The 125,098-nt window shown below is 38.0% G+C and overlaps 2 protein-coding genes, 2 long non-coding RNA genes and 1 other non-coding gene across 7 annotated transcripts; 4 read left to right on the top strand and 1 right to left on the bottom strand.

The window, feature by feature from the left end:
• Positions 1-24,513: 24,513 nt before the first annotated feature.
• On the top strand, positions 24,514-79,454 carry LOC115210400 (regulator of microtubule dynamics protein 1). Of its 3 annotated transcripts, none has more exons than XM_029778996.2 (9): positions 24,529-24,988; positions 63,251-63,359; positions 66,096-66,361; positions 66,830-66,919; positions 69,294-69,349; positions 70,236-70,323; positions 71,160-71,190; positions 77,070-77,203; positions 78,932-79,454. In XM_029778996.2, the coding sequence occupies exons 1-9, from the start codon at positions 24,890-24,892 to the stop codon at positions 78,977-78,979; spliced, it is 921 nt and encodes a 306-aa protein (XP_029634856.1). In that variant the 5' UTR covers positions 24,529-24,889; the 3' UTR covers positions 78,980-79,454. The 3 variants fall into 3 exon arrangements, with proteins under 3 accessions (XP_036358428.1, XP_029634856.1, XP_029634857.1); XM_029778997.2 differs by lacking the exon at positions 24,529-24,988 and adding an exon at positions 48,221-48,354; XM_036502535.1 differs by lacking the exons at positions 77,070-77,203; positions 78,932-79,454 and adding an exon at positions 75,680-75,868 and having other exon boundaries at positions 24,514-24,988.
• LOC118763146 lies at positions 35,186-54,423 on the top strand. The gene is made up of 3 exons (XR_004998903.1): positions 35,186-35,439; positions 38,916-38,920; positions 54,411-54,423. It is a non-coding gene; the product is annotated as an uncharacterized LOC118763146 (long non-coding RNA).
• Positions 79,455-80,107: 653 nt separating the features above from the next.
• Positions 80,108-81,783, top strand: LOC118763145. Its single transcript, XR_004998902.1, has 2 exons — positions 80,108-81,184; positions 81,434-81,783. It is a non-coding gene; the product is annotated as an uncharacterized LOC118763145 (long non-coding RNA).
• A 23,457-nt stretch (positions 81,784-105,240) lies between these two features.
• Positions 105,241-107,326, bottom strand: LOC115210898 (fat storage-inducing transmembrane protein-like). Its single transcript, XM_029779671.2, has one exon. The coding sequence runs from the start codon at positions 107,264-107,266 to the stop codon at positions 106,307-106,309; it is 960 nt and encodes a 319-aa protein (XP_029635531.1). The 5' UTR covers positions 107,267-107,326; the 3' UTR covers positions 105,241-106,306.
• Positions 107,327-117,675: 10,349 nt separating this feature from the next.
• Positions 117,676-117,794, top strand: LOC115211208. The gene has a single exon (XR_003881529.1). It is a non-coding gene; the product is annotated as a 5S ribosomal RNA (ribosomal RNA).
• Positions 117,795-125,098: the final 7,304 nt, after the last annotated feature.

A 125,098-nucleotide genomic window follows, 5' to 3' on the forward strand; every position in this document is an offset into this window, starting at 1 on the left:
ATATATATATATATATATATATATACCTATATGCGTGTGCATATGTGTGTTTGTAGGTTACTGTCTCCTTGCCGCTTGACATCACCTGACAATTTTAAGTGTCCCTCATGCAAGTGGTGACACTTTTTCCCAGTCTTCTGGGACATGTCTGGACATGTCTGGGAAATATTACCTTACTTGGAAACAGATGAGGATAGGTGAGAGGAATGGCATCAGAGTGTATAAAATCTGTCTCAGCAAATTCAGTCTGATGCATCCGAGCATGGGAAAGTGGATACTAATTGATGGTAACGCTGATGAATAACGAGAATGCGTGTGTGTATTTGTGTATTTGTATATGTGTGTGCACACATGCTCATGTGTGTGTGTGTGTACATGTGTGATTGTGTGCATGCATGTGTACATGTGTTTGTGTGTACATGCGTGTGTATTTGTGTATGTGTGTGCATGCATGTGTGATTGTGTGCATGTGTGCGTGCGTGTGCGTGCATGCATGCATGCGTGTGTGTATGTGGAGTGTATGTTTGTGTATCCCTTTATTTTGATATTGCATGATGGTTCTAAGTGAGTGTGACTGTCATATGAGGAAATATCTTGGTTGGAAACAGATGAAGGGCATCAACTTAACAAGTCCCATAAGATTCATGAAAGCATGAAAAAGTGGACAAAACAATGATGATGATGATGATGATGATGATGACGACGACGGTCTGAGGAATTATAATCATGTTCGGTCTGAGGAATTATAATCATGATGACGACGTCGTCGTCGTCGTCGTCATGATTATAATTCCTCAGACCGAACATCTCTAACAATCTGTCATTCTCCTCTCGGATGGATCTGAAAGAATTTGTTGAGGCGGATATTCTACAGTCTTCATCTGTTTCCAAGTAAGGTAATATTTTCCAGACGTTATTTCGCCTGTTTTTACACTCTTGAGTTCAAATTCCGCTGAGGTCGACTTTGCCTTTCATCTTTTCAGGGTCGATAAATTAAGTACCAGTTTCGTACTGGGGTCAATCTAATCGACTGCCCCCCCCCCCCCACCAAATTTCGGGTTTTGTCTGGAAAGAATACTTTCTAGACATGTCCAGACATGTCTCAGAAAACTGGGAGCAAAAGTCACCACTTGCATGAGGGGATACTTAAACTGTCAAGTGAAGTCAAGGCAAGAAGACAGTAACCTGCACACACACTCACATATAGGTGTATATATATATATATATCATCATCATCATCGTTTAACGTCTGTTTTCCATGCTAGCATGGGTTGGATGGTTTGACGGGGTCTGGGAAGCCATGAGGCTGCACCAGGCTCCAGTCTGATCTGGCAGTGTTTCTACAGCTGGATGCCATTCCTAACGCCAACCACTCCATGTGTGTAGTGGGTACTTTTTACGTGCCACTGGCACAGGTAGCAGGCGAAGCTGGCAATGGCCGCAATCAGTTGGTGCTTTTTACGTGCCACCGGCACAGTTATCACAACTACGATTTCCATTGATTTTTTGATGTTGATGTACTTGATACAATAGGTCTCCTCAAGCACAGTGTGTGTGTGTATATATATATATATATATAATATATTATATATATATATATATATATAATATATATATATATATATTATATATATATGTATGTATGTATATATATATATATATATATATACATATATACAGGGTATTTCAAAAAATTTGATATCATTTCACATTCTAATAAATTCACCACCTCTTGTTTAAATGACTTCAAATTTTAACATGTTCAAAATTTTATGTTTAATATTTGATATGTTTATCTTTTCAGGTATAGAAATAGCATTTGCTGGACAAGAAAAGGCATTTTGTGTGTTGGATTATGCTTGAAGACAGTCAAACAAGACTGTGCAGCATTCATGAGAGAGTTCTCTAAAAAGTCACCAATAGCAATGCAGATTTGGACATGGCACAAAAAATTCATAGAGGAAGGCTGTCTGTACAGGGCAAAAGGATCTGGACAACCACTAACATCAGCAGAGATGGTTGAGTGGGTTCGCCAAAAGCTCATGTGAAACCCCAAGAAGTCCATAAGAAGAACAAGTCTGGAAACCCAGATTCCTCCAACGACAGTTTGGCATATCCTGAGGAAATGCTTCCTAATGAAACCCTACAAGCTGCAGCTCGTTCAGGCAATAATGGCAGATGACAAGCGAAAGTGCAAACATGGGGATAGGTAAAGGAACTGGTCTATGTCTCCCCTCTTCCTGCAAACCTAGAGGAACTCAAGCAGAAAATCACTACTGCACTGGAGACTGTTACCCAAGACAGGCTGCAGCATGTTTGGGAGGAGCTCGTCTACTGACATGTCATGTGCCATGTCTCAGGTGATGCGCATTTTAAACATTTGTGAAATCATTCATGGAATCCACATACCTTTGAATTTCTCATTAAAATTTGGAGGAATAAATCTTATGTTGCTCAACATTAAGCCTGTTTAGTTTCCTTTGCTTTGACTATATATATATATATATTATATATATATATATATATATATATATTTTATAGAAGGAAGCTAGTAGACAAGAGTTGTTTTGGCATTTATACATTTAGGCAAGTTTAAATGGGTGGTGGTGGGGGACTTTTTTTGGGGGTAGGCATGGCGCAAAACTGTCATTATAAGGGGAGTGGTCAAAGGAATCGTTGGTAAAGTAGATAATAGAATAAATAAAAGAATAAAAAAATAAAATAAATGCCAAAACAACTCTTGTCTACTAGCTTCCTGATGATTTCTTTTGAATGAAACAGTTCTAGTCCTGTAGAAGCTCCTTCTATAAAATAAATTAATTTACTCTGCTATGTATTGAGTACCTTATTGACTGTGGTTAACCCCGACTCAACCCGGGACCTATATATATATATATATATATATCCGTAAATATAAGGGAGTTAACGTTAAATTTACGGATAAATATGTATCGTCTCCCTGGTTCTCTATGTGCTAGGTCGCTTGGTGTTAAACAAATGGTATTATTAAATTAATATCTAATTTTTCACCCTCATCTATGTATATATATATATATATATATAATATATATATATATATATATGTATATATATATATATATACTTATATCTATGTATGTATCTATCTATCTCGTATCAGGAAATTACCCGCCCCATGGGACAATTCCCCCTGACGACAACTATCCCCTAGGACAATTAACCCCCTTGGTTAATTACCCCCTCTCCAATATACTAAGAAGTTTTAAATGATCAACTGTTGTCCTCAGTGGTAATTGTTCTTGGTGGGTTATTGTCCATGGGTGGGTGGGGGTGGGAGTAAATGTCCTAGACTCATCTATCTATCTATCTATCTATCTATCTATCTATCTATCTATCTATCTATCTATCTATCTATCTATCTATCTATCTATCTATCTATATACACACACACATATACATACATATATGTATGTATGCAGACAATTATGTGGATAAACAAATTAGACACATTAAATATATTAACTACATTAAATATAAAAGTTTTATAAAACTTTTATTATTTTTATTTTTTAATTTATTTTATCTAGTATCAGCTCACGAGCTTTGGCCATGCTGGGACACCGCCATATATTTAATATACTTAATATACTTTAATGTGTCTAATTTGTTTATCCGCATAATTGCCTCTATACTCACTTGATCTGATCCCTCTTATAGCCTTTCTTTACCTTGTGAAATTGATCCTCTGTAAAGACATTGGCGTCTCAGTTTGAATCTTTTGAGCACTACTAAGTGTCTTTTATATGGAGAATCTCATCTGTGAACTATATATGCATGCATGCATACATACACACACACACACACACACACACACGTATATATAATTGCCGCTAAACATTATGCTTGGCTTGCTAACGCTGCTTATTTCTTTATTGCCCACAAGGGGCTAAACAAGGGGACAAACAAGGACAGACAAAGGGATTAAGCCAATTAGATCAACCCCAGTGCATAACTGGGACTTAATTTATCGACCCCGAAAGGATGAAAGGCTAAGTCAACCTCGGCGGAATTTGAACTTAGAACGTAGCACCAGTCGAAATACCTATTTCTTTACTACCCACAAGGGGCTAAACACAGAGGGGACAAACAAGGACAGACAAACAGATTAAGTCGATTATATCTACTCCAGTGTGTAACTGGTACTTAATTGATCGACCCCGAAAGGATGAAAGGCAAAGTCGAACTCAGAACGTAGCGGCAGACGAATTACCGCTAAGCATTTCGCCCGGCATGCTAACGTTTCTGCCAGCTCGCTGGCTTTATTGTAGAATATACTGAAATGTATAATTGAGGAAGTGTAAATGCTTCTTTATTTTGTTTATTTATTTACGGATTTCTTCTTTTTGCCATGATTTTACTGATTAATCTTATAAAGTATGTTCATTTTCGACTAAAAGGACTGGAAAAAAAATATTACAACATAGCGAACGAATCGAAGTTTGAATGTAAAGCTGAGATTTCAAGTAACAGGGTAACAGGCTGAGACAATTCAAGGGAGGCTACTGTGTCAATCGCGTTAAAATAATTTATTGCTGCCGTTGTTTAGCCTCAGACCAAATTGATGCTCAAATACATTTCTTCCTGTTTCCCCATAGATTATATTGTCCAATGTAATTCTGTATTTTTAAAGCTTATATCGTGATATGAAAGCAATTTGGCTGTCATTTCTAGCAAGCAAATGACCACATAGGGGCTTCCTTGTTGGCTTCACTTATTATTGTAATAGTTTTAAATATAATCATCATCATCATCATCATCATCATTTAGCGTCCGTTTTCCATGCTAGCATGGGTTGGACGGTTCAACTGGGGTCTGGGGAGCCCGAAGGCTGCACCAGGCCAGTCAGATCTGGCAGTGTTTCTACAGCTGGATGCCCTTCCTAACGCCAACCACTCCGAGAGTGTAGTGGGTGATTTTATGTGCCACCGACACAGGTGCCAGACGAGGCTGGCGAACGGCCACGCTCGATGGTGTTTTTATGTGCCACCGACACAGGTGCCAGACGAGGCTGGCAGACGGCCACGCTCGGATGGTGTTTTTATGTGCCACCGACACAGGTGCCAGATGAGGCTGGCGGACGGCCACGATCGGATGGTGTTTGTTACGTCCCCAAAGCACGGAGGCCAGTCTATGCGGTACTGGCTACGGCCACGTTCGGATGATTTTCTTGTGTGCCACGGCACTGGTACCACAAAGATACAAATTCCATTTATGTCATCTATTTTGATTTGTTTTGATTTGATTTGATTTGATTTGATTTGATTTTCACTTGCCTCAACAGGTCTTCACAAGTGTCACAAGAAGGAAGGTATGCATAGGTGGACTGTCTACGTCGCCGGGTCTTCGGATGGTGTCTTTATGTGCCACCGACACAGGTGCCAGATGTGGCTGGCGAACGGCCACGATCGGATGGTTTTCTTGTGTGCCACCGGTACTGGAACCACAAAGATACAAATTCCATTGATGTTCATCTATTTTGATTTGGTTTGATTTCACTTGCCTCAACAGGTCTTCACAAGTGTCACGCGTGTCACACACTTGCCTCAACAGGTCTCCACAAGTGTCACACACTTGCCTCTGCCTCAACAGGTCTTCACAAGTGTCACACACTTGCCTCTGCCTCAACAGGTCTTCACAAGTGTCATAAGAGGGAAGGTAAGCACAGGTGGACTGACTACGTCGCCGGGTCTTTGGATGGTGGTGGTGTTTTTATGTGCCACCGCACAGGTGCCAGGTGAGGCTGGCGAACGGCCACGATCAGATGGTGTTTGTTGTGCCCACAGCACGGAGGCCAGTCGACGGCCACGTTCGGATGGTTTTCTTGTGTGCCACCGGTACTGGAACCACAAAGATACAAATTCCATTGATATTCATCTATTTTGATTTGGTTTGATTTTCACTTGCCTCAACAGGTCTTCACAAGGGTCACACACTTGCCTCAACAGGTCTCCACAAGTGTCACAACACTTGCCTCTGCCTCAACAGGTCTACACAAGTGTCACAACACTTGCCTCAACAGGTCTTCACAAGTGTCATAAGAGGGAAGGTATGCACAGGTGGACTGACTACGTCGCCGGGTCTTCGGATGGTGTCTTTATGTGCCACCGGCACAGGTGCCAGATGAGGCTGGCGAACGGCCACGATCGGATGGTGTGTGTTGTGCCCACAGCACGGAGGCCAGTCGATGCGGTACTGGTTACGGCCACGTTTGGGTGGTTTTCTTGTGTGCCACGGCACTGGTACCACGAAGAATACAATTCCACTGATGTTCATCTATTTTGATTTGTTTTGATTTGATTTGATTTTCACTTGCCTCAACAGGTCTTCATAAGTGTCACAAGAAGGAAGGTATGCACAGGACTGACTACGTCCCCGGTCGGGGCCACGGGTTATGGCCTGACTAGTCTTGCCGGGTCTTCTCATGCACAGCATACTTCCATAGGTCTCGGTCTCTAGACATTTCCTTAGTGAGACCTAAAGTTCGAAGGTCGTGCTTCACCACCTCGTCCCAGGTTTTCCTGGGTCTACCTCTTCCACAGGTTCCCTCCACTGCTAGGGTGTAGCACTTTTGCACACAACTATCTTCAGCCTTTCTTGTCACATGACCATACCAGCGCAGCCGTCTCTCTTGCACGCCACAACTGACGCTTCTTAGGTTCAACTTTTCTCTCAAGGAACTTACACTCTGACGATTATGAACACTGACATTACACATCCATCGGAGCATACTGGCTTCATTTCTTGCGAGCTTACGCATATCCTCAGCAGTCACGGCCCATGTTTCACTACCATGTAGCATGGCTGTACGTACACATGCATCATACAGTCTGCCTTTTACTCTGAGCGAGAGGCCTTTTGTCACCAGCAGGGGTAAGAGCTCTCTAAACTTTGCCCAGGCTATTCTTACTCTAGCAGTTACACTTTCAGCACACCCACCCCCGCTACTGACTTGGTCTCCTAGGTAGCGGAAGCTATCAACTACTTCTAGTTTGTCTCCCTGGAACGTGGCAGAAGTTGGTCTCTGCATATTTCCAGTGTTTATTGCTCCTGAGCATTTGCCACAGACAAAAACTATTTTCCTAGTTAGCCTTCCTTTGACATTGCTGCACCTCTTATGTGTCCATAGCTTACACTTGGTGCATCTTAATAATAATTGTGTACAGTGCTCAGGTGCACTACAACTCATCTAAAGTGTATATATAATCAGGTGTAGTTTAGACGGATTTCGGGAAGCATGAGGGCCTTAAAGGATGCAGTGTCATGGCAGTCAACAACCGATGCAGGCAGTTTATTCCACGCTTCAGCAACCCTGAGCGTGAAAAAATGTTTCCGAAAGTCATGGGAGCTGTGCTGTTTTCTGACTTTGTAGGCATGTCCACGTGTGTTAGACACATGGAGATCAAAAAGGTGTTCAGTGTTGTTGTTGGTGAGGTGGTTGATAACCTTGTGGGTGTTTACCAAGTCCGTCGCTAGACGCCGGAGCTTCAGTGAATCCATGCCCAGGGAACAAGGCGCTCAGAATATGGTAGGTGTCTGATGGAGGGTATGCGTTTGGTTGCACGTCTCTGGACAGATTCCAGGAGGTCAATGTTCTGAGCAAGATAGGGATTCCAAACTGATGATGCGAATTCCAAGTGTGGTCGTACCATAGCTGTATACAGTTTTAAATAGATGGCTGGAGAGCGGCTAACAAAAGTCTTGCTGAGTGATGCCAAGACACCCTCGGCCTTCTTGACAATTTTAGAGATATGCTTTGTCCAACGCAAATCACTGCTGACAGTGATGCCTAGGTCACGCTCGCAAGAGGATTTCTTGATATCAGTGTTGTGGAGGGAGTATGTGGACGCAGGGTTTTTTCTCCCAAAATGCATGGTGGTACACTTGTCCACAGCCAGTTTCAGTTGCCAGTCTGTGATCCATTGCTGCATTATGTCTAGGTCTGATTGCAGGAAAGAGTTGTAGACATCAGGATCAGTCCTCTTGATTTCAAGGTACAGCTTGATGTCGTCTGCATATTTCAATACTGTGGCATTCTTTAAATTGGCGAATAATAATAGGCACGCTGTGAACCTGGATGTTATAAGAAGTGGCTAAAAGGGGTTAGCGGTAAGAAGGGCGAGCTGGCAGAAACGTTAGCATGCCGGGCGAAATGCTTAGCAGTATTTCATCTGCTGTTGCGTTCTGAGTTCAAATTCCGCCGAGCTTGACTTTGCCTTTTATCCTTTTGGGGTCGATAAATTAAGGACCAATTACACACTGGGGTCGATGTAATCGACTTAGTCCGTTTGTTTGTCCTCTCTGTGTTTAGCCCCTTGTTGGTAGCAAACAAATAGGTAAGTAGGGTATCTGGTCGTGAAACCTTCCATCAGAAAAACCATCTAATTCATGCCAAAAGCAAAAGAAAAAAAGGGGCTTAGAACACTGGTGAAAAGCTGATGTTTTGCTCCAGATCAGCTGTGAATGAAGCATTCTTCCTGATCAGGTTATATTATCCACTGTAGCCTTCGTTTTTTAAAATGGCAGTGTGTGATTCAAGAGACATCTACTTGTTATTTCTAAGAGGTCTATCATTCACATAGAAACTCCCTTGTTTACTCATGTTGATTACTGCTGTTCATTACATGCAAGTGCCACACAAAAAGCACCCCCTGCTGGTGCTATGAAATAGCATTGGTGCCACATAATAATGTTAGTGGTGGTGCTACGTAGCAAGCACCCAGTGCACTCTGTATAGTGGTTGGCATCATGAAGGGCACCCAGTCACAGAAACCATACCAAAACAAACAATCAGAACCTGATGCAATTCTTCAGCTGGCCAGCTCCTGTTAAACCATCCACCCCATGTCAGCATGGAAAGTGGATGTTAAATGATGATGATTGTTGTTGTTGGCTGAAAATATAACTAAAATAATCACTAGATAAAGTAGCTTACATTCTTGGCTTATTACTAACTATTCTGATATGGTTACCTCACTTTACTGAAAATTATCCCCCCCCACAACCAAAAAAAAAAAAACTCATGGACATGAGTTAAAATAAGAACAGTAATAAATGAGTGAAGAATGAATACATAGTGCATGTGTTTATTTGGCAAAAAAAAAAAAATTACCATCATAGGCATAGGAGTGGCTGTGTGGTAAGTAGCTTGCTTACCAACCACATGGTTCTGGGTTCAGTCCCACTGCGTGGCACCTTGGGCAAGTGTCTTCTACTATAGCCATAGGCTACCAAAGCCTTGTGACTGGATTTGGTAGATGGAAACTGAAAGAAGCCCGTCGTATATATGTATATGTATATATGTGTGTGTGTATATGTATGTGTGTCTGTGTTTGTCCCCCCCCAACATCGCTTGACAACCGATGCTGGTGTGTTTATGTCCTGTAACTTAACAGTTCGGTGAAAAAGACCGATAGAATAAGTACTAGGCTTACAAAGAATAAGTCCTGGGGTCGATTTGCTCGACTGAAAGGCAGTGCTCCAGCATGGCCACAGTCAAATGACTGAAACAAGTAAAAGAGTAAAGAGAGAGAGTATCATGAGATACAACAATATCGGTTTCAACACATAGTTTCACATCAGGAATCTTGCAACATGTATCAAAGGTATCAAAAAAAAGAGATCCCAGAAATAGTTTGCTGATTCTTATGCATCATTGAGAAAAAAGTTATGAGGAAACAAAGTCCAAGGGATGAGAAGCACTAAACTAATTATACCTCACTCCCTTACAAAACATAAATAGATAAATAAACAAATAAACGATAGTCATACTGGAATTCTTTTGAAAGATGGACTTCAGAAGAATATCATATTCTAGTTTTTGATATATTCAATGTTTGAAATGTAATTCAGGATATTAATCATCTGGAAGCCGTTCTGCGACGTGCAACCAAGAGAATACCCTCCATCAGGCATTTGCCATATTCTGAACGCCTTACTTCCCTGGGCATGGATACATTGAAACTCCGACGTCTGGCAGCTGACTTGGCAGACACCATTAAAATTATTAACCATCTTACAAGCAATAACCTGAGCACCTTTTAAAACTCCACCTGTCTAACACCCGTGGACATGTTTACAAAGTCAGAAAACAGCACAGCTCCCATGACTTTCAGAAACATTTTTTCACGCTAAGAGTTGCTGAAGTATGGAACAAACTACCGGCATCAGTTGTTAGTTGTCAGAGCACTGCATCTTTCAAAACTTCCATGCTTCCTGAGATTTGCCAACACTACACCTGATTTTCTCTCCTCCATACACATGCAAGCATGTATCTGACTCATACACTGTTCACTTTCCAGACATTTGTACATTACTGCATATGCTTTATACGCACTTTTGATAAGTTGTGGTGCACCTGAGAACTGTATACAATAATTTCATTATTATTATTACTATTATTAATTTTTTTTTTGTAAAATGACGAATTTAAAAAAAGTCATTATATTTTCATCTCAACATAATGACAATTATGCCTAGTAGAATATGTAGAATATGCCGTGCACTCTAAATAGTTGAAGACTTCCCTGTTGGTTCCTGGCTGAGTAATTAAATCCAAATCTGGCTTGAACCTCATTATCTCGAGGAATATGATAAAACTCTTAATCTTTTTATTGAAAACAATGGCCAGAATTATGTTTGATTTTCTCAAAGCAAGTCTTATTAAAATTATTTGATTATTTGTTTCGATATTTTACATGCGCCTTTTTGAATGTAAAACACCATTAATTGAGAAAGTCTGCAAGTAACCATTCCTTATTTATTTCTTACAAAAGTGATCTCCAACTGTTAATCATAGAGGAGATTATGCCCAGCATTTATCTTCTCTCCTGGTGTTTTGTATTATTTTCCAGACTTTACAACTGTAGAATTATGAGCAGATTAATCGTTAAGCTAAATATTACATGCTTAAGACACAGAATTATTTTCTTCCTGAGCCAGATTTACTATAATACGTACACGTAGGAAATTATAGTCTTTCAAAAAATGAATGGAAATGAGTTGAACAGGAATGTCTGTGTGGTAAGAAGTTTGCATCCCAACCACATGGTTCCAGGTTCAATCCCACTGCATGACACCTTGGGCAAAGGCCTTCTAATATAGCCTTGGGCTGACCAAAGACTTGTGAGTGGATTTAGTAGATGGAAACTGAAAGAAGTCCATTCGTGCCGGTAACACGTAAAAGCACCGTCCGTTCGTGGCCGTTTGCCAGCTCTGCCTGGCCCCCGTGTCGGTGGCACGAAAAAGCACCATCCGTTCGCGTATGTTGCCAGCCTTGGCTGGCCCCCGTGCCAGTGACACGTAAAAGCACCGTCCGTTCGTGGCCGTTTGCCAGCTCTGTCTGGCCCCGTGTCGGTGGCACGTAAAAGCACCATCCGTTCGTGGCTGCTGCCAGCATCGCCTGGCCCCGTGCCGGTGACACGTAAAAGCACCATCCGTTCCTGGCCGTTCGCCAGCTCTGTCTGGCACCTGTGCAGGTGGCACGTAAAAAACACCCACTACACTCGCGGAGTGGTTGGCATTAGGAAGGGCATCCAGCCGTAGAAACACTGCCAGATCTGACTGGGCCTGATGAAGCCTTCCAGCTTCACAGACCCCAGTTGACCCATCCAACCCATGCTAGCATGGAAAGCAGACGCTAAATGATGATGATATATATATCATCATCATCATCATCATCGTTTAACATCCGCTTTCCATACTAGCATGGGTTGGACAATTTGACAGATGGCTGTGCCAGGCTCCAATCTGATCTGGCAGAGTTTCTACAGCTGGATGCCCTTCCTAATTCCAACCACTCCGAGAGTGTAGTGGGTGCTTTAACGTGCCACTGGTATGAGGGCAAGTCTGGCGGTACTAGCAACAGCCATGCTCGAAAATGGTGTTTTTTATGTGCCACCTGCACAGGAGTCAGTCCAGTGGCACTGGCAACGACCTAGCGCGAATGTTTTTTTTTCATATATATAATAATATATATTATATATGCATATATATATATGTATACATGTATATATGGGTATAGGATGTCAACAACGGTGCAAACAGGACAACTATACACAGAAACGACCCTTCATCAGTTGTTGGCTGTCTATCTACCCCTTATTTTGAGCATTGAAGGATAATATGAGTCTTCAAAGACAGTTGCCCCCATAAATTCTAAAATAAAATTTAGGATTTATGGAGGCTCAATATATATATAACCACCACCACCACCACCACTTGACAACCGGTGTTAGTGTGTTTATGTCCCAGTAACTTAGTGGTTTGGCAAAATATGCCAATAGAATAAGTATCAGGCTTAAGAAAAATAACAAAGTTGATTCAGTCGACTACAGTTCTTCAAGGCAGTGCTCCAACATGGTCGCAGTGTAATGACTGAAACAGAAAAACATAAAAGATTTTCTGTTTCTTGTTGCCTTTGTTTTGAGAACATTAACTTATATTTTTGTATATTATAGCAATTTGACTCGTTTTTTGCCAATTATAGCAACTGACGTACTGACGTTTTTTAAAAATATTTTTAATATCGTATTCATAAATCATATATAGAAAAGGCGGCGAGCTGGCAGAAACGTTAGCACGCCGGGCGGTATTTCGTATGCCGCTACGTTCTGAGTTCAAATTCCGCCGAGGTCAACTTTGCCTTTCATCCTTTCGGGGTCGATTAAATAAGTACCAGTTACGCATTGGAGTCGATGCAATCGACTTAATCTCTTTGTCTGTCCTTGTTTGTCCTCGCTATGTTTAGCCCCTTGTAGGCAATAAAGAAATAAGAAACGCTAGCACACCGGGCGAAAAACTTAGCGGTATTTCGTCTGCCGCTACGTTCTGAGTTCAAATTCTGCCAAGGTCGACTTTGCCTTTCATCCTTTCGGGGTCGATTAAATAAGTACCAGTTACGCACTGGGGTCGATATAAATCGACTTAATCCGTTTCTCCGTCCTTGTTTGTCCTCTCTGTGTTTAGCCCCTTGTGGGTAGTAAAGAAATAGGTATTTCGTCTGTCTTTACGTTCTGAATTCAAATGCTGCCGAGGTCGACTTTGCTTTTCATCCTTTCGGGGTCGATAATTTAAGTACCAGTTGCGTACTAGGTCGATCTAATCGACTGGCCTTCTCCCCAAAAATTTCGGGCCTTGTGCCTAGAGTAGAAAAGATTATAGTGAGAATTTACAAAATAAAAAAAACAAAAGAAGAAAATAGGTGTGTAAACAACAAACAGATGTATTATTTTAACGCTCGGGAAATGAGAGTCTTTTACGCTTCAAGTCTACGATCTTCGATAGAAAGGAACACAGAAATAAACAAGGAGAGAAAATAGCAAAAGGTTTAGTGGCGAGAAAATAGATGCGCGTGCGCTTGTAGATTCAAAGGCAGGGAGATAACAACGTATGAGTAGGCTAAGTATAGGTTATTTCCCTTGCACTGCAAAACTTCTGTGTGTAAAGTAATTGCACAAAAGAAGAAATCCAAAAAGTTAAAACAAAAGAAAACTAAGCTGGCACGTAACACATGCATAAAGAGATACATTTATAACGAAATGAATTATATAGATATAATAGTAATTTGTGGTTCAGTGACATCTTCCTAGAAATGTGATAAAATCCATATAATCTCAATACTCTTTTACTTGTTTCAGACATTTGACTGCGGCCATGCTGGAGCGCCGCCTTTAATCGAGCAAATCGACCCCAGGACTTATTCTTTTGTAAGCCCAGTACTTATTCTATCGGTCTCTTTTGCCAATGCGAGGGGGGACAAACACAGACACACACATGCATAGATATATATATACATATATACGACGGGCTTCTTTTCAGTTTCCGTCTACCAAATCCACTCACAAGGCTTTGGTCGGCCCGAGGCTATAGTAGAAGACACTTGCCCAAGGTTCCACGCAGTGGGACTGAACCCGGAACCATGTGGTTGGTAATCAAGCTACTTACCACACAGCCACTTCTGCGCTTATTATATATAATATTCATCATTATATTATATATATAATAATAATATATTATATATATAATAATAATAATGAAATTATTGTATACAGTGCTCAGGTGCACCACAACTTGTCAAAAGTGCGTATAAAGTATATGCAGTAATATACAAATGTCTGGGAAGTGAACAGTGTATGAGTCAGATACATGCTTGCGTGTGTATGGAGGGGAGAAAATCAGGTGTAGCGTTGGCGAATCTCAGGAAGCATGGAAGTTTTGAATGATGCAGTGCTCCGACAACTAACAACTGATGCCGGCAGTTTGTTCCATGCTTCAGCAACTCTTAGCGTGAAAAAATGTTTCCGAAAGTCATGGGAGCTGTGCTGTTTTCTGACTTTGTAAACATGTCCACGGGTGTTTTAGACAGGTGGAGTTTGAAAAGGTGCTCAGAGTTATTGCTAGTAAGATGGTTAATAATTTTATGGGTGTCTGCCAAGTCAGCTGCCAGACATCGGAGTTTCAATATTGTGTGTGAAACAAATAATCTTTTTCAGTGTAACGTTTCTTTTGTAGTTCAGTAAATATGAAAATGTAATTGATAGCTTTTTTTATTCAGGTGACCAAATTAGTAGTAAACCTCTTGTGAAAGTGACTCTATGAATATATATGACAGTGCTTTTCAAACTTTTTGCTGGAGCGGAACCCCAAGGAAACATTCCACTGGCTCGAGGAACCCCTGTGCAATAATTTAATAGTCTTATGCACACATAGGCGCAGGAGTGGTTGTGTGGTAAGTAGCTTGCTAACCAACCACATGGTTCCGGGTTCAATCCCACTGCGTGGCATCTTGGGCAAGTGTCTTCTGCTATAGCCCCGGGCCGACCAAAGCCTTGTGAGTGGATTTGGTAGACGGAAACTGAAAGAAGCCTGTCGTATATATGTATATATATATAAGTGTGTGTGAATATGTTTGTGTTGTTCCCCTAGCATTGCTTGACAACCGATGCTGGTGTGTTTACATCCCCGTCACTTAGCGGTTCGGCAAAAGAGACCGATAGAATAAGTACTGGGCTTACAAAGAATAAGTCCCGGGGTCGATTTGCTCGACTAAAGGCGGTGCTCCAGCATGGCCGCAGTCAAATGACTGAAACAAGTAAAAAGAGTAAAAAAAAGAGTATATCTGCACAGGAGAATTAAAAACTACTGCCGATTTTAGCAGTTTTGTAACTTCTTGCGGAACCCCTGGACTGTACTGGTGGAACCCTAAGGTTCTGCGGAACCCTGGTTGAAAACTACTGATATATGACTCGAGAAGGAACTTATTTTTAAATGTTTATGAATAGGTATGTGGCCACATGTGAATGTGTGTTTGCTTGTGTATGTATGTGTGTGCGTATGTTTGCATATATGTATGTGCATATGTGTGTATACTGGTATTTTTACATATATGTCTGTATATACGTATGTATATGAGGGTCCTCCTAAAAGTTCCTGGCTTTAAGGGTATCATGAAAGACCTGAGCGGAGGCCTAACCTCTGAGTTCTTTTACAGAACTTCGAAAAGCTGAAAGACTGCTGCAATAAGTGTGTGAATCTGAGAGAGGAATATGTAGAATAAAATCATAACTGATCCTCCTGTATTTTCCTTTACCCAAAGCCAGGAACTTTCAGCACTCCCTTGTATAAGTTTGTAAAACTGTATGCATATGTGTGTGTGTGTGTGTGTGTGTGTGTGTGTGTGTGTGTGTATTTGGGCGTGTGTCTTTGAGTGTTCTATTTTTTCTGTCTATGTATATCAAAGAAGCAGTTTTCAAGAGTTAACCTTGCAATAGTAAATAGAAAACACTTGAAAAAAAAAAAACCAAACAAACAAACCCTGAAACCTTTAGATTTAGTAAAGATTAGTCGAGAAGCAGTAGGATTAGATTTAGCTTCAAGCTGATGTCATTAGAGATTAAACCAATGACAGATTTTGAAGAGGATTATAGTGACACAAGCACCTGAAATAGGGCTTAAAATAATATTTCTTGTTTTTGAAGTTTACATACATACAAACATACATACAAACATACATGCATGAATACATACACATATATATATTATATACATAGATGTATGCATATATGTATGTATGTAGGTGTATGTATAAGTATATATATTATATACATACATACATCTATGTATATAATATATATATATGTGTATATAATATATATATGTATATATATATATTATATATATATATTATATATATATATATATATATATATATATATATAATATATATATATATATATATATATATACACAGGGTGCGGTGAATAAATTGTCATCTAAATTACGCAAAATTAAAATAACACTGACATCTCATTTTAACAGATATATTTACCAAAATTATATTAAAATACTAAAGAGTAAATTCACTTAATAAAATCAGCATTGGCTTCAACCACACCCTCCAGATGACTTCGGAATCTTCTGGACAATCTCCTTGTTTAAGTTGGTGAATGATGCCATAATCCTTGCCTGCAGTTCATCTTTGGTGTTACAAGGAGTTTTATTGGTCTCTCGCTCAACTAACACCCAACACATAATAACCAAGGAGATTGCAGTCTGGGGAGTTAGGTGGCCAAAATTTTAGGAGTGATGTGGTCGCAGAAATTGTCTGACAGCCATGACTGGGCTCTCCTGCTTGTGTGACATGGTGCAGACCCAAGGCAGCACTACCTCCTCCAGGCACTTGATGTAGGCCTATGTGTTGAGTCTGAGGCCATGTGGGAAGATGAATGGAGGCATAACGTTGCCATCACTAGTGATCACTCCAAGCACCATGATATTGACTAGATGGTTGATTTTTATCACTCTCAGTACATGTTTTGGGGATATGGCAAGCCAATTGTTGTTCTGTGTGTTCTTGTCTGAAAAAACCAAAGCATGTTCGGTGGGAGGGGATGCTTGAGTTTGTTCAAAAGCTTCATAGCATGGCTTTTCCTCTTGTCTTTGATAGCTTGGGATAAAAATTGGCTCTTTTCCATCTTGTAAGAGGAATACTGAATGTCTTCACGTACTACTTGCCTGATAAGAAACTCAGACACTCCCATGTCCCTGGAGGTAGACCTGATTGACTTAAAGGGATCGTTGTCAGTCATAGCCTGGATCTCACCAACAAATTAAAAAGTTCTTTTCTTAACAGACCAATCAGAGTGAGTTTTCTGAGTGCTGTACCTTTGTGATCATCATTAGACTCATCCAAATCTTTCCAAAACCTTTGCACTGTCCTCAGATTGACACCCAAACACTCTGAAATGTTTGTATTGGAGCTTCTGGTACAAAGGCCAATTAGTACAGCATGTTGTTTTCAAATTTCTGGCAGAGTGAATTGTGTCATAGTGGTGTTTTCCTCACAGATGGTGCCCAACTGACCCTACTATACTGTGTAGTCGACAAAATCAAAAACAAGCAATTCGCATGCACGAAATTAAAAACAAAATGACAATTTACCCATCGCACCATGTCTCTCTCTCTCTCTCTCTCTATATATATATATAAGCACACACTCACACACAGATATACACATGCATATTTATATATATATTTATATATCATCATCATCATCATCATTTAACGTCCGATTTCCATGCTAGCATAGGTTGGATGATTTGACTGAGGACTGGCGAACCAGATGGCTGCACCAGGCTCCAATCTTTCTACACCTGGATGCCCTTCCTAATGCCAACCACTCCGAGAGTGTAGTGGGTGCTTTTACGTGCCACTGGCACGGAGGCCAGTCAGGCAGTACTGGCAATGACCTCACTCGAATGTCTTTTCATGTGCCACCGGCACACATGCCAATTAGGCTGGTAACGATCACGCTCAAATGGTGCCTTTTACGTACCATCAGTATGGAAGCCAGTTAGCTGCTCTGGCAACAATCACGCTCGGATGGCACTCTTAGCACCCCACTAGCACGGGGCAAAAGTGCCAGTAAGGTGACACTGGTAACGATCACACTTGAATGGTGCCTTTTACTTGCCATTCGAATATATATATCAGAAAGGAACTCTATCTCACTCAAAATATCTTTTGATAAGCATAACAAATGCGCAACTGGTAAAAAGAACTTTCACCTAATTAAATACACTCTCCCTTACTTAAATTATTTTGTCAGCATTTTCTTCATCAACTTCTACCACGTTCCAGGGAGACAAACTAGAAGTAGTTGATAGCTTCCGCTACCTAGGAGACCAAGTCAGTAGCGGGGGTGGGTGTGCTGAAAGTGTAACTGCTAGAGTAAGAATAGCCTGGGCAAAGTTTAGAGAGCTCTTACCCCTGCTGGTGACAAAAGGCCTCTCGCTAAGAGTAAAAGGCAGACTATATGATGCGTGTGTACGTACAGCCATGCTACATGGTAGTGAAACATGGGCCGTGACAGCTGAGGATATGCGTAAGCTTGCAAGAAATGAAGCCAGTATGCTCCGATGGATGTGTAATGTCAGTGTTCATAATCGTCAGAGTGTAAGTACTTTGAGAGAAAAGTTGAACCTAAGAAGTGTCAGTTGTGGTGTGCAAGAGAGACGGCTGCGCTGGTATGGTCATGTGACGAGAATGGCTGAAGATAGTTGTGTGCAAAAGTGCTACACCCTAGCAGTTGAGGGAACCTGTGGAAGAGGTAGACCCAGGAAAACCTGGGACGAGGTGGTGAAGCACGACCTTCGAACTTTAGGTCTCACCAAGGAAATGACTGAAGACCGAGTCCTATGGAAGTGTGCTGTGCATGAGAGGACCCGGCAGGACTAGTCAGGCCATATCCCGTGGCCCCTACCTGGGACGTAGTCGATCCACCTGTGCATACCTTCCTTCTTGTGACACTTGTGAAGACCTGCTGAGGCAAGTGAAAATCAATCAAAATAGATGAACATCAATGGAATTTGTATCTTTGTGGTACCAGTGCCTGTGGCACACAAGAAAACCATCCGAACGTGGCCGTAGCCAGTACCGCGTCGACTCGCCTCCGTGATGTGGGAACATGGTGGCACATAAAAACACCATCCAAAGACCCGGCAAGACTAGTCAGGTCATAACCCGTGGGCCCTACCTGGGACGTAGTCAGTCCACCTGTACATACCTTCCTTCTTGCGACACTTGTGAAGACCTGTTGAGGCAAGTGAAAATCAAAACAAATCAAAATAGATGAACATCAATGGAATTTGTATCTTTGTGGTACCAGTGCCGGTGGCACACAAGAGAAAACCATCCGAAAGTGGCCGTAGCCAGTACCGCATCGACTGGCCTCCGTGCTGTGGGCACATGACAAACACCATCCGATCGTGGCCGTTCGCCAGCCTCATCTAGCACCTGTGTCGGTGGCACATAAAAACACTTGTGAAGACCTGCTGAGGCAAGTGAAAATCAAATCAAATCAAAACAAATCAAAATAGATGAACATCAATGGAATTTGTATCCTTGTGGTACCAGTGCCGGTGGCACACAAGAATCCATCCGAACGTGGCCGTAGTCAGTACCGCTTGTGGTACCAGTGCCGGTGGCACACAAGAATCCATCCGAACGTGGCCGTAGTCAGTACTGCTTGTGGTACCAGTGCCGGTGGCACACAAGAATCCATCCGAACGTGGCCGTAGTCAGTACCGCATCACTGGCCATCGTGCTGTGGGCACATAACAAACACCATCTGGTCGTGGCCGTTCGCCAGCCTCATCTAGCACCTGTGTCGGTGGCACATAAAAAGTAGTCAGTACCGCTTGTGGTACCAGTGCCGGTGGCACACAAGAATCCATCCGAACATGGCCATAGTCAGTACCGCATCACTGGCCATCGTGCTGTGGGCACATAACAAACACCATCCGGTTGTGGCCGTTCGCCAGCCTCATCTAGCACCTGTGTCGGTGGCACATAAAAACACCTTCCGAAGACCCGGCAAGACTAGTCAGGCCATAAACCATGGCCCCTACCTGGGACGTAGTCAGTCCACCTGTGCATACCTTCCTCCTTGTGATACTTGTGAAGGCCTGTTGAGGCAAGTGAAAATCAAAATCAGATGAGGCTGGCGAACGGCCATGATCGGATGGTGTTTGTTACGTGCCCACAGCACGGAGGCCGGTCGATGCGGAACTGGCTACGGCCACGTTCGGATGGTTCTCTTGTGTGCCACCGGTACTGGTACCACAAAGTGTGTGCCACCGGCACTGGTACCACAAAGATACAGATTCCATTGATGTTCATCTATTTTGATTTGTTTTGATTTTGATTTTGATTTTCACTTGCCTCAACAGGTCTTCACAAGTGTCACAAGAAGGAAGGTATGCACAGGTGGACTGACTACGTCCCAGGTAGGGGCCATGGGTTATGGCCTGACTAGTCTTGCCGGTCTTCGGATGGTGTTTTTATGTGCCACCGACACAGGTGCTAGATGAGGCTGGCGAACGGCCACGATCGGATGGTGTTTGTCATGTGCCCACAGCACGGAGGCCAGTCGATGCGGTACTGGCTACGGCCACTTTCGGATGGTTTTCTCTTGTGTGCCACCGGCACTGGTACCACAAAGATACAAATTCCATTGATGTTCATCTATTTTGATTTGTTTTGATTTTCACTTGCCTCAACAGGTCTTCACAAGTGTCGCAAGAAGGAAGGTATGTACAGGTGGACTGACTACGTCCCAGGTAGGGCCCACGGGTTATGACCTGACTAGTCTTGCCGGGTCTTTGGATAGTGTTTTTATGTGCCACCATGTTCCCACATCACGGAGGCGAGTCGACGCGGTACTGGCTACGGCCACGTTCGGATGGTTTTCTTGTGTGCCACAGGCACTGGTACCACAAAGATACAAATTCCATTGATGTTCATCTATTTTGATTGATTTTCACTTGCCTCAGCAGGTCTTCACAAGTGTCACAAGAAGGAAGGTATGCACAGGTGGATCGACTACGTCCCAGGTAGGGGCCACGGGATATGGCCTGACTAGTCCTGCCGGGTCCTCTCATGCACAGCACACTTCCATAGGACTCGGTCTTCAGTCATTTCCTTGGTGAGACCTAAAGTTCGAAGGTCGTGCTTCACCACCTCGTCCCAGGTTTTCCTGGGTCTACCTCTTCCACAGGTTCCCTCAACTGCTAGGGTGTAGCACTTTTGCACACAACTATCTTCAGCCATTCTCGTCACATGACCATACCAGCGCAGCCGTCTCTCTTGCACACCACAACTGACACTTCTTAGGTTCAACTTTTCTCTCAAAGTACTTACACTCTGACGATTATGAACACTGACATTACACATCCATCGGAGCATACTGGCTTCATTTCTTGCAAGCTTACGCATATCCTCAGCTGTCACGGCCCATGTTTCACTACCATGTAGCATGGCTGTACGTACACACGCATCATATAGTCTGCCTTTTACTCTTAGCGAGAGGCCTTTTGTCACCAGCAGGGGTAAGAGCTCTCTAAACTTTGCCCAGGCTATTCTTACTCTAGCAGTTACACTTTCAGCACACCCACCCCCGCTACTGACTTGGTCTCCTAGGTAGCGGAAGCTATCAACTACTTCTAGTTTGTCTCCCTGGAACGTGGTAGAAGTTGGTCTCTGCACATTTCCAGTGTTTATTTCTCTTGAGCATCTGCCACAGACAAAAACTATTTTCTTAGTTAGCCTTCCTTTGACATTGCTGCACCTCTTATGTGTCCATAGCTTACACTTGGTGCACCTTATAGAGTTTCTACCTACACCTTTTTTACAGATCGAGCAGGGCCATCTACCTGAAGTCGTTTGTGGTTGGTTCACCTTCCTACTTATTAGGACTTTGGTTTTGGCTAGGTTGATTCTAAGGCCCTTCGATTCTAATCCTTGTTTCCACACCTGAAACTTCTCCTCCAGTTCTGATAGTGACTCAGCAATTAGAGCAAGGTCATCAGCATATAGGAGCTCCCAGGGGCATCCTGTCTTAAATTCTTATATATATATATATATGTATGTGTGTGTGTGTATATGTTTATGTGTTTGTGCTTGACAACCAATGCTGGTGTGTTTACATGCCCGTAACTTAGCGGTTCGGCAAAAGAGACCGATAGAATAAGTACTAGGCATACAAAGTCCTGGGGGTGATTTGCTCGACTAAAGTCAAATGACTGAAACAAGTAAAAGAGTATTATGTGGAGGTGCAATGGCCAGTGGTTAGGGCAGCGGACTTGTGGTCGTAGGATCGCGGTTTCGATTCCCAGACTGGGCGCTGTGAGTGTTTATTGAGCGAAAACACCTAAAGCTCCACGAGGCTCCAGCAGGGAGTGGTGGTGATCCCTGCTGTACTCTTTCACCGCAACTTTCTCTCACTCTTTTTTCTGTTGGCCTGCTTGCTTAGTCAGCGGGGTGGCATCATTTGAAGGCTAAAACAATGCGAAGTGCATTGTGACCAGCGATGTGTAGCAACATCTGATAGCCTGGTCGGTCACGGTGATATATATATATATACATGTATATATATATATATGTTTGTGGATGTATGTGTGTGTATACACACAAACACACACATACACACACATATATATATATACATACACACACACACAAGATGACTTTGCCTTTCATCCTTTCGGTGTCAATAAATTAAGTACCAGTTGTGTACTCGTGTCGATCTAATCGACTGGTCCCCTACCACGAAATTTCGGGCCTTGTGCCTAGAGTAGAAAAGTAGGATCTTTTCAAAGATCTGAAAAGTATATATATAATATATTTTATTCTTTTATTTGTTTCAGTCATTTGACTGTGGTCAAGTTGGCGCACCACCTTGAAAGGTTTTTAGTCAAAGAAATCATTTCCAGGACTTTGTAAACCTAGTGCTTATTCTATTGATATCTTTTGCCAAATTGCTAAGTTATGGAGATATAAACACACCAGCATCGGTTGTCAAGTGATGGTGAGAAGATAAACACAGGCACACACACATAAATCATTATTTAACATCTGTTGTCCATGCTGGCATGGGTTGGATGGCTTTGACCAGCACTGGCAAGCTGGAAGGCTGCGCCAGACTCCAGTCTGATTTGGCATGGTTTTCTATGGTTGGATGCTCTTACTAATGCCGACTACTTTGTGGGTGTAATGGGTGCTTTTATGTGCCACTGGTACGGGTGCCATTTGCATGACACCAGTATCTGCCATGACTTTGATTTTGCTTGGCTTGATGGGTCTTCTTCTCAAGCATGGCATAATGCCAAAGGTCTTGGTCATTCCTCATTGCCTGCATGAGGCCCAACTACAATGGGGTTCTTTTTGTTTCTGGGTTTCGTGCAGTGGGGCTGAAATTGGAACCATGTGGTTGGGAAGCAATTATACACACTTACATGCACATGTATGCATATGTGTGTGTGCATACACATCATCATCATCATCATTTAACGTCCGCTTTCCATGCTAGCATGCTAGGTCCTATTATTTCTGTGACTGAGGACTGGCGAACCAAAAGTCTGCACCAGGCTCCAATCTGATCTGGCAGAGTTTCTACAGCTGGTTGCCCGTCCTAACACCAACCACTCCGAGAGTGTAGTGGGTGCTTTTACGTGCCACCGGCACGAGGGCCAGTCTGGCGGTACTGGCAACGGCCATGCCCGGAATGGTGTTTTTTTACGTGCCACCTGCATAGGAATCAGTCCAGCGGCACTGGCAACGACCACGCTCGAATGCGTTGGCAACGACCTCGCTCGAATGCACTGGCAACGACCTCGCTCGAATGCACTGGCAACGACCTCGCTCGAATGCACTGGCAACGACCTCAATTTTGAGCACATTGAAATAATTTTTCCTCATATAACAGTTTCATCCAGTTGGATACAAAAGTGTCTGTTTTGAAAACATTAGTCTACTCAGGACAGTTTTCTGTTCTACTCTCAATGACTGCTAGTTACAGAGGTATTCTGTTTTTGTTTTTTGCCCTGCCTCAAGATAAAAGAAAAAACCCCTCGAAAGTAAGGAGTTTCTAGTGGAAGACTTGCTGCCAGGCAAGATCGTGCATTATGTAACAGAATTTTATTCCTTTCTTTCACTCTATAAACATATGATACAGCCCCAAATAATACATAATTTATACATATTTATATTATTTGTTACATAATTTATATTATTTGTTGAGCACTATTGGGGAAAAACACTAAGTTAAAGCTAATTTTGATGGACCCTAATTTCTACTTGCGAAATTTGATATCTTAATTTCATTAAAAGAAAAATCACATCGTTTCTTTGTGTATTTATTAATATGTTGACTGTATTTCAACTTCTTTTGTCAGAACATAAAATTGTGAATAATGAAATTATTAATAATTTGAGATATAATAATTTTAACAGTGAACAGGTCGCGGATTTTAGCGACGAAAATATTTTTTCACATATTAAACTTAAATGTTGAAGTGAATCGAACGTCTATTGTGTGTTTCTTAAATGGCTTACGCTGCAATAATTTTAACAGTTTTCCTAAAAATACCAGAAGTTTTCCTGTTCAACCTAATTCGCGACGTCAGAATGAATCTTATTTTCCGGTCCGTGGATAACGGTTAATCTCTCATAACGACAGTTTATGTCTTTCTTTAAAATATATCAATAGCCATAGATAACAAACAGATTAAATAAATTCAAAGTTTAATTGATTGCGCTCCTCCTGTTTATTAAGCACATCGGAATCATGTGTTAAATGCCAAAATTTTTTTCCTTGACATTCAGTTTTGCTGTGGGATGTATAAATCCATTTCGAATAAGTGTTTCTAATTTCTGAATTTCCTCATCTTTTAAGACGGGCAAATCGGCAAAAATTAAGAGAAACCACACGCAGCAAGAAGTAATTAAACAGTGTTAGCAGGTGTGTGTAGTTCTTCATACTAAGGAGACTGATTCGGTTGCCAACTGCGTGGAAAGTATGATTGCGTGCATCCGTCACTTATTGGTCGCGTCAGTGCGTTACAGCATTTCGCGCAATCTACATGTACGGTCACAGTTCTTTCGCTCTTTAAAGCAGGTTAGTACGGTTTCACTACTTTCAATATCTGAAAAAAAAAAAAAATATTTTCTTACAGTGTTTTTCTTTTAATTTATAAACAGCTTTTCGTTCAATTCACTTCTGTGACTTTCCTTCATTAACTTATAGGTCCTATTATTTCTCCTTATTTTATTTCTTTCTTTTTCTTTTAGAATTTATACATTTGAAGTAGTTCAAATATCATTATATATCATTATGTACTCAATATATATGTTAGAACTTACTCGTTCAACTCGTGAAAGCTAGTTTGCCTAAATGTAAACAACCTTCCGAATGCTGTTTTGAGACGAGTTGAGGGGGTGGGGCAGTGTTTCGTAATATTTTTTTTTTTGCCTTAGTGTCAACGAAGTTGTGTCTTTTTAAAAATGCAATATTTCATATTTACCAGTGAGCCAGTCTCTAAGTGGACTTCGATCTGTTAGATACAACAGTCAAATCTCCCTCAAACCATATCTTACTGTCTTTAAAAAAAAAAAAGAAAAGAAAAAGAAATGATCTAAGTGGACATATATACCACTAAAAGTACAGATGGTCACGGTTGAAATGCTTTTGTCCGTCAGCCTTCGTCTGGAACTAAACAAAGACAAAAAAAAAAAACTAAAAAAAACAATGATCCTCATTTTTTTATCAGCCTCCTACGTGGTGGTGGCTCGAACTGCTAGAATTATTCGCTAAATTTCTCTCAATTCACATCATTGAATTAAAAGGACGGGATGGTCATCGCTTGAATACTTTTGGCTCTCAAGCTTACTCGACCGAGACAGACTTTGGACTCAAAAACAATAACCTCGTATTTATAATAGAAAATGTACTGTTGAATTTGAAATGGTTGTAATTTGGAAGCAGTACTTTAACCACGAGCTTATGTCGCTTACATAAGCTTTATGTAAAAACGAAGAGAAATAAAACAGTAGTTTTCGTTTAAATGAAAAACGGTCTATTTTTTTTTAATTCCAGAAAATAACAAGTAATTTAAGTAATTGATTTATCTCGATTTTCAACCCCGAAGTGTTAGATATTGCCGCAAATAATCGGTACATGAAATAAATCCTTTTTCTCTATTTATGATTCACTGGCTCCAATAATTTTCACTTTAATTCCATATATCCTTTTTCTAAGAATGATAAAAACGAAAGAAAAAAATATATAAATAACCCAATGTAATCTTTATACAAAATACATACATTTTTTTGGCTGTTATATAAGCAGGCAAGTTTAAAGCATCACTTTTAATATTTTGAAATGTTTTGTCGCTTTCTTGTTTAAGTTTTATTAACGTAATCCAATATATGTATGTGATATTTTTCCAATACTTAAATTCGTCCTTGAGATACAATGCATTTTATCATATAACCAGTGTGCGTGTGTGTATATTTTAAAGGGTGTTAGTTGTACAAACTAAATGAAGTAGAGAATCGAGATTGCGGACGAATTCTTTAAAAAAACCTCCACGATATTGGTGTAATTGTTTTTCACTTAAAAGCTAAACGGGATTTTTCATATAAATGAATGGGGAACCATGACAATCTTATGGTATTGGCGAACAAAAGTGGGCTGTATGTAGACTGTTGGGACTTTTAGTAGTTAGCATGAAGTAAAATATATTTGTAGTTGGAGGGTTTTTTAAAAAATTCTTATTCCCATTTGACGCCCAACTTTCCAATATAGTAATCCCTCTCCATATCGCGGTTTACCTATCGAGCACTCAGTACGTCGCGGTTCACCTATCGCACACTCAGTACATCGCGGATTTTTCTGGCTAATATATGTAAATTTATATCGCGGACTCCTCAGTATATTCGGGTTTCTGCGGTCGATAGGTATTTATATTTTTTAGATTTTAATTATTTCTATGGGAGGTTTTGGAACGTAACACCTGCGATAGTATCCATATGTGTTTATAAGCTTTATAAATTTAGTCAATTGTGCATGAATTTTTGGCGATGCCGAATAGGAGTTTCCATATTTGGTAGTTATGTAACTTGGCGAAGGTAAAGAATACACACACTCGGCGGTTAGGGGTTTAGGGTTAGTTTTAGGGTTAGAGTTACGCCGAAAACAGGTGGTGTGCGTATTCTTTATCACCGCCTTGTAACTTTATACATTTCTAATTAATTGGGATAAAAAGGAGGTAAAGATGCAGTTCTAACATTTGATGTCTTCACAAAGAGTTCTGTTAGTATGCTGTTCAATGTAGTTCTGCCTTCAAAGTGTTATAGAAGTCGTTGATCAAATTTACCACTGGTTTCTCCATAAGCCGTTATGATAAACCCTATCAAATGCCTTTAATAATGTCGATATAAATATTATTAAAATTTTTTTTTTTGTGGTTGGAGTCAGGGGAAAGGAACTGTGCCTAACTTTGGCAGGGGTCTGGCAGTGGTTGATGCTTAGCTTCAGCATTTACATGTTGGCATCTGCAGGCGAAATGTGAGCAGGAAGGGAATTTCAGAGGGTTGACACGGATATTTTGGAAAAGAAGGATAGTGGTTTGTGTGTAACCTGGGAGACGGATAGAATAGGCAATGAGAGGTAGGTGGGCTTGGATGGAAGTGGTATGCAACTAGTAAGCTCTAGGGAGCAGAGGATATTGTAATAGAGGTAGAAGAGGCAGTGAGGGGACAGCGTATCTGTGGACTAGAGGCTGGAATAGTTTTGGTCACTTTTGGCTTATCAGTTGGATGACTTTCCTTTAGATATGGTCTTAAATTGATGTAAAAATGAGGATGATGATGATGGTAATCAAATGTGTATGCCAGCACCTTTTCAGATATGAATCTCACTTAAGCTCTATAGAGAGTCAGCAGCTATATGGAGCTCAAGTATTTTCTAATTCTGAAAAGAAACAGTAGTCTTTGAGACAGAATTTTTGCTGTTATAAATGTAAGACTGCCAGATAGGGTCATTAATAATTGTGAGGTGTAGCATTTGTAACAATTTGAAGAGTTTCGATTGTGTTGTGTAAAACTAGAGGGAGTGATGTACAATATTGTTTTCTTAATGTGCTGCAATTGTGACTTTACGCTGTTGAATGGAACATGATACTCATGTCTCCTTTGGAGAATACAAAGGTAGTGTAGGCTTGATGCAGGGTGTCGGGTACATGGATGATATCTGTGTATGAAAGATTAAGGAGGTATGTAGAGTGATGGCATATGGGGCGGGTGAATGAGGTTGATGGCAAAAAGGGCTTTAATGTACAAGAGGGAAAAAATGGATGATATAACTGAGCCATCAGGCATGACAGTTGATGGAATGAGTCTAGGAGAACATCATCAAGGCATAATTGTAATGGTGTGATCTGACTGAAAGCTTCTGAAACAAGAGACGGACATAGATCATTAGAGAAATTTTTGTACTTGACGCAATCAAATGTCTTTGATGTTAATCATAACGACATTGTGTCGTCAAATTTCTTAAGAGATAGTAGGATAGGTCGAATTTCTTAAAGGGATAGTAGGATAGGTCTGTAGTGGATCTGGTTCCAAGGAAGTTGTACTGAGCTCTCTTAAATGATGAGTGAGGATAAGATTGAAGTTGTGGTTCATATTAAAATCAAGATTTGTGTTGTTGGAACACTTAAGAGAGAAAGGACATGTTAATATTAGCAATCTCTTAGTAGTGTAATAATTTGGTGTTAGCTTTTGAGAGAAATAGCACTGCTATGAACATCGGGCAAGATTGTAAATTTACTAAAAGAGTATATGGTTGTTTTTGAAAATTGCTATAATGGGATAGGTCTGGATCTGCAAGGTTTGAAGAGGACTTTATTTCTTTTGTTGTGTAGTTCTTGGTCAGCTCTAATCAAACACTCCTATCTCATGGATATAGTCAGTTGAACAACTATTATTCTAGATCAGGGCTGGCCAACCTGAGGCCTGTGGGCTGCATGTGGCCCACAGACTTTCATCTTGTGGCCCACTTGATACTTTCTTGAAATGGGTTTATTTTAAAAATTTTATCAAAAATTAAAAATTGTAATGAAAAATAAAAAAGAAAAGTACTACTGTTTTTGCAACGATAATATTTCATGTTGAATCAACAGTCATTCATTCATTATTGTAATAATAGCATGAGAAAGCAAACTGCTTTCAATTCTGTTAGTATATAAGCGGCCCTCAAAAAACTTTCTGTGATTGAAGTGACCCACAATGTAATTCGAGTTGGGTAGGCCTGTTCTAGATATACCCATTTCTTTACTACCCACAAGGGGCTAAACACAGAAGGGACAAACAAGGACAGACAAATGGATTAAGCCAATTACATCGACCCCAGTGTGTAACTGGTACTTAATTTATTGACTCCGAAAGGATGAAAGGGAAAGTCAACCTTGGCAGAATTTGAACTCAGAATGTAACGGCAGACAAGATACTGCTAAGTATTTCGCCCGGCATGCTAACATTTCTGCCAGCTCACTGCCTTTCTAGATATACCATCACATAGCTGATGGCCATATGGCAGTGGTAAATCATAAGGGATTCATGCAATAATACAGTCTGAATATAATATAATACTCTGTTCACTGTAGATTCTGGTGATGACAGGCAGGGTGGACTCGGTCACATCATAATGGTTACTGTTTGTCCACTTAATATTTGTATTGTGCATCTCAGCATAATGCTTGGAGTTAATGAGGTTATTTTGCTACAGTGATTTCTGTATGTGCTTTTTTATGTCCGTCTGGGGCTGAGTGAAAGAGATAGTGTTTTTAAGATGATGATGTAGTAGTGTTCCATAATGTCATTGGTCAGTCCTTTGTCTCAAGGATGTAAGATCTGGCTTCCGTTGCCTGTAATTGGTCACTGAGATAATGTTACTTGTTTTCTTTCTTTTTTTTTATATAAATAGAAAGTAGTAAATAAATCAGTGTTGGCTTATGTGTCACTGTGTGTAAAAGCTGAAATGTGGGTGTATGTATGTCTGTGTATATGAGAAAGAAAGTGCTTGAATACTTAATTTTTGCTAGCTACAGCTTCACGTACTTTCATTATCAGTCAACAGGATATGGTTCCAACCAAGAACTAAAATTGCTGATTGTTTTTTTTTTTTCAAAGAAGTTATTCCTATAGCCTTTCATGTCCAAGTAGAACAGTAACTATGTCAGTCTCATCACTCTTAGAGAAACAGCAAAGGCCATAGGCACAGCCTGTCTTCTAGACCAAATTGTTCCTTCTCCAGCTGGCGAAATTTTTTTTCCCACGAGAGTTCCGGATCCCAGTTATGAACTCATTTGCATACAACCAATCAAAGCTCAACTATCAAACTAATTTATGAGCACATAACAAGTGATGGGCAATAAGATAAGGTCACTTGGGTAAGGAATGACCATGCTTCTCTTCTCTTTTAATAATGCTTGTTGTTCTTGTTCTTGTTTCAACCATGGCTGTCTCTGCATAGTTATTTGTGTTGTTGTTTACTTTGTATAACAGTAAGGGGAGAGGGTTGCTAGCACATCACCCTCTACCCACATTTTTTCCCATCCACATCTTTACCATACGTGGCCCTAACAAAATCCAATAATAAGTATAGATGCAAATCTATCTAATTACTAGTTTCCTTCTAAAATCAGGCATAACCTTGACAACAAGCTCTGATTGGCTGACCTTCGTAGAGTTTGAGTAACGCAAGAAAGTAGCAGAACAAATACTGCAAGGCATTTTCTGCAGTACTCATAATTCTCTACTACTACTACTACTACTACTGCTGCTGTTGCTGTTGAGCGAACGGTCTTCGTCCAAGAGCTCACAAGATGGGAGAAGTCCGAAACGTGGTCCTTTGCTATTCGTAAGACCCGCAGAAGAGAAAGCAGGTCAACCTCCGGCACCGAGAGCATCAACGGATGGATGAATGCGCATCCAGGCTCAGCGGTTGTGTAGGAAGTCGGGGACAAGAAACAGGAAGAAAGAGTGAGAGAAAGTTGGAGCGAAAGAGTACAACGGGGGTCGCCACCACCCCCTGCTGGAGCCTCGTGGAGCTTTAGGTGTTTTCACTCAATAGACACACACAACGTCCAGTCTGGGAATCGAAACCGCGATCCTCTGACTGCGAGTCCGCTGCCCTAACCACTGGGCCATTGCGCCTCCACTGCTGCTACGGCTGCTGGCACAATTCTAACAATTTTTGAGGTGAGTGGTGTTAGTCAACTGGAGTAATTGTATTTTATTTTATGGACCCCTGGGGTTTGAAAGTCCAAGTTGTCTTTGGTGGGATTGAATTATAATTATTTAGTTTTAAGTGCAATCTAGAAAATTTGTTATGTTGATATGTAATTAATGGCATGGTGTTAGACTTGATCCATCATCCAGTTTAACACTACCGTTTTTAATTCCTTTCATGAAGTCTGTTCTGGTAAGTGAAGTTCTGAGGAAAACTCAATATCTTGATGCTCAACTTCCTACTGCAGTAACCCACATTTCATACTTTTTCCCTCCAGTCTCAGAGACTGTAATAAAGATCATGAAATTGACCCTTTTTTTTTCTAAGTCATAAATAAATTGTGGGAGAATATATTCACAGGAACTCATTGTGCTCTATACCATGTGACCGCTAGACAACGATACATGTGACCACAAGACAAAGTGTATTTATTGACTGATAATATTTCATTACTGCTTCACATCTGTTCTACATTCGTTTTTTAAAATGCATTTTCCCACAGATTTTTGTTGAAGCAATTGTTTTTACAATTTTATAGCCTCCCACTGCTCACCATCCAAAAGTGATGTAGGGGTGGAACTTTTTTTTTGTTAGATAAGCAAACTAGAGCAACTAGTTATATATCTTGCTCACGGGTACAATGTACCATAGTATAAGAGAAACCCAACTTCTGGTGAAGATGGTCAGTAGGCCAATGTTGAAACTTCACAATTATTAGTTACAGTTATTAACTGATATCAGAGTTTGTTGCTGCTTTTGCTGTTGTAGTTGTTATTGGATATGTGCAATGATGATTATATTTACTATAGGTCCATGGAATGAAAAACAAAACTATGTAACTTCAGGGTTTGGAGAGAATGATAAAAATACGGTTTGGATGTAGGGGGAGAGATCAGAATGTGTTTCATATAAGGGGCCAGACAGCAGGTTCCAGAGATGCTCAGCCGGTAGTTTTGGATATCACTGGTAAAAACAGGACTGAATGTAGACAATCTGAGTTTCAGTGCCCTTATGACTATGGTTTTCAAAAATTTTCTCAAGGTGTAAAATCTGTATATATTAAATATAGGACTAAAGTCATCATCATTGTTTAATATCCGTTTTCCATGCTGGCATGGGTTGGACGGTTTGAATGGGGACTGGTAAGCCAGGAGGCCGCTCCAATCTGATCTGGCAGTGTTTCTACAGCTGGATGCTCTTCCTAATGCCAACCACTCCGAGAGTGTAGTGGGTGCTTTTTATGTGCCACCTGACTGGCTCCCATGTTGACCATGTTTGGATGGTGCTTTTTATGTGCCACCAGCACAGGGAGCCAGTCAGGCGGCACCGGCTATGACCCACGCATGCATGGTGCTTATTGTGTGCCACCAGCATGGGAGCCAGTCAAGCGGCACTGGCATCAACCACAACTACAATTTTCATTTGATTGTAATTTGATTTGAATTTTGATTTTGATTTTACTTGATTCAATAGGTCTCCTCAAGCACAGAATGTCACCCAACAATTCAAAGGTACTTTTTCAATGGTCTGGTTATGCGACACTGGTGTAGGTTACAGCTGTGACCTCACTTTACTTGCTGGGTCTTCTCAATCTCAGCATATCTCCGGTGTTTGTTTATTTTTATTTTTCTCTTATATTTCAAAGAATTCGATCACTTTAGATCTTTGTAACACCCTAGATGACTGCCTGGGCTGCCAGTACTTTCAGCTAGTTCTGGATAAAAACAAGTTTGTTATTTCAAATATTTCATGGTAAAGAATATTTGGGCTTTGTAAAGATGTGCAGTTGCTCAAGAATGAAGTAGTTATTCTTGACAAAATACCATGATTCCTATTTAGTTAGATTTAGAATAGGACTTTCAAGAAAGATTGTTGGTGAGCCTTAGTAAATAAAATAATTTTTTTTTCAAGTCAAGAGTTGTTTTTGAAAGTATTGTGCATAGATGTCCTCCTTTCTAGAAATAAACTATATTTGCTTGAAATAAAGAAAGACTAACCATTGATGCTGTAGGGCAAGATTAAAAATTTCTCATAAGATATTAGCAATTTGTCAACTACACACTGTAGTCTACTGTTCTACTATTAAGTCACTGTATGTATTTTAAAAGTGGAGGCACATGGCTTAGTGGTTAGGGTGTCAGCATCATGATCGTAAGATTGTGGTTTTGATTCCTGGACTGGGCAACGCGTTGTGTTCTTGAGCAAAACACTTCATTTCACGTTGCTCCAGTCCACTTAGCTGGCAAAAATGAGTAACGCTGCGATGGACTGGTGTCTGACAATTCTATGATGAGATGTAGCCTTAGAGCTTAGTCTCAGCAATTTGATTGTGAAAGTGATGTAGGTATTTGTCTTAGTAAATGTGGAAGTCCAACCAGATGGTGGAAGTATTATCTTGAAAGTAACGTTTTGTGGGTATGTCAGAAATATAGGGATGATGTGGGTATGTCAGAAACATAGGGATGATGTCTTGTTATTTAATAGGTGTGTTATAACAGATGGTTATTTGATGAGTCAGAAGAAGCATAACAACTAACCAAATATCTAGATGCTAGCGTTATTGACTTTCAGAGTACCACCAGGCATTGACATTGGAAAAGTTGGTGGTTTACAACACTGAGATCATACTCTCACATACAAGAGTAGAATTCTCTGTTGATATGGCAGTGATAATGGTAATATCATATTACTATTTGAAATTTTAGGTCTTCTGTTTTGTCTCCCTGCACACTATGGCCAGACAGATATGTAACAATTACTGAGTAATAACAAGTATGAATCACTTCTGATTAACCACTTTGTGTATCTCTATCCAGAGTAGAATGTTCATATAAAGATTTATCAAAAGTTCATTGACTGTTCTTACTGGATAGATCTATGGTCAAAGGTATAGCAGCTGTAGCCACCCCATCTTTTTGTATATCAGGTATTAAGATTGTCTAATGCAGTGCCCCACAACCAATATGTCGCTGCACATTAGTGTACTGTTCAAGAATTTGGAGCTGGAGATCTCCATTTCCAGCGACTTCGAGGGCCACCTCCCAGTGGTGTAGGGCGTCAACGAAGAGCTTTTGACTACAACAAGACGACCAAAGTTTTTTTTTTTTCCCAAGGTCTGGCGTCTCCCGCCCCTAAGCCCTAGACCATCACCTAATCACCCTTACCCGTCTTGTTGCTTAACAACAACAACAACAGCACATTAGTGTGCATCAAGATGATGTTAGTATGCTGCAGTGTTACCTGAACACAATTTTTTCCCCCATTCCTTGTTATATTTTTAGTTCAGGTGTGCCGCCGAATTTTGAAAAGAATATAAATGTACCACAAGTGAAAAAAAAGGCGGCGAGCTGGCAGAAACGTTAGCACACCGGGCGAAATATTTAGCGGTATTTCGTCTGTCTTTACATTCTGAGTTCAAATTCCGCCAAGGTTGACTTTGCCTTTCATCCTTTCGGGGTGGATAAAATAAGTATCAGTTACGCACTGGGGTCGATGTAATCGACTTAATCTATTTGTCTGTCCTTGTTTGTCCCCTCTGTGTTTATCCCCTTGTGGGCAATAAAGAAATAAGAAATAAGTGAAAAAAAGGTTGTGGAGCACTGGTCTAATATAACCTTCCCTTTTTTTTGATGAAGGTAGGGTGTTATTTGAGAGAGATTTGGCTGCTATTTCTAGCAAATTAAGTGATCACTTAGGGCTCCCTTGGCTCAGTAAAACTGTTTTATATCTTTATCTATCTGTTTCTTCACACATACACACACACACATATAAAAATTGTGTACGTTGTCAAGGTTTAAAGTGACATGTTATGTAAGTTCCAGTAGTGTTTTGAAATTTTGCCAATGCTTTTAATCCTATTGGTTTATCTCTTATAAGCCTTCAAGTTCAGATCCATAAAGAGCAGAATAACCACCACAAGTGTTGAAATTTGTTTTGTCTAAATAAAGAAAAAATAAAGGATATTAATAAAAACAATAACAAAACAAAAAAGGATCTGTTTTAGTGAGGAAACTATGAAATTAGAATAAATTTTATCTAAGCAGTTGTTTCCTCTTTCTCTCCTTTTCTGTCTGTCTGTCTGTCTGTCTTTGTTTGAAAGCAGGTAGTGTTTGTTGACTTGTATAACTCTACACAAGTACAGAAATATGTTTGACATGATGTAAATGATGATGATGATGATGATGATGATGGTGGGTTTTCTTCATCTTTGTGACAGCCATATGAAGCTGTCAGAGCCGATGTCATTCTTTGAGTGTTGCTGTCTTATAATCTCTGTTAATATTTTGTTTCATATTTGGAAATGTTTTTCTTACTAATTCTTTCTTCCCTCTGTGACTGTTTCTTAAATTATTTAAAGACCAGAGAATGTAGGAACTTCCTGTTTTCATTATTTGTGTGTGTGTGTCTGTGTGTGTGTATAAAACTGTGTATACATGTAATGCTCCAAATAGGATTTTTAGTACATTTTTTAATAGTTGACTGTCAAGATTTTCCAGCCTTCAGTTTAGGAATATATAGGTGCAGGAGTGGCTGTGTGGTAAGTAGCTTGCTTACCAACCACATGGTTCTGGGTTCAATCCCACTGCGTGGCACCTTGGGCAAGTGTCTTCTACTATAGCTTCGGGCCAACCAAAGCCTTGTGAGTGGATTTGGTAGACAGAAACTGAAAGAAGCCCGTCATATATATGTATATATATATATGTGTGTGTGTTATTGTTGTCTGTGTTTGTCCCCCAACATCGCTTGACAACTGAAGGTGATGTGTTTACGTCCCTGTAACTTAGCAGTTCGGCAAAGGAGACTGATAGAATAAGTACTAGGCTTACAAAGAATAAGTCCTGGGGTCAATTTGCTCGACTAAAGGCGGTGCTCCAGCATGGCCACAGTCAAATGACTGTGACCGCATGTGTACCGTTGGTGATTTTTTTCCTCTGTCTTCTCTTCTCTGGATCTTTCCTTCTCCTATGTTTCCGACGAAGAGCTCCGCTCGAAACATTAAACCCTCCTTCTTTCCTTAGCGTCCAATAATACTATATTTGTTCCACGTCCTCGTGTTGTGTTTCTTTGTGCTTTCTTGTTTGGATTAACTATATATATATATATATATATATATATATATGTATATATATATATATATATAAATAAGATATTTTATATGTAACTCAACATAAACATGTACTCTATTATAAAGTATTGAATAATTCTTCAAAGTAATGAAAATATTGTATTTTATATTATATTATAGCTTGACATAAAAATAAACAAATCTATCCATCCATTCATCTTGTACTGTTCAAAGTGCGCAAAATTGCTGTATATTTTAAGCATAATAGTTAAAACTTGTAGATGATCAACATGAATTGAATAGAAAAACAGCTCCTACTTTATTTCAAGACACAACCAATACTTTGGTTTCATATGTGTTTAGCAAACTTTCAAGACTTTTTAAATGTGTAGCATTATATTATAATAATAATCATCATCATCATCATTTAGCATCCGCTTTCCATGCTAGCATGGGTTGGACGGTTCAATTGGGGTCTGGGAAGCCAGAAGGCTGCACCAGGCCCAGTCTGATCTGGCAGTGTTTCTACGCCTGGATGCCCTTCCTAACGCCAACCACTCCGTGAGTGTAGTGGGTGCTTTTTATGTGCCACCCGCACAGGTGCCAGACGAGGCTGGCAAACGGCCACGGACGGACGGTGCTTTTTACGTGCCACCGGCACGGAGGCCAGTTGGGGCGGCGCTGGCAACGGCCACGGTTGGGTGGTGCTTTTTACGTGCTACTGGCACGAGAGCCAGGCGAGGCTGGCAACGGCTACGATCGGATGGTGCTTTTTACGTGCCGCCGGCACGGAGGCCAGTGGGGGCGGCGCTGGCAACGGCCACGATCGGATGGTTCGCTTATGTGTCACTGGCACTGGTATCACAGCTGTAATTTCCATTGATGTTGATCAACTTCGATTTTGGTTCTGATTTCTGATATCTAAAATAATCCAGCATGTCTTAAGCAGTGTTTGATACATAAAATATATACTGATGTTAAGTATATACTGATCATAAGATCTGACATAGTATTGTTATTGTGTATAGATTTTTGGAAAGCTACGTAAAATATCAGTTAATGGAATTCATCTCAAGGAACAACTCCATAGCTTATGAGAGCATTTACGTGTTTTGTATAATAGGAGTTAAAAATTGAACTGATCAAAAAATAAACTTTGGTTCTTTAGTATTATTGTATGTCATATTATGTAAATGTTATGTAGGTAGGTAAAACCCTCCATTACATTTGACAGTTTCTTTTTCAAACAACTGATGTTGTTGTGTATAGCCTTTCTTTTCCTAGCATTGTTTGTATTATAAATTGTGATAGTTACAGGTGTTTTTTGTTTAACAAAATGAGGAATAAAGTTCATGACCTTTTCAGACACTTTGACATTTGTCAGAATGATGTCATTGATGTTTAGGTTAAAAAGTTATAGGTGGGTCAGGAATTCCTGCAGGTTACACTTCTGAGTAGAAAGGATTCAGTGAAAGTGCAAAATCTAAGAAGTGAGATCCAGTGAAGGGAGAGGAGAAGTGGGCTTGTGTGGAGAGGGTATTAAGGTAGCTAGATCACAGGGTCAAAAGTCATAACATGTATGTGACCTGATGATTAAATCTTTGTCAATGAGTTGAATGATCCTCTTTTACATGTGGCATACAATGTGTGTGTGTGGCAGTCACACTGTCCTCTATATGTGACCAATAGTCTGTTGGTCTTCATTGAACTTTCTAGAGGGTTAGTAAACTGATAAGGGCTGGAGTATTATCCCTCACCTTTAATGAAATTTTGACTGCAATATGGCTTCTATGCCGGTGGCACATAAAAAGCACCATCCAAACATGGCCGATGCCAGCACCGCCTCGGCTGGCTTCTGTGCCCGTGGCACATAAAAAGCACCAACTGATCGTGGCCGATGCCAGACCCCTCTGGCACCTGTGCAGGTGGCACGTAAAAAGCACCCACTACACTCGCGAAGTGGTTGGCGTTAGGAAGGGCATCCAGCTGTAGAAACACTGCCAGATCAGACTGGAGCCTGGAGCAGCCCCTGGTTCCCCAGACCCCGGTTGAACCGTCCAACCCATGCTAGCGCGGAAAATGGACGTTAAACGATGATGATGATGATGAATATATGTGGGGGCCACCATTAGTGATCATCAGAGATAATATTACTAATACTAATAAGAATGAGCTTATTGTAAACAGTGCTCAGATGCACTAAAATGTGCCAGAAAAGGGTGATAGAGAGGACAGGTGAAAGCAGTAAGTCGAGTAAAGAAAGACAGCAATGATAATCAAAAGTTAATGCTCAGTGCACAGAATAAAACACAAAAAGACAGAAAAACAAAGAGTAAAACAGCTATAAAACAGAAAGGGTACATAGACACGTTAGAAATAGTGTTGGTAAATTTTGGGAAACATGGAACTTTTGAAGGGTGCAGTGTCCTGACAGTTAACAACTGGTGTGAGTAGTTTATTCTATGCTTTGACAATTCTGAGTATTGTTCATGATTAACCCTTTCATTACTGTATTTATTTTGAGATGTTCTGTGTTTCTTTCAATTACTTTAAATATAACAAAGAATTTAGTAAGACAACTTAGTTATCATTAAGCCAGTGTTAGGAACATAAATTGTGACTAAGTTTTGGTGGAAGATTTTAATTCAAAACATATGAAAATAAGACATTTCTACTCAGAGCCAGAGCCGGTTTCAGCCGGGTTGGTAACGAAAGGGTTAAAGAGTATGAGGTCAAGTCTTTGTGTTGTCAAACTATTTGTGCTATTGAGTGGTATTTGATGTTTTATAGAATTTAACTAAATCTAATTAATTCTTATTTTTGATGCAATGGTCATTGGTTTTCTTTTGAACTCTTCCATTGGATTTAATGAATGAGTATTTATTTGATTCTTGTCAGATTTCTCTTGTCTGATTTCTTTGTTCTTGAAATAAAAGTCTGTATAGTTCTGTTTATAGACATCTAATTTGTTGATGAAACCATTAAGATTTGTTTAATACCAATAAATTCTTTGTGATGTGAAGGTGCATGGTTTAGCTGTTAGGGTGTTGGAGTCATGATTGTAAGATTCTAGTTTTTTATTCCAGGACCGAGTAATGTGAAAACACTTCATTTCATGCTTCTCCAGCCCACTCAGCTGGTAAAAATGAGTAATTCTGTGACAAACTAGCGACCTGTCCAGGGAGGAATGTATAGTCCAGAGAAACTGAGAAACCAATCTTATGCTCTTTATGGAGTAATGTGGACTAATCAACCTGACCAACCAAATTTTTTGTGCAGTATTAGTGGAAACAAAAGAATTTATGGGTAAACAAATTGAAAATAGAAAGATATGTTGAAAAACATAAAGAAAAGATAGTTTCTAAATGAGGTAGATGGGTGAAACATAGATGTGAACTAATTTTTGTGTTTTGCACAGGTAAGATTTTAGGGCCACCATTGTGTAGAATATGAGATACATGTCAACAAGGGAGCCTCTATATAGTCACACAACTTGGTAGAAATAGCAGTTAAATTTTCTTAAATTATACCTCACTGTCCTGAAAAAGAAAAAAAAAATGATGCATTGGATAATACATTCAAGAAAAGGAGAGATAGTCATAGCTAGAATGCTTTTGACCATTGCTCAATCAGAGCTAATCTGGGGCTAAGCAACAACAACAATGTATAGGAAGATATATTCCTGGGCCAAGCAATGTGTTCTTGTGCAAGGCATATCATTTCATATTTCTCCAGTCTACTCAACTGATTTTCTGTGTCTAAAATAATTAACAACAGTGGGTACAAATCGTCAGGTCATACTTGTTTGCAAGTGATGGCCAAGCTCTCTCTCTCATCTATCTGTCTATCTAATATTAATGCTTGTTTTTATGTCAAGTTATTATGTATAAAAAATAATTTAACATTAAACTGAAGAATGGACAATACTTTTTTAGAGTACTTCTTTATTAAATTTTTATATAGGTGCAGGAGTGGCTGTGTGGTAAGTAGCTTGCTTACCAACTACATGGTTCCAGGTTCAGTCCCACTGCATGGTACCTTGGGCAAGTGTCTTCTACTATAGCCTTGGGCCGACCAAAGCCTTGTAAGTGGATTTGGTAGACGGAAACTGAAAGAAGCCCGTCATATATATGTACATACATATATATATATATATATATATATATATATATATATATATGTATGTATCTGTGTGTATATGTTAGTGTATCTGTGTTTGTCCCCCCCAACATCGCTTGACAACTGATGCTGGTGTGTTTACGTCCCTGTAACTTAGTGGTTCAGCAAAAGAGACCGATAGAATAAGTACTAGGCTTACAAAGAATAAGTCCTGGGGTCGATTTCCTCGACTAAAGGCGGTGCTCCAGCATGGCCGCAATCAAATGACTGAAACAAGTAAAGGGAGTAAGTGACTTTAAAGTTTTAGTTTGTCTTCAGTGAACTGTGTGTGTGTGTGAGGCTTCCTGAGAGAGGTTTCCTATTTTAAGAGCATTCTACTTTCTGAACAAATAATCTGTTGATATTGATATATTAATGCTTTTGAGGAATTAACATTAATATTAAATGGGGCGAATAAAAACTTAAGTTAAGGTGTTATGTGGAAGAAAATAAAGACTCAAATGTTCTCTAGAATTTACTAAGTATGGCATTTATCTAAATTTTGAAATTATGAACCCAAGTGTGGTAATGCTATATACATTATACTTAAGGAATTATATGGAATGTGAGAGGGTGTTATGTGGAAGTGATATGTACTCTAGTTTCCTTTTATAGTTGAATGTAGAGTCATCAAAATTTATTGGGTTTAAACATCAAATGAAAATAGGAGAGCAGAGATATATTTGTAGTTGAGTGGCATCTGTAAAATTATTGATATTTTAACATTTGGGAATATAGGATCAGGAAGTGTGATGATGTCAAAAGTGAGGTTACTACGTAATAACTGAAGACTGATATCAGCAGCAGCAGGAAGTTGAGGGATGGTCTCATTTAATGTAGAACAGTGGTTTGAATCCTTTTTGCAGTGTTCAACAGCTTCTACTGTAATATTTTATTTATTGACTGAATTACTATCCATCAATTTGACCAGATCCATCTGAAATGATTCTGCTCTAATTGTCAGATTTGTATTTTTCAGATATAAATTATTATTATTTTTTTAAATATATTAACGAGGTAGCAAGCTGACAGAATCATTTGAGCATAAAAAATTAAAAAATGATCTTTTGTAGCATTTCTTCTGGTTCAATCTGGGTTCAAATCTTGCTATGTTGCTAGACATAGGGTCATCCAGCAGCCACCCTCTTGACCCAGGGCAGCACTACCTCCTCCAGGCACTTGATGTTGGCCTCTGTTTTGAATCTGAGGCTGTGTGGGAAGATGAATGGAGGCATAATGTTGCCCTCGCTAGTGATCATTCCAAACACCATTATGTTGACTGGATGCTTAATTTTTATCACTCTCAGTACATGTTTTGGGGACATGGCAAGCCAACAGTTGTTTTCTGTAATCACCATCTGATCCTGGCAGAAATTTTTCTTGTCTAAGAAAAACCAAAGCATGGTCGGTTAGAAGGGATGCTTGAGTTTGTTCAAAAGCTTCGTAGCATGGTCTTTCCTTTTGGCTTGGGATAAAAATTGGCCCTTTCTCATCTTGTATGAGGAAAATGGAATGTCTTCATTCACTACCTGCTTGCTAAGAAACTCAGATACTCCCTTGTCTGTGGCTACAGACCTGATTGACTTGGAGGAATAATTGTCAATCATGGCCTAGATCCCACCAACAAATTCAGGAGTTCTTTTCTTATCAGAATGATCAGAGTGAGTTTTCTGAGCTGCTGTACCTTCATAGTCACTATTAAACTCATCCAACACTTTTCCAATTTTCTGCACTCTCCTCAGATTGACACCCAAAGACTCTGAAATGTTTGTATTGGAACTTTCAGCACAAATGCCAAGCAGTACAGCATGTCGTTTCCAAAATTTCTGACAGAGTGAATTGCATCATGGTGGTGTTTTCCTCACAGACAATGCCCAACTGACCCTACTATACTGTGTAGTCGCCAAAATCAAAAACAAACCATGCGCATATATGTTTTTCTCCTTGCCCTAATATTGTGTGATGTCGTCATACAAGCAGTGTCCTCCATTTCTAATTTTCCATGAAAACCTGTCCAGTCACAGGGAAATAATACCTTTCTTGGAAATACATGAGTTGGTGATAGGAAGGGCAACCAGCTGTAGAAAATCTGCTGGCATGGAAAAATGGACACTAAAACACTGATGATATTCACATTAAGACACTTAAACATTATCTAGCAACTTATTGAATTGAAGTGAATATTATATATTTATTTTATATTTAGGTTGATTGTATTATCTAGCATCTCTCCATATTAACTGAATTCATGTAACATTATACATATTATTATTGCTGTAAACCTGGCACCTTTAACTTTTATTGCACCTTCTTAATTGCTTTTCTCTAAAAAGAGCATTGTCAGCATATTTATCCATATTATTATTATTATACACATAACAAGACTTTGTAAATGTACATTCAGGTTTTTATGGTCTATGGTTGTCCAGCTAATCTGATGATGACAATCTTCCCCATTTGTAGATCCTTTTAATGACTACATTCTCAATCTTTGATGTGAATGTGTAGCTTTGGTTGCAGACAGGACATACAAATGGTTGGTTGAAGAGTTCTGCTATTACTCTACATATATGCATATCTTCTCTATTTTTGGGATGTGATGAATACATTTCCTCTACATAACTTGAATATTTCCCCAACAGTGAGACTGCTAATGGGAAGATGACTACCATGAAAATATCTTGGCTCAGGGATCAGACCTTCGTGTTTCATTACTTATTGCATTGTGTCTTTATTATCTGGCTACAGAAAGGTGGTGAGCTGGGAGAATCATACTTACACTGGACAAAACGCTTAATATCATTTCTTCTGGCTTTATATTCTGAGTTCAAATTGTACCAAGGTTGACTTTACTTTTCATCCTTTCAGAGTTGATAAACATCAAGTTTTGTAATTTGCTTATTTCATAAGCACAGGTATAGGAACAAGGATGAAATAGCCATAAACTGCGAATTTCTATCTTGCTGTAGTGGAAGCACAACCAACAGTAGAATGTATAAAAAGGGATAACAACATCAACCGTGGTCCTGTAGGGATGGAATCAATTGTGTGTCTCCAAGCTGGCAGAAACGTTAGCACGCCGGGTGAAATGCGTAGCCGTATTTCGTCTGTCTTTATGTTCCGAGTTCAAATTCTGCCGAGGTCGACTCTGCCTTTCATCCCTTCAGGGTCGATAAATTAAGTACCAGTTTCGCACTGGGGTTGATGTAATCGACTCAATCCCTTTGTCTGTCCGTGTTTGTCCCCTCTGTTTAGCCCCTTGTGGTTAGTAAAGAAATATATTTTAATTGCAATAAAAAAAAAAACCCAGACAAGTTCTCATGCATATCATGTGACTGGCAGTTTTTAACTATTTAAACAAATGTACAATACACAACAATAAATTGAGTACCAGACAAGGACCGTGGTTGATGCAATCAACTAGTGCCCTCCCCAGCAATTTTAGGCCTTGTGTCTATAGTAGAAAGAATTATTTGACTACAGATAAAGATAGAAGAGGAATAATGTCACCAGGTCTCATAATATATAATTCAATGACTCTGAATGACCAACAACCAGAATTATATATATATCTATACATAAACGAGATGAGTATCTCTTTTTGCTAGAGAGTGAGAGAAACTGTTGAACAATGTTCACTTTAAGGGAAGAAATTTGAGGGAATTAAATGGCATTCTCTTACATTATTCATTTGTAAATAACATACTGGGTTTCTCTATTGTCTGTTAAGTTGCTAGTTGATGAGATACAAGTCTTTGTTCGTTGATTCTTTGTACACTAAACAATCACTTTTACATTTCCACTTCTCTCTATTTGCATTTTATTATAGGGTGGCACTAAAAGAACTGAAGCAGTGGTACAAATTACATGGGATAATATATTTGTGACATTATTCTTTGTTTCTCTATTGATCACACCTGGTGACTGAGCTGTTACTTGTGAAGTTGCTCTCTCACTAATTGCATAATGGATTCTTTCCAGACTCTAATCAAATTTTCTTTCATTAATGCTCTAAACAAAACACAATGTTTAAAAAAAGATAAACAAAAATAAAGTGAATCAACCGTAGGTTAACTGTTGATTATTGATTAATTAGTACAAAAAAAAAATGGTGTTTAGACTGATGACACAAAGCTTGTTGATAAAATACATTGCTTCAGTGCCATCATTGTGTTGCAAGGTGTTCTACAATTTAATATTTAAACATGTCCTTATTTTATAAACCATAGAGAGTTTGTTGCCGTCTGAATGCTGTAGCATTCAGCCCTCCACATAGTTGTTCAACCTGCTAGAAATAACAACTAAATATTTCTCAAATCACAGACTCTAGTACTTTAAAAAAGGACACATTTAATAATGTAGTCCTGCATAACTCATCATCATCTACATCATTTTAACATCCAGCTTTTTGTTGCTTCCATGAGTTGGATGGAATTTTTGAGGTAGATATTCTACAACCAGATGCCCTTCCTGTTACCAATCCTCCCTTTTCCCAAACACCACTTGCATGACAGTGACACTTGCTTACAACTATCACATGATGTCACGGTAAGGAGACAGTGATACATACACACATGATGGTCTTCTTTCAGTTTACTTCTACCAAATTTACTCAAGGCTTTTGATGTCAGCCTGGGGTTATAGTAGAGGACGTTTGCCCAAGATTCCACACAATGGGACTCAACCTTGAAGCAAACATCTTACCTCACAGCCATGGCTGTGCCTGCACCTGCTATGTTTGGAAAAAAAAAAAAAGTGAAAAAAAGTTGGGGTGGTCGTGGCTGAAATGTTTTTGATCAGGGCTAACTTGGAGCTAAGAAGCAACATTATAAAACTTTTCTTTGCTGGATTTTAATTCAAAGTGTATTTACTTTGTCTTATTATGAAGGTTTCTAGGCACTGTGAAACTGGCACTTTGTTGGTTATGATGACAAGCGTTCTAGTGGATCCAGTCAATGGAACAAGCTGCTTGTGAAATTAACATACAAGTGGCTGAGCACTCCACAGGCATGTGTACCTTTAACGAAGTTCTTAGGATGATTCAGCATCACATAGAATGTGGCAAAGCTGTCCTTTTGAAATACAACTCATTTTGGACAGCTGAGTTGATTGGAGCAACATGAAATAAAGTGTATTGCTCAAGGACACAATGTGTCACTGGGAATTGAACTCATAACCTTATGATTGTGAGCTGAGTACCCTTACCACTAAGCCACATACAGGTAGTATATTGCTGCTTTTTTTTTTAATCCCAGTTCTGGACTCTCTTCAACTATAACAGAACAGAATTATCAAAATTAATATTAATATACACAATTGCAGCATGGAAGGTGTTTATAAGCCATTTAAGACACACAAAAACTGTTAGATTCACTTCAACATTTAAATTTAATTTGCCAAAATATTTTTGTTGCTTTGAGACTTTGTGTGAATGTGTATGTGTTTGAGTGTCTGTGTTTGTCCCCCCGCCATCGCTTGATAACCAATGCTGGTGGGTTCGGCAAAAGAGACCGATAGGATATGTTACAAAGAATGAGTCCTGGGGTCAATTTGTTTGACTTAACCCTTTCGTTACCATATTTATTTTGAGATGCTCTGTGTTTCTTTCAATTAATTTTAAACATAAAAAAGAATTTAGTAAAATAATTTCGTTATCATTAAGCTAGTGTTAGAAACATAAATTGTGACTAAGGTTTGGTGGAAGATTTTAATTCAATACTTATAAAAACAAGATATTTGTACTACAGAGCCACAGGCGGTTTTGGCCGGGTTGGTATCAAAAGGGTTAAGGCAGTGCTCCAGTATGGCCACAGTCAAATGACTGAAACAGATAAAAGAGTATATAAAGAAAGGCAGTGAGCTGGCAGAATCGTTAGCACACTGGGCAAAATGCTTTGTGGCATTTTATCTGTCTTTACATTCTGAGTTCAAATTCTGCCAAGATTGACTTTGCTTTCATTCTTTTGGTACTTGATAAAATAAGTACCAGTCGAAGATTGTTTATCTCTAGTCAACGTGTTTGGTCGTGGAGGAAATATTAGCTTGCTTGGAAACAGGTGAAGGTTGGCAACAGTAAGGGCATCTGTCCATAGAAAATCTGCTTCAATAAATTCCATTTGACCCATACCAGCGTAGAAAAGTGAACATTAAATGATGATGATGTTTAATATAGCATTAAAAACCCATATAGAAATAAAATATGGTGAAGAAAAAAATACTGCTAGTCACTGACCAGTATTATCTTATTTATTCTGACACAACTTTGTACTTGTTTCAGTATTATTAGACCTCATCAGTGAAGCATAGACTTCACAATACTTGCTACTGAAATAGTAATGATAGAACCCTTGAAGTTTAAGGATGTCAGTGACCTGTAATTGTCAAGCAGTGTGAGGAGAGGATATATGAAAACTGAATAATTTGGTCTTCTGTTAAAATACTGTTGCTTTTTGGTGCATGGCTCAGTGGTTAGAGTGTTGGGCTTACAGTCATGAGGTAGTGAGTTCAATTCTCAAACCAGGCTGTGTGTTGTGTTCTTGAGCAAGACACTTTATTTTCACATTGCTCCAGTTCATTCAGCTGTAGAAATGAGTTGTGATGTCACTGGTGCCAAGCTTTATCAGTCTTTGCCTTTCTCTTGGATAATATCAGTGGCATGAAGAGAGGAGGTGGGTATGCATGGGTGACTGCTGGTCTTCCATAAAATAACCTTGCCCAGACTTGTGCCTTGGGGTGATGGGAACTTTTTAGGTGCAATCCCATGGTCATTCATGGCCGAAGAAGATCCTTTAATTGGCAATGGGCCTTAAGTGTTACTGCACAGAATCTTGGACATGCGTGTTCTCCCATAGCCTCAAATCAAAAAAATCTTTGAGTGAAATTTGGTAGATGGAAACTGCATGGAAGCACAATGGAACACCCATTTCTGTTTTTGGGTGTTAGACTGAAACTATCTCATCTTGTTTAACACCTCTGGCTGACCCTTATTTGCATTTAGCAGTTTCTTATGTTGCAAGCATTTGTGTTAAGTCCTAGGTTAAAGGTTAACGTATTCCTTTCTCTCTGCTAGTCCTGGAGGTCCTGAAAAGTGTCACAAGTGTTGCCCCTTCTTCCTCTAGAAGAGTTTAGGTGTCCAGGACTGGATGTCAGTACTAGTGAGAGGAGACACACACTCATGGCGGTTCTTTTAGGTAATTAGTTCACAGCCTTAATTTTCTCGGTTGTTGTGAGAGCCTTAATACACATTTCTTTTGCCAAGGCACAAAGGCACTATTTTGTTAAGGCAGCCTTTTAGTTGACTAGGTCAACTTCAGTGTGTTATGGGTACCAACATACTGTTACTGATTTTTCAGTCCTCCCACCGTCTTTCCTTCTACCTTGTCTCTTTATTTCTCTTATGTTATCTCATTAACACACATACACACACACACCCACTCTCATACATAAATATACACTCACCCTCCTTTTCCTTTAAACACCCATATTTACACTCATTCACACAGGCATGTTATAAACCCTTAAGCATCATTCATGCACACACATATTCATATACACAATTGATAGAACTGAGTTCAATCAGTTTTTCCTATTTAAATTTCTCCTTTAGGGAAATCATGTCGATTTAAATTAAATCAAATAATATATTTCAAATGACACATATCTCTATCTGTATGCACGTTGTCAGTGTGTGTCAAAATTCAAGTTTGTTTAATGGATAAATTATTTACTCACACACGTAGTCACTTAAAAGTGGCATGATTTTCCTCGTCCTTTCGCTGTTTAGCTTCTGTAATCAGCCGATACCTGCCATGTCGTTTCAATAGGTTCGCCTCTGTCCTATCTACATTCTCCTCCCCCATTTTCAAGCCTTGCACTTTTGTTTAACAGCAGTCCTCCACCGACCTCGGTTTTTCCTATTCTTCTCTCTTAATTCATTCATTGCTTGCTTCTTCGTCTCGTTTACACGGTGAGTTTGTGCACTTGACCGTTCTATTAACTTTTTAACAATTTCTTTTTCCATTCAGTTATCAGGAATATTTGCTTTGTTTATCTTTTAGTGTTGTTTTTTTTCTTGTTTTATGAATTGAAATTTTTTCTTTTGTGCTTTCCAATAACAGTACTAATGTTAAGTGCATTGTACATTTTTTTTGTTGCGTTTGTGTCTTTCTCAAAGACATTAAGCGGCATCAATGAACTGAATTGATTTCAACCTAAAAGTACCCCTAAAAACATATCTCTTGATCTAACCGTGATAGCCACGAATTCTTTTCAATATTTTATATTTTTGTTTACATGGTTAAAACCGTTCACTGACTGAACGGGATAAAGCTTAATGCCAGTTAGAAATATAAATCTTTTCTAAAAATATACATATTTTGATGATATTGCATGAGAAATTGAATTCAAATTATGCATCTGATAAGCTAACAATCAAATCAATTCCATTTCCTCTTTTTGTGATGAGTGTTCAGGTATTTTATTATTGCCTAGTGTACCTGTGACTCAAATACATTTAGTTTCACACGATCAACTCTTAAATATGCATCTCTCCCTTCCTCTCTCTAATTCCTATGCTTATATCTACATAACCATAATTATATTTTGTTTGGGAACTTTTGCTTAATTCTCACGAATATAATTATAAAAACTAGGAAAAGTGGTGTTTCATTCAATCATGGGTCAAATTCACTTTAATTTGTTTTCATAACTTAACATTTGTTTATTGTCTACACAGACAAGTATCCGCACGCACTCACGCTTGTAAGATAAAAGTTGTGACTATTCTGTACTGACACTAGATGTTACTAAGTTCCACTTTATATATCTCGATGTTTGACAGAATTATTTTGTCAGTTTCCTTTTCTGTTAGAATTTCTTTATTTTACTCTTGTGCTTTCTAAACTACAAACTTCGCTGTAATACTTTGTATCATTCTTCCGACTATTCTCCGTTACATCCATAGAAATATGTGTTTCTCCACCTTTGTCTGTAGACTAATTCGTTGCTTGGTGTAAATCTTTAGTATATTTGAAAAAGTGAAGAAGAATGACTTTTTTCTGATAATTATTTATAAAACGACGATTTGTAAAATTCTAATTATTAAAGTGAAAAATAATTAACGGAAAAGTAATTCTCCTTCATCTTTTTTTTTATTAAATATATATAACTTTTAGTGGCTCTTGTTAATTCCCCGATGCTTTTGGAAAGAGGTAACAATTGAAGTATCTGATGTGTTGCTTATAACAGCTTCGAATGGATTAATGGAACTAACGGTTGTATATATTTATTCGAAGACAAATAAGACATCACTTCTCATAGACAAGTCTCTATGTATATCTTTACCCTGTTAGGTCGCCTTCTCTCTCCCCCGATTCAACAGATCTTGTTACCTAAGGCTTTCCAGCCAAGCCTATCCTGCCCTTCCTTCAGGCACAGTGTACGAGGAACTGCATCATCGAATGTGACCCTCCTTTTTTTTTTGAAAATATAGTAGGCTATAATTTGAGGGAAATTTAGCTACTCTTTTTAGCTGGTTGAACGAATCCTTCAGGCACAGTGTACGAGGAACTGCATCATCGAATGTGACCCTCCTTTTTTTTTTTGTTGAAAATATAGTAGGCTATAATTTGAGGGAAATTTAGCTACTCTTTTTAGCTGGTTGAACGACTACGTAGACGTGAAGTTACTGTAATTGAAGACCGAAAGGTAAAAGCAAAGAAAAGTTTTCCTGTTATTTATCGAGCATTTTATTTGCTTAAATAAAAATAAAAAGTTTCTCTTTAACTTGGTTTACTAAAACATCAACTTCATCGATCCGCGGGAGCAGTAACAAGTTATAGACACTACACTTCCCTTTGCAGATGTATATATATATATATATATATATATATATATATATGTATATATAAATTAAATAAACGACACTGTTTTATTGTTTTCATTTACGTGTTTCAGTCATTGATCTGAGGCCGTTCTGTGCGGGGCCACATCGCCTTGAAGCGTTTTAGTTGATTCAAAAGGAAGTCTTGCCACGACTACAGTTCTTATTTAAAACCAAAATCTGTTACTCATTCTATCCGACTCTTTTTTATTTTTTTATCGAGCTGCTAAGTTAGGGAATGTAAACAAACCAATACTGGCTGTCGAGCGGTAGTGGAGGTGGAACAAAGAGAATTGTGTGTATGTGTGTTTATAAATAGTCATTGGTCTGAGGCCGTTCTGTGCGGGGACACATCGCCTTGAAGCGTTTTAGTTGATTCAAAAGGAAGTCTTGCCACGACTACAGTTCTTATTTAAAACCAAAATCTGTTACTCATTCTATCCGACTCTTTTTTTTTTATCGAGCTGCTAAGTTAGGGAATGTAAACAAACCAATACTGGCTGTCGAGCGGTAGTGGAGGTGGAACAAAGAGATATGTGTGTGTGTGTGTGTGTTTATAAATAGAAATAATAATACATACAAAACATACATAAACGTAAGCGGGTCAAACTAAAACCTTTAGTTTGACCCATAAGCGATTCAGCTGAAAAGAAAAAGAAATAAAATTTTTTACAGAAATTGCCGAAGAAATATTTTCGCTTCTATCGAAAGATTGCCCAACACTGTTGTGATCGACACTCGCTCAAGGTGCTGTGCAGTGGGACTGAACCTACAACTACGAAGCGAACTTCTTAACCAACAGAGCCGTGTCTGCGCTAACCAAACTAGGTTTCTCAGCATCATGGAAAGATTATTTCCCTTGCATTGGTATAAATTCTCCGTCTTTCTTACGCATTCCTTTCGAATACATCTTGTTGTATAATAATATACACAGGTTGGTCCTAACTGAGGAGATATAAAATCAAAAGCTCTCCAGCCGTGATCACACCATATTGTTTTCAGAAAAAAGTGTTCCCAGGGCTATATTATTTTACTGTCTTCTTTTTTTTTTGTTTTTATTTCGTTGCCCTCCTTTTTGTTATTAATTAGTCTGTAGTTTGAGGAAGATTTGGCGGTTATTTTTAGTAGGTCGAGAGAATTCATAGAGACCTTTACCACCTCATTCGTTTTTTTTTTTTCATATAGATTAAAATGAATAATTTCTGAATGTAGGAAACTGAACTCTTTGTCACCAGTGTTATATCATTAATTATGGGCAATTACTTTATCTGTTATGGAATGTTAAAAGTTTTAATATGGGATCGGTTAATCTGGATCTTAGTATCACCACAAACTGATAAAACTGGAACTCCGTCGCTTACGACGATGAGGATGTCATTTGATCTGATCAATGGAACAGTCTGTATCTGAAATTAATGTGTAAGTGGCTGAGCACTCCACAGATACACGTAGTTCTCGGAGATTCGGCGTGACTCAAATTGCAACAAGGCTGGCCCTTTGAAATTCAAACACAACCCATTTTTGCCAGCTGAGTGGACTGGAGCAACGTGAAATGAAATACCTTGTTCAAGGATACAATGCACCGCTGTGAATCGAAATCGTGACCCTAACATTTAATGTATACCTCTCTTTTCCATTTGCCTTGATTTTGAAAGAATTCCTCTTCTTTCCATTCACGCTAGCATTGAATATAATAATAATAATAATAATAATAATGATGAAATTATTGTATACAGTTCTCAGGTGTACCACAACTTGTCGAAACTGCGTATAAAGCATATGCAATAATGTACAAATGTCTGGGAAGTGAACAGTGTATGAGTCAGATACATGCTTGCGTGTGTATGGAGGGGAGAAAATCAGGTGTAGTGTTGGCGAATCTCAGGAAGCATGGAAGTTTTGAAGGATGCTGTGCTCCGACAACTAACAACTGATACCAGCGTGAAAAAATGTTTCCAAAAGCCATGGGAGCTGTGCTGTTTTCTGACTTTGTAAACATGTCCACAGGTGTTAGACAGGTGGAGTTTGAAAAGGTGCTCAGAGTTATTGTATATGCACCCCACTTTCCCCATCTATCCTAACATCTATCAAATATCGTTCTCTTTCACCTTATCATTGAATAAGTCCACCTAACTCTGTTCACCTTGCATTCAGTAAATCTCAATCTTCTCTATTTAGTTAATTTTAACCCATCACCATCATCGTTTTAATTTCCACTTTTCCATTCTTGAATGGGTTGGATGGAGTTTATTGAATTAGATTTTCTATGGTCAGGTGATCATCCTGTCACCAACTTTTACCTTTTTCCATGCAAGGTAATAATATTTACCCATGGCTGGACATGTTTTCATAGAATGTTGGAAATCGATGACACTGCTTGTATGACAGTGACACTCATTTACAACTATTATGCAATGTGAAGACAAGGAGACACAGACATACACACACTCTCATTTACACATGTATGTATATGTGTGTGTGTGTGTGTGTTTGTATGTTATGTCAGGTCACTTTCGAGTGCTACTGATAACATCTAACTCAGTACAACCTGTTGCATGGTCGAGTCGTCGGCGACTAAACCGGCTTGCTTGGTGAGGAGGGTGTTTATTGGACATCCTGCGGGATGAAAAGCAAAACCCGTCAAAAGGCGGAGGAACTCTTGAGAGTTAACGGCCATCCAATAAATGTCTTAAGGATGTATCATGCGCAGGGACATAGAAATAATTGGACTGAATACCCGATCGTGCGGTTAAACCATTGGGAGTGAAGGACTCCTAGCCTTTATTAGGGCATCCTTCTAGGAGAAGGTAATTCAGGTAACTGGGATAACTCCGACATAAAACCTGTGGCTCAGTGGTTACCGATGATGTTGACTTGTTCTTCTTTTTGGATTATGGCTGCTGTTGCTTAGTGAGTGGAATTGACTTAGTGAACAGCCTTTCCTCACTTTAAAAAAATCTTCTTGCACAGGCATTGCACGATAACATTGATTAAGCTTCGTGCAATGGCCATACTCGATAACGAGGGGGCAGCCACTAAAATTTAATTGATGTCTATTATATTGAGGATATAATAAGAATAAAATAAACTTTGAATTGTCTCCCATACTTGTCAGAATAATCAAAATAGTATAAGTCATTGACTGATATTTTATTTCTCACAATATATTTATTTCTGGCTAGCTTTATAATGTCCCCTGCATTAAATATATTTACACTAACTTAACTATTGTTTTTCCTGCAGATGACATATCCGAGGAGTTAGTTATTGCTTAACAGTGTTTAGCTTCATATTGGTTTTAGCAGGAGTGCAAATTGATATTCTCTTAATAGCTTTCAGGGTTTTCTGTGTGACTTGCATTTGGAAATAGAATATATAAATGAGAAGAAATAAGTAGTGCACAATAAATCAGGGGCTGGGATTTGACAAAATAGAAATGGCTGATCAGAAAGTTGAGTAGGCCTTCTAGACTGGAGATAGAAAAGCAAATTACCTAGGTAATGAATAAGAGTCCTGTCTTATAATGGGGGTTAATTTGTTTTAATTAGCAGAGGAAGGACAGTGCTTATGGCCTATTTCAAAGTCTCCAAGACTGGTGATTGTATGGGAAGAAGTTGTCTTAAGAATGGAAATCCAACTGAAATGCATGCAACAGCAAACCCTGAAAAGGTACCCAAGTGACAGGGTGTAATGCTGAACTGGATGATGGATTAATTCCACCACCCAAGAATAGGAAGTCTTTCTAATGGGCTTCCATGTAGTATCATCATCGTTTAACGTCCGTTTTCTGTGCTAGCACGGGTTGGACGGTTCGACCGGGGTCTGGGGAGCCAGGGGCTGCTCCAGGCTCCAGTCTGATCTGGCAGTGTTTCTACAGCTGGATGCCCTTCCTAACGCCAACCACTCCGCGAATGTAGTGGGTGCTTTTTACGTAGTATATGTCTTCAAATTTTCACTCACAGTTTTGGATGATTTGTGTTTATGGTAGAAGTAGAGCACAATGGGAATTAACCAAAGTAGAACATTATGAGAATTAACCTGAAGCCATGTAGTTACTTAGTGGACTTCTTCCACACTGGCTTGTCTGCAACCATTGCTTTGATAAATGGGAATTTATTGGAGCTGGTTTTCACCATCAAAAGTAAAGAAACAGTTGAAAAATTGAACAGTTGAGTTGCTTTTATCTATCATCACTTTACCATAATATGATAAGATGAGTTCAATAACTAGTTTTTGTACCATACCTCAACATAATTAAAGCACATTGGTCCTGTGCTTATTCAAAGTCTAATAATGCAGCCTTGCTATAAATTGTTTATCTGAAACAAAGCTGTTATTGCATGAGGTTCTTACCCCTAGAAGCCTTCTTCAACTGATAACCAAGTTAAATAGTGATGGTCATCTAAGCATGAGGTTGAGTCATGTGATATAATAAGCATATAAATCATGTGAAGTGTCCAAATGAATGTCATTTTTTCCTTTTTGTATATTGTATTCATACATAAGGACTGTCTAGTTGCTGGTATACCCTTGTTTATGCTCGTAGACATACATAAGCTATGCTACAATTAAGTTGATTGCTGGACAGGTTCACAGTAGCGTCTCAACAGTAGGTTTTGGTTGTTGTCACATTTGGAGAGCCATATTTACTCTGCATATGTCCACACACAGGTAAACATAATCATTTTTCTTTGCTACTACAATCAATAGCAAAACCTCAACATGATTAAAACACATTTGGTCCTATGCTTATACAAAGTCTAATAATGTAGCCCCAAAACAAAACTATTATTGCAAGAGGTCCTTTACCCCTAGAAGCCTTCTTCAAGTGATAACCAAATTAATTAGTGATGATTGTCTAAGCATGAGGTTGAGTCATACTTTTTTGTGGACTCAGTGATGTCAAATTTTAGTAAACATTTAATTTCTTCTTTATTTTTTTACATGCATTAGTATTTGTCTCATAGGTTGTGTTGCAGGTTTTATATCTTGGTTAATTGATAATTTTGACATAAAAATGTCTTTTAGCTTAGCAACGTTTAGCAATACTTTTGACTACTTAAAGTATTGTCGAGTAACTGAATTATCTTTTGCTGTTGAGAAAATGTTAACATAGTTTATTTTAAATTAAGACAGACAAAGCAGCTATCTTACAAACTAATTAGTAACCACCAGTTAAAGATTTAACAAGTATTCTAGGAGTGGCTGTCTAGTATGTAGCTTGCTTACCAACCACATGGTTCCTGGTTCAGTCCCACTGCGTGGCACCTTGGGCAAGTGTCTCCTACTATAGCCTCAGGCCGACCAAAGCCTTGTGAGTGGATTTGGTAGACAGAAACTGAAAGAAGCTTGTCGTATGTATATATGTATATGTTTGTGTGTCTGTGTTTGTCCCTCCAACATTGCTTGACAACCGATGCTGGTGTGTTTACGTCCCCGTAACTTAGTGGTTCAGAAAAAGAGACTGATAGAATAATTACTGGGCTTACAAAGAATAAGTCCTGGGGTTGATTTTCTCGACTAAAGGCAGTGCTTCAGCATGGCCACAGTCAAATGACTGAAACAAGTAAAAGACTAAAGAGTAATTGAGCTAATTTTGTGTATGAATGACCCCAAATAAAGCTTGAGGTGTAGTTGAGCCATAGGTAAATATCTTGACTTTGCATGGTTGATAGTTGTTTCAGAGATTATTTTGTTTTGCTTTATCAATTAATTAAATGTTGCTGATCAGTCAATAGTGAATGATGTGGATATTCCAACAACTACAATTTGTGTTGATCATAACTCTTAGTTGGAAATATAAATTCATTGTCACTGATTGACAGTGCTTTTCCATGTAATTTACTAGAATTGCTATTTATGTTGGCATTGAGCAGAAGTGTTTCTAAAGATGGCAAATCTGTTAAAACTTTTTTTTCATTTGCATTCTCTCTGAAATGTCTTATTTATCTATTTTTTCTTTTTATTTTGTATATGAATCGACTGGCTTCCGTGCCGGTGGCACATAAAATGCACCAATCTGACCGTGGCTGATGCCAGCCTCGCCTGGCACCAGTGCAGGTGGCACGTAAAAAGCACCCACTACACTCACGGAGTGGTTGGCGTTAGGAAGGGCATCCAGCTGTAGAAACATTGCCAGATAAGACCGGAGCCTGGTGCAGCCTTCTGGCTTCCCCGATCCCCGGTCGAACCGTCCAACCCATATAGTTACTTAGTGAACTTCTTCCACACTGAGTTCAAATTCTGCTGAGGTTAACTTTGCCTTTCATCCTTTTGGGGTTGATTAAATAAGTACCAGTTACACACTGGGGTTGATGGAGAATGGACGTTAAACGATGATGATGATGATATGAGTTACAGAAGATCAAATGAAATTTGGAAGTGAAAACCAAATGAAATTTCAACAATTATATTAATGTGGTGATAAATGTTACCTCTTAGTATAGTTATTACTTTCATCTTTTATCGAGATTTTTCTAAATACCTACTTTGCTTGTTACAAATTGATATTGTTTTCATCATAAGGAGCTTGTTTATCAACTAACTCATGTGTCTCTACTGATGCTATTAACATTTTGAATGTGATGTTGAGTGAAGGCAACAATTAAAGTCTCATAGTGTGATGTCTTCAGAATGAATTTATTCCACTATTACATTGTCAATATCTGTTTCTTTATTACCCACAAGGGGCTAAACATAGAGGGGACAAACAAGGACAGACAAACGGATTAAGTCGATTACATCGACCCCCCTCCCCCCAGTGCGTGACTGGTACTTAATTTATCGACCCCGAAAGGATGAAAGGCAAAGTCGACCTCGGCGGAATTTGAACCCAGAACGTAACGACGTACAAAGTACCTATTTTTTTTACTACCCACAAGGGGCTAAACACAGACAGAACAAACAAGGACAGACAAACGGATTAAGTTTGATTAAGTTCGTAACTGCAGACAAAATACCTATTTCTATTTCTTTACTACCCACAAGGGGTTACACACAGAGGGGACAAACAAGGACAGATAAACGGATGAAGTCGATTATATCGACCCCAGTGCGTAACTGGTACTTAATTTATCGACCCTGAAAGGATGAAAGGCAAAGTCGACCTCAGCGGAATTTGAACTTAGAACGTAATGGCAGACGAAATACAGCTACGCATTTTGCCCGGCGTGCTAACGGTTCTGCCAGCTCGCCGCCTACATTGTCATTATCATTGTTACCAAAATCATGTTTTTATTTTTGCTTTGGTTTTACTTGGGTAATATAGCTAAGTAAGGACTCATTGACTTGGAGTGAAATAAGTTGCAATATACTCCACTTGTCAATTTTTTTTTTTTTTTTTTTGTGTACTGAAATAGGACATTGGTGAGTTATTTTCACTCATGTAAGTTAATTTGTTGTCGTTTGTATACAATATATTTCATGCAGGTTATATTCCTCAATTTTCTGTAGAATTACCGTAAATCCTCGAGTATAATCTGCATTTCCCTCCAAAAATTTAAAGGTCAAAATCTCTAGTGTGTATTATACATGAGGTTAAAAATGGAAATTATTTTCGAAGCAATGTCCGAGTCTCTATTTGCTGTCTGGCAATGTTTATTCAGACGCATTTTGTGATGTTGGGCACGAAAATACCTTAAGCTAAGCCTGAAAGCAATGAAGTCATAAAAGAATCATCCATAACTTGCAACATTTATTAAATGTTATTACTGTTATTTCTTTATTTTCTGCAAACAAAATGCACAAAAAAGCTACATGTTTGCATTATGTTATATATACAATAATAATAAAGGACGTTACCGTATACATTTTTACAAACCAAGAATGTTATATAGACCTCTCTGACTCAAGTTAGAGAAGGGGTGCGTATTATACACAAGGTTTAAGTTTTTCAGAGGTACAGCCCTTTAAAAATCCCCTGCGCATTATACTCAAGGGATTTACGGTACCCGTTTTTTTCTTGTTGTGATCTATTGAAGCCATCTTAAAATACATTCTAGTGCATTGAGACAGTTCTTCCAAGTATATGCAGTTGTAGTTGAAGTTGTGATGTTGAGTGCTGAGGATGGTGAAATATCATTTATCACCATTATATGATATCTGTTAATATTCTTATTTGAAGTTTAATGTTGTGGTCCCACTAGAAATTGTTCATTGAAAACAAAACTGTAATTGTAAGAGGTCTTTTATCTTTAGAAGCCTTCTTCGTCTGAATAACCAAATTCCATTCATAAATCTGGTAACCCTGTTAAGCAGAGCTGATCATGTAATGTAGTAAACATGTAAATTGTGTGAAGCATGCAACATTACCATATGAATATTATATTCTATAATACCATTCATTTTATTTGGTGCCATGAGCTTACATTATAATTTGATACCAGTGAGTTCATGATAAGCACAATTGTTACATCAATAGGTGTCAACTTACTTCTTTTGTTAAATAAAGATATATTTGGAAAATGGCTTTTATCTTTTTATCAACTAAAATTGTGTAAACTTGAACTTTGTATATAATTTATTTGCTTATCTATTATACTTCTTTAAAAAAAATCTTTATATATATATACAACTACTTCAGACTTTAACCAGGTGGTGAAATATAAACTCCAATTAATCAATATGGGAAACTGCTGTTTTGCTTTTTGTCTGGCTATTTTAGACAAAACAAATTTACTTTATTGACTTTAGTTACTTGAAGAAAGTTGAGTAGCTTTTGTGCATTTTGTTCTTTTTTTTCCTCTTTTAAATTAATCTTTAACTCAACTGAATTTAAGATGACTAACACTTCTACTTTTGTGAACTGAGAAAGACCCGACAAGCCAAGTGAGACCATAGCCCATGGCCTATGCCAGTGGGTGTAACCAGCCCATTTATGAATATCCCTCATTCATTGGACAATAAATCTTGCTTGTGAAGACCTATTTAGGCAAGTGAAATCAAAACCAAAATTGCTGATGTGGCCGATGACAGTACCACCTGATTGGCACTTGTGCCAGTGGAACGTTAAAAGTACATTCGAATGTGGGGTGTAACTGGCCCACTTATGAGTACCCCTCATTCATTGGACTATGAACTTTGTTTGCAAAGACCTATTGAGGCAAGTGTAGACAAATCAAAATCGCTGATGTGGCCATTGACAGTATCGCCTGATTGACACTCGTGCCAGTGGAACTTCAAAAGCATATCCGAGCATGATCGTTGCCAGGGCCACGGATTGGCTCCTGTGCCGGTGACACATGAAAAGCACCATTCGAGCGTGATAGTTGCCAGCATTGCTTTACCGGCACATGTGCTCGTGGCACATGAAAAACAACATTCGAGCGTGGTCGTTGCTAGTGCCACCGGAATGGCTGTTGTGCAGGTAGCATGTAAAAACACCTTTTGAGCATGGTCGTTGCCAGAACTGCCTGACTGGCCCTCATGCTGGTGGCACATAAAAGCACCCACTGCACACTTGGATTGGTTGGCATTAGGAAGGGCATCCAGCTGTAGAAACTTTGCCAGATCAGATTGAGCCTGGTACAGCCTCTGGCTCACCTGTGTTTTATATGTCACCAAATAAGGTAAATAGATATATAAAAAAGACCACTTGGTTAATTGACAAATATTTACCAACCTTTGTTGTCTCTTTTATCACTACTTAAACCATTAGTATTTAAACTAACCACATTTGGCCCAAATATTTTATCAGCTTTATGTTCATACCAACCAGGTCTGATCTCTCAAGCCTGCCCAACAATGTCATTCTAAAAAGGCAACTGTCACAATATTGAACTCCTAAAGCTATGAGATAATGCCTAATTAATTCAAAACAACTTGAATAAATAAGCATTACATTTGACAGAAAAGTCTGAATGCTAAAAAGTTAAACAACTAGCATATTGTGTACAATACTTGATATAACACTTTATTGCTGTTCTTATGAATTTCACTCTTCAAGCACTACTTGAAACACTTTTAATTGTTGTTTCTATCCCAAACTAATACTCTCTGCAACTCACTAATTTTCTGTGTTCCCCAACAAACAGAGCTTCAAATTAACCATCAACTGTATCATCCTTGTCAGAGAGAGCTTGCAAGCTCTTGGGATATCCATGTGAACCATCCTTTTCTCTTTGTTTAAATACTAAAAAAAAAAAAGTTTTGTTCTGTTTTGAGTTCAAATCATGTCAAAGCCACCTTTCCCTTTTGTTCTTTTGGTATTATTCTTTTACTTTTACTTGTTTCAGTAATTAGACTGCCTCAGAGGGTTTAATCAAACTGGTACTTATTCTATCAGTCTCTTTTTGTTGAACAGTCAAGTAATGGGGACGTAAACAAAACAACACCGTCAAGCACTGGTGACACGCACACAAACACATGATGGGGTTCTTTCAGTTTCTGTCTACCAGATCCACTCACTGGCTTTCATTGACCCAGGGCTATGGTAGAAGACACTTGCCCAAGGTACCACACAGTAGGACTGAACCTGGATCCATGTGGTTGGGAAGCAGGCTTCTTTTAGCAGGCAGTCATGCCTAAATAATTATTGGACATATCAAGGAGTTGATTCTATTGATTATACCTTACCCTACATATTTGCAGCCTTGTGTCAATACGAGAAATCAATGTTTGTAAATTATAAAGACTGTAGTTCACGTCGGAGCTTTAATAATTTTTTTTTCCAATTGTCAAATTTTATTTGTTTTTGTAATAATTTTCTTAGTGGAAACGAAGGAAGAAAAAAAAACAATATAATTACTATTTAAAAATATAAATATGCATTTCGAAGAAAATGTAAACATAATTATCATTTTTAATGTGTTGTTTTGAAATTTGAGTTCCATTGGTGCACATCAAAACATAATATAAAAGATGGCTGACTTATTGATTAATAAATTAAGAGAAAACAAACTCGTGAGTCATTGCAATTATCAGTTCTAACTGATGTGTCATAAAAATATTTCTTTCATCTTCCATAAGGATTGAATAAATCTCCTGTGTTGTATTTTAATATGCATGCAATTATTTTTTGTTGTATGCTCCATCTTCAACTTTTTAATGTTATTTGATATATTTTGATAAAGTAACTCTTTTACTCTTTCTCTTTTTTACTCTTTTACTTGTTTGAGTCATTTGACTGTGGCCATGCTGGAGCACCGCCTTTTAGTCGTGCAAATCGACCCCAGGACTTATTCTTTGCAAACCTAGTACTTATTCTATCGGTTTCTTTTGCCGAACCGCTAAGTTACAGGGACGTAAACACACCAACATCGGTTGTCAAGCGATGTTGGGGGGAACAAACACAGACACACAAACATATACAGACACACACACACACATATACATATATACGACGGGCTTCTTTCAGTTTCTGTCTACCAAATCCACCCACAAGGCTTTGGTCGGCCCGAGGCTATAGTAGAAGGCACTTGCCCAAGGTGCCATGCAGTGGGACTGAACCCGGAACCATGTGGTTGGTAAGTAAGCTACTTACCACACAGTCATTCCTACTCCTGAAACACATTCTATTAATAAATTTACTATTTATATAACTTATCTTGTTTATTTGTAAATAGACATATTACGTAAAATAAAAGAAATGAAATATGAATGCATGCAAATACTTTATGAAGAGCCACTTGGTTAAGAAGCCTGCTTTGCAACCATGAGGTTTTGGGTTCAGTCTCACTGTGCAGCACTGTGGGCATCTACTATAGCCCTGGCCCAATCAATGCTTGTGTGTGTGTGTGTGTGTGTGAGACTTTGTGTTTATCCTCCTACCACTAACTGTTGTTTTTTTTAGGTCCCTGTGACTTAGCAGTTTAGCAAAAGATAATGGTACAATAAATACCAGAGATAATGGTATAATAAATACCAATAAATATTTGGGTTAATTTGTTCAACTAATCTTTTCAAGGTGGTGCCCCAGCATAGCTGTAGTGCAATGACTTAAACAAGTAAAAGATATATAAATCATTAATTAAAAAAAATAATCAAACCCACAGAGTAATAAGTAAAATAAACTCACTCACATTCACTTGGATTTTCTCTAACTAAACTAGTTTGTGAAATGCCTTTTGTTCATAGTCAAATTAAATTATCATGGCTGTATCGTTAAGATGTTTGCTATTTAGCCATGCAATTTTGGGTTCAGTTCTACTGCAATGTACCTGGGGCAAGTATCTTCTACTATATCCCCTAAGTTTAGTGTGGATAATTCTCCTTTGGGGCTTAAATTGGTTATAAAAATTGTAACAACTTCATCCTCTTGGATACATGATTAAGTTTTGAGACTTATTTTAGGAAAAGCAAAAATAAAAAAAATAGGCGCAGGAGTGGCTGTGTGGTAAGTAGCTTGATAACCAACCACATGGTTCCGGGTTCAGTCCCACTGCGTGGCATCTTGGGCAGGTGTCTTCTCCTATAGCCCCGGGCCGGCCAATGCCTTGTGAGTGGATTTGGTAGACGGAAACTGAAAGAAGCCTGTCGTATATATGTATATATATATATATGTGTGTGGGGGGGGAGTTGTGTGTCTATGTTTGTCCTCCTAGCATTGCTTGACAACCGATGCTGGTGTGTTTACGTCCCCCGTCACTTAGCGGTTCGGCAAAAGAGACCGATAGAATAAGTACTGGGCTTACAAAGAATAAGTCCCGGGGTCGATTTGATCGACTAAAGGCGGTGCTCCAGCATGGCCGCAGTCAAATGACTGAAACAAGTAAAAGAGTAGAGTATCCTTGATGTTGGGAAATATGGTACCTTGAATTCATGTAAAACTTGTTAATCTTTTCAATGTATCATGTGTCTTATTTGTGAGTTAACAACTCTTAAAGTGTTGTCGACTCACAATTTACATTTTTCCCCCTTTCTTCCACTTATATTTTAGTTATAAAAATTTCCTTTCATGTCTCCTCTTTTTTCACTTTCTTTTCCCCATTTTCTAAGCTGTCACAAAGTCATCATTTATTTATTTTCGTATTTCTTGTACTTTTAGGTTTCTCTAGCAGTAAAGAAACAGTTACACATCCGGGCAGGCCTTTTCACACCAGTGACATTGCTTGCTGTCAGCATGGCTTCAGAAACTCAAGAAACTACACCATCAGGTTAGATATACTTCTCTCATTTACCAAAAAGGAAATTTTATTAGTTGTTAATACATTATTTCATAGCCTGTCAGTATTATGCTTTCATCAACACTGCTGAGACCCCTTTTGGTCATGACTGACCATGGGATTGCACCTAGAAAGTTACCCTCCCAGGCACAAGTCCGGGCAAGGTTGTTTATGGAAGACCAGCAGTCGCCCATGCATACCGGCCTCCCCTCTCTATGCCACCAGTGTTATCCAAGGGAAAGGCAAAGGCCGGTACAGCTTGGCACCAGTGATGTCGCAACTCATTTCTATAGCTGAGTGAACTGGAGCAACGTGAAATAAAGTGTCTTGCTCAAGAACACAACACTCAGCCCGGTCCAGGATTTGAACTCATAACCTCACGATCATAAGCTTGACACTCTAACCACTGAGCCATGCACTTTCACTCATCAACACTATCAGTAATATTAAGACATGAGCTAACAAGAGAACCTCCACATGTTCACTCAACATGTTAGAAATAGTAACCAAATTCCTCTCAAACCACACCCTAACATCTTAAAAAATGGCGTATGTAGGACTACACTGGGTAGTGTAGTCCCAGATAAATCATAACCGTCGTCATTTTTTATTGTCTATTTTTCTAGGTCTACATGGCTCTAATGGATTTTATTGGGGTTGATTTTCTACAGCCAAATATTCTTTTTGTTATTAACTCCCTCCTGATTCTAAGTGTCTCATAATAGTTTCCCTTAATCTGGACATATTTTTACGAGAGATTGTAAATAAGCAGTTGATATAATAGTGATGTTTGTTTACAACTAATATGTGATGTCAAAGGAGACAAAAAGTCAGGTATACACAGGCTTCTTTTCAGTTTCTGCCTTCCAAGGTTTTGTGTCTACCAGAGTTTTGTGCATTGTATGCATGTGCATGCACGTGCACACACACTGACTAAGACGAAGACAATGAACAAGAAGAAAATGCAATACAGGAGGGACAAGTTTTAACTAATATTGTATTAGTTTTATACTTTTAAAAAATGACATAGTCTTAATATTTTGGACACTAATCCTTCATCAGAAGAATTAGAAGGCCTATCAGAGGCAATGATCAAAACCTTTGGCATTACATCATGCTTGAGAAGACCCATCAAGCCAAGCAAAATCACAGTCGTGGCAGATACTGGTGTCATGTAAATGGCACCCATACTGGTGGCACATAAAAGCACCCATTACATTCTCAGAGTGGCTGGCATTAGGAAGGGCATCCAGCCATAGAAACTATGCCAAATCAGACTGGAGTCTGGTATAGCCTTCCAGCTTGCAAGCCCTGTTCTTTATTGATTTTTAAGGAATATTCAGGAGAAGTGAGTCTTGCAACTGCTTGTGGTCTTGATAATCATCATCATCACCATTATTTAACATGCTTGTATGGATTGGACAGTTTTACAGGAGCTGGTGAGCCACAGGATTGCATCAAGCTTCAATGTCTACTTAATATGGCTTCTATGGTTCGTGCCCTTCCTAACACCAACCACTTTATAAGAGAGTATTGGATGCTTTTTACATGGTACCAGCACTAGTGAGGTTTCCAGGTAACTTGGGAGACAAGACCCCTTCAACTGAGGCAGGAATAGTATTGAGGGAGGTGGCTTTATGCCAGGTGGGGAGAGCTTAATGTATAATTGGGGAGCAGAATAGGTGTCTTGCTGTAGGAGTGATACATGGTTATCCCAGTTGGAAGAGGAGGTGGAGAATGGGAACAAATGAATAGCTCATAAACTACACTAATAAATTTACAATAACAATACATCATCATCATCATTGTTTAATGTCCACTTTCCATGCTGGCATGGGTTGAATGGTTTGACATGGAACTGGCTAACGACGAACTGTCTAGACTCCAGCTGTCTGTTGAGGTGTGGATACCCTTCCTAAAAAAAAGAAGAAATTATTGTATACAGTGCTCAGGTGCACCACAACTTGTCAAAAGTGCGTATAGAGCATATGCAGTAATGTACAAATGTCTGGGAAGTGAACAGTGTATGAGTCAGATACATGCTTGCGTGTGTATGGAGGGGAGAAAATCAGGTGTAGTGTTGGCGAATCTCAGGAAGCATGGAAGTTTTGAAGGATGCAGTGCTCCGACAACTAACAACTGATGCCGGCAGTTTGTTCCATGCTTCAGCAACTCTTAGCATGAAAAAATGTTTCCGAAAGTCATGTATATGTGTGTGTGTGTGTGTGTGTGTATATATGTTATGTCAGGTCACTTTCGAGTGCTATTGGTAACATGTAACCCAGTACAAACTGTTGCATGGTCGGGTCGTCGGCGACTAAACCGGCAACCCCACCAAGCTTGCTTGGTGAGGAGGGTGTTTATTGGACACCCTACGGGATGAAAAACAAAACCCGTCAGAAGGCGGAGGAACTCTTGAGAGTCAACAGCCATCCAATATATGTCTTAACGTGAAAAAATGTTTCCGAAAGTTATGGGAGCTGTGCTGTTTTCTGACTTTGTAAACATATCCATGGGTGTTACACAGGTGGAGTTTGAAAAGGTGCTCAGAGTTATTGTTTGTATTGTATTAATGAAGGATTGTCTGGATTTTCTAATGTTTTCAGGATGGCATAGGAATAATTGACTAAACACTTGATATAAGTGATTGAACAAAATTTTTGAGTGCAAGAAAAATGGGACTTTTGTACCACTGACAAATGAGGCATTTCTGTTTTGTATTTTCAGCCAGCAGTGAAATTTTAAACTTCAAAGAAATTTTTGAAAAAGCTGACCAACTTCACACAGCTTATGAAACTTGTAAATTATATGATCTTTTGAAACCATATCAAAATTGCGAGGATGATCAGTTGCTGTGGCGTCTATCTCGAGCGGCATATGACAAAGCAAAGAGAGAACACAACAAAGATGCACGGAAAACATTCATGTATGAGTCTTTTGGTTATGCTAAAAGAGCTCTTGCTCTAAATGACAAGAACTATGCATGTCACAAGGTAAATAAATATCATTTATTTGGAGATAGATTTAAGGGACAGAAACAGTAGAATGTTAGACTGAATGTTTAACAGTATTCAATTTTACAATTCTATATTTATAAGACAAGGAATTTATATTATGTATGCTGTTTATAAGTGAAGGCGCATGGCTCAGTGGTTAGAGCGTTGTATTTAGTTAATTACACTCACTTTCACAAATTTCTGGTCTTTTGTCATTGTAAGAAATCCTTATTTAGTGTTAAAATAAAAGTCCTGTCTTATAGTAATTGTTGAATGTTAACCTATCGTATTGTACCATAAGGTTGTTTATGAAGCAACCTTTTGTAACAATATGATAGGCTGATATAGACTTGTTAAAGTAGATTGTCTCACAAATATATACAAATATATTTCTATGGTCTGTGCCTCTCCGCTCCAAACCAAAACGAAAATATTTTCAAGAATACTTTGTAATTTTATTTTCAGTGGTATGCTATTCTTCTCGATGAAATTGGTCAATATGAAGGTTTGAAAATTCGAATTTCGAATGCTTATTTAATAAAGGAACATCTATTGGTGAGTTTATTTTAAAAATCTATTATAAGCTGATGACATCTTTTTGTTTTGTTTCATATTAAGAAAAATTGAGTTACTAACATTGCTTTAGTTATTAATTCTGAAGATTAGTTAGTTGATTGTTATTATTGCTTGATTGCTTATAATCAATATAGCTCTCCATAGGGTTATAGAAGCCAAAATGGTAAGAATATTTGACAAGTTAAAATAGTTTTTAGACTGTCATTGAATTATAATGAAATTTTTGTATACAGTGCTCAGATGCACTACAACTCATCAGAAAATGTTGCTAAAAGTACAAGAACAGTCATCATCATCATCATCATCATCATTTAATGTCCGTTTTCCATGCTGGCATGGGTTAGATGGTTTGACTGAGGTCTGGAGAGCTGCACCAGGCTCCAATCTGATCTGGCAGTGTTTCTACAGCTAGATGCCCTTCCTAATGTCAAACACTCTGCGAGTATAGTGGGTGCTTTTTACGTGCCACTGGCACAGGAGCCAGTCAGGTGGGCCTGGCATCAATCACGTTCGAATGGTGCTTTTTATGTACTGCCGGTACAAGAGTCAGTCAGGAGATACTGGCATTGGCCCCAATCGGTTGGTGCTTTTTATGTGCCACCAGCATGGGAAACGCACAGAAAAGGAACAGTGAATGAGTAGTTAAAAAAGTGTGTTTGTGTGTGGGAGTGGGCATCAGATTTACTGTTGGCGAATTTCAGGAAGCAAGGAAGTTTGGAAGGATGCAGTGTTGTGACAGCATGGTTGAGATGTTTTTTCTTCCTTAGATGCAGCTGTCATTGTATTACAGTTCTAGTCTTGTGAGAAGAAATAACATTGTCAACATTATCAACAATAAAAACATTTGTTGAGTACAGCATTGTAGTATCTATTCTCCATTGTACATATTTACTGCAGGATTAGATTTGGTTATTTAAAATTATGTCATTGCCAGATAGCATAAGATATAAAGGCCAATTGAGGCAAGTGAAATCGAAGTCGAAATCAAATTCGGTGACTGGCATCCGTTGCTAGTGGAGTGTTAAGAGTACTACACGTGAGATCGTTGCCAGAGCAACAAGCTGACCTTCATGCTGATGGCACGTTAAGCACACCATTCAAGTGTGATCGTTACTGCGTTGCCTTACTAGCACTTGTGCTGGTGGCATGTGAAATATTTGAGCGAGGTCATCACCAGTGCCGCTGGACTGGCTCCTGTGCAGGTGGCACGTAAAAAGCACCATTTGGGTGTGGTCGTTGCCAGTACCACCAAACTGGCCCTCGTGCCTGTGGCACGTAAAAGCACCCGCTACACTCTCGGAGTGGTTGGCGTTAGGAAGAGCATCCAGCTGTAGAAACTCTGCCAGATCAGATTGGTGTCTGGTTCGCCAGACCTCAGTCAAATCGTCCAACCCATGCTAGCATGGAAAGCGGACGTTAAATGATGATGATGATGATAAAGTTAAGATATTAAAATCTCAACAACATAGTCATGGATTCAGATTTTAATATTGCAACTATTATGTTGTGCTTCTGAGTATAGCATGTGGCTTTCTTTGCTTCAGTTTAGTTGGCTGACAAAAAACTAGCTCCTATGTTGTGGTTGAGTGGTTAGTAGTTAGAAAGGCATTCAGCTGTGGTAACCCTTGTTCTATGGGAATATGGATGTACAAAAACAAAACAAAACAAAACAAATACAAACAAGCAATTCAAACACTTTTACTGAGGTATATGAAAAATAAACTGATAAGCTGCTATGGTAACAGATTTATCTGACTGTGATTTTTGTCAAAGTAGATTATTTCACAGATTAATTCTAAAAAGATGTCATTGTTATGCATGAGATTAATTTTCAATAAATCACCATCATCTCATCAACTTTTCCATGCTTGTATGGATAAGATGGAATACATTGAGCCAGGTTTTCTACTACTGGATAATCTTTCTGTCGCCAACCCTCACTTGTTTCCAAACAAGGTGATATTTCCTTATGACCAGACAGGTTTTCGTTGGAGACTGGAAATGAAAGACACCACTTGTGTGACAGTGATGCTCATTTACAGCTATTACAAGATGTCAAGACAAGATGTCTCAATCACACATATACATATATGTATGCATACATATGTACATACTTACATATATACAAACACACCACAAACCTCTTCCATTTTCCAGCCTGTGGCTGTAGTTAAAAATATTTGCCCAAAATTTGACCATGCAGTTGGGAAGCAAATTTCTAAGCCACATAGCCATGCCTGTACCTATATTAAATCAATTTTGAGTTGATGCAACAAATTTCTCTTGGTATAAAAATTGAGAGATTAATCTTTAAAATTCAAAAATAACAATCTTTTTCAATATTTATTTCCAGAAAGCTGTTGAATTTAATCCAAATGATGCAACTTGTTGGCATTCGTTAGGTTACTGGTTAGTAGTAATTTCTTATATTGCTATTATTTTCCTCATAACAATTAAAAAATTATTTTTAATCATCATATTTATAATGGAAAAATATTGCTTATAGCCTGTGATGGTTGTTTAGTCCCAGTTTAGTCGTAACCAAGCACCTTTGATCAAAGGCACTTCATCCATATAAATATAGTCAAAGCCTTATTTTTTCTAGTTTCTTTTCATTTAACGTTATTACTGTGGAAAACATTTTTATATACCAACTAGCAGTATTGCCTGGCGTTGCTCAGGTTTGTTTCAACCCTTTAGAATTGGAATTTTTGAAAAGTAAAAATTTTGCATTATGTAGCTTGTTATTCTCTTTAAGTGAACATTTTTCTGGTTGAAATACACCGAAAAATGGCGACACAGCAGTCTAAAAATGGTAAAAAATTGGGATTTTCATAGAAAAAAAAGCACCTTTTTGACGTAAATAATTTTTGGTGTTAACATGGTCCAATTTAAATTTTATCTTCTACGGAAGGAAGAGCAAGCCTTTTTCCATCATACTCTCAATTTTGGTCAACTTGCGCTGCAGGGTCTTGGAGGAGATAGTGTTAGTTGAAGGCTACCAAACCTGCCATACACAGACAACTTCAGCTTTATATATAGAGAGATATATCTTTCGGTGAAGAATGTCATGTTTGAGACTATATTTTATTAAGATACATCAAGTTTATTGAGGCATCATCATGATTTGCAGAAAACTATTCTATTTTTTGGTTGACATTTAACATCATTACTAGAATATCTATGAAATGTAATCTCCCAATTAAAGGGTTAATAATATAGACTCATGTTGTTTAATTAATTAATCAAGTGATTATTTTATTTTTAATTTCCATTGCTATTTTTGATTTCTCAGGTGCTTCATGTTTGCTGATATGCCATGGTATCAACAAAAGGTTGCTAGTGCACTGTTTGCTACTCCACCTACCTCAACCTATGAAGAGGTAAGTTGTTGGCCATTTACTCTTTTCATTAGTAATTAATTTATAAACACTTTACAAAATCAGTTTGCCATATACACACTTGAGTCAAACTGTTTAAATATAGAGAAAAGAAGTTCTCGATATATTATTACTACAAAGAATTTTATTCTATCAAGACATGAAGGAAGAAATGGATTTATCATTGTTTTAAAGTCCACTTTTTTTCTATGCTTGCATGAGTCAAATGCAAGTTTATTGAGGCAGATTTTGCTCCTGATATGCCTAAAGGGTATGATGGTCAGGGATGGGATGTCTTTGATCATAAGTCTGCTCAATCAGTGTTGAACTGGGGACTAAACAATAAGAACCAGAACAACTCTCCTATTAAGCCTAGTTTGAACTTCTGTAAAATAAAATATGGAGAAGAAAAAATTAAATATTCATCTTTATATATCCCAATTTTGAGAATAGATACTTTGTATTCTTGACAAAAATGGTTGTCATCAGGAAAAGTATCCATTAGTAAGAAAAAATACCCCAGAAAGTCCTGTCTAACCCACACCAGCTTAGAGAAGCAGACAAAATGATAATAATGATGATGGTGGTGGTGGTGATACTAGCATAGTAGTGGTGGTGGTGGTGGTGGTGTGATATTCTAGTCAGTTTACTGAGGGAACATGAACCTTGTATGAATTCTGTGCAAGACATCGTTAATGAAAAGTGGGAAAAAAAGTTCCCAGATCTTGTTTATCCTGTTATATTTTATTGCTCCTGTTATTGTTTTTAAATCAGGTTTTCTTTTCTTCAAACTATATTTTTGTAATTTTCTATTTTAAACCATTTTCTTTTGTTTCAAGGCCAAGAAGTATTTTCTAAAAGCAGAAGAAAGTAAGTATAATGGATTTTAAAGATTTAATACAAGACACTATAGTTGTATAAAGTATAGCAGTTGTAGTAAAACAGTTATTTTAATTGTATCAAACATCCTACTATAAATAAATAATATTAACAATATGTAGATAACATCAAGAAGAGTATCTGTCTAAATAATTAAAAATTCCACAGAAGTGGAATATATATATATATATATATATATATGTGTGTGTGTGTGTGTGCGCGTGCGTGTGTATACATTTGTTGTCTGTGTTTGTCTCCCCAACATCGTTTGACATCTGATGCTGGTGTGTTAAGTCCCCATAACTAGCGGTTCGGCAAAAGAGACTGATGGAATAGGTACTAAGCTTACAAAGAATAAACTCTGGGATCGATTTGTTTGACTAAAGGCGGTGCTCCAGCATGGCTGCAGTCAAATGACTGAAACAAGTAAAAGAATAAAGGAATATATGCAAGGTACTTGTGATACTGATGCCACATAAAAAGTACTGGTCCTGATGCCATGTAAAAAACACCCAGTACACTTTGTAAAGTGGTTGGCATTAGGAAGGACATCCAGCTGTTGAAATCATACCAAAACAGACAATGATCCTGGTGTGGATCTTAGCCTTGCTAGCACCTCTTAAAACTGTCCAATCCATGCCAGCATAGAAAAATGGATGTTATATGTTGATGATGATGATGATATATGTACACACACATACAGATAAATCCTAGGGGCACTTGTTTACAGAAACATGGTATGGTCACTTGAAATAAAGTACTCAAAGTATTAACATTCAGTGTGAATGTATTAAAACATTGAGTTCAACAAAGAGGTTTTGTTGAATTTTACTGTTTTAATAAAAGGAAGTTTATATATTTGTATGTTCATATGCACAGGCATTTATTTATGTGTGTGTAATAACATCTCTATACATGCATCTCTGTATCTCTATATTATCATATATAGATATTATGATTGTGTGTGTGCATGTGTGTTTTTATATATATAGTAATCCAAAAACCTCCATGATAGGTGAAAATCTGCAATGTAGAAACAGTACTGTACTGTATATTTTCTAAACTTATTTTTATAATTTGTATGGTGGCATGCCAGGTCCACCTAACTGGCTCCCGTGCCGGTGGTATGTAAAAAGCATCATCCAAACATGGCCAATGCCAGTACCCCATGACTGGTTGCTGTGCCAGTGGCACTTAAAAAGCATAATCTGAACATGAATTGTTGCCAGGCCTGCCTGACAGGCTCCTGTTCCTGTGGCAAGTAAAAAGCACCCACTACACTCGGAGTGGTTGGTGATAGGAAGGGCATCCGGCTGCCGAAACATTGCCAGATCAGATTGGTGCTTGGTGCAGCCGCTGGCTCTCCAGACCTGAGTCAAACCATCCAACCCGTACCAGCATGTAAAAAGCACCCACTGTGACATGTAAAATGCACCCACTACACTCTCATAGTGGTTGGTGATAGGAAGGGCATCCGGCTGCCGAAACATTGCCAGATCAGATTGGACCCTGGTGCAGCTGCTGGCTCTCCAGACCTCAGTCAAACTGTCCAACCCATACCAGCATGGAAAATAGACATTAAACAATGAAGATGATGATGATGATGCAAAACAACACCGTAGAGGAATCGACGTAAGCTTAAATAATAAACTGTGATCGGTGAACTGCGATATGGCAAGGGATTACTATACATGCATGAGTGCACACACACACAAAGAAATGTGTCAATAGATTAAAAAAAAAAAACTTGCGCTGAATCACAATGCTTACCTTTTTTTTATGTCACTAGTTCAATAAATGTGACATAAAAGAAATCAGCTGATATATTGTCACTATGGACTGATGCTTCATATCGCCTGACATATGACATAACAACTGTATTTCTTTTACTGTATTGATTCAATTTCATATACTCTTTACTCTTTTACTTGTTTCAGTCATTTGACTGTGGCCATGCTGGAGCACCGCATTTTAGTCGAGCAAATCGACCCTGGGACTTATTCTTTGTAAGCCCAGTACTTATTCTATCGGTCTCTTTTGCCCAACCGCTAAGTGACACCGACGTAAACACACCAGCATCGGTTGTCAAGCAATACTGGGGGGACAAACACAGACACACACACACATATATATATATATATATATACGACAGGCTTCTTTCAGTTTCCGTCTACTAAATCCACTCACAAGGCATTGGTCGGCCCGGAGCTATAGCAGAAGGCACTTGCCCAAGATGCCACGCAGTGGGACTGAACCCGGAACCATGTGGTTGGTTAGCAAGCTACTTACCACACAGCCACTCCTGCGCCTATATGTAGTTGATTCATTGGTACTGTAGTATGTTGACTGTGATTTGTAACTGTTTCAATTGTAATGCTAATGACTCTCAAAACATACATGAGCTTTGCTTTGACATTTAAGAAGTTAAGGGCTGCATATGAATATTCCAAGGGTTTCATGAGCAAAAATGAGTAGTACCTGTATTTCAAAGGGCCAGCCTTGTCACATTGAATTTCCCTGAGAACTATGTTAACCCTTTTGTTACCAACCCGGCTGAAACTGGCTCTGAGTACAAATGTCTTGTTTTCATAAGTTTTGAATTAAAATCTTCCACCAAACCTTAGTCACGGTTTGTTTTCCTAACACTAGCTGAATGATTACTAAGTTATTTTACTAAATTCTTTGTTATATTTAAAAGTAATTGAAAGAAACACAGATAATCTCAAAATAAATACAGTAACAAAAGGGTTAAGGGTATGTGTGTCTGTGGAGTACTCAGCCACTCGCACATTAATTTCATAAGTAGGCTCACCATTGATTGTATCAACCGGAACTTTTATTATCATAACCAACGGAGTTTCAGTTATTTCATTCTTTGCCATGTCTTACCATAATTTATATATTAGAAGAAAAAATAAGGGCAGCAGATAGGAATAATCATTAGAATGTCAGGCAAAACGTCTTGTAATATCTGGCTGTGATCCTTTATGCTCTGAGTTCAAATCCTTTCAAGGTTAATTTTGTTTTTTATCCCTCCAAGGTTGATAAAATAAAATACTGGCCCATTACTGGGACCAGAGGTATCAACTAACTCCCTCTCCTTAAATTTGCTGGTCCTATGCCTAAACAATTATTATTATTTTTATAAGGTGTTGAGCTGGCAGAATCATTAACATACCAGGCAAAATGCTTAGCAGCATCCTGAGTTCAAATTCTACTGAGGTTGATTTTTGTCTTTTCATTTTTTATGGGGTTGATAAAATAAGTACCAGTTGTGCACTAGGGTTGATGTAATTAACTATTCCCCTCCCAGTAAAATTTCAGATTTTGTGTCTATAGTAGAAAGGATTGTTATTATTATTATTATTATTATATGTTTGACTTTTGTTTTATATTTGTACAAGTTGGCTCCAAGTCTCACCCAGAGACCTCAAGAGACAATAGGTTGGAAGTTCATGTTGTTGTTATGCCTAGTGTGCCATATATTTGGTTGTTTTTTGTGTTGTACTAGTGGATGTCTTAAAAAAAAAAAGTTTGTTTTAAACCTTGAGATTACATAGAAAGTATTATTATTATTATTATTTAGGACAGTGGAAGGCAGCAAGCTGGCAGAATCATTAGCATGCTGGGCAAAATGCTTGGTAGCATTTCATTTGTATGTTCTGAGTTCAATTTTGCCTTTCGTCCTTTTGGGGGTCAGTGAAACTAGGGTTGATGTAATTGATTAGTCCCTTTCCAGTAAAATTTCAGATCTTGTGTCTATAGTAGGAAGGATTGTTATTATTATTTAGGACAGTTGTTGTTGCTGGTGTTTGTTCCTTTTTGAGCCATGTCTGGCCCATAAAGGCTGGTTTCCTGGTTTCATTAGCGTATAGGTTCCCCACATGGATGGGATACCAGTCCGTCTCCTGCTAGATGCAGGAGGAAAGAGTGAGAGAAAGTTGTGCCAAAAGAGTCAGTAGATGTTTGGCATTACCTTCTGCTGGAGCTGCGTGGAGCTTAGGTGTTTCACTCATAAACACACACATCACCTGGTCTGAGATTCGAACCCACGATCCCTCGACCATGAGATTCAAACCCACGATCCCTCGACCATGAGATTCAAACCCACGATCCCTCGACCATGAGATTCAAACCCACGATCCCTCGACCGCTGCTCTAACCACTAGGCCATGTGCCTCCACATTTTAGGACAGTGGTTTGGCAGAATTGTTGAGGTATCACCACCCCCAATGTATATATTTTTTCTTATGTTAAAAAGCAATTGATTTGATGCTTAAATACCTTTTCTCACTACTCAGCTAACTACTCTGCCATGAATTAAAAATGAAACCTGTTTTCTGCCAGGAAAAGTGGGACAATAATGATCACATTAGCTTTAATTCAGCGATTTAACATCAGACATTGTATCTCATCAGACACTGTACCTCATAGTACTTGTCATAGTTTCACAATTTTAAATTGTTGTTGTCTGGTATAGGTACAAGGTCAGCAGTCCTTGAAGCGAGAAGGTTAAACAATGTCATTGACCTCAGCATTTGACTGGCGTTTTGTTTTACTTCCCCTGGAAAGATGAAAGGTGATACTGACCTCGGCAAGGTTTGAGCTCAGAATATGAAGAGTTGCAACACTGACCACAGCAGAGTTTGAGCTCAGAATATGAACAGCTGTTACAAATACCACAAGGTATTTTGTTTGATGCTCTCATGATTCTGTCGGTTCCCCACTTCACAGTTCTATTTAATGATAGCTTAACCCTTTAGCATTCAGATAACTTTGTCTAATGTAATATTTATTTATTCACATTGTTTTGAATTAATTATGTATTATCGTGTAGCTTTGAGATTTCGATGATGTGATTGTTCATTTTTAGAATGACATTGTAGGTTGGGTGTGAGAGGTCAAACATGACCAGTTTGAACATAAGATAGATAGAATATTTTGGCCAGATATGGACGGTTTAAATGCTAAAGGGTTAAACTAAAGAAAAATGAGAAATAAGCTGTAAACATATTTTTCTCCTTTTTTATGAAACCATTTTTGTTAAGTTCTTTTATCCCTCAAATTTTAGAAAATATTTGGGCTTAGCTGCAATTTCAAACATGGCAGTAAGCAAACCTTTTTAGGACAAATAACTAACTGAACCTGCTTTTGAATGTCTTGAGCTGAAAGCTGCAACCCATATTATAAATGAATAAATGCGCTCTTTTAAAGCCTAACCAGGCTCATGGGCCCAGTTTCCAAGTTTCAATGGCGTATGTGTTCCCCAGGTGGACGGGATGCCAGTCCATCACAGCGTTACTCATTTTTGCCAGCTGAGTGGACTGGAGCAACATGAAATGAAGTGTTTTGCTCAAGAACACAATGCATCACCCGGTCCAGGAATGGAGACCACAATCTTACAATCATGATGCTGACGCCCTAACCGCTAAGCCACGCGCCTCCATGCAACCCATATTACTGCTGTGAAAAGATAAACAGTGTGTTCAGTACTTGTTCAAGTCTTCTGTTCACATGATCACATGCAGATATACCCCATACTAAGTGATCCATTGCTCTTAATCCAAGCGACATAACTTCAATGAAAAAAATTTCTATTTCTGGGTTCTAACCTGGATGCTTTCATTCCGTTTTTGTTTTACATCTGTAAGACCCACAGACCAGATATGACATTTTCAGATCTCCAGTGGAGAAGACCCATGTCAAATTAGTCCTTTCAGCCTTTTCTGATGGTTGCCAGGATTATCTCAACTCCTGGTGTGAAACCAATTGGTAGAGTGGTTAATATGAAAAGATAATATTGTATTGTTTGTTTTTCTGACTCATGGATTTTTAGACTACTATACATTTTCTCTCTTTTTTTTTTGCAGTTGATCCTAATTTTTACAGTATGAATTTAGCTATGCTTGGCAAAACATTGGTGCGCCTAAATGAAAATGATGATGCTCGTAAATATCTTAATAAAGTTTCAAGCTATGCAATACGAACTGTTGATGACAAAAAGGTGACGACTCTGCATTTTTCATTTGTTTATTTGAAACCATGATTGTTTATTTGCAAATATAAGTTGTTGTTGATGTTTAGTCCCAGTTCAGTACTGATCAAGCTGGTCTCTGATCAAAGGCTCTCCATCTATGACTATCCCATCTTTTTGTAAATATAGGACTACATTTCCAATTTGAGCCAAAAACTGCATCTGAAAGGAGAGGTTTCCCTTTTAGATCCCATGATTTGCTGTTGATACTTTGCAAAACTCATGTAAAACCCACACTGGAGTTGTTTCTGTTTCAACCTCCTGAGATCAGTTTTCACTAAGTACATCTACATCCATAAATGTATAAGTGCCTCTCTCAAAGGTACAACTTCGCACATTATTTACTTGACTGGTTGCAACTGATTTAGTTCTTATATTCACATTTATAAATTATCCTTGTAATTATTTTCACAACATTTCCATTATTCTTAAATTTGTAAAGCTGTCTTATGATTTGCATTTTATTGGTTAGACTTAGGAGAAGCAATGCCTGTGACCTTTTTGCAAGCTTTCCAAGGCTGATGAGAGAATGGAGTTGTATGTTTAGTTTGAAAATGTCAGTTAATGTCTGTTAGAACATGAATGAGGAGGGAATTTCCATTGACAGCAGCTCTGGATGAGACAGGATAGGCAAAATATTCAATACAGGATTTTGTAGTAGAGAAGATAAGAGACAGTTGTGTCCAGTTAATCTTGATAGAGGGATAGACAGCTAGTTCAGAGATGTGGAGCCTGGATGCACACAAACATCCAAATATACACACAATACATACATAAACTCCAAAATCTACATTTAAAAGAAGATAATTTAGTTGATTGACAAAGACTCACTATAACTACTGATTCACAGACATGATGTTATTTCTTTGTCTCTTCTATTACTACTGTACTAGCCTTGTTTCTCTGATCTGGCTTGCTGCTTATCCGTCTATCAGTGGCTTGCTGGATATGCTCACTTCTCTTTATTCCCACTGAATCTCCTCATGCAAAATTCTCTTTCTCTCTTAGAGATGCTGTTAGTTTAGAATTTCATATGTGTTTATGTTTTACCAACAGACATCGACTTACAGATGTTAAAACTAAGTATCAGCCTCAGAGGTTTTAAAAAGGTCATGGACATTGCCTTTTCTATGACATTACAAAAATGAAAAGCTTTGTCAATTTAGGAACAATGGATATATTCAAATAATTACAGGGGAAAAGTTATAAATATGTGACTAATAACAATAATGAGTTTATTGCCTATAGTGCTCAAGTTCACTAGAATAAGAGTTAGTACTAGGTTAGAACATTTGCAGTTGGTCAAGTAGATAAGGGGCAATGTTATAAGTTGAGAGAAGCCCTCTAACTTGAAGAATCTAGATTTGTTGGCTTGCATTATCGAAAACCAAAGGGAAACAACTCTAGGGGGATCGTTTGAATGGTACTCGAGTCTCGTCCCAACAAATTATGGATATATTTTACGAAGTAAGAGATATATAAATTAAATGGTACTATAATGACAGAAAGCTTGGTACAGAGATGGATGCAGTAAATTAGAGCTCAGCTATAGAGAGTGACCGAAATATAAAGAGCTAACCTCTGATTATGAAATAAATAAGAGCTACCTAGATAAATAACTTTGGTGTAACCGATAAACCTTTCTATCAATTATAATTGAAATATGAGAATAATAGATATATTTCTTCTTTGTTTCAGGCCCATGAGGAGGCTGCGTCGTTATTAAAGAAAATCGGAAATAAATAGACACATTTGTTTTCAACATAAAATCATCACATCAAATTTGAACAAAAGACTATTAAAGTTTTTTTTTTTTCTTCATTCATTATCATAATTACCATACAAAATTCGATACACTAGACTTCTGATTTCTTAATATTATTGATTCTTTTCGCCAACTTAATGGCAATTAAATAGTTAAATTTACATATATTTTACATACATATCGATGCCAAATTGATACTGAGGAAACAATAAATTTTTTCGAGATTTTATTAATATTTTAATGCCAACCTGGTGTTGAGCAAACTTTGTTTTCCCCCACGAAATTTTGTTCCTACATTAAACCGAAATAAAATAAAACTGTCTATTGGTTTTAATATTAGAAAAAAAAAAGAGACAAAACAAAAACGATTAAAGTATTGCTGAGTTAGCAACTACTGATAATTTTCATATATTACTGAAATTTCAATTTCATAATTTATGTGAATAAATTATTTACCCAACAATGTAGTTTAATTGCTGAGTATTTCAGGTTACACTGATTTATTTTTGTGGGTGTTTTTTTTAATTAAATATGAAAAAATATCTGGCAGAATCATCTACAAGATAGGTCCAGGTATGGCTATGTGGTTAAGAAGCTAGTTTTGCAACTGCCTGGTTTTGGATACAATCCCACTGCATGGCACCTTGGACAAATGTTTTCTACTATGGCCCTGGGCCAACTAATGCTTGGCAAGTAAATTTGGTTGTCTGAAACTGTGAAAACCTGTCATATGTATGCGTGTGTGTGTGTCTTTGTTTGTTCCCCAACATTACTTAATAAACAGTGTTGGTTTGTTTATGTCCCTGTAACCTAGCAGTTTGGCAAAAGAGACAGAATATGTACTGCAATCGAGTTCATCAACCTCACAGCAGCGCTTGCTGAACACACCACTGGCTGGAGGAAATTTGCACCTGCACTATCGGAGCTTAAGATGGTAGCTGAGAGCAGCACACTTCACCTTTCCTGTAAATAAATCAGTTGTAAATAGCATTTATACTTGAAGTCTTTTCTCTTCGCCTGCCGGAAGCCTGAACTGCATAAAGAAAAAAAAAAGGATGATGGAAGGAGACAATATTCCTCCGATATCATAAACCTTACCTTCTATTATTAAAACTTCAATGAAGTGTCCATGCAGTCCAATGACTAAAACAAGTTAAAGATACAAGAAAGATCAGTTATATTAAGTGTACTTTTATATGTATCCTGATACAGAGAGTACTGAAATAAGTCGAGGCATGGTGGTATGCCTAAGAAATTCATTTTGCAAAAATGGTTCTAGGTGCAACTATTCAGTATTCAGATTACTCTGTCAAATGTTATGCTTATTCATTTACATTGTTTTGAATTAATCATGCATTATCTTGTAGCTTTGAGATTTCTGTGTGATAGATTTACTTTTAGAGTGACATTGTAGGGTGGGTATGAGAGGCTGGATCTGGTCTGTTTCAACATAAAACAAGTTGAATATTTATGCTGGATATGGCTAGTTTAAATGCTAAAGCAGTGGTTCCCAAGGTGGGCAGTGGAAAGATCCAGGAGGGCAATGAAAAAAGTGGGGTGATAATGGAGTGGCCAAAAAGGGGTCAATGGATGTAAAAAAACACCAAAATAATGGGTTATTTTGGCTAAGCTGTATTTGTGAAATAATTATTTTGAATTTGCTGCAGAAAGTGGTCGATGTTTGTGGTGGTGAGTGGGGAGAGGGGTGCTGGGAATGTTGCCTGGTCCCAAGTGAGTGGCAGCTTGGAGTCGATATTAAATTGACCTCAGTATTTGACTGATATTTAATTGACTCCAGAAGGATAATCCTAGTAATGAGCTTGTAGTATACGGTGCTCAAGCGCACTACAACATGTCACAAAAGGTTAAGATAAGAGACAGAAAGCAGACAGTCAAGTAAAGAAAGACAGCAATGCATAGTACACAAAATAAAACATGAAAAGACAGAAAAGTGAACATTAAAAGAATCATAAAGAGGAAAGTGTGCATAGGAACATCAAGAGGGGTGTTGGTGAATTTTGAGAAACTTGGAATTTTTTGAAGGATGCAGTGCTCTGACAGCTAACAACTGATGTGAGTGGTTTATTCTATACTTCAACAATTTTGAGCATAAAAAAAGCATTCCCAAATGTCATTGACACTGCACATATTTTTGATTTTTATAAGTATGTTTATTAGTGGCTGAGGTATTGAATTCAAATAAGGCGGCAAGCTAGCAGAAACATTAGCATGCCGGTCGAAATGCGTAGCCATATTTCGCCTGCCATTACGTTCTGAGTTCAAATTCCGCCAAGGTCGACTTTGCCTTTCATCCTTTTGGGGTTGATAAATTAAGTACCAATTACACACTGGGGTTGATATAATCGACTGAATCCGTCTGTCTGTCCTTGTTTGTCTCCTCTGTGTTTAGCCCCTTGTGGGTAGTAAAGAAATAGGCATTGAATTCAAAGAGTGGCTAAAGTTGTTGTAAAGATGGTGGATGACAGGCCAAGCTAAACTTTGGTGGAATTTGAACTCGGAATGTAAATACAGTAAGATATTTGATATGATGCTCTATCAGCTCTGCTAATCCACCATCTATATTATAAAATATTGAAAGCAGATATTGTTTTACTTTTTAAATTATTATTTCACTTAATTTTGTTAGATTTTCAAAAGTATTTCAGTTGTGTAGGTAACATGCTACACGTCTTCTTTACTAATCAGTAAAGCAGGAGTTCAAATTTAGCTCCTTCTTTTGAGTACAGCCATTACAATGAAAATATGATACATAACCTGTTTCAGAGTTGTTTTCAAAACGGTTACAAGTTTGTATTGATGTGCCGCATTCATGAAGGCAGGCGAGACAAGAGACTGTCTATGCATTTTTTCCTGAACAGATACCAACATGGATTTCAGTTCAAAAGCATATTAATTTTTATAATGCTGTTTATATCTTTTGCTGATGTTAATTAATGAAAGCTATATATATATAGCGTTGCATGTGTTTATTGAGTGAAAATACCTAAAGTTCCACGAGCCAACTTTCTCTCTTTCTTCCTGTTTCTTGAGTAACGCTGTGATGGACTGGCATTCCATCCAGCTGGGGGGGAACACATATACCATAGAAGTGGGAAACCAGGCCCATGAGCCTGGCTAGGCTTGAAAAGGATGCATAAATCATATATATATATATAAATACACACACATGCACACATACAAATTAGTGTCTTCCACTGTAGCCTTGTTTGACCAGTAGCTTGTGATTAGATGTTTGCACAGATGTATAGGACAGATATATGCACACACACATTTCATTATCAAATTCCCCTCATAAAATATTGGTTAGCACAAGGCTATGGTGGAAAACATCTGCCCAAGGTGCCATGCAAGAGTATCAAATCTGTAATCAAGTGATTCATCATTGTTTAGCGTCCGCTTTCCATGCTAGCATGGGTTGGACGGTTCAACTGGGGTCTGGGAAGCCAGAAGGCTGCACCAGGCCCAGTTTGATCTGGCAATGTTTCTATGGCTGGATGCCCTTCCTAACGCCAACCACTCCATGAGTGTAGTGGGTGCTTTTTACGTGCCACCGGCACAGGTACCAGACGAGTCTGGCAAAATGTAACAAATTTCTTAAGTGCACAACCATACCTAGTATTTAGACTTTGATTCAATAATAATGTATTAACTCATTATAATAGAACTGATATCTATGAATGATTCTGCTGTTGATGTCTGTATACCAAATACTTGAAAATAATTGGTGATGAGAATCTGTTACTATTTTACTGTTGTTGATTTGAATTCATAAATGTATCATTGCTTTTGTCAGCTTTTGTTAATCTCTCATGAATTGTATTTGATCCGAGTTGTATTCACATACATTGCTTGTGCCTTTGGGCAGGACATGAATATCATGCAGTCTTATTCATTATCTTGTATAATTATGAAATCGATTAGTACTCTCTAAAAGAAATAATTTTGTTATATCTTTTCTCCTTCAGTTTGCACTTTGGGTTTTGTTTTTGATACGTGGGGAGGCAAGTTCACTTTATTTATGAGACATAAATTTTAAAGCAGTCTTGGGTAGCCTGAGAACTGTGAAACTTTCTGAATGGCACATCTATTCATTACTCTTTCTCTTTTACTTGTTTACTTGTTTCAGTCATTTAACTGTGGCCATGCTGGAGCACTGCGTTTAGTTGAGCAAATCGACCCCAGTACTTATTCTTTGTAAGCCTAGTACTTATTCTATTGGCTCTCTTTTGCTGAACCGCTAAGTTACAGGGATGTAAACACACCAGCATTGGTTGTCAGTACATATACATATATGCGATGGGCTTCTTTCAGATTTCGTCTACCAAATCCACTCACAACCCTTTGGTCAGCCTGAGGCTATAGTAGAAAACACTTGCTCAAGGTGCCATGCTGTGGGACTGAACCTGGAACCATGTGGTTTATAAGTAAGCTACTTACCACACAGCCACTCCTACGCTTAATGAAAAATTCCCTTAAATCTTTTAGCAACGTTGCCTACCTGTTGATGAGCTATGTCTCATGCAGCCTGCTTCTCCAAAAATGTTGCTTATACCTGCTTTAAAGTATCTAGTGTAGTAACACAACATGTTCCAAGACTAGGTACCTTTCATCAGCACCATTTGCTACTAATTGGTACTTCCATTAATTCTCTTTAAATTATCACAGCTGGTGACCTCTGAAATGTATTCCAAAACTGACAGACAAATAAATGGAATGAACTTGCTACAAGTTAAGAACATCAGACAATAAATAGATAATTACTTGCTGATTGGTTGGCAGCAATTAAATAGCAGTTAAATGAAAATTTGTGTTGGGTCAACACCCCTAGCCAGAATAAAAGGAAAGTTACAGAAGCTTTGAGAACAGTCTAAAACCAACAAGACCTGAGGGAAGAAGGAAAGACAGCCTAGAGTTGAGAACTTAAGAAAAGTCATCAATGGCCTTCTATGCAAAGGGTTGAAGTAAAGTAAGTAAGTGAAAACACTAAAAATCCAGTTGCTTGTGTTTTTTGTGTTTTTGCAACAGAAATTTATTTCCCTGATCAAGATACATAGGTCCAGGAGTGGCTGTGTGGCACCTTGGGCAAGTGTCTTCTACTATAGCCTCAAACTTGACCAAAGCCTTGTGAGTAGATTTGGTAGACGGAAACTGAAAGAAGCCCGTCGTATATATGTATATATACAAAGTGAGATAGGGGTTATGAGTGTAACCCACTATAGGATATCATTTATCCAATATACTGCCAGTAAAGCACCCTGTAAAATTAATACATAAATGCTTACAATTGCAATGCAATTAGTTCATTTATTGTATTATATGAGCAAAGGTAAAAAGTTTTACCTTAAATTCATAATACAAAATAAGAAAATGGAGGAATAGATTCCTTTCAATCATCAACTTACAGATAATACCAATTCATATAATTTACTAACTAATTAAATAGGAACATCCAAATCCAACAGAGAATTGGTATTATCTGTAAGTTGATGATTGAAAGGAATCTATTCCTCCATTTTCTTATTTTGTATTACATATATATATGTGTGTGTGTTTGTGTGTCTGTATTTGTCGCCCCAACATTGCTTGACAACCAATGCTGGTGTGTTTACATCCCCGTAACTTAGCAATTTGGCAAAAGAGACCAATAGAATAAGTACTAGGCTTACAAAGAATAAGTATTGGGGTCGATGTGTTCGACTAAAGGCAGTGCTCCAGCATGGCCACAGTCAAATGACTGAAACAAGTAAAGAGAGTATTTTTTTTTTACTTGTTTCAGTCATTTGACTGCGGCCATGCTGGAGCACCACCTTTAGTCAAGCAAATCGACCCCAGGACTTATTCTTTCTAAGCCTAGTACTTACTCTATCGGTCTCTTTTGCTGAACCGCTAAGTTACGGGGACGCAAGCACACCAGCATCGGTTGTCAAGCAATGTTGGGGGGACAAACACAGACATACAAACATACACACATACATATACATATATACGATGGGCTTCTTTCAGTTTCCATCTACCAAATCCACTCACAAGGCTTTGGTCGGCCCAAGGCTATAGTAGAAGACACACTTGCCCAAGGTGCCATGCAGTGGGACTGAACCCTAAACCATGTGGTTGGTAAGCAAGCTACTTACCACACAGCCACTCCTGCGCCTATGCGTAGAAAAAATGAAAGGAAAGAAAAGTATGACAGTCAAGTGAACAAAAACATGACAGATATATTTGACATAATAATAAAGATAAAGCAAACAAGCTGGCCACTTGTGGTGACAGCTTGAAGAATTTTTTTCTTAGATTTCTTACCAGATATACTGCTCCATGTGTTTCTGCTCCTCAGTTTTCTTCATTGCTAGCAAGTAGGGTGGTTGGGGAAAGGAAGCTGCTCCATACTGCAAATGTCATTGTAATAATTTCCTTTTTCCTTATATACAGGGTGGCCCAAATGTAGGTTTACAGTTATACAACTATCTCTTTTGCATTCATATATTAACGGTTTAGATCTTAATTATAAAAAAAATATGAAACCATTATTCTATGCTAATTTAGTTAATTTTGTCAAGGCCCCTTTTCAATTTGTAAGATAGAAATTTAAATATAATAAAATGTTTTAAAAGAAATTTAAAGTGCCTATGTGATAACTGTAAGCCTACTTTTGGGCCACCCTGTATGTATATATCAATCCTTTGTAGTCTTTTTAAAATTTTTATTATTGTTATTCTGTTGTGGAACCCTTTTGCTCCATTATGCTGTTAATATCTTTAGAAAAGAAAAAATGGTTATGATTTCTCATTTCAGCTTACCTTGATAATTTGGAATTTTACAAGCCAATGAAGGAGCTTCTAAAACAAACATTTAATCTGCTTGAACAGTCAAATCTCCCTCAAATCACACCACAGTATTAGAAAAAGAAGACTCTTTTGGTTATGTAGATTCACAAAAGCATCACTCCAGATTTACCAACCATGTCTCCATCGTCGTCGTCGTTTAACACCCGCTTTCTATGCTAGCATGGGTTGGACGATTTTGATTGAGGGCTGGTGAACCAGATGGCTGCACCAGGCCCCAATCTTAATTTTGTAGAGTTTCTACTGCTGGATGCCCTTCCTAACGCCAACCACTCAACTGTTACTCATATCAAGAAAAAAATTGTACCACATTCTTTTTAATTATGAGTAGTTTTAATACAGAGCCCTCAAAATCATCCAGTTGTTGGATCTTGCTTTCACCAAGGATCTATCCTGCTGAAAGCACCCTCATAACATTGCTAGAAATGTATCTCAATGATTGGCTCTTTGTTTCAGGGTCAGAAGATATTTTGTTTCTCAACAATTGATACTCAACAAAACTCAGGTGAAGCACACGATTGAGTATTACTCTCACATTTGGGATGTTACCAAGAAACCTGACTGATTGGCATAAAATCATTAATAGACACACTGCTGAGTCCTTTCTCTATATTTGGAACTGGCTGGGATCATGTCATATAACTAGTGGATTTTTTTGGCTTTATTTAGTGATTGACCTTGTCTTTTTATAATCTTTATATATAAAAGAGAGGTTGTGTGTCTGTCTCCTACAATTTAGATTCCTAACTACTCCCACATTTTGCGGTGCAGTTTAACCAAAACCGGGTATCTTTATAGTCGTGATTCATATCGAGCCCTTCTGGGTATTAGCGCGCGTCTACGATGAGTCTACGATTTAAAAAAAAATTTACCATAATTTTTTTCCCTTTTAATGCATTTTTTCGCTATTATATAAGGGAAGTAACTCTCTAAAAATGTCTACGATGAGTCAACGATTTAAAAAAAAATTTACCATAATTTTTTTCCCATTTTTAATGCATTTTTTTGCTATTTTTTGGCTATAACTCTCTAAAAATGCTTATATAGTTATTTCCCTTACAAACCCGAGCAACGCCGGGCGATACTGCTAGTCTATAATAATTCTGATTGTCATTGTGTTACTTAGCATGTCGGTAATGCTTTCACATGATTAGAGAAAAAGAGAAAGGGAGAAAAAGAGGGAGAGAAGTGTCCGTGATGTGTGGTAGATGGAATGTAATTGTAACGCTTTCATGTGATCAATTGAAGGGAAAGAGAGGAGAAAGGAAAAGGAGAGAGAAAAAGAGGATAAGGCGCAGGAGTGGCTGTGTGGTAAGTAGCTTGCTAACCAACCACATGGTTGCGGGTTCAGTCCCACTGTGTGGCATCTTGGGCAAGTTTCTTCTGCTATAGCCCCGGGCTGACCAATGCCTTGTGAGTGGATTTGGTAGACGGAAACTGAAAGAAGCCTGTCGTATATATGTAAATATATATATATATGTGTGTGTCTGTGTTTGTCCCCCTAGCATTGCTTGACAACCGATGCTGGTGTGTTTACGTCCCCGTGACTTAGCGGTTTGGCAAAAGAGACCGATAGAATAAGTACTGGGCTTACAAAGTATAAGTCCCGGGGTCGATTTGATCGACTAAAGGCGGTGCTCCAGCATGGCCGCAGTCAAATGACTGAAACAAGTAAAAGAGAAAAGAGAGAGAGAGTGAGGCAGAAAAAGGAAAAAAGAAAAAGTGGGAGAGAGAAGCATCCTTGACGTGAGGTAGGGGGAATGTAATATTTAATACATGATTAAGAAAGATGAAGGTAGAGGCGAGTTAAAAATATAATTGTAGCAGAGGTGGAGGGGTGATGTTCTGATGGTGAGGTTAAAGAAAGACAGAGAGAGAGAGAGAGAGATGGTGGTGGTGGTGGTGGTGGCTGTGGTGATTGGATAGTGCAAAGTGTATTTTTAAAAAAATTGAAATAAGTTTTTTATATCACCCATCACTTAATGCATGCACATAAGTGCAATTCGGTGAAATATTCACGCTTATTTATGTGGCAGATGTATGCAATTTAACTAAAGGTTGTATCATATGTATGAGATATATTTTTTCTTTATGGAAAAATAAGAGTAAATATTTATTTTATCAGTGTTGTGCATTAAATCTATAAAATTGTGTATAAAATATATAAAGTGTATATATAAAATGCATTAAGTAATCATCATATTCCAATTTCTTTCACTTTTCAATGAGTTGTAGACAAGCACCTATCTTTCCATACAAACACAACACTGGCCATGCTTTCGGGTTTTTGGATAGAGTTTTCAGAATCAATCCAATAGGTTTGCCATTAATTCCGTGAAATATGCATGGGTCCCACTAGTATATTTATATATAAATTATATCAATATCAAAATGTTTTTAAGCTATCATTGACAACCTAGCAGATATAGGTTCTCCATTCTCCATCATCTGGATATTAGCAATGAAATCTTCCAATACGTGCTCCCTCAGCTACTCTCCTCCAACCGCTATCAATCTTTTAGTAATATATATTCCTGCATTGATGACACCTTTTTAACTTTACCTGTCTCTGAAGTTGTCATTCAATGCTCATAACTCCTTTGACTCTCATGCATCCACCATAGATGCTGCTATTGCTAGTTCTAAGAAAAAATTCTGGGTTCATAGGTATAGGAGTGGCTGTGTGGTAAGTAGCTTGCTTACCAACCACATGGTTTCGGGTTCAGTCCCACTGCATGGCACCTTGGGCAGGTGTCTTCTATTATAGCCTCGGGCTGACCAAAGCCTTGCGAGTGGATTTAGTAGACGGAAACTGAAAGAAGCCCGTCGTATATATGTTTATATATATATGTGTATGTATGCTTGTGTATCTGTATCTGTTCTCCCAACATCGCTTGACAACCGATGCTGGTGTGTTTACATCCCCATAATTTAGTGGTTCAGCAAAAGAGACCGATAGAATAAGTACTAGGCTTACAAAGAATAAGTCCTGGGGTCGATTTGCTCAACTAAAGGTGTTGCTCCAGCATGGCCACAGTCAAATGACTGAAACATGTAAAAGAGTAAAGAGTTTCCATGAGCTAAAGCGTCTTTTAATAAAATATAATAAAAATTTACTTAATAAAACAAATATTATTCATTATTTTCAAAATAATAAGTTATAGCTATTTTTATATGAATAAATTCTCTTCCTAAAACATTTTTGTTTCATTTAATGCCTTAATTAAAATTAGGATTGCAAGGATAGTTTGTAAAATAGAGTTACAGGTTCCACAATTATTAAGAAAATTGTATTATGGCTTCTGCATCAAAATATATTTAGGAACTGCAGCCAAACACGATTTTTTGAATGACACACATACACTCTAAGTACCTGCCCTTAATCTACTTTTCACCTCCAAATACTACATCTAGCAAGAACATCACCGTCTCTGTACCTATCGGTTGTCTGACCATTATAACAAAAAACTAAAACCAAAACACTCGGAACCTCCACCACCAACAGATGCATCCAACAAAAACATTGGAGCCCTGAATATACGTAGAGAAGTCACAAGAGACCTAGAACATACAACTAAAAAGGCGATGTTCGAACATGGTTTCACTCGTGATTATTAAAAAAAAATGTTCAAAATATTCATAATAATAATAATAATGAAATTATTGTATACAGTGCTCAGGTGCACAACAACTTGTCAAAAGTGCGTATAAAGCATATGCAGTAATGTACAAATGTCTGGAAAGTGAACAGTGTATGAGTCAGATACATGCTTGCATGTGTATGGAGGGGAGAAAATGAGGTGTAATGTTGGCGAATCTCAGGAAGCATGGAAGTTTTGAAGGATGCTGTGCTCCGACAATTAACAACTAACTGATGCTGGCAGTCTGTTCCATACTTCAGCAACTCTTAGCGTGAAAAAATGTTTCATGGCAGAGAAAAGGCGGAAAAATCTTTGAAGATATGGTTTAACACAACGAATACATTCAGAATATATACTGACAAAATCGTATTAGAAAAGCTAATATTTTACTAATTTCATATTATTACAATAATGAAAACAATATAACCAAGGAATGACAAATATCAATGGAACAAGGGAAATAACTTTCAAAGATTATTGTAAAACAAGAGTTCGGTCCCTTGAATTTCCACCAGCTTCTTGGCAAATACGAACGATCAAAAATCCAGTTCGCAGGTTCAATTTCTGGTTAACCTTACTACTTCTACAGCATTTCAAATGTATTACTGTTAATTTCGCCAGAAACGAAATAGTTACCCCATAGTTGGAAGTTGTTATGACGAATTTTTCAATATTGTAAGTGGCGGTAGGTATTTGTCTGAGAAACACTAATTTAAATAGTTTAAGATATGTGATTGTCACCGACTTACAATCCCCCTCAGCTCTCTTCTCGAACATATATACACGTATCAATAAATATATGTCTTGACTCTATGAAATTCATTTATGTATATTCCATAATTAAACTTCAATTCCAGCATATACTGTAACATATTTCACCACAAATACACGTGCATAAATTTGCATATATACATATATAATACTTAGAAAAGCGCTTTATTATAGTTAATCTGTCTAACGGACACTCTATACTTAGACATCTTTTGAACTGTATGGATGAATAGACAGGATAAATACTTTGTGAATCACACGTGCCATATAGGTACTAAACATGAGACTATTTTCAAAATCAATGGATTGAATGTAGTAAATATTTCTATTTGCACCGCTAATTTCTGGACAATCCTGGTACCAAAAAAGGGACACTATGATTCTATGATGGACGAGCTCTGGGAATGGTCCAACAACCAAACTGGTCTTTTCAATATCTAGCGTGTGTGTCTTTCCTCGCTACATTATCCAATGTCTCTGTCCTTTAAATTATAGGAAGGTTTGATTTGGTTGTTATTTCTAGGAGCTCAAGTGCCCACATAGTATCACCTTTGCAACATTGTTATCTTCCATGATGTTTAGTTGCAATTTTTTACTTTGTAAAACCAGCAGACAGTGGATAAGATAAAGTAAACACCATAAAAGTCATTTGAGTTGCCACAGAGATGAGAAGACAAGAACAGTTGCTATCTCTGTTTTTAATTTCAACTTGAATTGGTAAAATAAATACCAGAAAAGCACAGACGTGGCTGTGTGGTAAGAAGCTTGCTTTCCAAGCACATGGTTCTGGGTTCAGTCCCACTGCACGGCGAGTGTCTTTTACTATAGCCTCAGGCTGACCAAAGCTTTGTGAGTGGATTTGGTAGATGGAAACTGAAAGAAGTCCATCGTGTATATATATATATATATATATTCTTTTATTCTGTAACTGGTTTCAGTCATTTGAGTGTGGCCATGCTGGAGCACAGCTTTTAGTTGAACAAATCAATCCCTAATTCTCAATCCTGAAAGGATGAAAGGCAAAGTCAACCTTGGCAGAATTTGAACTCAGAATGTAAAGTCAGATGAAATGCTGCTAAGCATTTTGCCTGGTATGCTAATGATTCTTATTTCTTTATTGCCCACAAGGGGCTAAACATAGAGGGGACAAACAAGGACAGGCAAAGGGATTAGGTCGATTACATCGACCCCAGTGCGCAACTAGTACTTAATTTATCGACCCCAAAAGGATGAAAGGCAAAGTCGACCTCGGCAGAATTTGAACTCAGAACATAGTGGCAGACAAAATGCCGCTAAGCTGCCTTTACTGATACTATAATATTGAGTCCAGGACTTACAGATTGTGAACTTATTCTATTGAATTTGAAAGAATGAAAGAATCACATCTAAAGTCAAATCACATCTAAAGTGGATGGGGTTTGAATTCAGAAATACTACAAAATATTTCGTGTGATGTTCTATCGACTTTGCCAAAGGTTGTGTAAGTTTAAAATAAATCTTTTTTACAAACTAGATAAGACAAAGAAAACAAATACTTCTCCCAATGGTTTTTGTGGAATTGAATGGAGGAAACAAGCTTCTCTCACAAGAAGGCACTACTTTGACACATGTTTCTCAGAAGGCTTCATAACCATTCTGTAGACAGATAAACTAAGGCATGCCTTGTTAAGAGAAACTGGTAAACATCTGCAGCATGATATAAATACATGATCCAAGAGAATCTATTTAAATAGTTCTGATCTCAGCTGTTTTAATACTATTAATAAAAATACTTACACTAAATATATGTTATTTTAATTTGGGAAGGTTCTATTAGTACCAGTTTCTATCATTAAGACTTTAGTCATGACAGGAACATTCTTAGGTTAAAAGTTACTCTTTATTTTAAGGACCTTCATTGTAGGGTACCACTAAAAATAGGCAAGATTTCTAACTTATCTCACTTTGTGCCTGCTATAGTTTGTAAGAACTAAATTACATACACACATGTTTATTATGTACACACACACACACACAAATATATGAACATGAATATGTATATAAATATGTATATATATGTATGTATATACACATATTTATATATGTGTGTGTGTGTGTGTGTGTGTGTGTGTATATATATTATATATATATATATATATTTATATATCCCTCTCTCTCTTTCGGAGAGGCACTGAGCAGCTATACGCACACAGCAGTAACTCCCGCCTACCGAATTCAATCACAAAGCTCCGGTCGGCTCGGGGCTATAGCGGAAGACATCTACCCAAAGTGTCATGCAGTAGGACTGAACCCAAAACCATGTAGTTAGGAAGCAAGCTCCCTAATCACACAGCCATGCCCATAGATATATATATATATATCAAAATAAGCAACAAGGATATCCAGTTGCTTATTTTGATTTTAATCACCTTAATTTGAAATTGTATGGATAATACCATACTGAATTCTGGTGCCTCAATTTAAGTACCATATACATTTGAATCTACATCTATCTATCTATCTCTTTATATATATTATATATATGTATATGTGTGTATGAATATATATATATATATCTACCTAGGAGACCAAGTCAGTAGCGGGGGTGGGTGTGCTGAAAGTGTAACTGCTAGAGTAAGAATAGCCTGGGCAAAGTTTAGAGAGCTCTTACCCCTGCTGGTGACAAAAGGCCTCTCGCTCAGAGTAAAAGGCAGACTGTATGATGCATGTGTACGTACAGCCATGCTACATGGTAGTGAAACATGGGCCGTGACTGCTGAGGATATGCGTAAGCTCGCAAGAAATGAAGCCAGTATGCTCCGATGGATGTGTAATGTCAGTGTTCATAATCGTCAGAGTGTAAGTTCCTTGAGAGAAAAGCTGAACCTAAGAAGCGTCAGTTGTGGCGTGCAGAGAGACGGCTGCGCTGGTATGGTCATGTGACAAGAAAGGCTGAAGATAGTTGTGTGCAAAAGTGCTACACCCTAGCAGTGGAGGGAACCTGTGGAAGAGGTAGACCCAGGAAAACCTGGGACGAGGTGGTGAAGCACGACCTTCGAACTTTAGGTCTCACTAAGGAAATGTCTAGAGACCGAGACCTATGGAAGTATGCTGTGCATGAGAAGACCCGGCAAGACTAGTCAGGCCATAACCCGTGGCCCCGACCTGGGACGTAGTCAGTCCTGTGCATACCTTCCTTCTTGTGACACTTATGAAGACCTGTTGAGGCAAGTGAAAATCAAATCAAATCAAAACAAATCAAAATAGATGAACATCAGTGGAATTGTATTCTTTGTGGTACCAGTGCCGGTGGCACACAAGAAAACCACCCAAACGTGGCCGTAACCAGTACCGCATCGACTGGCCTCCGTGCTGTGGGCACAACAAACACCATCCGATCGTGGCCGTTCGCCAGCCTCATCTGGCACCTGTGCCGGTGGCACATAAAGACACCATCCGAAGACCCGGCGACGTAGTCAGTCCACCTGTGCATACCTTCCCTCTTATGACACTTGTGAAGACCTGTTGAGGCAAGTGTGTGACACTTGTGAAGACCTGTTGAGGCAAGTGAAAATCAAAAATCAAACCAAATCAAAATAGATGAATATCAATGGAATTTGTATCTTTGTGGTTCCAGTACCGGTGGCACACAAGAAAACCATCCGAAGTGGCCGTAGCTGGTACCGCATCGACTGGCCTCCGTGCTGTGGGCACAACAAACACCATCTGATCGTGGCCGTTCGCCAGCCTCACCTGGCACCTGTGTCGGTGGCACATAAAAACACCATCCAAAGACCCGGCGACGTAGTCAGTCCACCTGTGCATACTTCCCTCTTATGACACTTGTGAAGACCTGTTGAGGCAGAGGCAAGTGTGTGACACTTGTGAAGACCTGTTGAGGCAGAGGCAAGTGTGTGACACTTGGGAGACCTGTTGAGGCAAGTGTGTGACACGCGTGACACTTGTGAAGACCTGTTGAGGCAAGTGAAAATCAAACCAAATCAAAATAGATGAACATCATGGAATTTGTATCTTTGTGGTTCCAGTACCGGTGGCACACAAGGACACGCGTGACACTTGTGAAGACCTGTTGAGGCAAGTGAAAATCAAACCAAATCAAAATAGATGAACATCAATGGAATTTGTATCTTTGTGGTTCCAGTACCGTGGCACACAAGAAAACCATCCGATCGTGGCCGTTCGCCAGCCACATCTGGCACCTGTGTCGGTGGCACATAAAGACACCATCCGAAGACCCGGCGACGTAGACAGTCCACCTGTGCATACCTTCCTTCTTGTGACACTTGTGAAGACCTGTTGAGGCAAGTGACACTTGTGTAGACCTGTTGAGGCAAGTGAAAATCAAATCAAATCAAAACAAATCAAAATAGATGAGCATAAATGGAATTTGTATCTTGTGGTACCAGTGCCGGTGGCACACAAGAAAATCATCCGAACGTGGCCGTAGCCAGTACCGCATAGACTGGCCTCCGTGCTTTGGGGACGTAACAAACACCATCCGATCATGGCCGTCCGCCAGCCTCATCTGGCACCTGTGTCGGTGCACATAAAAACACCATCCGAGCGTGGCCGTCTGCCAGCCTCGTCTGGCACCTGCCAGCCTCATCTGGCACCTGTGTCGGTGGCACATAAAAACACCATCCGAGCGTGGCCGTCTGCCAGCCTCGTCTGGCACCTGTGTCGGTGGCACATAAAAAACACCATCCGAGCGTGGCCGTTCGCCAGCCTCGTCTGGCACCTGTGTCGGTGGCACATAAAATCACCCACTACACTCTCGGAGTGGTTGGCGTTAGGAAGGGCATCCAGCTGTAGAAACACTGCCAGATCTGACTGGCCTGGTGCAGCCTTCGGGCTCCCCAGACCCCAGTTGAACCGTCCAACCCATGCTAGCATGGAAAACGGACGCTAAATGATGATGATGATGATGATGATATATATGTGGAGGCGCAATGGCCCAGTGGTTAGGGTAGCGGACTCGTGGTTGTAGGATCGCGGTTTCGATTCCCAGACTGGGCGTTGTGAGTGTTTATTGAGTGAAAACACCTAAAGCTCCACGGGGCTCTGGCAGGGGGTGGTGGCGAACCCTACTGTACTCTTTCGCCACAACTTTCTCTCACTCTTTCTTCTGTTGGCCTGCTCGCTTAGCCAGTGGGGTGGCGTCATTTGAAGGCTAAAACAATGCGAAGCGCATTGTGACCAGCGATGTGTAGCAACATCTGATAGTCTGGTCGGAAAAAATATATATATATATATTATATATGCATGTACGTATGTATGTATGTATGTATGCATAAATATTTATGTATATGTATGAGTATAATAATAAACCTAGTATTAACCTTACATCCTTGGTGAAGCTGTATTGCTATACAACACTTCGATAAGTGGCAGATAGTAGAATGGTCTTTAGAAATATATAGAGGTTAGCTGTGAATAAGCCAGCATGATGATCGGCTAATAAGTAGTTGCAAACAAGCTGTAGCAGCATTCACTAGGGTGCAGTGACCTAATAGTGGATCTATATATATAAAAAAAAAAAACAGCAATGACAAAAAATGGTATATGCCATATGACAGTGCTGTGACAAGGCAGATAAAAGCTGCTTTCAAATTCACCTGCTTCTGTCTGTGAGTAAGATTGTTGCAGCCTTCTCCCTCAAGCTACCACTTCTTTGATATTTTGCTGAGACAAAGAAAGTGCCTGTGCTTGCTCATGACTGCAAGGGCACCTAAAATAAGAGTGAAAGTTTGGTGCATGAGAAGGAAAATCTTTTCTGCTACCGAGTCATACTTGAATATGAGTGATGGCTAAGAAATTAAACTCCTATATTCTTTACTCTTTTACTTGTTTCAGTCATTTGACTGCGGCCATGCTGGGGCACCACCTTTAGTCGAGCAAATCGACCCCGGGACTTATTCTTTGTAAGCCCAGTACTTATTCTATCGGTCTCTTTTGCCGAACCGCTAAGTGACAGGGACATAAACACACCAGCATCGGTTGTCAAGCGATGTTGGGGGGACAAACACAGACACACAAACACATATATATACATATATATATACGACGGGCTTCTTTCAGTTTCCGTCTACCAAATCCACTCACAAGGCATTGGTCGGCCCGGGGCTATAGCAGAAGACACTTGCCCAAGATGCCACGCAGTGGGACTGAACCTGGAACCATGTGGTTGGTTAGCAAGCTACTTATCACACAGCCACTCCCGCGTTTATAATAGCTAAATTTATCAATAAGCAGAAAATAATTTATTCATTGTTTTGTATCAGTATATTTAAGGGTGAGGACTGTATTTAGTGAAAGAGAAAAAAAAAATCAAATTTTCTTACATTTTCCTCATCCCTGTTGTCATATTTGGTGTAAGAGAAAAAAATTTTCTAACATCATCCTTGTCATCGTCATCACCATCATCATTTAAACATTCAGTTTACCATGCTTGGATGGGTCAGATGGAATTTGTTGAGGCAGATTTTCCACGGCTGGATGACTCTCCTGTTGCCAACATTCATGGATTTCCAAGCAAGATAATTTCCCCCCATGGCTGGACATGGTTTCATGGAAGCTTGGAAATGAAGGACACTTTTTTTACAACAATCACATGATATCAAGACAAGGAGACACCAACTCATAGACACAAAAGGCTTCTTTCAGGTTCCATCAACCAGATTTACTCCCAAGACAACAATCAGCATAGAACACATGGGCCCAAAGTGACACTCAGTAGAACTGATCCCAAAACCAAGAGGTTGGGAAGCAAGTTTCTTAACTACAGAGTTTTATGTGTGTGTGTGTATATACATATATATATATATACTAGCAGCATAACCCGGTGTTGCCCGGGTATGTAAGAGCCCCTAGTAGGCAACGACTAATCCCAATCTAGTCCTTTCCCTCTAGGGAACGAAGGCGCATGTGTAGGTCTTCTCTTCACTCCCAAATAACTATCAAACAGCTATCGATAATTCAACCCAACCAATTCCTACCAGGAAGAAATTACATTCGAGACTTTACCCCCAACTTCTGCTAATAGCTGCTGCAGCCGCAAGTTATTCGAATCCTTTTTTTGTTTACACTTTCTTTATAACTACCACCCCAAGCGTTTTACCTTAAATTTTTGACGTACCCTAAGGGTCCTCGGACGCTACTTGCAAACTCTTGGTTTATTATAAACCGCTTTTGTCGTGTGCATCAAAAATCCTTTTCCATTCATTTGTTCAGTTTGGTCACTTTTGACTTTTTCGTTGTTGTCACTCACATTGCTGCCCGCTTTTTTGCCGTTTTTGTACATTTTTATACATTTTGGGATACTTACCCCACGTGTTCTGAGAGTTAAAAAGGTCGTGTTGCGTCCCCTAAACAGTCTGTAGAAAATGTGTTGCATATAAAAAGCTTAGATTCTCGACCCATGTCGAATTTATCGATTTTTTTTCAGAACTGGGGGAACTTTTCAAAATTTTCGCTGCGTTAGTTTTGAATTATGACATTGGGCTATGTGTGTGTCAAGTTTCATCAGAATCGGTTGAAAGCCGTGGTCAGGGTGAGGGTACAACCTGACAGACACACAGACAGACAAACTGCCGTTTATATATAGAGAGATAAAACTTGACTCAATAGTTCTGCTCAAGCTGTCAGAGATGATGTCTAATTTTTTAATTAAAAAATAATTATAAATTATCTCTATTTTCTTAAGATATAATATCACCTTGATCACCTTGACCGACCAGTCTGTCAGGCATCCATTTGACACTGCTGGTCACAGCACGCTGTCCACTCCTCTCAGGATCGTGCCTTCCTCATCCACGTGATCCCAATCGCCCTCCTGAATTCGTAACTCCACTGTCATGGAGGCCTTCTGAGTGGTCATTTCTGCTTGCGTGGGTACCACTCGACAACTGCACAGGTCCACCGATTATCGGTGAGATGGACGATGTGTCCAGCCCATCTAAACTTGCTGCGTGTATATTCTACGATGATATCCCTCACACTGGACTTCTCTCTGATGACCTTGCTACTGATGTATATGTATATATATATATAGGCGCAGGAGTGGCTGTGTGGTAAGTAGCTTGCTTACCAACCACATGGTTCTGGGTTCAGTCCTACTGCGTGGCATCTTGGGCAAGTGTCTTCTGCTATAGCCCTGGGCCGACCAATGCCTTGTGAGTGGATTTGGTAGACAGAAACTGAAAGAAGCCTGTCGTATATATGTATATATATGTATATGTGTATGTGTGTGTGTTTGTGTGTCTGTGTTTGTCCCCCTAGCATTGCTTGACAACCGATGCTGGTGTGTTTACGTCCCCGTCACTTAGCAGTTCGGCAAAAGAGAACGATAGAATAAGTACTGGGCTTACAAAGAATAAGTCCCGGGGTCGATTTGCTCGACTAAAGACGGTGCTCCAGCATGGCCACAGTCAAATGACTGAAACAAGTAAAAGAGTAAAAGAGTATATGTTTTTTGTATCTCTGTTTGTTCCCCCACCATCACTTGACAACTGATGTTGGTGTGTTTATGTTCCTGTAAGTTAGCAGTTCGGCAAAAAAGACAGATAGAATAAGTACTAGGCTTACAAAGAATAAGTCTTGGGGTCGATTTGTTCAACTAAAGGTGGTGCTCCAGCATGGCCACAGTCAAATGACTGAAGCATGTAAAAGAAAAGCAAATAATTCTTCTCCAATCTCTAGGTATTATAATCTCTGACATGCAATAATGTGAACAATCCTTAGAACTCATCCACGCTTTTGATTTGTCATCTTTTTTTTAACCTTTAAGATCATAGTATTTAAGATCATCATCTTTTACTTCAGTCATTGGACTGTGGCCATGCTGGGGCACCAGCTTCAAAGGTTTTAATTGAATAAATCAATACTTATTTTTTAAGCTTGATACTTATTCTATTGGTTATTTTTTTTTGTTGAACTGCTAAATTATCATCATCATCATTGTTTAAAGTCTGCTTTCCATGCTGGCATGGGTTGGACGATTTGACTGAGGTCTGGCGAACCAGATGGCTGCACCAGACTCCAATCTGATTTGGTAGAGTTTCTACAGCCAGATACCCTTCCTAACGCCAACCACCTTGAGAGTGTAGTGGGTGCTTTTATGTGTCACCGGCACGAGGGCCACACTCAAATGGCGCTTTTTACGTGCCACCTGCACAGGAGCCAGTCCAGTGGCACTGGCAACGACCTCACTCAAATGTTTTTTCACGTGTCACCAGCACAAGTGCCAGTAAGGTGATGCAGGTAACGCTCACGCTTGAATGGTGTTTTTTATGTGCCACCAGCATGGAGGCCAGCTTGTTGCTCTGGCAATGATCACACTCATATGGTACTTTTAGTGCTCCAATAAACTAACATTGGTTATCAAATGGTGGAGACAAATGCAGACATATACACACACATATGCAACTGGCTTCCAAATAGTTTCCATCAACCAAATTCATTTACATGGTAGGGCTCATGGCTATAGTTTACCTTAGACACTTGCCTAAGGTGTTGAACAGTGGTCTGAACCTAAAACCATAATGGTTGCAAAGCAAGCTTCTTACTTACACATCCATTTACAATAGTGAAATACTAGTGTAAGGAGGGGTTAGTAGCTAAATAGAAATTTACGTCCCTTAATTCAAAAGAACAAAGTGTTTGGTTACAGCAGCTCCCATTGTGAAAGAGAAAGTACTCAGACATCCAAAGCATTTAGTTATTTAACAGAATGACTGACAAGTAGGAATACTAACAGCCAGAAAAAATATATTCTTAATGAAGGCACCAGAAAACCATAAATGTGAAGCATGGAGATTGTTGATTAGATTGCCCCTGTATTCAACTGGATGGAGACCCTTGAAAGGAGGAAAGGTAAAGTTGGCCTCAGTGGGTTTCGAAATCAGAATATAAAGGTATGCAACTAAATATTGCTTTCAAATTTTGGCACAAGGCCAGCAATTTTAGGGGAGGGATAAGTCAATTTCATCAATCCTCGTGTTCAATTGGTACTTATTTTATCAACCTCAAAAGTATGAAAGGCAAAGTTGACCTTGATGAACCCAGGACGTAAAGTCAGATGAAATGCTGCTAAGCATTTTGTCTGGTATGCTAACGATTCTGCCAGGTTGCTGCCTTAATGCAGCTAAATGTTACAAGACAGAACCTATTGGGTGCATTTGGTATTATTGTCATCTAGGAATATTAATAAAATATTGATTATTAAATTGATTGCAAATCTGATACATGAAAGAAGCAAGCAGATAAAGAAAACAAAAGAACTTTTTTCAAAAACAACACACACATACACAAAAATAATGAATATCAGTGTTCATTAATTTATTAATATAAAGTTATAGATTTAAATGTTTAATCAACAATTTAAGATTTTTTCTTTTTTGTGTTAATATTGTTAAATGGAAGTGAAAATGATGAGAATATTAACAATTTCAAAAACAATATATAAAATAGTCTTTTTTGAGATATTTTGTTTAATTTTCATCATTTGGAGCAAAAAAAAATTTCAGTTAAAACACACAACATAAATATTTCCCCCTACCAAGATGGAAAAAAGAAACAAACAAGAAAATGGTTGTTGTAATGAAAAGAAATGAGAAAAAAGAATACAAGTTTAAGAGAAAAAAAATTTGTTTTTAAAAATAAAGGTCACTTAAAGTGAAACAAAAATGAAAATAGAACTTTTTGTATAAGTGATGTATATTTTAACTTATGATCTTTTATAATTTCCAGAGAATTTTTAAAAACAATTTTATACCTGTTTTTCAATGTCAGCATGGGAGGAATTCAATCATATAAATAAATTTAGGTGACCTCCTTAATGATAACCATACGAAAGTATGTCAGATTTTCAGAAAACTCAGAGCATAAGGTAAATGTTAGTGGCTTATAATATTGAACCACTAACCACACCTTGAGCCAAGGGCTAACTTTTATAATAATGTTTGTAAGTAGGGTAGTGAATAAATTAAAATAGGAGAAGCAACAATGAAAATCATACCACACTTCCAATGATAGATCTAATGATGACACATTGAAGAAAATGAAAATCTGAAACCAAACACTTAGAGGTTTTTTTCCCCAAATGCCAATCATTGTACCCAGTGGTGTAGCTAATAGGAGAGCAAGGGGGAGCGACCACTCCCACCAAGCACATTTTTCAAAATTGGTGCATTTTCAACAATTTATTTTTGACGCTTTAGTTATCTACATCAGTAGGTGTAAGTTTTGTACATAATGACATTGTTACTGAAATAGAATACAATTATGTATAACTAATGAAATATAAGAGAAATTAGTTAAAAATTGTTTGGTATATATCATGGCACCTTCTTTTTTTCATGTGCTCACTCCCACCAACTTTAGAACCAGGTCATGCCTCTGATTGCATCATAGAAGGAGAAAAATATCTATACTTTAATAGGCGTAGGAGTGGCTGTGTGGTAAGTAGCTTGCTAACCAACCACATGGTTCCGGGTTCAGTCCCACTGTGTGGCACCTTGAGCAAGTGTCTTCTACTATAGCCTCGGGCCGATCAAAGCCTTGTGAGTGGATATGGTAGACGGAAACTGAAAGAAGCCCGTCGTATATATGTATATATATATATGTGTGTGTGTGTGTGTGTCTGTGTTTGTCTCCCCAACATCGCTTGACAACCGATGCTGGTGTGTTAACGCACCCGTAACTTAGCGGTTCGGCAAAAGAGACCAATAGAATAAGTACTAGGCTTATAAGGAATAAGTCCTGGGGTCGATTTGCTCGATCGACTAAAGGTGGTGCTCTAGCATGGCCACAGTCAAATGACTGAAACAAGTAAAAGAGTTTAATAAGACAAATTGAGACAAAGTCAGGTTTCTTGCTTGCTATTTCATCCTCAGTTAAATAGTTGTATTTTATCTCCATAACAGCGATGCTTTGATTGATTCGCAATATAGTACCTCTCTATGTGACATGACCCCATGTAGTCAAATCTGAGAGGTCAAGCATTCTTAAATCTGACCAAACCATACGAATGCTTCTCTGAAGTTGTAATTGTCTGGCACAGAACTCTGCCATTGACTTGGCTGCAGTTGTTCAATGTAAATTTTGATGCCTCATGAAATACTTTTAAATCTTAACAGCTTCATGTGTTATTAGTTAGTTAGTTAATTTTTTGGCTCAAAAAGCAAAAAGCAAGGCCATGTAGGGGGACATGGAGTTATGTACAGGGTAGTGTTCATGTAAAGAGTTCAGGCCACCTGTGGTCAAGGGAGACTTTGAACCGAGCGGTTGTCGGCATCTTCACCATCTCGTCCAGCAGCTTATTCCACGGATCCGCAACCCGGACGGAGAAAGCCCCTCTCCTAAATGCCTGAATGGTTTTTTCCACAATGGAGTTGCCTGTTTCGTCTTCATTCCTTCTCAATGTAGCTAATTTGATTTATAGTTGTTTATATGCATTTTTAATTTGCTGTCGCCTATCCCATACTATTTAGATAAATCTATTGACACATCTGCTTGCATGTAAATGGAAAAAAAAAGTCACAGTAATTTAAAGTGGGCAGTGAAAGGGATAATCAACAATGGGGAAAAAAAGGGGTTATCATATGGAAAAAAAATCATGCATTCTATTGATTTAAATTGGTATAAATCCTTAAAAATGTTTTAGCCCAAAGGCCGCGGCCATGCTGGGGCACCACCACTGATATAAACAATTTTTAAAAAACTTTTAATACAAGGGCATAATTTCAAGGAAGGAATTAATCTTAGAACTCATTTATTTGCTGTCTCTGAAAGTATGGAATTATTAAACCTTATTTTGTATTTAAAAAAAAAAAATTTCCCTAATTTTAAGAGTAAATAGTTTTGAATTAATTTTCTTTTGTATCTAAAATATTCAGTTATATAGATGTTTAATGATACTGAACAGAATAATAGTAATTTCATAGTTAGGCACAAGACCAGTAATTTGGGGGAGGAGGCTGGTCTGTTTTAATTGGCCCTTTATTTTATCAATCCAAGACAAGCAAAGCTGACCTCAGCAGAATATGAACACAGAACAAAGATCACAAAGCATTTTGTTTGATGCTCTAATAATTCTGCTAACCCATCATCCATTTAATAATTTCTAATAATAAGTTTTGGAGTCGATTTGTTCAACTAAAGGTGGTGCTCCAGCATGGCTGAAGTCAAATGAATGAAGCATGTAAAAGAAAAGCGAATAATTCTTCTCCAATCACAATAATTTCTGTAGTATAGGAGTGGGAAACAGTTGCTTAAATAGAGTACTTGACTGGTACTTTATTGACCCTAAAAGGGGTGAAAGGCAAAGTCAACCTTAATGGGATTTGAACACAGAACGTAAAGAGATGGCATTTTGTCCGATGCTCTTATGATTCTGCCAATCTACCACCATTATCATATTGTCAAAATTTTACTATTATTGTGATTACATACATAGGAAATTAAAAGGATATTTTAGATTTATAAGAATCCAGTAAAAACTTTACCAAGCCATATAGAAGTTAAAACAAACTGATTTAGATTATTTAACTTTGATTTGAGTAATACTGTATCAAAGAAGCAGGTTCGTACTTGCAATTGAGGTTTTGCTTTGTCAACTGAGTTTAACTGAAATATCATCCTTCAGAAAACAAAATATTTCTGTGGAGTTCCATTCCAGGTCTGAGATTTTAGAATCAATAATGTACTATGATTGAGTACCTAATAAACAAGTTCGGTGTCAATCAGTCAATGTCTTTTCTCTGCTACCTCACTTGTTACCGAAATGATTTCTGCTACTCTGTACTTGTTGAAGTTATGCCATCCTCATCTTATGAACCAATTCCTCTACTTCTCATTATTCACTAGTGTCTTTTCTTGTCCAGATTTCTGCATTAAATACTTGACTCCACCACATTCTTTCCTTTCTATCTACTGAAAATAGCCAACAAAGCAAGTATTGTCTTGAGTTCTTGGACTCAGGGCTGTTTACCTAGTTAGTTTCCATAGCATATAAGTAACTCAGATCACAACATTTCCACTGAATGGGATGTCAGTCTGTGACAGGGTTACTCACTCAAAGCTGAGTGGACTGGAGCAATGTGAAATGAAGTGTTTTGCTCAAGAAGACAATGCACTCAACCTGGGAATCAAAATCATGATCACAACATCCTAACCACGAGGCCGTGTGCCTTCATAGAGTAACCAATAACAAATTCTTAAAATTTAGACATGCAATAATTCTAATTTCTCTAGCTAGATTTCTCTACCTCTTAATGAAGGAGTACTTAAAAAAGCTCTGAGGGCTGCTACTCATATTATCCTTATTATTATCTTGTAAAAAAAAAAAAAAAAAAAAAACTATATTTAATAAAACATTAGAGTGTAGACAATGACAGAGTGAACTACAAGCATATATGACTGTGTGAATGTTATGTTACAATGAATTGTTGTTGTGAGCTTATTGTTGTACATTCACATGACCGTGACCCTAAATTTTGTTTAGTTTATGTCATCCCTTTGGTCAAATACATTTGATTTAACTCTCAGATAACAGAATCAGAGATATCATTTTATGAGGAGAGTTAATTGCTGATTGACTGGACTGGAATCTCTTCCTTAAGGGCAGAATATAAATTAAATTGCTCAGGTCATTTTATTTTATATTTAGGAAGATGTCATTTTAAAAAAGAAAATATGTTTGCTTCATTAAAAAAAAATTATGAGGTAAATATAATTATATTTATTCCTGTAGAATTAAGTCGGTTGGAAATCTTAGAATTTAGCGAAAAGAAAATAAGGTAAGTGGTCTCAAAACATCTTGAACCTGTTGATATAAAGTAAATTTCGACTGAACAAAAAAAAAAAAGAAAGAAAAAAGAATTAAAAAAAAAAGAAAGAAAAAAAGAAAAAGGAAAATTGTCCCATACACCTGAAAGTTACAGGATTAAACACGAAGCGCGATTTTTTTAAATATCATAACCGTAAGTAAGCACAAAAGAAAACACGAACGCAAAATACGGTCAGATTTGACGCAGGGTTAAAATAACAGCAATCCGGAGTCGTTACTATATTGGATCAAATGCTAACCTTGTTTACTTCCAAAGTATAATTACAGTTTAGTGCACCCTCTACAACTTTGTCATAACGCAATTTTACAGGGGTACATTTTGAAAGTATAGATTACAATATTGTTGACGAAAATTAAAATTGAATTTAAAAAAAAATTATAATCCATGCGATTATAACCAAAGAGAAAAAAGGTATTATCCTTATTTATTATCAACATCAAAATTGGTAAGTAAGCATGACAATAAAATTTCGAATCTCTGTTTAACCTACTATAAATAATACATATCGAAAGTAGTGCAATAAACGTCGTTTCTTACATCAGTATGCTGTGCAACGATCCTGTATTAGTTATTGAATGATCGAAAAAAAAGTATGTACTTCCTTTATCGCAATGATATTTTCATAAGCGCACCTCTGTAAAATCTTAGAAAAATATATGCACTATTAAAAAAGCGAGGAAGAAACAAAGTTGGGGGGCACTAAACTGCAGTTATTCCCTTTCAAAAACATTATTAAATATACATATCTTGGACAACTGAATTGTTGAAGAAAATTTTGTGTTTAAAATAATTTAATGACACTGTTTTCAGATTTGTTTGTATTTTCTTTTGATTTTACAAACGTAATATACCTTATTTTAGTCATGGTTTTTCGGTTTCACACGGACATTTAAAGTGATTAAATAAATATGAAGGTTCGCCAATAAGGTTTAGTTGAATTTAATATTTCATTTTGTTTCAGTTGTATTTTAGTTTCACAGTCAGTACCTTTCGGAAATAAACCGAACTTTGTAAACGAAACAGACTTAGAAAATAATATTTTTTTTTTTTACACTACAGAAAGCAGTACCAAGTTTTTGTTGGGAAAGGATGAAAGGACGAGTCCAAGGTACAATGTACATGTCTGATACCCATTTATTTTGCCTTAAGGTCTATTATCAAAGATTGATATAACAAAAGAAAAAATCTTAGGTCATGTAACGAAAGGGAGTTTGTCCAGGATAAGGAATAGTATGCGAATAATTAGGATAAATGATACGGTAACTAATAAACCAACATATCACAGACACCATCGATGCGGCAACTTTCTCGGCAAGAGAATGGAACCGGTAAACACTGGTGATTAGCAACATAAATTCCCAAACAAGTGTAAAGAAAGTCAACATAATGACGGCCGCCTTAATATAAGGGGTTAACTTTTCGTTGGCATCCTTAGATAAATTAACTTCCTCAGAACTTACTTTCCGCATCTGTTGAACATCAGGATTCTGTAAAAGTTCGCGTAATCTCCTCCAGTCTTTGAAAACCCGACATTCTTCTACGATGGTTAACAAGTTATGTGTCAGTAAAAACACATGGCCGGATACATCGAATGCAAGCCAAACTCTACCGGCTTCTTTGCATTTATGCCTAGTAGTCAGCTTAATTTCAGTGCAGATACCTGTCCTCTGAGCCATATGATCAAAAGCGGTTGTACAGACGTACCACCAAAAGGTGGCAATAGCTAAGCGCAATAAATGCTTTTTAACCAAATTCACATTGCACCCAGTGTATACGTAACTCGTTAGCGATATAAAAGCTGATAGCATCAGCACAGTCCATATCCAACCGAAATTAACGAAGAAGAGGTTCAATAAATTATCCCTCCGAGAGAAATACATTGGTGGTACAACAAACAAATCAGCTATCACAGAAGCAACGAAGACACCAACGACATAGATACCGATTTTAACGGAGATATCCATGAGCAAAACTTTGCGACACAGCTTCATGACAACCATAAGTAGAAAATGTCCGACATGTATTGGCTGAGCTAAAACAGGCATCTTGCCACTGGTATTACTTGCTTTCCTCTGTGTGGGCAGTTTCTTAGGTGGTTTTCGACTCTGTATTTGAGAACTGAGGCTTTCTCCTTTTGGGACTGCCATATTTCGACGACTTTTTATTTTATTTTAAATAACCAGTCATATAAGAGTTATCTCCCCATGAAGTCTACTCACCCTTTTTCTACCTCCCAAATCTTGTAGTTTTCGTCTGCTTCACTATTAAAAACTTGCCTAAAATCTTTCATAACTATATAAATAACTATTTAAAGTGTGAAAAGCTTTAAATGGATCATTCGAGCTTGCTACAATTCTTTAAACCAGTAGTTTATTAACAGTACGAAAACGGAAAATAGTGTGTAAGCACCCGATCCAGCTGATAAAACACATACACACTAAATCTACGCTAATTCATAACTAAAATTCTAGTTTTGGCAAAAATTCAGGGAATCTTTATTAGTCCCTGAAAATCCAGTATTCTTTTATGACAGTAAATATTGCGTAGCAACGCACAAGATCAAATTAACTCCCACTATTTCTTTTTCTCGTTGGTATAACTATTAATTTTATGAATATTGATATTTCCCTGTGGAATAATCTGCTAATTTTATCACAGATATTAATGTTAAACTTTTTCCTGTGAGAAGTTAGGGATAATCACAACCATAAATTTTATAAATATTGATACGTTATCGTAATCTTAAAACTTTGTTAGGGGAAAAAATTAATTTGATCAATAAAATTTGGTAGAAAACACAGTAAAAAGAAGAATAGGTGTTGTATATTCTCAATAAAGACAACCGCAACAGCGGTAAAAACCTAATTTTTTTTTTTTTTTCTTGTTCTCGTAGACATAAATATAAATTTTATGAATTGACACTTTATCATAGAGTAATCTCGAAATTTTATCAGGAAAAAAATTAGTTTAATCAATACGAAGGAAAACAACAGATAAACAAATTGTGCGCTGATTCTCGCACGTGGAATTATAGTTATCTCCAACACGGTAAAGTATTAACGTTGCTGCCAAGTTTCCGCGATGGGGTAAGCGCAACGCCCACTACTTCTGTTAAAAAATTAATTTTAACAACAGCTACATTAATACATAAATTTCGTTATTATAAATACTAAAAAACAAGTATTTTACATAACAGAGGGACTCTCTCTTTTTTCCTTCCTCTTTTTCTTTCTTCCTCTTTTTTTTCTCTTTTTTCTTTCTTCGCTCATGTTTGTGTTTTCTTCGGTTTTGGATTTGTATCTTAATGTAGTTTTGTATTATATACGAGGGGGTGCCGAAAAGTTCCTGGCCTTAAGGTTGTCGCGAAAGGCCTGGTTAGAGATCAGTTCTTTTACAGGGCATAGAAAAAGTGAAGGGCAGCTGCAATAAGTCTGTGAATCTGAGAGGTGTATAATCACAATTAACTTACCTTCCTGTATTTTATTTCATCCAAAGCCAGGAATTTTTCAGCAACCCCTCGTATGTACTATATATGAAATAGAATAGTGGAGGCACATGGCCTAGTGGTTAGAGCCGCGGACTTGCGGTCGAGGGATCGCGGGTTTGAGTCTCTGACCGGGTGATGTGTGTGTTTATGAGCAAAACACCTAAGCTCCACGCGGCTCCAGCAGAAGGTAATGGCGAACTTCTACTGACTCTTAGAAGGCGGCGAACTGGCAGAAACGTTAGCACGCCGGGCGAAATGCGTAGCCGTATTTCGTCTGCCGTTACGTTCTGAGTTCAAATTCCACCGAGGTCGACTTTGCCTTTCATCCTTTCGGGGGTCGATAAATTGAGTACCAGTTACGCACTTGGGTCGATGTAATCGACTTAATCCCTTTGTCTGTCCTTGTTTGTCCCCTTGTTTAGCCCCTTGTGGGTAGTAAAGAAATATATATATGAAATAGAATATATGAATTAGTTTAAATGAAAAGAAAAGCAGATACATATCAAGTTGACGTTAATGAGAAAATAATCATAGCCTTTTCCTATTGATTTGGAAGATATTCGAAATTGTGTATTTTTTAAAAAGAGGACTGATATGTGTGAAACGACGTGTAGTAACACGTGTAGTAACACGTCCTATATTCTCAAGAACTTTTTACATAAGAGAAAATAAAAGACAGGACGACTAAGGATGGAATGTTTTTTATTATCGGTTTTGCAGGATCAGAGCTGACCAGCAACATTAATAACTACCAAGATACATCTTCACCAAAAGAGGTGCTGTGTGCTAACTCGACCACCCATGATCAAAGGCAGTCCACCTATGACCATCCCAACATTTATTTTCCAGGCAATCGGAATATGTTAAAATATATCTGTTGCGTCTTAATGTGTTTTTTTTTTTTCAATATTTCTATGAATTCATTTGAAGAAATTTTCGTATTTACGAGGAATATTGTTGTTCGTCTGCAGCTGTACACCCCACTCGCGCTTATATATTCTTTTATCGGTTTCAGCACAAAGCTGCGGCCATGCTGGGGCCCCATAAATAATGCGGTTTTTCAATTGCATGAACTAAAAGTTGGAGGAGGAGGGATAAACTACCCGGATCAACTTGCTGTAAAAGCAGGTAGTAATTTTACCTTGTCATTATTCTTAGTGCAAGTTTCGAAGAGTGCAGTTCGATTTTAACAGTTATTTTTTCAAAGCTATAATGGAAGTGACAAAGGAACATATTCGGCAGATTTTGCTTTACGAGTTCAATAAAGGTAATAACGCAACGGAAAGTGCGAGGAATATTAAATCAGTATATGGGGATCGGACAATAAGCATAAGCCAGTGTCAATGGTGGTTCCAGAAATTCCGAGCCGGAAACTACAGCCTAGAAGATAAGCCTCGTGGAGCCCGACGAGGACGTCCTGCAAACCCTGGTGGAACAAAATCCCATTGTAATTGTTGAGGAACTAGCATAGAAGTTTGGATTTGGTCATTCAACCATTCATTGAGACCTGCGTGCCATCGGAAAAGACAGCAAATTGGGTCAATGGGTTCCTCACAAACTTTCCGAGTCTAATCTTGCGCAGAGAGTGAATGTGTGCTCTTCTTTGCTGTCACGTCTCACGAATGAACCTGTTTTTTTGGACCGAATAGTGACTGGTGACAAGAAATGGGCTCTCTATAAAAATGTCAAACACCGAAAACAGTGAGTAGGGAAAGGAGAAATACCGCCACTCCAGGCCTTCACACATGTTAGGTGTTGTTATCTGTTTGGTGGCATATGAAAGGTTTAGTCCACTTTGAACTTATAAACTCAAACCAAACGATAACAAAGGAGATCTGCTGCGAGCAGCTTGAGCGGCTTAAGTCAGTGCTAGAAGAAAAACGACCATCTTTGGTTTCAAGACAAAAGGTATTTTTCCATCAGGATAATCTTGACCATATACAGCGAGGATGACATTCCAAAGGCTGGAGTAGTTTGAATGGAATACGATGCCCCACCCACCATATTTATCGGACATTGCCCCATCTGATTATCCTTTATTCCGCAGTCTTCAAAATCATTTGGACAGAAAAAATACGAATTCTGTAGACGAGGTCAGAACAGTACTGGAGGAGTATTTTTCGTTACGGACAAGTGAATTTTGGAAGAGAGGCCTTGCAAATCTACAAGATAGATGGAAGAGCATTGTAAAAAATGGAGTATATCTTAGATTAAAAAAGAACATTGTTTTAATTTTGAAATATAAAAAGTATAAAAACATGCATTATTAATTTGATGACCCAACACACACACACACACACACCACACACACACACACACACACACACACACACACACACTTGTTAAAGAGGACAACTAACGTTAAGGCAAGGCAAACATCTCAAGTCATATACATTATTGGAAAAAATTCAAAGTCTTACAGCTGTTTCTGGGATATCCTAGAGTATGGAGTATTCCGTCATCGGAGAGAAATAGGGAAAATGAGAAGGGTATAGATTAATAAAATGACATAGAGGACAAGAGTAAAGGAATGAGGAGATGAGTGGCTGTGTGGTAAGTAGCTTGTTTACCAACTACATGGTTCCGGGTTCAGTCCCACTGCGTGGCATCTTGGGCAAGTGTCTTCTGCTATAGCCTCGGGCCGACCAAAGCCTTGTGAGTGGATTTGGTAGACGGAAACTGAAAGAAGCCCGTCGTATATATGTATATATATAACGGGGACATAACACACGCAATATTATATATAATATATAATATATATATTATATATATATATATAATATATATATATGCGTTGTGTGTGTTTGTGTGTCTGTGTTTGTCCCCCTAGCATTGCTTGACAACCGATGCTGGTGTGTTTATGTCCCCGTTACTAGCGGTTCGGCAAAGAGACCGATAGAATAAGTACTGGGCTTACAAAAGAATAAGTCCCGGGGTCGAGTTGCTCGACTAAAGGTTGTGCTCCAGCATGGTCGCAGTCAAATGACTGAAAAAAGTAAAAGAGTAAAAGAGAGTATGAAGAAAGGGAAGACAAAAGAAGCATAAAAGTTCACAGTTCAACCATCCGATCTTGTAGAAATAAGTCCTTAGGTGCAATCCTACGTAAATTCATGTGTACTTTAACCCACATGGATTTACGCAGGATTGAACCTAAGTACTTATGGATTTATTTCTACAAGAAAATCATAAATATCAGGCAGTGACAACGGAAAGCACACTTGCCTTTTGTACGTGCCACTATTCGAGCGATTAAAAATAAGGAGAAAAAGGATTTCTTTGTTAAATTTAGTACTTATTTTGGGAATTTTCGACGATTGATGAGGAATTTTACCCTAGAGGCCACACCTTTCAATTGAGCAAACTCAAAGTTACCATGCAAACTCGCTAACCATTTAACGTAGGTGTGCAACTTTTCTGCCCAATCCGACCATATTTACTAACACACTTGCCTGTATAACTGCTTGTGAGACAACGTCCGCCCTTTTCACAAATATGCAGTAGACCTACAGAGATACGCAGCTATGCTCGGGATTAAAATTGTATAGTTTTTCATCGTTTTACTTGTTTGGTTAATATAACCCGATTTCATTCGGGTCTACTCGGGCCACATTTTAAAAGATGAGGAATTTTGTCGTAGAGGTCACGCCTTTCATTTGAGGAAAAAAATAGGGATCTCTTCTAAAAGATGGACAGAATTTTCTACTTAACTAAATAATTTGAAACTTCGTATGCTGGTAGAATGTGTCAAAAGAAAACATTAATTTCAGATTTTTAATATAGAGACTAGCTTAAGGTGACCCGCTCTACGCGCGGGTGAGGGTGTGGTTGTTACTTTCGGTTGCTTCCTTTCTGTTTCTTATCACCACATTCTCCCTTTTTGTTTCTCTCTCCTTTCTCACTTTCCCATTCTCTTACTCTTCCTTTCACTCAACTCTCCCTCGCCTTCTCTTACTCTTTATCTTTCTCTATCTATCTCTCTTCCATTTATAAAAAAATTAGATTTCCGCGTTTAAATTACAAATCCGCTTCCACTTTACCATGTTCAAAATTTGATTGAAATCGGGCAAAAGGTGTCCGATCTAGATCCCCAAGTGTCCCGCAACATCAATAAAATCCCAGTTTTCACACCAAAGCAACCACTGTAGCCCTCCCCACCAACGTCTCCCAATCAATTTCCCACGTCAAGTTATCCCCTCCTGTAACTTTTAATCCCCTTCCAGCCCCATTTAGAGCCCTTTTTACATAAAAATCCAATTTGTATCAACGTTCGCCTTTTTCATTTTATAGATTAGACAGATATACCGGGCCTTGCTCGGGATTAAAATAGTTTATTATTGTTTTACTTGTTTCGGCATTATAATCCGATTTCATTCGGGTGTACGAGGACCACATTTTAAAAGATGAGGAATTTTGCCCTAGAGACGATGCCTTTCAATTGAGCAAACTGAAAGTTGCCATGCAAACTCGCTTGCACTTTTAACATAGGTATGCATATTTTCAGCTGAATCCGATCACATATGCACACATTATATATATAAATATATATATACATACGCATTAAATATGTACATATATACGCATTATATATACATGTCTACATATATATATCTACACACATATATACAAATATATACACTTTATATATATGCACACACACACACACACATACATATATATATATATATATATATGTATACACATATATATATTTACACACACACACATATATATATATATAAATTAACCCAATATATCTGATTAATAATATCTGTTATGATTGTGCGATGGTGGTGGGCGATAATAATTTACCGTTCTAAAAGACGGGAATATTTAAACTGTTGCTACTGTCACGCTTTCTCTCTATAGATAGAGACAGGCAGAAGTATAGTGAGAGGTGGAGGAAGAAAGAGTGACAGAGAGACGCCGAAGTTGTCAAACGTCGTTATTGAAAGAAAGTTATAGAGAGAAAGTGCAGACAGACGTAGAGAGAGAAAGAGAGAGAGAAAGAGAGAGAGAGAGGGAGAGGGAGAGAGAGAGAATGTGGAAAAAAGAGTGACAGAGCTGGCGAAGGTGGCGGGGGAAAGATAGTGGAGGCTGTCAAACGTCGTTATAGAGAGAAAGTGGAGGTAAGAGAGGAAAGAGCGAGAGACGGAGGAAAGCAGGCAGATATGAAAAAGAGAGAAACGACAAACACTTGTCAAAGTGTGGGTTTTTTACCCTAGTAACTACAGATTTTGAGATAGGGATTTCTAACCTAGCCCACTCACATCTTCGCCTTTTTTTACATGTCCCTGTAAATTTTGGAGCGAATCCGACCGCATTTAGCGCTCTTTAACCCGTTCCAATGCCAAAACCAGAGAAACAAGTTTTTAGCACCTCAGATTTATTAATAGAGAAGATATATTTATGTGAATATTATGGGGAAGTATATAGGTGTATATATATATATATGTGCATATGTGAAAGAATAATTATTTATTTGTTAATTATTTATTATTATTATTATTATTATTATTATTATTATTATTATTATTATTATTATTATTCTTGTTGTTATTGTTGTTGTTGTTGCTGTTGTTGTTGTTGTTGCTGTTGTTGTTGTTATTATTATTATTATCATCATCATCATTATTATTATTATTTTGTATACATAGGTAAATGTATACTCGCATATATATGATGTATGTCATATGTATATATATATATATATATATATATATATATATATATATATAATATATATATATATATAAGTGTGTGTATGTATATGTGTCTATGTATGTGTGTGTATATATACATATGTGTATGTGTATATATATGTGTGTGTGTTTGTGCGCATGTGTATATGTATATGTGTATATATCTATATGTATTTGAATTTATATACATGTTACTTAATGGATAATCACTTAAGGAATATAAATAACTAAATAAATTGGTAAGTAATCGAATTAATTTATAGATACAGAATGTGGTAAAATTCTAACGTTATTGATGATGATATGAACGCAGTTTTTCTTGTTTGTACCCATCTTTATGACGTGATTGACATTTTTGATGTAATTGAATTTTGAAAAAAATATTTTATTGGAGCTGACTGATTCGTAAGTTTAAATCAGTATATTAACAGAGATATTTGTAATAATTCCGTGAATTAGTAACTAAATTAATTTTATATTATATATAATGTAATTGTCTAATATAAAATTAATATAAACAAAATACTCTAATGTATTTATCTTAAGTGTATAACTATGTTGGTAGATGAATAAAAGACATAATTTTAAAATTATATTTTATTTAATAAATCTCTGAACGTGGTCTAAATATTCAGAAACCCGGGTTCGTGCGTATCACGTCAGGTCGACGATGGGAAATATGGCTTCCCTTTGCAAATACTGATCAGGCACAGAAAGTGTGTTAATAGCCAGATGGAGAAGATGTTCTCCTGGGGCTACAAGCTACAGTAGCATCCACCCTTAGTGGTTAGCCATATTTAAGTAGCAAATAATGGTTCACATATTTTATTTAATCTTGAGTAATTATGAGCATTTAAACTAAATTTGAAAATATACAAATAACTTTATAGTAGACCTTAAAGTAATTAAAAACGAAAGCATGAATGAATAAAATTATAAACATTGATTTACTGTGGTCTATTTTTCTCTGAAAAATTAAGTAAATTTTTGTTTTTTATTTATTTATTTATTTTATGTAATAATTAGTATAAATAAAAAAAATATATATTGGTACATAAACAAAACTTATAACTTTTAATAATTCTTAAATATAATTACATATGTTTAAAATTTTAAATAATTATACATATACGAATATTTATCGTAGACTATCATACTTAGTAAATTTCTATTGTAAAATTATGTATCTCCCGTTCTTGTATTCTTTTGAAAGTATGAATCCATAAAAAGTATTAACATATTGCTTTACAGTAAGTTATTTCCCCCTGAAAAAACTAAGTAACTTTTTGATGATTTATTTATATTTATTTGTTTATTTATTTTATGTACAAAATTGTACTCTTTACTCTTTTACTCTTTTACTTGTTTCAGTCATTTGACTGCGGCCATGCTGGAGCACCGCCTTTAGTCGAGCAAATCGACCCCGGGACTTATTCTTTGTAAGCCCAGTACTTATTCTATCGGTCTCTTTTGCCGAACCGCTAAGTGACGGGAACGTAAACACACCAGCATCGGTTATCAAGCAATGCTAGGGGGACAAACACAGACACACAAACACACATACATACATACACACACACACATATATATATATATATATATATATATATATATATATATATATATATATATATATATATATATATATTATATATATATATATACATATATACGAATATATACGACAGGCTTCTTTCAGTTTCCGTCTACCAAATCCACTCACAAGGCATTGGTCGGTCCGGGGCTATAGCAGAAGACACCCGCCCAAGATGCCACGCAGTGGGACTGAACCCGGAACCATGTGGTTGGTAAACAAGCTACTTACCACACAGCCACTCCTGCGCCTGTACGTAATAAATAATCTGAATTTTTATAAAATTGCTTAATATCGGCGTATTTAGAATAAGCAAACTTTTGAATAAATAGTTAAAGGTCATTTTTTAAATGACTTTAGTAAATTTCTATTATAATAATATAATTATATTATTATGATAAGTATTCATGGTTTTCTTTTCTTTTCGAATGTTAATTTCTTAATAAAACTACGTAATCTTTAATTTTGATTGCATTTTTAGTATGGGTGATTATAAATAATGAACACAGTGTAATTTATAATATTATTTAGTATTGGCCTAGTCAGGATAAAGTATTTAAATATTTTTTTTTACTATTTAGCCTTGATTAATAGTGGGTTGTTTTATAATACTAGTGAGCATAAGGATTTTTCCTGAATAAATTGTCTGAATAAAATGTATTTTTTCCTCCGCCAAGGAAGTAGGTTATGTCTTCATCGGCGTTGGTTTGTCCGTCTGTCCGTCTGCGTGCAAAATAACTCAAAATGTTGTGAACGGTATTTTATGAAACTTGCAAGAATAGTTGGTAATGACACAAGGAACCTGATGATGAAATTTTGGTAGTGATCCGAGAATTTTTATGGATTCTTGAAGGATTTTTCATTTGTTATATTTACTTGACATGAAGTAGTTACGTTCTTTGATTATCTCCCTTGAAAACACGTTCATCGTTTCCACATAACCTATGGTGGCGTTGCTGTTTCCAAAGTTTATTTTCATTTCTCTATTTGTAATTTTACTCGCCTATCTATGGACTCTTGAGGGATGATTGATACTATACCGACCACAGAGGGATGTAGAGTAGGTAGGTATGTTTAGTTTCGTAAGTAGACAGATACCTCTTTTATCTTTGCCAAGGAATCATCTGACCATCGATTTTGGTGATTTCAATATGGATTTCCTTGATTCCCCTAACCATGAGATCTTGACAACTATGAACCAGTTTGGGTTCGACCAACTAGTCCAAAAATCCACCACCGACTATGGAAGCCTGCTAGATCATGTTTACGTGAACCAGGATCGGCGTCGACAAGTCACCGTAACCGACTGTTACTTTTCCGACCATGATGTTGTGTGTGTATCACTCAAGTTTTAGGTAATTGTTGTTTAGTTTTAGTTGTATAGTGAAACTAGCTTGCTGTTGTCATTGATGTATTATAACTACTTCAGATGATTCCTGTTTTTAAAAACCCCGCCAAGGAGGTTATGTTCTTGCCGGCGTTGGTTTGGGAAATTGGGCGATTTTCAGCATGCGTGTATATAGGTGGAAATGATCTGATTGGTAGAGGTCTGAGCTCTCCGAGTGCTTTTCTAGTTCCTAATATTATGGAAGAATACAAGGAGATATTTCCTATTTCGCCATAAATTTTTGGCATATTATTTCTGGTTTTTTTTTTGAACTAATGCACAGAAATATATTTAGATTAATATTCTTAAATGTACACAAACATATTTATGACCGTTTATTAGTTTTTATTTTTTAATTTTTTACTTTTATAATATATTTTTACTATATGGCTTACGGCCATATCACGTTAAAAGCACCGGTTCTCGTCCGATCACCGAAGTTAAGCAACATCGAGCCTAGTTAGTACTTAGATGGGTGACCGCTTGGGAAACCTAGGGGCTGTAAGCATTCAATTTTTAATGGCGGTGCCCCAGCATGGCCACAGCTTGTGAGCTGAAACTAAATAAATAAAAAAAATATATATATATATTTAAAAAAAATTATTGACGCTTACGCTTACAAACAAACATATTTAATTTAGTCTATTCTTGGCTCTATAAATCCTCATGTAATTTTTGTCAGATATTTCCCTGGTGAGATTCTTACCCATAAACATGAATTTTTATGAATTCATTATTGGGGTTGAATTGAAACAGCTGTAAGATTATAATATTTATATTCTGTTAGACTATAATAATAATAATATAATATTATGTTAATAAATTAAAATGTGTCAATCGTAAATCTCCATTTTCTTTTCATTTTCACACACACACACACACACACACACACACACGTGTCTGTCGTTGTTGTCGTTTAGCCCCTAATCAACTCAGATCTAACAGACCTTATGATCAAAGGGTGTCCATCTATGACTACCCTATCGTTTATTTTTCAGGCATAGTGTACCTCGGACTACATTATCCAACATGTTATTAAAAAAAAATGATGGAGGGAGAAATGAAAGAAATTTTGGTTTTCAAAAAGGGATAGTCACGGTTGGAATGTTTAAAATGATATTGGATGGAAACTATTTGAACGCTTTAAAAGGACAGGTTGGTCACAGTTACAACGTTCTACAAAGATGTAAGGTAATAGTTTAAAAGATGTGATTGATATTGTCAGTGTGCTCGTAAAAGAATTACATATATTTAAAAACACATTTTTCGCGCGTCCGAGGGTGTTTAGTAGCGCATGCGCAAGTGCACATACGCCTTATTAACACAGTTCCATTTATCATCACACAGCAAACAAAAAAAAAAAAAATTAAAAAAATAAAATAAAAGGTATCGATGTTGATATATGGAAAATTATCAATATTTATACAATTAATAGTTTGACTGTTCTTCGCTATTATTCTACATTTAAAAATGAAAGAAAAAAGAAAATATGAATACGTATGAATATATATACAATACGTAAATTATTCTTACAGTTTCAGTTTACTATTCTTAAACAGTGTGTTCTTTCCGATAGTTATTTCTATGCGATAGCATCCCCACGAATTTGCCTAGAGTCAGTCATTTCATGACCACACGTAGCTCATATTCATTGGGAAAACAACCCGATTTTCTAAAGTTGGATATTGTTAAATTTCTTCCAGCCTCTGAAATTTTCTAAAATTTTTCCAAATTTTCTCAAATTTCTATCTGAATATATTGAAAAAATGTATTTTTGATGTAGTTTTGCTGGCTGATGAAAATTTCATTCATTTCTTTTTTTTTTCGCGAAATTAATAATAAAGAACTTACAAGTATTTGAAGTTACGCAATTTTAGCAAATCGAATGTCTTCATTGTCCACACAGCGGAAGCCAAAACTATTTGTTGCTGTCACTCTATTGTACAGCTTTGGCCCATAATTTTTCCATAAATTATAATTTGAAAATTATATAATGTGAAAAGGTCCAATGAAATAAATGACGCGAGGGGTAATATCGAAGACGTTCCAATAGTTATACCTTCGCAGGCCCGGCAACTTAGGCAATTAGAGAGCATCACGTCACGTATTTAGAGTCTTTGAATCACAAAGGAGAAAAATGTAAAGCTAGAAATGAAATGGAATTAAAAAGAAAAAAAAAACCAAAAAAAAAAAAACCAAAAAGAAAACAAACTAGAATGTGAAAAATCTTGGGTGGAGTAAAATTTTCGAGAAACTAATTATTAATATTTTTTCTGTTACCTGGATAAAGCTATGAAATATAATGGACATAGAAAGTCTTCACTACCGTCAGCTAGTCTGGTGAATTCAGTTTGCATGGCATTCATTTAGCCGAACCATAGTGCCACCAGGTTGTCAGAATAAAAAGTCACAGAAAGGAAAGACCCTTTGAAGTGGTCGGGTGGGAAGGCAACTCATTTATGTGAACGGTGTGTCATACAGGTATGGCATATATGAATTATGGGACTGTTCAAGCCTTCTGTTTAATTTAGTGGTTACACGAAAAAAAATTATTTCTAGAAATTCCTGACGTATTGCTAGTATCACACGAAAGAGCTCAGAATTAACACAAAAGATTTCTGCTCCCAGTCTTTCAATTGCCTTCGACATTTGTCGCAACTGTGTTTATTTTAAAATATTGCGCAATTTCGTGCCAAAGAGTAACGGAGTTGGTAGCTGTGCAACACACAAGTACGATAAATAAATGAACTGGTTTTGATTCTCGCCTGTGACTAGTAACCACCTCTTCATTTAAGGTGGGCAGCTTTGCTTAGCCGTCATTCGCCAGCGAGTACGACTTGGTAGTTTGTACCAAGCCTTCGCTATATACTTTAGAAACCTCTGTTGGCGCGATCAGACATAAGTACCCTCATAGTGCTACCACCCATGATCCTGCAAAATAACGATGATGTAACAGCACGAGGGATAGAGGGCTGCACTAGCAGTCGCCTGGTACTCATAACAGCTGATTAAACTGGAATGACTTGGAAGTGTCTTGCTCAAGAACTCAATTCACCATCTAGTCCAGAATTGAATCCCCAACTTTACGATAGTGAGCCTAACACTCTAGCCATTCGGCCACAGATCTTCCACTATTCAATTGAGCCGTTCTGTTTTAAGGCTGCAGGCTGTGACTTGAAGGTCATTTCGCTTTTATTTCTAAGTCTCTTGTTGGCTCTAATTAACCCAAGTTAACCTCAAATTTTCAAATCTTAATCGAGATGGACTTAAATTACTGAATTAGTCCTTAGTCTAGTGCTGTAACATTAGTACCTTTGTAACACCTTCAACAGTGATTACAAAGATAAGAAAAAAGAAAAAAGAAAAAACTTACGAAAGATCAGAAGTAGGTGAATATACATCTAAAAAGTTACTTTATTACAGCTAAGCTATTAAGAAGGCCGATGAAGTTTTAAGCTATGTAGCAAATATATTGATTTCAAATTTTGGCACAAGGCTAGGAAGTTTGGGGAGAGAGCAAGTTGTTTATATCAATTCAAGTATTTAACTGGCTGGTACTTAATTTATCGACCCTGAAAGGATGAGAGGCAAAGTCGACTTCGGCGGAATTTAATCTCAGAACATAAAGTCGGACAAAACACCTATTTCTTTACTATCCACAAGGGGCTAAACACAGAGGACAAACAAGTACAGACAAACGGATTAAGCCGATTATATCGACCCCAGTGCGTAACTGGTACTTATTTAATCGACCCCGAAAGGATGAGAGGCAAAGTCGACCTCGGCGGAATTTAAACTCAGAACATAAAGTCGGACAAAACACCTATTTCTTTACTATCCACAAGGGGCTAAACACAGAGGACAAACAAGGACAGACAAACGGATTAAGTCGATTATATCGACCCCAGTGCGTAACTGGTACTTATTTAATCGACCCCGAAAGGATGAAAGGCAAAGTCGACCTCGGCGGAATTTAAACTCAGAACGTAACGGCAGACGAAATACGGCTACGCATTTCGCCCGGCGTGCTAACGTTTCTGCCAGCTCGCCGCCTTGGGCTAACTATTTATTACATGTGTCATTTTTATTCATCATCATCATCATCATCATCATCATCTGAAAAAGAAGTCAGTTTAAATACGAGGTCCCAAATACAGATAACCTAGAAAGATTAAACAAATCATTTGTTCAATATAACACTCAACATTGCTACTATTTACTCTTTATCAGACAGATTTGAATAGTCGCAAAGTTTCTATAGCACATAGGAATTTTTGTTGATAGCATAAAATACTTGCAAGACAAATATCAGCTGAAATTAGCACGTCAAGATTTGAAGGATAAGTTAAGATACAAAGAAAATAGTGACATTAACGGATGTAATCTCTTAACCGAGCTAGGTCTTGCAAAAAATTCATTTCCTGGAGATGCAAAGCTTCCGATAGCAGCCGATAGCTTAATCAACAGTTAATAGATACAGGAAATCATACCAAGTCTGTGGGTTGCATTAAGAATAATGGTTTCGTTACGTATCACTGTGACCACAAGCGAGAGAAGTTTTGCTAAACTAAAGCTTATAAAGCATTAGTCATAAATCTTTAGTCCTTTATACAAGATAGATTAAATTCTTAGGCATATTAATGACCATAATATACTACAATGTATATTAAACGCTTTATAATGGTATATTATATAACCATAATATTCTATAAAGTATATTAAACGTTTTTATAAGTCAATACGGTGTTCTACTGTGTTAGCAGTGCTATTAAATCACTTGTTAAGGTTATCTTTACAAATTTTCAATAGAAATTATAGCCAGCTCTGATTTGTTACAACATTCTATGTCCGAATACGCCTAATGTAAACAATAATGCTGCCGAAGATGGGAAAATGGGTAATGAGTGTTTTTGCCATATTTCTGCAGGTTTAACACCACATCCAACCCATTAACCATTTACGAACTCATTGCTTAAATAGCCACTAAATATAGCGGTGTAACGTTATTGGATATAACTATTTTACTTATTAAACACATTTTTGGCAGTTTTTTGTCCATAGAAAATGATCTTGTAAAAAAGAGAGACGTAAGAGAGCCATGAAAATATGCACAGATCTGTCTAGAGCTTCCCTCTAGAGCATCGACGTTCTTCCTCACCCATAACCCAGCCATAGACTGCTCGAGTGAAACTTCTGGAAATCCCGTTTTTCAGCCAGATATTGAGATTGGCAAGCAGATTTCTTACTAGCGCGCTCCACTTGTTATAGATTTGCTATCGCTACCTCTTTGCAACGCGTTATCAATTGTAGTCCATTCATTTTCTTCAGGGTGTTTCGCCATCGGCTTTTAATGATTGCCTCTGTCATTTGCCGACTAATTTACTTGTCCGGTCTCAGTAGTTTTTGCGTGCTTGCAAAGACGCGTTCAACATACAGGTAACCGATTCCTATGAGTTCTCTCTAAGTCGACCATGCAGATTATACATTTCTGATTTACATTGCTGATTTTTTGAACTGTGTATATCATGCACTATCCACGATCTGCTTACATAACTAAACTATCTAGAAACGATTTGGATGATCTCCCGTGGTTGCTCTCTCCTATGTTTTAGATGCACACTATCATATCATACAACGGAAATGCAATTCCAGTCTTCTACTAGCCCTAGAAAGGGGAATAATACTAGGAAAACTTTTAGACGCCGCCCCACAAAAAAAAAAAAAAAAAAAAAGAATCGTCCAGCTTATGACGGAGGTATATTTAGCTATAAATCTGAAACGATCACCTTCGCAGCTAGCTTTTCAAAATCAGGACCACTGGCTTACTGTCTTGACCCACAAATATTACAAAGATGGGTAGATGTCGTAGTCGTCGAAGACAGGTACGAGTTCTTGGAGTCCAAAGATCTTGGTCTGGCTAATAGCTAAGTGAGATTGGTACCAAGCTAAGCTGAGGCCAGGTACATTTGTACAACCTTCTCGAAAACCATTCACTTTGGTTTTCGAGAAGGGCTGGTGATCTAGTCCTTTTGATATTTGTGGAGAAAAAAAATATTGAAAACACTTTCTAAGTATCTTTTATTTGTTTTTTTCTTCACAAATGGTATATTTTTTTGGTTCATATATGTGCTAGTATCAGTCTGTATTAATAGTTTGTTTTGGGGAGTTTGCAACAGTAGTTCGTTGAAATCCTCATCTATTTTAAGAATGCTTTTATTTTGATAACCTCTTCTATGAACTCGCAGCTTCTCTTTCGAACAAGAGCTACGTTGATGGGGGAAAGAGTTGGGCTAGTGTGTTTAATCGTTGCTGTTCTTGATTTTGTTATTGTTTTTGTTCTCCCAGCTTTCTTATATATCTGTGGTCGTTGTTCTATTTGTTGGTGTTGATATTGGTAGGTAATTTAACGACAGATTTTGTGCTTCACCATCTGGCTGTTGATTGGGAAGGAATTTTTTTTTCTGTTATTTTTAATCCTCACACCAAAAGATCCTTTGCAGCTTCTTCGTCTTGCCCTCGCCGCACGAGGTTTCTGAGCCCGTCAAATCTGCATCGGGAGGAAGAGGTAGATGTGCAAGTGTATGCATAAATGTTTCTGTGTGTTGGTGAGCTTGCGGTGAGCGAGAGCAAAACTCTGGTTGTAGTAGTGTTGGTGGAATTTTTTCCTGGGTTGCGATGTTGTTGTTTTTAGATTGTTTCAAAGAAATATAAGCATGCGCGTGCACACACACACACCACACACACACACGCGCGCGCGTGCGCGCACACACGCAGGCACACACCTACCTTCTGTAGGTTTCCGTACAGTTTCCGTCCTTCAAATTCACTCACAAAACAGTCGGTCGGGGGACTACAGTAGAAGACACTAGCCCAAGGTATCGCGCAGTGGATTAAACCCGAATACAAAGCGAGTTTCTTAGTCATATAACAACGCCTGAGCTTTGCTTCGCAATTACGTGGTTTCGGGTTCAGTTCCACAGCGTGGTACCTTAAGTATCTTCTGCTACAGCACCGGGTAGACTAATGCCTTATGAGTGAATCTGTGAATTTGGTAAACGGAAACTAATAAAGCCCTGTGTGTGTGTGGTGCATCTTGCAGGCATGAAGTGGATTCGATCCACCATAGCCAAATTTAAATTAACACTTCAACAGAACTTTTCTCACAGTAAAACAATAGTTTTTCTGTGACAGCAGTTTTACATTTGCTAGATTGCCTTAGCTAGGCTGAAATAATGTTTTCGCCACTTGACATTTTTTAACCTCTTCTATTTTACCAAAAGCTAGAATTAAGATAACAAGATCACGAACTAAATCTATTGTTCTGAACGATATGTGTATCCTTCTGGATAGTTATAAAAGCAAGAATCCGAAGCAAAAATCAGTTAGTCACTTGGTTACAACTAAGTTAGTCGGCTCGTGACAACTCAATCAGTTAGTTAATGAATGACAAACTCGAGTCAGACAGTTACCATCAGTTAGGGAGCAGAACGCTAGAATCATGATTCAAAGCAAGGCAGCTACTAAAGATAATGGTTAAATGGAGAAATGAAATTTACTGTCAGTGGCTATGAGACCCAACTTCCCACACTCTCTCACTTTCACTAACTCACTTTGTCTTCTCTGTACATTACCATATCTCTCTCTATGGTTTACTACTACAATAAGAACACACCCGCTGAAATTTTTTTACTACGCACGCTGTAGGATTTTATCACCTGCCCGTCGAGGCAAGGTATATTCGATGTAACGGTAAATAAATATTTTCTTCACAACTTCAATCACTGTTCTTTCATCTTTACATAACAGCAATCA

The sequence above is a fragment of the Octopus sinensis genome, linkage group LG4 (genome assembly GCF_006345805.1).
Source record: "Octopus sinensis linkage group LG4, ASM634580v1, whole genome shotgun sequence".
NCBI classification, from domain to species: domain Eukaryota; kingdom Metazoa; phylum Mollusca; class Cephalopoda; order Octopoda; family Octopodidae; genus Octopus; species Octopus sinensis.

Excerpts from the sequence above, each read along its gene's own strand:
- LOC115210400 (XM_029778996.2), top strand. The coding sequence starts at position 24,890 with ATGATTGCGTGCATCCGTCACTTATTGGTCGCGTCAGTGCGTTACAGC. Across the intron at positions 24,989-63,250 it reads TCTTTCGCTCTTTAAAGCAG|GTTTCTCTAGCAGTAAAGAA; the intron begins GTTAGTACGGTT and ends TTGTACTTTTAG. Across the intron at positions 69,350-70,235 it reads TGGCATTCGTTAGGTTACTG|GTGCTTCATGTTTGCTGATA; the intron begins GTTAGTAGTAAT and ends TTGATTTCTCAG.
- LOC115210898 (XM_029779671.2), bottom strand. The coding sequence starts at position 107,266 with ATGGCAGTCCCAAAAGGAGAAAGCCTCAGTTCTCAAATACAGAGTCGA.